Source organism: Scardinius erythrophthalmus (assembly GCF_964197995.2).
Source record: "Scardinius erythrophthalmus genome assembly, chromosome: 13".
NCBI lineage: Eukaryota > Metazoa > Chordata > Actinopteri > Cypriniformes > Leuciscidae > Scardinius > Scardinius erythrophthalmus.
This window is the reverse complement of record NC_138233.1, coordinates 20,709,675-20,822,990: the sequence shown is the minus strand read 5'-3', so window position 1 is coordinate 20,822,990 and position 113,316 is coordinate 20,709,675. Positions and strand designations below refer to the sequence as shown.

Below are 113,316 nucleotides of genomic sequence, written 5' to 3'. Positions count from 1 at the left end.
GAATTTCAGCACTCCTTGTTCATCACACAGGTCTATAAGCTCTGAAACACACACACAGACACCCTCTTAAGATATTTGTTTCACACGTGTAATAACTGTCACATAATACGTGTTTCCGGTCTCTGTACAACATTTTAGCCCACACAGAAGCGCAGAGACGCGTTAGGGAGGAGGACAGTGTTAATGACAGTGGTAATGAGCACTCCATTAGTGATGGGCTGATCCCGGGTAATGTCCCTTACTACATGCCACAGATGTAATCGGACACCGTTGTTGGAGTATGTGCTAAGAGAGAGTGTGAAATATTAACGCCTGAGATCTGTGACCTCCTGCACAGAGGTCACGCCGAGTTTGGAAGAGCACGCTAGGCTCAGCTAATCTCCCCTGACCTGGGATCTCTAGAGCATGTCGAGTACAGCCAGTTTAACCTACTCTCAGATACACTAGGCATTTCTTTGACGTGGAAAATTCACAACAAAAGCACAGCTCTTGAATGACTGAAAGTATCTTCAAAAGACAGTCATGTCATTTTTAAGATTCTGTTCAATGAAAGTGCCCGAAACTGGGAAAAAAAAGTAAATATAGTTTGACTGATTATCCACATAATCTTGATGTATGAGAGAAAGCACGGAGAGAGCTGTACCTGACTCAGCAAGTTGCAACCTGGTTTTAATGTACTGCATGAGGACAACAACTGGACAATCGTTGTTGACCAGGAATTCTTCATTATCTAAATACACAAACATCACACTGATCAGTTCTTTGACATTTACAACAGACCAAATAGAGAAATAAAACAATTTGTGTAGATAGAAATCAAATTTTGTAAGTTACTAAGCAATATATAGATCTAAAACAAATATCAATGCATTTATTGCATTGATATTTAAAGGAGAACTTGGTAGCTTTTTTAATTTAATAAAACTGTCTAGAAATCATTTGGATGGTTAAACAACCTGTTCTGGTGATATTGGTGACTTTCCCCGCTCCCCCCAGCGTTCCCAGGCGGAAAACCAACCTTGCAACTTGTTCACTACCGTCCCGGCAAGATAGAAATTGGAAGTCTCGTGAGAAGCGAAAGCGAGAACGAGAACGAGCGCGAAACACAAATTGCTTTACGGCAATTCGACATAAACACACACGCATGTATGATGTATTACCAGATTACCCACCTCGGAAGACATAGCTCCACGCGATACAGTTGGCTTGCTCCGATCAAAACAAACGCACATGAGCCGCGGTAGAGAGGCGGAGGAGGCCGCCGCAAGTGAGTTTTTTACGACTGTGTTGTGAAATATACGCCCCACCACAGCTGTAGGGGGAGCTCGTGGGGAAAACATGCGACAACAAAAGGGAAAATCAGCGAAGAAGTGACTAGAGTTCGCTAGAGTTGCCGAGTTCGGCTTTAAACAAGTTGATTAATAATTGTGATCCTTACCTCCATGTTTAATGCAAATAAACATTGCGGCAGAAAATAACTTGAAACCTCAGTCTGCTGTTCAGTTTTAAAGATGCATGCCTGCTGTAGCTGTGCTTACAAATTAGTGACACAGCAGACAGAGAGTAACATAATCATCAAGACTGTGATGTCACAATGACCTGGAATCAGAGTAAGACTAGTGCAAAGTGCCTGTGATTTGATTATAATGATAAATTCTGCCAAAAAGAATAGTAGGCTACTAAACTATAAGAAAAAGATGTCTTACTTTCTTTATTGTTTAATAGGGGCCGATCGCCAAGACTTGAGAGAGTCATTTTATAAAATCTTAGCCATTAATGTTTTGTGTGTAAATAAAATTTAAAGGGTAACTCTCGCCAAAATTGAACCTTGGCTCTTTTTGTTAATCTACCCGAGTCAAAGTTTCGTGTAAAGGCATAATTAGAATAGAAACGCAACTTTTAAGATTGACCGTATTTTCATTTTAGGTCAAAATGCCTTTTGAATGGGAGTGCATGGGGCACTTATATGATAGCATCAAAATCGCTATTTTTAAAACACTAATTGGCTCCACAACATAAAACTGTGCTCGAAGTAGCCTATCACCAGGGGCTCTACACATGAACTTGAGCATTGACTACATTGTTTGTGTACACAGAGTTTAATAAAAAGAACTTCAGGGAGTAGCTGACTTATTAATAATGTTAAGCTGACAGAGTGTTAATGTCAGAATGTTTATTTTTAAACCACAACCTTCTAAACATCATCCAAACATCTTCAATGTGTGCTTTTTTTACCGATATATTTAACGATATCTTTTGCATAATTCAAACAACGTCAAACTTGGCACTGCACTTACTCGAGTCGTGCCCGTATAGCAAGACACCAGTCAAGTTTGAAATCCATCGGACTAACGGTTCGAGAGATATGCGAATAACACACACACACACACACACACACACACACAGACGTTCCTGTAATTTATAAATAGATAGATGAGGGCAAACATCCATAGGGCAAGAAAAACAACAATAGCATATGAATAATCAAAATAGGTGTCACATAAGTGGATTTTAATGGATTTTGTAATATCTTTTTGTAACTGCTTTTCTCAGAACTAACTTACCTTTTCTGTGCCATTTTGCGATTATTTTTAGGTAACTGGTCACAATTAGCGGATTTACGAAGTCGGTTTGCTTCAAGTTCACCGTTAGAAAGTGTACAAATAGCCTACCTGTAGTCTGAACTTGAAACAATACATAGCATTTTAGAATGAAAAACCAAAAAAAAAAAAAAAAAAAAAACACATTTTTTATTTCAAATAAATGTTGTTTTTATTCACACACACAAAAAAGTATCACTGTTTTCACAAAAATATTAAGCAGCGCAATTGTTTTTAACACTAAATCAGCATGATTTCTGAAGGATCATGTGACACTGAAGACTGGAGGATTGATGCTGAAAATTCAGCTTTTCCATCACAAGAATACATTTTATTTTAAAATATATAAAAAATAAAGAACAGTTATTTTAAATTGTAATAATATTTCACAATATTACACTTCTTACTGTATTTTTGATCAAATAAATTCAGCCTTGGTGAGCGTGACGACCCCAAACTTTTATGGCCACTGTAGTATTAAGAATTTTTTAGCAGTTTAACTTTCTTATACTTCAACTCTACATAAAATGAAATACAATGGTAAAAAGTAAATGTGCAAAAGAAAACCGACATTAAAATGTAGCTTGTGAATGAGATGACAGTACAGGTGAATGGCTTATGAGCTCGGCTGTTCTGCAGGCTCTTCTGCAGTGCTTGGTTCATCACACTTGTCAGTTTGAGAAGCGGGACTGGCCACAGGTGTGGGACCGGCGTCACAAGGGGACGTTACCTCACACACATCGCAGGACAGCTCAGTGTAGTCCGGCTCAAAGGCTTCCTTCAGCTCTCTGGAGATGTGAACCCAGCTCTGAGAAGAAATTGAGAGGGTTTCAAAGCACATTTACTCATGATTTACTCACAGAAATACAGCAAAAAGTTTAATACCTCAACATTTCCATCATGTTTATGGAACAAATCCTGTAGGTTCTTGCTAGGGTCAGGCACAACTGGAAGTAAGATGATTCTTTTCCTAATACGGATTGGATTTAAAAAAAAAAATATTACATTATATAATTTAATACAATAAAGCATTTACTAATATATAAATAGGACATAAAGTATTAGTATAAATTGTTAAAAAAATAATGATTAATATACTGAGTGAAATGTCTTAAACATCCCTCACCTCTCACAATAGCACAACGACAAACCCAGCAACAACAGCAGAAGGACTGACAGAATACCATACGACCACTGCCACCAGCCTTGTCTGCCGATGTCCTCTAGAAAACAGAGAAGCACGATTGGAAAATATAAGACGACAAATGAGAGCAAATCTCTCCGTGTCCCTCACTGGCCCACCTGCACTGCCCCACTCCACTGGAGCGCTCCAGTTACTCCAGAAATCCGAAGAACCACACTCATCAGCAACAGAGCTCCGGACTTGGAAAACATAGTGCTTGTTCTGTGAGACCTGAGAGAGACTGTATGACATTTCTGTCAAGTTTGGCGACTGGGAGAGAAAGAGAGATGAAGATGAGACAGTTGGTAGAATGAATGTAAAATGGTCATAATATCGTATCGTCTCACCTGGATTGTGTCTTTCTGGTTGCACAGAATGCGCACCATATGGACTACACACTTTTTTTTGAGGGGGCCAATGCTGTCCCACTGTAGTAAAAGTGTGCTGTCGTGCTCATTCCACATCACTGACAGGTTATAGGGTGGATTTAGATGCACTAAACAAATACATGTACAATAACAAACAAATGAGTCGTTAGTTTGGAGGGAATCAGTCTGATAATTTACAATAGACTCATTAATATATATCTATAATACATAAAGGGATAGAGTCATTATAACAAAATAAATCCTAAATGAGGATCTATCTATCTATCTATCTATCTATCTATCTATCTATCTATCTATCTATCTATCTATCTATCTATCTATCTATCTATCTATCTATCTATCTATCTATCTATCTATCTATCTAATAACATGGATATTAACCAAATAAATAAAAAAAGTGGACATGAAATATTGATTTGAGTTGAAATTAAATTATTGAAATTATATGAAGAAAGACATTGTGGAGTGATATGAGAGATATAGTAACTAGCACAGGTGAAATCTGTTCCCTGGCACAAGAGCCTAAAGATTGTTGGTCATAATTGAAAAAAATATTTGGCAAAAGAATGCTTCCCAATCAGAAGCAAGAAATAAAGAGATAAATAAAATGATTTTCAGATTACTAGAGGGTGAAGAAATTATGTATATTTATTAATAATATACAGTACGGTTCAAAAGTTTGGGGTTTGCTTAGTTTTTGTGGTTTGCTGCTCAAAAAACATTTCTTATTATTATCATTGTTGAGAAATGTTGTGCTGCTTAATATTTCTGTAGAAAATTATAAAAAAAAAAATTCAGCATTTAGAAATCTTTTATAACATTATAAATGTCTTTATTGTCACTTTTGAACGGTAGGTTTGACACACCATTGAGACATTGCAAATCTGTTTGTTTTCTTACCATTTCTCTGGAGGGATTCAAAAAGTGTTTTAACACTGAGGTTTCCTCCAGTGAATACAGTTGTTTCAAATGTTGGAAACCTATCATCAGATCCATTGAGAGGAATTCTGCAGCCTTCCGTGTAATTGTGCTCCAAGATGTATTCTGTACAGTCATGGGAGGCGTAGTTTTTAAATCTGACAAAGTAAATATAAAATCTAATATTATTTCTCACTTATCAATTATTACCACAAAACAACATTCAACAATAATGTATTTACATACATAGATGTATTCATGAGTATGAGTAAAATGGGTTGTGGGAGACTTACACACTGCTGAAGGTGTAGTTCGCTGTTGTTGTTTTTGGGTGCCAGATGCACTCCACATATTCGAGATTGATGATCTTACACTGCACACCTACACAGGCCAACATGTTACCAAAAATATCCATGTAGCAATTCACAAATTAAAAAAAAAATAGGATTTTTTTTTTTTTTTTTAGTCTTGAACTTTTTATTTTCTAACAGTTTCCCGTAACCCACACAGAGAGAATGCTAATCAGTCTCAGAATCACAAACCTCAAGAGCATCATCATAATCATCATACACACAAAAATGACATCCATAAGAAAAACCGTGGAAATCCCCACTCAAACCATCGCTCTCAAACTTTTTCTTTTAGAAGACAAAAACTAAAAGCAAACATACAATCAGAATCCTTTTTTACAAACAGTATTTTTCAGTGAAGATTATATTCCCAGACTTGTGATAATAACTCATAAATGTTTGTGTACCTTTACAATGCCATTAACCACAAAAACGCTGTGCAGACACACAATGTTGTGTGTAATTATATACTTACTCAGAGCAGGTGCTGAACAGCATAGTTGAAAGGACAAAATTAAGAACAGAAGCACAAAATATAGTCTTGATGTGTGAATGTAAGTCATGCTCTCCTCTGAGCGTCTGAGCAACAAATGAGTAAGGTCTGATTCTACACAGGATGTTCAGTACAGCGTGTTTCCTTGACAGCTTCCGGTCCTTCAATTAGAAATATCTTGATAGACAATAGAAGTAATGAGGGAAAAAAATAGACATAATAAAATGCATTAAATATTTTATTAGTAATTACAGTGATCTGAAATTTTATAATTTTATTAATCAAAATAACATCTTTTTCAGTTTTAACAATTTACTTTTTTTTATATTTTAACACAAATAACTAGCTAATAAAAAGACAGAACATTTTAACACAGCTTCATATGACTCTCACCACTATGGTGTCATTATTATTCAACCCTTCAGTGCATATATCATCAAAGGTCAGTTATCAGTTTGGTAAAAAACAGTTCTTCTCAACCATTAGAGGGTCCAGTGCAGGTATTTCCATTAAAACAGGTTCATCCTCAGCCCGAATTGGCACGGCTCAAGAGGCGGTTCTTAAACAAGTCCGACGGCTTTATCTAAAAAATTGGCGAAGTTCTGCGGTTGACCAGGCACATAGGTCGACAAAGCAGACAGATCCATGTCCCGCAAGGTCTGAGGCAGGGTACTGTCATAACGGGTTAAAAAAACACATTTGCCGTCAGCACATCAAAATGTAACCATAACAATAGTAACCACTTAAATGGTTGAAAAAGTGAATGACTTCCCGTATAAAACAAACCTGCAAGTGCAGTAGATAAGATGTGAATCTGCCTGCAGCTGCTTTGCGAGCTCCAGCTGATGATTGTCCATTAATTTATCGTTGACCACAACCAGGAGAGGTTTATTTGCTCCGAGTGCTTCCAAACAGCTTCCTGCTCCTAATGGGGATAGAGCCGATATTAAGATTTAAACTTATTTCTAATCTGCGGTATAACTTTTTGTTATATAGGTAATTATAAAGTCCACAACAAACTATATTACATGAGATGAGGGGTTTAAGATAAATATGAGCATCCTTGTGCGAGGGACCCCCACCCAAAAAATGTAAAAGCATCTATAAATTAAGTAAAAAGACTCTGAGAAAAATTATGGGAATTTTGTTATATTTGATATTCATATTCGTCAATATAAACAACTGATCTGATGGTTGTTATAAAGTGTTTCCTTAATTTGCTTGCCCCAAAAAGAATACACCTCATTTATGTTTTAACTAAACTGTATTTTAGAGTAGTGTTTGGGGCACAGGGAGCTTTAAAGGGATAGTTCACTTTGAAATTAAATTTTGTTATGTTTTGGCTTACCTCAAGGGCATCCAAGATGTAGGTGTCTTTTTTTCCGCAGTAGTTTAAATTTTGATATTTTTAGGTCAAACCGTTCTTGTCTGTCAGTCATATAATGCAGTTCTATGGTCACTGTCTCAAAGAGCATGCACAGAGTCCAAATTAAACAATTCCCCATCGTCCAAATTAAACAATTCCCCATCGTAAGTACACATTCATGGCCTAAGACACGAAACGAGCGTTTTGTGTGAGAAAACGAACAGTATTTATATAATTTTTACCTCTTATACACAGCCACGTCCAAGTGATCTGAGGGCGCGCGCGCATCCTGGTGTGTGACGTGTGCGCAGACTGGTGCATAGATATATACACTAGATGTCGCCTTGGCTACGGCAGTTCATTGGAACGAATGTCTTTAATGCGACTCTAGTGTATATTTCTATGCACCAGTCTGCGTACAGGTCACACAGCAGGATGCGCTCGTGCCCTCAGATCACTTGGACGTGGCTGTGTATAAGAGATAAAAATTATATAAATACTGTTCGTTTTCTCACACAAACCGCTCGTTTCGTGTCTTAGGCCATCAATGTGTACTTACGATAGGGAATTGTTTAATTTGGACTCTGTGCATGCACTTTGAGACAGTGACCAAAGACCTCAAAATTGAAACTACTGCGGAAAAAAAGACACCTACATCTTGGATGCCCTTGAGGTAAGCTAAAACATACCAAAATTTAATTTCAAAGTGAACTATCCCTTTAACCCACCAGCATGACTGATGACCAGGTCTGAGTGTCTCATGTCCTCAGCGATTGAGTCTTTGAAGCGAAACACTTGTAGTGTCAGTCCAGGGCAGCTGTCCAGATCAGGCACAACTGAACCTCTGCCAACCTGAAGCACCATGTCTGTGTAGCCACGGTGAATGAATGCCTTCGCTCAGAAACATAAACAGGACATACGTGTTTTTCAGTTAAAACTCACGGATTATTGCTAATAAAACTGAAGCACAGGTACAGAAACTTATTTGTGTCGTTCAGAATCTCACAGCTCACTGTTTATGAATGGTATTACCTTTACAGATTCATCTGAAGTCACAGTGCCAATCAGATCATCAAAACTTGTTGTCCCGACAGTTACAAATACAGTTTTCATTGTATAAGTGTGACAGGTCTTACTAAATGTCACAGAAAACAGCCTCGAAAAAAATGAAACCAGAAATCGTGAAGAAAACATAATACATGGAGATTCTTTTCACCCTTCAAAATAAAAGTCCGACTGGTAAGTGCACTACAAGTCATCCGTTATCTCAAAGTATTTACACTTAGCCTTGTCAAAGGTGTGATTTGTCTCTAAAATAATTTTTTAAAATATATCAGCATATAATATGAGTATGTTTGATGAAAGCAAACAAACAATAAAAAATAAACACTTAATTTGCATAGCCCATTCCTGTTATAGTAATTTACTGCACATCTCATCATTTATCTTTATATTATATAAAATATAACTTTTTTTGAAAAATAAATAAAAATGAAAATCATTCTGTTATCATAGTATCACAACTAGCTGAACATAGGGGAGATCATTTTAAATAATTCCACGATTTTCTGGCATTTATTTTTTATAGAAATATGTCCCTAAAACAAAGTCACATAAAATGTAGAGCTCAAAAGGTACTGCCTAACACCAAAGACTCAATTACAATTATTAAAACCTTTTATAACCTATTTAGCACCCTTTAGAGAAGTGGTTCTACTTTTTTTATTTTTTTCCTCTAAATCTGGATTGTGATTCAAGGACATTGAAATGACTCCTCAAGCCACTCCTGTGATGGAGTCACAGGCCTTTAACTGAGATGTGACTTTTGTCTTGTCATTCTGCCACAGATATCTAATCAAGCGATGCACATGGTCACCATTCCAACAGGTTTTCCCATCTCCACACACAATGTTTGAGCTGTTACAGTAGCCATTACTTTCTTGCCCATCTACTTGACCACAGGCCTAATGTGCAGACAGCAAAAGGGTGAACCTCTGTGACTTCACATGTTCAATTACTCAAAGGCTTTCTTTTTTGTATTTAATGCTGCATTTAAAATACTTTCAAGACCCACATAGCCAACAAGCAAACAGTGTCCTACTTCAAGCTCATCATGAGACCCCTAGATTTCAGACATTGGGTTTCCTGCCACAATAAGACAGATTGTTGGAAACTGATAATGACTGATTTCCAGGCAACTTAAAGGTCATTATCAAAAGCCTATTGTGAGGTATTGCATGCATCAATTTCAAGTTCTTTATTTAGTTGTTTCGGTTTAAATGTCTCAAAAATGTCATTGATTACCAACTTTGGCATTTGTCCATTTTATGTGTTTACAGTTTTAAGAGCTAAGAGTTATATTTACATTATGGTGATGAATGACTTAACATTACAAGTTTCTATAGAAGCAGTGGTGGAAATGTGTGTCAAAAACAAAGATCACAAGAAAAGAAAGACAACACAGGTTTTAGACTGTAATCATTTAAGGCATCATCAATGCTGTACTTCAGAAACAACGCATACTGTAGTCACAAAAAGCCAAAACAGCCAAAAGAATATAAAAACGCAGTATTCACCTATCTCGGTAATTAAAGACTTTAATAAATAGAGTATTAGGAGAGAAAGCATACATACCAGTAGTTTAAAAAAAATCAAGAGGGGGAAAAAAAAGAAAAGAAATGTTACATACTGAGGTCTCAAACCTGCATAATGGCTGTTACAGTTTAATAATTAGATATCAAACTTAATATGTTAAAAGAAAAAACAGGGGACATTTACAACAGAGCTTCTCCAGGGATATTATAGCCCTGAGCTGACCTGCTCGTCATAACTTTCCCCTATATACGAAAAATAGCTATTAATAACCCAAAAGTTTCCTGTGCTCCAATTCACAGACTGTACTTATTTCCAGGTAACCAAAACATAACTTGAAGATATTGTATATGTGCTCTACAATCCAGACCCTGGAGGATTTGAGTTTTGAAGACCCTGCGATGATTTATTTCCGGGCAGTAAAGTCAAGCCTCGGCCAGATGTCTTAAGTGTCAGAGTTCAAGGGGCTCAGTGGCACAGGTGTGGCTCAAAGGGTCATCCGATCAGAGACTGGTTCAAAAGAGCGTCCGTCTGGATCATGTGTCTAAGGAACACAGAAATGAGAAATGTGCTGCGGTTACAAGAAATATAAACAACATTATACGTATAAACGATACAAAGAATTTAACTTTCAAATAAATGTCGTCTCTGTTTGAAGTAAGATCATCTTCCATCGGCAAAACCTGAGACTCTAAAAAACTGTTTACATAAAGACAATGCTGAAACGCCACATCTCTCAGGAACACCATTTCCTGTTTTGCGACATCACTTTCCATTCAGGATGTTTGGATTTCCCCTTTCTTCACAAGGATTTTCCAGACAGCGCGGTCTCTTCATGCTTCTCACTGGTATTGTTCTTCACGGCACATTCTTGTTGTGATCCAATGATAATTTATATACATATTTATCATTGGTCAGAATTATCACGACACAATTTAGCAGTGTACATTTATAAAAAAGATTTTTTTTTTTTTTTTTTTTTAAATCGGGGAGACTCAATGAGATGTGAGTGCACTGGATAGCCTGAATGTTGGTTTGTTTACTCAAGGTCTCGGCCTCTCATACCTGGAGTGAAAGTAAGGCCGGGACGCGACGCTCACTGCACAACGCAGGCGGTGCAGCACTGCTCTTGCTTCTCGGGCAAAGTGGTGTAGTTCATCTGCCTTACAATCTCAGCGAACAGCTCATCAACCATGCTCTTGCTCTTGGCCGAGGTCTCTATGAAGGGACAGCCCCACTCTTGTGCAAGGGCACGTCCGTCAGAACCCGCGACCTCCCGCTCTGACTCCAGGTCCACCTTATTCCCCACCAAGATCAGAGGCACCTTCTCAAAGCGCTTCACGCGGACGATCTGGTCCCGCATTGGTCTGATGTCCTGCGGAGCATGGAGATAACAGAGTTCATGGGAATGATTCGTCACACAAAAGTATAAGATAACACAGTTTAAGACCCCAGTTAGTTTTGTTTACAGAGAAATTAACAGGAAGTAGCAACAGATCTTTTCTTCTGTATTGTGATACATTAGAGTGTAACAGATCATTAAAAAGGAAAAATGTAGAGTGAGGACTTGATTCTGTCCGACTGGATTTTGAGATGTGGGCATTGCAATCAAAAGTGGAAACAGATGAATGTGAGCTTGAAGGGCGTGGTTTAAACGGGAAAAATGACTGGAGAAGTCCTGCATACGTAACCAGTCGCTTCACCAGAATATCCAGTTATGACGGCAATACTAGGTAATTTATTAGTATTCTTTTTTTTTTAATGAAACATGCCCAGATGAATTTTCTTTCACAGTTTGATATAGGGTGAATATTAATTAATTTGATGCCAATTTTAATGGAGAGTCTGGTTGAGGTGTAGGCCTGATGACTTGAGATATAAAAGTAACTTTTTCTACATTATATCTGGCTTTAAGTAGACATTTTATCAAACTACTTTTGTCTGCTTTTGTGTATTCAGATCTCATCCAATGTTGTTGCTATTTTATCCAATACAAAATGCTATGTGAACAATATAATGTTTGAGTTGGATAATAAATAAATAAAAAGTTATGAAACAAATGGGTGTGTGTGAGAGATCACCTGGGATCAAGTCTCAACCTGTTGCATATGACACAACACTACTTTACCTTATGTTTTATGTCATCTACAGTTGGACTGAAGGGGTTTAGGTTTGGTAAACTTCTAAATTACAGAGGTTCCCATGCTATCGAGTGATATCTGACCTCGTTTGTGGTATTACGCAAGTAACTAATAATGTCCTAATCTAAACCTCAAGTGCTTATTTGCTGAACTTGTATAGCCAGATATGAGATGCAGCACTCACCTGAAATGACTGCTGATTAACCAGGCTGTAGACTAAAATGAAGCCTTGCCCATTTTTAATGTACAGATCTCGCATGGACGCAAACTGCTCGGTCCCAGCGGTGTCCAGGATCTCCAGCACCGAGGGGGACGAATCCACCTCGATCTCCTTCCTATAGAAGTCCTCAATGGTCGGGTCATATTTTTCTATGAATGTCCCGGTCACAAACTGGACCGTGAGTGCGGACTTGCCCACGCCGCCGCTGCCCAGCACAACCACCTTATACTCCTTCATTTGGTCTGATCCAGGCTTAAGCTACAGCTAACTTTATCTGCTCAGCAACGGCCATAAAAACATAAAAATATCACAGCACTTCTAATCTAAACGTTTTACGATCAAAACAAACACCGGAGGAGCACTTTTCTCGGGTTCGAGGAAATCAAAGCCACGATTCAAGAGGAGTGTTTTCTCTGAGTGAATATCTAGCTAAATCCACAACGCCCCTCCATCTGCACTCTATCTCCATCGAGATCCGAACATCCGAGAGTTTGTTAGCCACAGAGGCGATATAAAACACAAGTATTGAGTGCAGTCGTGTCCATGTTTGGCGTCCGTGTGAATGGAGCGCTACATGACTAGCGTTAGCTGGCTAGTGCTTCTCAAAGAGCGAGGCTGCATTCACACACAAACGGCCCTTTCCTGCTTTAATACCGCGTCTGAACGACGAATATAATAACCAGTTTCAGGTTTCTTGCTCTGGGATCAACTCATAGATGCCGTCTTGGAATCCTGCATTGCCTTCTCTTCTTGTGTTTCTTTCCCCCGGCCCGCCTCTGCATATCGGCCCAGACAGCAGCAACAGCAGCGGCCCCGCAGCGGAGCTCCTCTCACACAGAAGCGTGAACGAACAGTTCTTCCGATTCGGATCTTTTCAGTGAATCGGTTGAATTGGTTCACGGACTGAGCGAATCGGACTGAATTGGGTCCGAGTAGTTCTCGTGAAAGGGCATTTGGAACCAAGGGTTTGACCGACAGACCAAAAGTTAATAGCCGAATAACAGAAATGTATGAGAAAAAGTATTAAAAAACGTTTACTTGATTGCATGGTAATTTTATCAACACATAGTTGGTCTAAATAAATATATATTTTTTTTAAACGTGGAAAACGTTTTTCCAACAGATATAAGCAATAGTAATTTTAGTAGTAATAAATTAGTAGCTGGTCATTTGTTTTAAAATGACTATATTTTATACACTGAATAATTAGTGCAACAGACTTAAATGACAAACATTAAATAAATACTCTTTTTAGTAGGAACACGTTTATTGGGATGTAGTGACATAATTACGTTACGTTTGAAGCAAAGGGTTCGCAAAGTCCTTTTTCTGAACCGGTTCTATAAAATGAACTGTTCAAAAGAACCGATTCGCTGACATAAGGCGGGCCCCGCAGAGAAGCGCTTTTCTCTCTCACACCGCACACTGACCAATAAACATCCGCCGGAAATCACATCACTCTCACAATACAAAAAGTATTAACACAGGACAGCAATTTTAAAGTAATTAACATTTGTTGTGTTTTTGTAAATCTGACTGGCAATCAGGCTAATTAGATATGAAAACTTAAAATGAGTATAGCAGAAATCTCAGGCTCAGAGATTTAGGGGAACTTACTCTTTATATACCAGCACGGCCACACCTAGGCCTACCTGGAACCTTAATTACTGTATGACTCGTTAAATAATTAATATTATTTATAATAATACTGGTATATAATAACCCTATGTATTCAGATATTGAGACAATTTTTACAGATTATATACATTTACAGATTATATAATTTATAATACTAATATTATAAGATAATTATAATAAGATAAAAGATAAGAGAAAGTGAGGCATAGGCACAGTCAATGAGCAGACTAATAGTTATTTGACAGTGGCCAGTGTGTTTTCAACATATTAACAAGGTCAAAACTAGGCAATTTAAAGCATGTGTAATCATGAAGTGGTCAAGGAGCTGTCTCTGTTAGTGAACACACCTTGGACATCCTTTACAACACACAAAAAGTCACAACTGATGGCATTATCTTAGCATGTACAGTGTTTTGAATAGTTTTGTACAGTTAAGCAAATGATTCTTAAAGGAACACGTCGACTTTTTGGGGCTTTAGCTCATTCACCGTATCCCTCAGAGTTGGATAAGTCCATACATACTCTTCTCATCTCCGTGCGTGCCGTAACTCTGTCTGACGCACCCACCGCTAGCCTAGCTTAGCACAAAGACTGGAGGTAAACGGCTCCAGCTAGCATACTGCTCCCAATAAGTGACAAAATAACGCCAACATTTTCCTATTTACATGTTGTGATTTGTATAGTCACAGCGTGTACAAATAACAAGGTCACATGAGACACAGCCGTCTTCTAACCGTACACATACTGGGAACTATATTCTCAGAAGATGAAGCACTGCTACTCCTGTGGAGTGATTTACTCCAACTCTGAGTGAAATTTCTGTTCCTCACCACGGGGCTTCTCAGGTGGTGCGAGCAAATCACTCCGCAGAAGTAGTAGTGCTTAGCCTTCTGAGAATATAGTTCCCAGTCTGTATTCGGTGACTCATGTGACCTTGTTATTTGTACACGCTGTGACTATACAAATCACAACATGTAACTAGAAAAAATGTTGGTGTTATTTTGTCACTTATTGGGATCAGTATGCTAGCTGGAGCCGTTTACCTCCAGTCTTTGTGCTAAGCTAGGCTAGTGGTGTGTGCGTCAGACAGAGCTACGGCACGCACGGAGATGAGAAGGGTATGTATGGACTTATCTAACTCTGGGGGATATGGTTTATAAGCTAAAGTCCCAAAAAGTCGGCGTGTTCCTTTAAATACAGTTCTTTTTTTTTTTTACATCTCTTTAGAGCAGTTTGTAGTTGAATACAACCAGAAAAAAAACACACCAAACACAGCCCAAAATTGCCTTTTAAGTGCTTTATTAAAATGTCAAACAAAAAGAACAGAAGTCTTAAGTATGTATATATTCCATACATTGATATATTGCAAAGGGATTGACAAGAAGCACAGTTCTTGAAGCACATACAAGCACAATAAGCTAAATAGAAAGAGAAGCATTTCATATAAAGAGTCAAAGCATTCAGTTTTATCTTGTCCTACAGTGGGAGAGAGAGGAATCTATTTCATATGGCTTTGAAACAATGTAGACATTCTTAGAACGGTTCCACACACACAATAGCATTTACAGAGGCATCAGCAGATGCCTTTAAAGGGACAAAACCTCTTCATCAACGAGCGATTTCATTTGAAACTATACAGCTTTGTACAACATTAATGTGATGCTCCGGTCTCAGTGACTTAGTGACATGTAAACACAAACCAATGACGTTAGTGTTCCAGTAACAGGTATGATGATGACGTGACTGAATGTAGGGCACAGTTAGGTGGAAGTCTAACCTCAATGGCTTTCTTTACAGACCAGTCCTTTCACATCACACTGAATGTTTAGGCACAGGATAATGGACAGCAGAAGAGCTTTTGTTGATTTTCTCTGTCAAGCACAGTGGTAAAAGGAGCGTCCCGTGTGTTCGCATTCAGCTTCTGGATGCAAGTCGGGACCCTTAGTCTATGCTAAGTCCTAAGTGCTACCTCAGCTTTACAGTCAAAAGGCTGAGGACCATATTCAATTGGTCCAAAGGTGCGTCTATATGCAAGAACCTACAAAAGACTCGGTCTCTCCCTCACTATAAGGGCAAGTGCCATGGCAACAAAATTATTGGCTTCCAAAGCAACTGTAGAGCACAGAATGTACAAGTTTTCTTCAACAGAGGGTTTTGTCTGGCGATTTAACGTGGGATTTTGAAGGATATCCTGTGAGATTTTCAGGTTTGTTTGTTGTTCTTGGTGAATGCACAAGAATGGAAAATGTCCGTCAACAACCAAACCAAACCAAACGGAAAACTGAAATTCGGTATTTTGTAGAACCTGCAGCAATGCTTTCCAGCTGTGGTCTGATCCTGAGGTGCTCTTTATGTGCTAAACTGCCCCATGCTGCCCTCCAGGTCTTCCTGTTACTACACCCGCTGTTTCACCGCATCTCATGGGACTACACAGAAAACAAAACTGTGAGCCTGAAACTCACACGACGTAGAGGTAAAAGAGAATCAAGTTGGCCGTTCTTTGGTTTCCGGACACAACCGCACATCGGGATCAGACGCAAGCGGACACAGTGCTCAAACTCGACGCGCTTTTGTAAGCTATGCAAAACTACAAAGCCTTTTTTGACATCATTATTTCCGCAAAATGCAATATCATGCTTAACGATAAGAACGAGGGCATTAGCAAACAGAACAAACAACACATTTCTCCGCAACACCCCGGCAAAACAGCATCTATCTCTTTAACAGTTTACCTGTATTCCAAACAATACAGACATTTGATTTGAATCTGCTCTTCTACATATATATATATATATTTATTCTTCTATGTATATTCAAAATAAATTCTGAATATTTTGACTCATTTATGTACATAAGTGCAAACAAGGTGAATAACACACATTCGTACACCAATGGGGTGACGTGAGTCACCAGGTCCCAGCACAGCTGGGGTGCAGTCTGGGCGGGCCAGAGGGGGACAGACACCGAAATCAGGGGCTCACGTTTATGACATCACAGGGCTGCGTTATTTATAAAAACCGGAACGCACCATTGCGAATGCATTGCCAGCCCTTTTTGATCAAATTATAAGACAAGAAAGTCTTTTCCCCCGAATTGATCCATCAGATTGGTTCAAAAGCTCAGATGCTGTTTAAGTAAAGATCTGGTTCTTATCTAAAAGTGATCAGCAACCCCAATAGAAAAATAATAATCATTAAAACAGAAATAACATATGATGTCTCCAAAGGGCCTCTGGACATAAAGTATCTCACAAGTCTGTATATATATATATGTATTATATATATATATATATATATTTTTTTTTTTACAAAATAGTCAATCATATCTTTTTCCAAGACAACTTAAGAACACATTCCCTTTCTGAATAAGTTAACGTTGTACATTATTTCACTTGAAGTGTGAAAAAATTCACAATTAAGATATACAAAGGTAGCCATGTTGTAGTTTTGTTGCCACAGCAACAAGAACTTACTATCATAGGTAACAATGAATCTATCATTGTAATACATACAAATGTGTATATTGATATATAGATATATAGATTAAGTATTTTTTAATCTTAAACCACTAACTGCACAAACTATGATGTAGATTATTTAGATTATTTTAATTTCATGCGATGACAGACTTTACGATGTAAGGTAAGGAACCAAGTAACGCTAATGATCAAACGCAAACTACCATTGACAGCGTTGTCAAAACACACCGTAACATGACTGAAGTCGTGAGGATATAGTTAAAACAGGTACCGTCATTAATGTCTGTCGATAAAAACTAGAATGATGACGATGATGAATTTGTAATACGTACACATAGATTATTCTAGCTAACTACTTTATGCAGGTATGCACACTTCTTAAAAAGTGAGATCTTAAAATCCTAAAGCCCCTGATGAGGCACATTGTTTTTTCTTTATCAAGTATTTCGTTGATTCCAGCTGGATTGCAGTTGGAGAAGGCATAATTCTTTATATAAGAGAGAGAGGGAGAGAGAGAGAGAGAGAGAGAGAGAGAGAGAGAGAGAGAGAGAGAGAGAGAGAGAGAGAGAGCATCTACACCTTGGCTGGGCAATGGAACTCAATTACAAAACACAATCCAACACATCAATAAACAGTAGAGATCCTTCCTAAAGAAATCCACACGTATTTGCCCCAGTATTTCTTAAAACAATCTTAAAACACATGAACAGTATACAGAGATGTTTACAATACAGATATTTCAGTTATAACACAGTATAGTTTCATCTTGCTCTGATTTTGTGTTGTTTTATACCACCATTGTATGCTATCATTTCAGATGTGTTTGGCCTAGATAGTGTGTGCTGATCAGCAAAAAAGGTGCAATGATGGTTTTTAAGGTCTGGTTATCACAAAAAGAAAAGAAAAAAACGCTTTATGGCTCTCTCTTGGGGTTATTCTGTTGAAACAACATGGCTGTCCCAAAGGAGACAACAGTTTAGAGAAGGGTCTTTGAGATAAGTGATGATAAACACTTTTTTTTCTCAGTTTTCTGTCTTTTTGTACATCAACAGTGGATGGCATTGGGAGGCTTTCACTTCCTTGATATGTTGAGAAAGGTTGTAGTTTCGTTCGAGAGAAATGGTGACACAGGCATCCAAAACCTCTCGTGACATTCTCTCTGTCTTAAATGTCACATTCATTTATGCATGTAAAGGCCCGTGAGGGGCAGTAATGTCTTGTCAATGAAGCTTTGGCTGATGAGGGCCTTTACTTAAGTACCCAGTCTGAAAATAATTAATTTTCTTTTTTTCCTTTAATGGTAACATGTCTACACGAGAGCCGCAGCTTTCAGCTCACAGTCCAAACAAGAATAATATTCTGATGTCGCACGGTCATCTACGCCCTTGCATTTTAGAGTCTGCCGACTTTTGAAAGTAAGGACACAGTCAGTGATTTAAACCAGTTCACACTCTAAACATGAACACAACAAACACAAACACAAATAGTCTTAAATAGTCAAAATTCAACCAGCTGTCTCTCCCGAAGTCAAAATGGGCAAAGAAAACTCCAGTACGACCCTAATGGATTGCAGGCCTCTGTGTATCGTCTGTCTGACACAGTTTTCATGTTCCATCCATGGACAAACTAAACTATCAATAATATATTACAGCAATAATCTAATAGAGCTCTTGGTTGGCAAGGACTGGAAGTCTATTAGTACGGCGTCCACTGATGCAGTAATGAAAACAGCTGCTGAAAACCACCCTACTGTCAGTTTCCCAACTGTAGGACTCGCCTAATGAACGGTAGCAATAACTGAGATGTTTCAAAACAAAGCACGAGATAATAGCTTGCTCAAGTGGGTTTACATTTGCTGCTCGGGCGGGCACATTTGCGATATTGCAATTTAAATCCATCTGGCTCGCGACCTTGGCGTGACAAGGCCCGATTGCGCAGTCTGAGTTCTCCGGTGATTGGCACAGGGTGACCTGTCTGAGAGTCATTGGCACAAAAGCAGTGCACTTGACATGTCTGTGCAGGGGGGCGCACATGGTGCTGAATACAGCAAACCAATGGGAGAGACGCAGAATAATCAAATAAGGTATCAGTCTGTAACTTCGAGGAATGCTTTTGCATATCTCCTTCTTGTGATTTGAAATGAGCGTAAACAGCTAAACATTGCAGTTAGAACTGATTATGCGAGATTCATTTTGGCAACTAACGACCATTGAAAACAGATCTTATAGTACTCTGGGATGCACCAAACATGGCTGAACAAAAAGAGAGACGAACAGACTGTCACACAGCAGGTGGGACAGAGCATAGATTTTGGCAGAGACAGTCCAGCCATCAGAAGGGGGTTGTCTTCAAAAGATAAGACATGGTAATAGGGTGAATCTCATGAAAATATGTCAAATTTCACACCAAAATCAGAACAATGCAAATTAGATTTTGCATAAAGGTGAAGCCTCATTTTAGGATTGCTTAGGGACGTCATTCTTATGACAATATTTTGCAATTATTTATTTGTAACTAGCAAATTATTTTTTACTGTAAATCAAGAAACTTTTTTTGTGATTTAATGTTTGTGTTAAAATTAGCATTAAACAAATACAACTGTGATGTATAAATACAGTTTATTTATATATAGTTATTTATTGCGTATTACAGTGATTTTCTTTTTTTTGCATTATGGTAATGGCGATAGGAGGCAATGTGCTTAATTGTCCTTTTTTTTGTCATTCAATTGTCTTATTTCCTCTGCTTTTTGGGTGACATGGACATGTTTCATTAAGATACAGCCTAATAACCGTAGAAATGTGATATGTATTTATAATCTAAAAAGCAAATAAATGTGACTATTTTTATAGTATTTGATATCCAGGACATCAGATGATAGTTTTGCAAGAAACATTGAAGTCCAGCTGGAATTAAAAAAAAAAAAGTCCAGTTAAAATCTTCTCAATGAGACGTCTTATACATCCAGAAGGCCTGCAATCAGACCTTACATTTCAGTGTGCAGCACACTGTGAAACAAGAAGTGCTCATATTTAGTCTGCTTAAGGCAGTTCTATTTTTAAAACGGAGGTACTAGTATGTGAACCAATCTTGTGTTTGACCGCCTCGACGTGGAGCTTGAAATGCGAGGTGAGATACTTCAGGCATGAATATTAACACTTATCTCAGTAGACCAGTTTTAGCCTGTTAGACAGTGGTTAAATAAATAATACTCTTTCATGACACCAAGAAAAACCAAGTCACTCACAACAGCACACATCTCTAAGTTGACGGAAGAACGACACATTGATTCTGAAAGGCTACACAGGTATACTTTCTTAGTCTATGATAAAATGCAAGTCATTTGTAGTACAGAAGACATCCACACACTTGTAACTCAAAGGCACGAACAACGACATTTTGAAAACCTCTCAACGAAAAACCTAAATCAGTATCATGAACAGATTATCTTACAAAAGAATCAATCATTTTCAAATGATCTTTTTTTTTCTACATTTTGAAATGTAAACATGAAATAAAACGTGCCACGTTCATTAATTATAATTAAATGTGAAAGAAATTACCACCACCACAACTATGTAAAATATCATTAGCAGGTGTTGCTCTCACACACTCTGTTGTCACATTCAACGACGGAGAAACATTCTGTCTGCTGATGATCTGTATCGGCTCCATCTCTTACCATACATCGGCTCTCAAATCTAGTGTTCACCTGCAGAGAATTCGTTTTCTCAGCTAATTGGTTTGCATGTATTCGTATGGCTGTGAGTTACGAGAGCGTTCCGTCTCCTGATTCAGCATCTGCACGCTCCTTAAGTCTCCTTGCTTTGAGATGGCATGCTTCCTTGTACAGTTGTAGGTCCAAATTTAAGTATTGCCTGTTTCAATATCAACAAACCTCTGTTGACGTCAAATGAAGTGGGCATCTCTGATATGAGGATGAATGTATTGCCCGTTAAGGACTTACTGATTAGGCACACGTTTGTTGCATTCATTTTTCTGTTGTGTTTGGGCACACATTGCATGAGTGATGGGCCTGATTAGGTTGTAGGATTGCGGGAGAGGCTTACTGGATTCAGCGTCATAGGTGCGGCCACCATGAGTTTAGGAACGGGGTAGAAATGGGCCTCCATGGGAACACACTGGAGGTCCATGGGGTCGGTGCTCAGTACCTCGGCGGCGTCTACTGGAAGACAGGTACAAATACAGCCCGCAGATAAGGTAGTGAACCTCTTTCGGTTAAAAAAGCAATATGCAAAGAGAATATAGTCAATTCTTATCTCATCTACTCGAACATCAAACCCGCAGTTCATTCCGAAAATGAGAAAAAGAATTACAAGAGAATGAATAAATATCGTGCCATATCATCACACAATGCATCAGTTATCTTGAGACCTGCAATTCCACATTTGTAATTTTGCAAGACATATTTCAGCGTAAAAGCAAGCGAAGCAGGAAATGAGCGCTGACACCTCCGGTCTGCGCAGAATATACCTGTACTTTAAAATTGCTTTTAGATTATAAACTAGTGCTAAAAAAACCACTGAACATCTCGGCAGCATACATAATGCTAAAACAATCCACATTGTAGCTATTTAGGAAATAAAGAGGGAAGCGAAACAAAAGGTTGGCCGTGTCAAGCTCGTGGCTCATCTATGATTCTGCAGGACAGATGAACTAAACAGACTAAATGGTGAACTGTCTGTTTCCTCACATTATGTACTTTGAAGCTAACTGTAAGATTAAGACAATGAAGAAGGAAGGACAAACAAAAATTCAGAGAACTGTCATCTGAAAACAGACACCCACATCCAATTTACAGAAAAACGAGAACACGTATACCATCTCACGCTAGTGTGAGCCACAGAAACAACTTGCTCCAGTGCAAAATGATCAAAACAGGGTGAAGGGGGTGGAAAAGACAATGAACTTTTGAGCTTTGACATTTAAAGTAACAGTATCAAAAATGATACTTCTGTCATCATTTACTCACCCTCATGTTGTTTCAAACATGTACGATTTTTTTCTTTCTTTGGTGGAGCGCAAAAAGGAGAATTTTGTGAAGAATCATTGCACTTCTTGATCCATACAACAATACTTCATAGTGACTAAATCTGTTCATTTCCAAAAATGACTTAACACCACACGATCACCAAAACAATGCCATAAAATAAGTCCATACCACTTGAATTGAGCTTGAACAGATGAGTCTTTGATGATCAGATCAAATAGTTCACTGAAAACAACTGGCTCAATAGAAAAAATGATTAATTCAAGGATTATTCAAGTGATTTAGGAATCAAATCAAACAGAAATGATATCTTATCATATAAACTATCATATAACTTCACAAGACTTGAATACAATCGTACAGGCTACTTTAACGGTGCTTTTTTGTTGTATTTTCCTTTAAATATTCACTATGAACTGTCATTGTATGGAAAGAGCTGGCAAATAATTCACCATTAATGTCTAATATTATGTTCCATGGAAAAAATAGCAGCATTCAGGTTTGGAATGACACGAAGGTGAGTAATTAAGGAGAGAATTTTCATTTTTGGTGAACTATCTCTTTAAATGCAGTTGTTTGCTCTAACACACAGTGAAGACACAGACACAGACAGACAGAGATGTGAACACACACAGACATGGTTGAACTGGGACATTGTGCTAAAGAGGTAGAGGCACCTCACTGGTCCACAGAAAACTCAACGACTCAAGGTCATTATGTTCTACCATTTTGAATCAGAAAACATGAATTACCACTCTCTTTACTCAGATCTCAGACATTACATTTTGATTTTAAAGTGTTTATATATATATAATCAAGCATTATGGTCTATGGACCAGTCGGATGCCTTACAGCTGTAAAAAGGAGAGGCCAAAATGAAGGGGCAAACCTGGTTGGAGGTGGCTGATTCAGCAAAAGGAACATTGGTGACTGGGGTCGTAGCCGACGAAACAGTGGAAGTGGTGGCACCGTGCATCATGGGAACTTTTTTCAGGCGAGTCAGACAAGAAACAAGGGAAAGGGGAAGGTGGAGGGGAGGAGGAATGTTATGAGTACCATGACATAATATGCCAGAGGAATAGGCTGAGTCATGGCAACTACGTCTTTATGTACTGCAAAGATGATGTATTCACTCAAGAACAAACATGCAAAAGAACTTAAAAACACTTTCGTTACGTTTTAGCTTAGAGAGTTTTATCCGATCACAATTACTTTAAGATAAAACTATTGAGAAACCTCTAATGGGGAAAATAAAAACATGGCCGTAATCAAAATCACACACATTTGGAACAGACGGGATCGTCTGACTGTCATATTTTGATGGGGGCCGGAGAATGGATAAATATACAGTAGGGGAAAAAAGCAGGGAATGTAAATATGCAATTCATTCCCGTCCAGATATTGCCGTAAAATAATATGACACTTTATTTCTTTGGTTTTATTTGAGTTAACCTGATATTTGACATACAGTAATCATTCTAAAACACCATGAAGTAAGAATTTAGGACTATCTAATAAAACCAGCTATTAGTAATCAACATAAAGAGATAAAGGTCATATCATATGAAAAACTGCAAATGAACACAGCATGATATGTATACAGCAAGTGCATTACAAATGTCAAATAATGAAAATAAAAGAAATAGAGAAAATGCTATGTCTCTAAAAAATAGAGACATGCGCACAGGCACACACTGGCACACTCACTGGTTCAACGCAGATCTAGTGTTTTGACAGGACTGGTGAAGTTGTTTCCCAGCTAAATGACTGTTAAGGACAAATTTAACTAGGCCAGCTAAAAAAAAGTTTCTGTTAGATTCTGTTCGGGAATATTTAAACCGATAGTGGTCAGAAATGGGAGGGGTGATTTCTACCTTTCTAAACAGGTAAATGGTAAGGTTGTGAGTGTGTGTTAGTGAGGGGAGGGGACCTAGACTCTACCCTCACCAGTATGTCCAGGCCCTGACAGGTAACGACTTTGGGGGGGCCTGCAGTTGGTCCAGTCCCGCCTCTCCCAGCGGCCATCTGTCATTAGGCCTTGGGGTTTGAATAGGCCTATAATAGATTTAAGGAGGTGAGGGAGAGGAGAGGATGAGGAGGAAAGGGCACAAAGAAAAAGGAACCAGTCTTAATGAGTTGCGTTGAAGGCTTAGGCCTTGCTTATTTGTGCCCGCACTGTGCCGTCAGCTGCACACAAAAATCACACGCACACATGCAAGAACAAATGCACATGTCATACATTGAGCCAAAATAATGAGCAAACAATAACAAGCAGTGGAAGCACACAGGTTGGGTGTAAACACAGTGACAGACAGGACAGGGCTAGGCCTATAGTTTGAGGCCTCATGAGGAAAATGACAGTGTAAGGAGCATATGCTAAGCTGTCCTCGTCTTTTTTAGTACAGACCATTAAATACGTCTCATATTGATGTGTTTAGGTGTTTCTTCGACTATGAGCACTTTTTTTTGGTCTTTTTCTCCTTAAAGTCATGAGCATTTCCACCACGTCCCAAACAATGTACTGTGTTTAATAGAATTTAATAGAATTTATCGAAATAAAATGGCAAACTGTATAACATGACGCTTATTTCTAGACTAAAAATACCACACAATGAAAATATTGTTCACAAGTGATATTTTATTAGCAGCAGTAAAAGACAGTCATAATGTGTAAAAAATTATATAAAATTTATTTGAATAATCAGTTATTTTCAATTATTGACAATTAAATTTGAAATTATTATTATCTTTTAATGACTATTCATATTTAATTATGAACACTTTTTTTACTCTCCTCAAAGTCTGTTTCCATCCCATCCTATATGATGTATTGTTTATTAGCATTCTTTGGTGGAAATGGAACTTTAAACAATTCTTTAAATAGAATGGCTTTAAATAAACAGCAGCTAGACTGTAAATGCCACACAATAAAAATTCTGTTCACAAGTAATATTTGCCTTGATTTTTTTAACGGCAGCTGTAAACAACGCAATCTTGTTGTGTAAATATTCATATCAATTATTGATATTAATTAATGATTTAAAATGTACAATTAAAATGGAAATGGTTTATGATTATTACTTAAAAAAAAAAAAAAAAAAAAAACTCATGTCCCCTGGGACATAAAAGTGCCCACAGCTGGAGAAAAACCCTATGATACACTGCTGGGCTTTTGGAGTTGGATGACCTTCCTGTCTGCCACAGATCTGAGATGTTGATGTAAGGTAAATGTTGATCCAAATAGACTGGGAAGTGACCTACCAATGCCTCCAGATGGAGCCATGCAGAATACGGAGCCTGCAACACCATGCACAAAGAGCCCAGGAGAAGAGAGACCGAGGAGGATGGAGGGGTGGAAGAGATGGGGAGAAGGGGGAGTTAAAGCAGCGTGAGTACAAGACAAAACCACTTTAGAGTTAGTGACACACAGCGAAAGAGCGATGACCGTCATTATGGACAACATGGTGGCGAGATGGAGACATGGACACAAAGCAGGGGGAAACCAGAAGGAAATGAATCACGCTGGCAAAAAAAAAAAGGTCCTCATCAGGAGGTGGATGTTAACCTGGATGCCAATCCATTGTTGTGTCTCGTCATCTCAGTAGCCCAGTGCTAACAAGTTCAGCTTGACTTGTTTAATATTAAAATCAACATGCTTAAAACGTGCTGTGTATTGGAGTTAAATAGAATATTAATCAGGATAAAATCTAGAATGGGGCTTCATTTCATCCATAAGGATTTGATTTGATCAAAGTGTATTAGGCTATGATACATATGAAAATAAAAGTCATTTTCCGGTAGATAAACCTATTACCTTGCTTTAAAATAACATGCATTGGATAACCTACCATGAAACATTTATTAAGTTAAAGTTAAAAGGGCCCATTTTGATTTCATGTAGTCTGCAAAGACCTCATGAAATGGTATCATCAGTAATACCCCCTTGTGACGTGGGAATAGTTGTCAGAAGCTTAATGAAAGTGTCGCTGACTGCGGTGTATTTTGTTCATAACCTACATTTACCTTTTTACCTACGGCGATTGCATTTAGGCTTAAAATTCATAAAAGCTTGTGTTCATTTTTGAAAATTATCATGATGAACGAAATATGTAAGAAGCAAACGTTTGTTGGTCAAAGGGCTTTTTTTTCTCTATAATAGTCCAAAAGCCAGAGGAAAAAATCATGCTGAGTTTTTATCGAGGGAACCAGGGTGATGCTAACTTCTGGGTAGGCCTTTAAAAATAAGTCGTCGCTGCAGCGCTTTATAGACTCCGATTAAAAGCCACACAATTCCAATTTTGATATTACTGGGTCATTAAAACTCTCTGCTGGGTAGCAAACCTACTGTAACTAGGCCGAATGGTTGCTGCTACAGTCATTTAGGCAAAATACAATCTAGTTTCTCTTACCGAATGTGAGAACAGCAAATATTGTGCACTGCAGAATCAGAACAAGAGTGGCTAATGCTCGGGTGCATGAGGAGACAATGCCGGGCTGTATGCATCATGGGACTAATGACATTGGCATAGGGAGGACTACTATAAAGAGAGCAAGTGGGCTTACAGGGAGAGAGTTGGCAAGCAGAAAATGTGCTCAAGTCCTCGTCTAGCCGGGCACTTTGTCTTTAAAGTGCTGTATGTATGCAAGCCAAACTATTACAGGAATACGGTGATATTAGAGCGCAGTCATTTGTCTGCGTAGGCTCACCTGTGGGAATGAACGCTGGCTGCTGCAGCTGCATGCTGGCCAAAGCCTGCTGGTAGTGGAACATGCTGGGGTTGAAGACGGCAGCCGCGCCGTTGGTCTTCTCCAGGGTCGGTCTCTTTGGTAGCTGTTGCATGGCTCCTGGTGGCAGAGCCTGAAGTGATCAGGATGACAAAGAAGAAAGAGGAGAAAAACAAAAAGAAAAAAGTGGGCGGAGGGAGAGGTCATTGACAGCCATGATACTGAGCCACAGAAAACTTTCTACTGTGTGTGTTTATGTCACATGACAGTGATATCTGACATATTGTGGATATGTCATTCTAAGTGTTGCAAGTCATGCGTCATAAATAACAGAGAAATATTATCAAACCTTTGATGGGGATGTATTTGATTACTTCTTTCAGGATGCAACAGAAAATGTTTGTTATTATTGCATTATATTTTATCATGCATATATGCTACTGTTTAAACGTTTGGGGTCAGTAAGATTTTTATTTTTTTTTATAAATGAATACTGAACTTTCTTTTCATTAATAAATTGTAAAAAAAAAAAAAAAGTTATATATATATCACATTTTCCATTAAAAACATTTAGTAGTATATTAAGCATTTCAACATTGATAATAATAAGAAATGTTATTTGAGCACCAAATCATCATATTAGAGTGATTTCTGAAAGATCATGTGACACTGAAGACTGGAGTAATGATGCTGAAAATTCAGCCTTGCCATCACAGGAATAAATGACATTTTAAAAGACATTAAAATAGAAAACAGTTATATAAATTGTTATATAAGTATATATAGGTATATAAATAGTTTTTCCCCCCAAATAAATCAAATAAATGCAGCCTTGGTGAGCAAGGTATTTTCTCTAAGAAATTTAATAATTATGTTACTAGGATTATTTTTAAATAATTGAATTGTTTAAAGATGTATTTTTAATAATTAAAAAAAATTAAGATCTGAATCTAAAGGATTACTATTTAGACATTTTCTCAGCTTGTTTGTGATAGCTTGTATACTCATCAACTCTTATTCTATCAAAATAAATAAAACTGACCAAATTTGACTATAATTGTGTTGACTGTAGTTTTGACACAAACTGAAGATTTTTTTATTCATGTTATGCTGTGGCTCCATCTCTGGGAAATGTTTGGATCTGCTTCTCTATTTCTCTAGAAGGGGTGTCAGCAGCATGATATCAGAAACAGAAACTGAAGCGAAGCGTCCTTATCTGCCTCTGATAATTAAACTGAGAATGCTCAGCCCAGATGAAGGCATAATGAGGAGAATGTACGGCTGTCTTCCACTGTGTAATTCTGTCTGAAGACTGATATGCAAGGTGATAAGAGCAAGGTCAACAGGAAAGAGGATATCTGTGATTCACTAACGGAGGGATGATGGGGGAGCAGTCCGACCTCATGATTTACATGTGAACTCAATCCACAGTAACTCAATAATAATGTGCTGTACTGTATAGCACTCAACAGTCAGGTTCACAAAGTTAAAATATCAATCCAAATCTCCATAGTGATTCTGATTTTCAACACTAATGAACAAACCTTTCAAGAAAGACTACCAATGAGCTCTAAGGTTATTATGATGATGGTGTATGTTTCTAAAGAAGAAGAATGAAACATCACTGAACTTACTTAAGATGGATTGTGACGCTATTTTCTTCTGGAAACAAACTTTGTTGCATTATTTTCCTGTTATCTCTGTAAAGCTGCTTTGAAACGCTGTATTGTAAAAAGCGCTATATAAATAAATGTGACTTGACTTGACTTAAAGTCTGATATTAAAATTCTGTCTAAATAAATAACTAAAACTAAAACCAATCATTATAAATGCTGCAGTTTGAATTTGCATCACAAGATAATAATGTACAGTGTGAAAAAATTATATTTATTGTATGATTTGCTGAAGGTGTTTTTTAAAGATTAACTTTGTTAGACAATGGAAATATCTAATATTGACCAATACATAAAAAAACTATTATCAGACAACAGCCAATATGGTACTGACATATTTTGCATCCATACAAAAGATGTGAAATACATTCTTGTGTCTCTCTTTTTTTTCAAATGTGAATCCAATTTTGTGATTCCTCTTTGAGCTAGTAGGTTTGGTTCAAAGTTTCAATTTTCTGAAGTGCCTGTAGAGAAAACTAATGAGAAATATACTAGAACCCAGACTAATAATAAAAAAAAAGATCTCTGCATATTTATTCAGTTTCATTTCACTTCTAACTGATTAGTTTACAGAGGTTGTGGCTGGTTTCTTACAGCATCGACACGTTCGTATGCATTTGAGCTATATGCAGTATGAGCAATTAGAAATGAACAAATTAGCAAAGAAAAGACACAAAAATGGGTGAAAGATCAAAGTACCAGGTTGAAAGTTGGCTGTAGGCTGCGCTTCAGAGGACGCACTGGGGGCTGGGTATGCGAGCAGTGACCACATGACGATGGCAAACCAATCAACGACAGTGGACATAAACACAAGACAAGAGAATGAGCCGTGAAGGAACAGATGCAGCAGAGGTTAGAGAGAGAGAGAGAGAGAGAGAGAGAGAGAGAGAGAGAGAGAGAGAGAGAGAGAGAGAGAGAGAGAGAGAGAGAGAGAGAGAGAGAGAGAGAGAGAGAGAGAGAGAGAGAGAGCTGGGTAATAAGCTTGTAGGACAACAAAGAGAGCTGTGAGGATGTAAAGACAATCAAGCAGTGTTCAAAAAGAATGACAGCATGAACTGAGAAGGAGTCAAATAAAGCCAACATGTGATAAAGCCTAAGGCAAACCAGGTGACTGCAAGAAGCAGGGGAGGATATCTGGATAAGGTTCCCACATCTGTGCACTGTAAATAAACCTGCAAAAATGTTACATGATAAGACTAGGGAGGACTGGGATAAAGATGACACATTATTAAAGGGAAATTGGCTGCAGTACGCTCTCGGGCGAGAGGCTGCTAACTAGTGGAGGTTTCTGTGGGAATGAATTGCTTGTTTTCTCCTTTCTTATCATTTTTCTCTCATGCACCTGCACTGCAGACACTGTTTGCGAGCGATCACGGAGCCCTGGTCTTCATACATCACACAAGAGACAAAGAGCTCAGACACACACACACACACACACACCCTCCTGTGGGGGGATCTGAATTATTTAATACACTCCTGAAACTCACATTGAAGGTGTGTGGAAAGTGAGTTATAAATACACACACCTTCATCTGACACTAGTAGAGCTTATTGAAAATGGCATACTGGCTGAAACTATGGTTGCTGGTCACTTGGTTACTCCAGTGAGACTGTCCCTGTAACATGTGTAGTGAAACTTGCCTTGGATGAGACTGTCCCTGTAATATGTGCAGTGAAAGTTGCTTTGGATAAAACCGGATGCTAAAATGGCTATTTGCTTACAAGAATTGCCCAGTACAAGACATTTCAGTCCAGTGATGACATGAGATGTGATAAATTACTAACCTTGTATTAAAATAATTAACCGAAACCTCCTTTTCCACCAAAACGGTGCTGAATGATGACGAAACTTGCTAAAATACTACATAAAATGCCTACAAATAAACAGTGGATTTTGGTTTTTGTATGTGATACTTATGAGTTTGAAAACAAACAAAAAGTATATTATATAATATCATTGAAGAATGAATGGTAATCATGAATGTTAATAATAATGAATACGCTATTCATTTTTTTAAATAAAATGGTTTGAGTTTTGATTCATTTCGATTTATGCCATAACAAGCTGCTTATGATTAAATGGTCAGAATTTATTTAAATATGTAACAAATTCAATAAATAACAATGACTTTGCATTTATGATATAACACAATTTTATTAGATTAGATTAATTTATCCCCCAAGCGCGAAAATTAATTTACAAATTATTTGAAAATGTATGCTTTATTTTATTCATTTTAAAATAAATTTCAAAATTCAGATGGATAGATAAAATAAAGCACTTTCCACACAATGGTTCTAGATATATGTATCAAGGTCTTCACTTGCTAAACTAGTTTCATTGAACAGAGCATTAAATTATGTTTAGCCCAATTATCAATATGACTACTACTTTATATTGTTGCCTTATTGTCTTTACTGATGGCATTTTTACACAGAACATCACCTTCTGTACAGTATAAATGATGTGTGATTGTCGTAATTATGAGAATTAGTGTGTGTGATTGTCATTGTAATGGGATCGTCTCAGTAACTCACCATGGCAGCAGCATTCTGGCTGGCTTGGTGCTGCGCCGCCTTTATCCGGGCCTGTAAGTGAGCCGGAGGGTGAAAGTACTTGCATTTGTCACGGGTGCAGCGGCCCTTGATGTAATCCATGCAAACAATGACCGAGTTCTCACTGCCGTCCACCATGGCGGCTTCCATTGGGTGGGCGTAGCGGCAGTCGTTCTCCCCACGCGTGCAGTTTCCCCGCTGGAATTCTCGACACACCTGGGAGCAGGACAGCAGAGATTACCTATCACCCATTAGTTATGCTGAAAATTAACCTTAGTGACAGTCATTTTAATGTGAGTGGCCTTTGTCCAACTCTGTGTTGTGAGTGGTTGCCAGGGTGTTGCTATAGAGTGCATTAGAGCCCACACACTTTTTTTAGTAACATTGGATCATTGGATTTTTTTCATTAATTTTTCCCACAGGAATAAAAAAAAAAAGATCTTTGTTTTATGAATGAATTTTAAACTATTCATTTAAAGTTGTTGATTATATTTTAACTAATTTAACTAAAACAGTTAACTAAAAGTGTGATGGCTTTGGAAAAGTGACAGAACGCAATTTGAGATATATTTCATGTCTGTAGCAGTGTGGAATGAGTTACATGCCAAATGTGTATGTTTAGCAACAGTTACAGTGATATTATTAGAGATCACTAACTGTTCAACACCTCAAGTTTGTCTGTGCGAACATGTTTCTGCGTTGAATTTCCGTTGCCCATGGCCATGCCGGTGGGGCTCCCCGGGACCAGCACGGGGGCGCTGGGCAGAAGCTCAGGCATGAGACTGATGCCCGGGCTCATGTGGCTCAGGTATGGGCTGAAAGCCATGCTCGGACTGTTGGCCAAGGAAGGCGTAACTGGGAAAGAGGTCTGGATAGGAGACAACAAGGGATAATAAACCAATGTTTTCAAGCCGACAGAAATGATCGTGACGTTATTGGTTATGAAAATCTGATCTCACGATAGGCTGCAGCTGAGCTCCAGGCAACATGAACTGCATCTGCTGGGCCAGCATGGCGGCTGCGGTCTTCTGCTGGATCAGGTTGTTCCTGCCGTTTATCTCCAGCTGGGTCTTGAGATGGGGCGGAGGATGCAGGTACTTACAGTTATCACGTGTACAGCGTCCCTTAGAGGGGTTGAAGAGGGAGACACAGAGAGAGACAGAGAGATGAATTGCACTGAATCTCAGCTACAAAAAGATCCAAGACTTCGTGCAGTGTGACAGGAAGATAAGGACTCCATGATTGAAAGGATAAATTAAACAGGAATCCCTAGATATTTGACAGTACCGATGCCAACTTTCCACTACAATAGAAACATCCAAAACCCAAGAAAATGAAAAGAAAATAGCATAATCTCAGGAGTGCTGGAAGGTCTGAATATAAAACGATCAGACGAAACAGCAAAATGACAGCATTGGGACATGGACGAAAAAAAAAATTCACTACTTCCAAATGAATTGACAGTGACAGCCTTCCCTTTCTGCCCGTCTGTGCGGCTGACAGATTATATAGCCCTTGTGGCTGTTGTACACACTCATACTACATATGGATTGGATGCATAGCATGATGCTCATCACCCAGCTGTCCAAGCAACATGTTGATGGGCGAGCAGCAGACACGGTTAAATACACACACCAAACGTTCATGAGCGGGGTCGATTAGCTGCGAGACAAACTCAATGAACCCATGGAGCAATGCCATTTGTTCTGCACTGCGTAGGTACTGTAATAACCCAGTAGGGAAAGATGTCGTTCCATCAGTCTGACAGTTAAACACTCTGGCTGATGTTATATGGATAAACCTTCTCTATTTCTCTTAACATAAATTTCTTTTCTTAAATTTTCTACCCTTTTCAGGTTATGGAGCTCTTGGGGATGGAGAAATGGAGCAGCTATGGTACAAAACTGAGAATTGCATGCTATACCTAGCCTATAACAATTAGGAAATGGTAACAATGGTCGACTAATAGAGCTGTTAAACTTAAAACTTAAAGGGACAGTTTCTCCTAAAAATGACAATACTGTCATCATTTACTCACCCTCATGTCATTCCAAACATATTAAACTTTGGGTAATCTTAAAAACACAATTTAATATATTTTTGATGAAACCTTTTGGAGGTTTTTATCCCTCCATTGAAAGTTCAGGTAACCAAAACTTTGAATATTCAAAAAGGTCATACAGACATAATGATGTCTTGGTTTAAACCAAGTCTTTGGAAGAGATAAGTTTGCTTTATATGAAGAACAGATTCAATTTAGGTTTTTATTCACATATAAACACACATACATTAAATGAGTCACATATGATAAATAAAGAGGCTTAAACAAGCTTCGACGTTTACCATATGTGATATCTTAATTTGCGTTTCGAAGATAAACCAAATTCTTATGGGTTAAGAGCGTCATGAGAGTAAGACATTTTTGGGGTGAACTACCCCTTTTAATGTTAATCTAGGGAAGAGGTTAAGTAAAAAATACTGGTGAAAATGGCTGAAAAAGAAAGTTGGTTCAGAGGTGGAGCGACATACAATTTGATGAAATATTACAAACACAAATGTTTCTGACAGATGAATCATTCTTTCTTAAAGTGATAGTTCACCCAAAAGTGAAAATTCTGTCATAATTTATTATTATAACCTTATGTTGCTCATAATGATTTTCTTTCTTCTGCAGAAAACCAAAGACCTGATATAAAAGAATGTGTGTCTCTCTTTTACATAAAATGAAAGTGAATGGTGACCATGGTATCAACCTAACTTAAGCTTTCATATGGGTTTAAAAGATTTTGAATAATAAGTTATGCAGACTACTTATAAGGCCATTCATTTCTGGAGCTTGACAGACCAAGTCTTTCACTGTAATTGCATGGAGAAGAGCAGATTGGACTGTCAAACATCTATTTTTGGTTACGAAAGAAAACCAACCATGCCTACTTGGCTTGTTTGGTGAATAAATTATGGAAAAATGTCAATTTCATTTAACATAGAAATTAATTCCGTATTAAAGAAAGCAAATATTCTATGAAAAAAAAAAAAAAAAAGATTCTAATGTCATTTTATTCTAAAGGAAGATTTGTACTCCTTCAGCGCAAATCTTCAGTGCTTAAAAAAACTAACAAAAACCATGGTTTGGTGCACTGAATTTCTTCCTTTAATGCATTCAGATCTGTGAGGGAGGAAGAGTTTAAACACATCTTAATGCTTCATGTTGCTCTTTACAAACATCATCTGCAAGAATGCCTGAAGAGTTACAACTATCTTCGTCAGCAGGCATGCAAAGGCAACAGTGATTTGATTTGCTGAAAAACTTTTCATTCTTTTTCTTTCTTTGGTTAGATAAGAGACTCTATTTTTACTCAAGTTATCACAGCTTTTAATGGGTTGTTGGGCTCACAAATCGAATTGAGCTGCGTAGCATGCAACACGTGGTTCCAACAGAATGGAATCTGAATGGAATTCTGATGCAACCCTTATGGAATCCAAATGAAATTTGGGGAAACAATGAATACAAATGGTATCTGTGCAAGGCTAACAGTTCAGACGGAATGTCAAACTGTCACTCCATATGAATGAGATGTATAACTGTCCACCACCAACAGCAATTTAAACACTTGTCTGTGTCTTCAGTAGCCTCTGGGCGGCTTTAAACAGTGATGAAGTCCTAACAAAATTTGAAGTGAGTGAGTGTGGGGGTGTCTCTTTGCTGGCCAGTGTGATCTGGTGCACTTAATGGAGATGAGAGTGGGTGTCTGGAGTGTCAGCGTGCAGGCCAGGGACAGTGTAATCTATGTGTGCTGTCGAGGAGTTGGAGATGTTCCACCATCCAACTGCTGCATCATTCAATGCAACTCCCACACAGGCAGCCCCATATGACACCTAGTCGCACGTAGTCAGATGGCATAAAGTCATGTCCACATCGCAGCCTGTTCTAGTCAAGAGCTGTGCCCTTGGCTCACTTGTAAATGAAGCGAGTTCAATATAATTAGAATTGGAGCGTTTCTCTATAAATATAGATGACATTCACTGCAAACCCTGTGATAGTGTGTTAAAGTACATCACAACAAGCAATGTTCATCCATCGGTCTCCCTGCATCATCACATCTGAGAATCCCATCAGAGCCCGCTGGAAGAGTAAGCATATACACCACCTAAGAATTGGTACTTGGTATTCTTTAACTTCAACTACGACATTTAAATATTTTTAATACACAAACATTGTTATTAAATTAAGTAAATAATTATTTAATCAACCTAAACTCATACTAAACACAGTATAATGTATTAAAATATAGTGAGCTGAAATACATATACATTACTGTTGAAGTTTGGGGCCAGTGAGATTTTAAATGTTTTTGATAAGAAGTCTCTTATGCTCATAAGGCTGCATTTATTTGATCAAAAATACAGTAAAAACTGTAATTTGAAATGTTTTCATTCTAATATGCTGATTTGCTGCAAGAAACATTTCTTATTATTCTTCTCAACGTTGAAAAAAGTTCATATTTTTGCAGAGGTGGACAAAGTACACAACTTCCTTACTTACTGGTCAAATATTAATCCGTTAAAAGTAAGAGTTGTAAAGACCGATTTTTACTTATGTAAAAGTACAGAAGTACTCGTTTTTAAAAGTACTTAAGTATCAAAAGTAAAAAGTAAATGTCAATGCATTGTTTTATTATTGTTGCATTATTGTATGTAATACTTACAGTACTTTATGCATCTGAATCAATGCCTGCTTACCTAACCTCATATCAATATCAAAATTATTTCTAGAACACAGTTCCAGTACTGAATGTGAGAATAAGTGCAAACGATAACGTCCACAATAGTTTCGGACACCCAAATGGCTGTTCCCTCCAGTGCCCTGTTTAAAGTTTTTTGAACAGTAAAGACTTGAGTAAAAGAGTATCTGATTTTAACAGTACTTAAGTATTTTACTAGTACTGAATGTAGATAGGCTCAAAAATACAGTAGTTCGCAACACCTAAGAGACATGCCAATGAAAAACGGGAAACAGTTGATTTATGACGAGAGCAATCAAAATAATACTGAACACCTCAAAATAGCAATAAATAAAGGTCGACACAACAGCCTCTTAAACGTCTAAAACACTCAAGTCTCGGTTGAGCTCAAGTGCCACCCCCCCCAAAAAAAAAAAACAGAAGTAAACCAATATCCTTCAAAAAGTTATAGTACCTTCAATGCCCTGTAGAAGGCGATATCACTTCTTTTGTAGCAGAAATAAACTGCTGCAGAAAAAGTTAGGTGCCATGCAACTCATCACAAATATATTGGAGTAAAGAGTACATGAAAAGCAGAGAGTAAAAGTTGCTAATAGCTTTGATACTCAGTCAAACTACAAAGTAGCCAAAACGATACTTGAGTACAGTCAGGAACTAATTATATTTACTCAAATACTTACACCATTGCTTTTGTGTGCAACATGCATCAGTCAGTCTATGTACGATCTGGTTTAGTGGTTAATGGGACGGTTGTGCCGTCTGAGCCTGATACGATACCAAACACCACCCCGCTTCAATTCCTCTCCATAAAACCATCATAGGTAAGAAACTCACAAGCAAGGATGTACACAGTCACAAATTTGTGTAACACTGTTAATTGCGTGCCCTGACACTTGTACGTCGCTTTCACACACTGACATCGAGAGCAATTGCATCAGCGGCGTGTGTTGTGGGAGTGTGTGCGGGTAATGAGCAGACCGTCTCGAAGGAGCAGACAGGTGATCCTGCCAAAGCACACATGAGAACCAGACTCACAGCCAAGCTTTAACATTCTGGAAGACAATGAGAACATGCCGCTCATTTCAATAGTACACAGTGATAAAGACAACACAGGTTATCACCACAGAGAGATGCAGCAAATGTGCAGAGGGCTCTGACAAGTGTCCCCCACGAGAAGAAACATTGCAGAGATGAAAAGCTGTAAGTCATGTCATGTAGGATGGACTAGGTCAGGGATCTCCTCTGCGTCGTCATGGTAACACACCCGGCAACCGAGAGTAAGTTTTGCCTCATGCTGTCTCCTAACTACTGATTGGCCAGTGAGGAAGAAAGGGAGAGGGAGGAAGAAAAAGAGAGACTGTACAAATGGAGAAAGCAGACTGCATATTTGATTATACCACAATAAACCTCAATTAAAATCTGAGCGCTGAACCTTTTCATGATGGTAATTTTCCTTGTTAAAAAAGCATTTTTTAAAAGAGATTATATTCCCCAACAATCTTAGACAATATATGTTGTGCCAAAAACATCATTATTTCATTTTTTCAATACAATTTACCCTCCTTTTAGTAAACAAGCTGTTTTTGCTACTGTACCTTTAAAGGTGAACTCAGTACTTCTTCAAGTTGCGATGGACAATATGGTAGTTGTCTAGGACTTATGGTGTAAAGCCTAGCAAGAGTAACTTCTAAGTGAGTAGTATTTAACTGGTCATGTGATTTAAACATGGTGGCCCCCATAAAGCGACCCACTCCATGCATGCTTTTATTAAGAGCATCAGCATGACTGGTGTCAGTCTCATATGAGTGTACATCATGTAAACATTTTTCAAAAGAGCTATTCATTTATAAAACTTTTGTTAATGAGTGCAACTTTATGATTTTAATATGCAAGTTACCTCTGTACCACTTGTCCTATAGGGTAGCGGGGATGCTGGAGTCTATGATCATGTTTTTGTGATTGTCATGGGTTTTTGCATTAAATTGATCAAAAGTGACCGTAAAGACATTTACATTAGCTACGTTTACATTATACCCTAATAATCTGATTGTAATCTGTTGTGTGTGTCATTCTAATAGGGATGAGCAACTCAATACTACAGTATCGATACTCAAAAGCTACTTATTTGGCATCAATACCTAAAAAAAGTTGATATTAAGATGATATCAATACAAAATGTGAGTTTCTGCATCACTTTCAAATGTTTTAAGTATTTTTTTGTTTGTGCCAAAAAAAACCTGACATATTTAGCAGGCCTGTGTCACATGACTGTGAGAATCGAGTTTACAGCCATGCAGTCACACGTCACACACACACACACGCACGCATGCACGCACACGCACACGCACACACACACACACACACACACACACACACACACACACACACACACAAAAACACTTACTTCCACATTAAACTGAGAGAGATAAAGAGAGTGGCAGAAAGGAAATCTAGTTTGGTGTGCGGCTACTATTCACCTATTGATAAATATACAGAAATAGGCAATGATATATGATATGACATGGTATTTATAGTTTATTTTATTCATATTTGGTATAGTTAATTACTATAATATTATTTAATAATAATAATAATAATAATAATTCCAAAGTTCTGTAAAATACAAGATAATTTTTGCACCTATATTAGTTAGTACACATTTTTATATATATATAATTTTTTTGTGATAACTTTGTTATTGATGACTAGTATGTGTAATGTATATATGATTTTCTTAAACAAAAATATCAGTATAAGTATAAGTATCACTCATCCCTACATTCTAAAATTCTCTTTTCACTTCTCGTCTGTAAAGACGTGCAGGACGATGTCGTCCCAGCGATCCTTGCTTCAGACTCTCATACACAGACCATTTGTTTTAGTTGCGGGAAGGGGCATTTTTACTACTTGATAAATAAGGAGCACAGCACAAAGCTCCATGTGCTCGTCATCTCCTAATTAGGACACGAAATAGATAAATATTAGATCTGCTTTTTAAAACTAAGTAAAGGAGGATGGCTAGTATGTGCAAACAGCGGGAGGCTCTGTATATTCATGTAGTGAGTGCATGTCAAAAGATCAAATCAGATTTGTAGCTTGTTACATATAAACATGCTCAATTACCCGATCACTTATTTAGCATTCAAGTAAACACTATCATCAAATTTCATCAACTGGAATGATTTCATTCCATGCAAACGTAGCTATTGTTGCAAAAGATTTCTATTTTTAACTAAATGTAACTTCCTATTCATCAAAGAATCCTGAATTGTTTTTTACTAGTTCCCAGAAAAATATTAAGCATAACGACATTTTATGTGCAACAATATTTGACTATTTATGTCCTAATTTTTATTATTTATTTGAAGTTTTTATTCTTGCATTGTCTATTCTAGTTTGTTATTATTATTGTGCTATTTATTGACGAAGCTGCTTAGACATACACTCCAGTTTCTAATGTTTTATTGGTTAATGTTTTTATCTTGTGTTTTTGACCGGGACCTTAGTACTTACTTTGGTTCCTTCATGTGAAAATGTGTATGGAATGACAATAAAAGACCCTTGAACTGTTCATGCATCTGTCCATTTTGATTTTAGCTTTTCATAAAGTGTTTTTTCAGACAAGTGGAAAGAAAACATCCAAAACACACTTTTACGTGTATCTTTTATAGCACTTTATCTATTTGCGTTTGTAGGTTTCAATTACAGTACATCTGTTTTCTCAAAATTATTTTTGAGGCAGAAATCTCCACTTCAGTAACACTTACACATTTGTATTCCTATTTATATTCTGAAGGTTTTTACCGAGGGGTTTGTTCATATATAATTTGCCTGATTTTATTTAACATTTTTTTTCTGGCTGTTGACAGTATTTTCTGATGTATGGAGTGATAAAAAGAGATCCAAAATTGGTTTAAATGTAGGCAAATTAGTATAATGCCTCATTTTCATATTTAAACATAACATTTTGGAAAACCTGCAATCTTTGCAATTCTTAATGTAATCAATCAGCAGGGAAAGTATGGTGAAATATATAGGCTATACAGACATCCCAAGTCTCCCGGAAGTTCCGGGAGTCTCCCGCATATTGATAGCGGCTCCCTGATACCCGCAAATGAGTTAAAATCTCCCGGAATCTAGAGCGAGCGAGCCAGAGCGCGCGTGCACAGCAGAGAGGGAGAGGGAGCGAGAGACCTTGCGTGTGTGCGTGTGTGCGCACGTAAAATAGAGAGCATCTGATTGGCCTGTTTCGGTAAATCAACCAATCAATTGTCAGTGTGGGCGGGTTTTATCGCTTCTCCCGAACCGAATTAATCAGTTCAGTGTATCTAGAAACAGGAGCGCCATGGCAACGGGAGAGTGCTTCAAAAAAAACATGCAAAAAACGAAAGTATAAGATACATTTTACGGCAGACTACATGGAAGTGTACCCCTGTCTTATAAGAGTAAAACATAATGATAGGATGATAATGAGGGGGGTACCTCCCTGAAATGAACTTTTGCAGGTTGGGATGTCTGGGCTATAGTTAATTTTTTACCCTATTTACCTGGGGTATCTTGCCTTAAAGGTGCATTGCACAAGTCTCTGAGTTTTTGCAGAACTATGCCCCCTCTGGCAGCAAGCGAAACAGCAACCAGAAGTGTGCACGCTCACGGACAAAAGTTTTCTTTTTTTTATCTTACGTGGAGTTTGCGTTGGTGTTTGAAATGAACAACAAGCCGGTCTCTTAGAATCCATCTTCTACAGAGAATGGCGGGCGAATACACAAACCTGCCAGACATAGCCAGGTGAGCGTGCCGTGAACGCGCATGACCTCACGCCCAGTCTCAAATTCCGACCCGAATCCCTCTTATTTATTTTACTGTACAGGATTATAGAGACAATCGCAGTGATCAGAGAAGGGCTCATTCAGCCCATCAGGCAATTGTTTAAGCATGTATGGGTTAGAAAACGGGTATTTTTAACATGAAAAGTTGCTTAATGCACCTTTAAAATATATTCAAATAGATATAATTATTTATATTTCACAGTATAACTGTATAACATTTTTAAATCAAACATATTGCAGCCTTGGTGAGCATTAGGAACTTTAAATAACATTTAGAAAAGTGCCTTCACACTTTTGATTGGTACTTTAATATTCACATAGTACTAAGTACATCTACTCTTTTATTGCAAAAGAGCAAGGAAAATCGTGGTTTCCAAATGTCCCCATTAAATGTACTTCCTGGAACAGTGTCTCTCAGTGGCCATTTAGTTGTCCTATTTTCTAAAAATAACTTTTCAACTCATGTTCATGTGAATAAGACGCAGTCAATGACAGTACCTGCTGATTTGTTTTTTTCAGACAGAAGCCTGTGCCAGCATCAATAACTCAATCACATTTACATGGACTAGCTGACTGCCTAATTCATGCATCCCTGATACGTTTCAAGCAAAACAAACCAGATTAATGGCCAACAAACAGCAAAAAGCAAGACATTGTGCATCAGGGTCTAGTGGAAGGAAGAACAGAACAGCAGCCATTAGCTGATGTCGATAAATTAGAAGAGATGTGGAGGTGTGGAGGGGTGCAGAGGAGAGAGAGGCCTGGGGGGATGAGATTGGGCCTGGAGATAAATGCTGGAATTATTTTAACATAAAAAATGCAACGATCGTGATTGAAGGGGGCTGCACTCAAAACCTGAGACCTAGCACAATTAATTACAAGATTTAGCAGAACACTTTAGCAACTACGTAGCAATGCCCTGGCAACGACCCACAACACTAGTGTCCGGCATACTAGTACTATGGGTGGATGCCAGTTGTTCAGCATGTTTTTTTAGCATGTTGCTATGCTGTTGTTCTGGGTGGTTGCTGATGATTTGTTCTTTTTTTATTGATTTAAAATTGATTGGTCGGACCACCTAGAAAAGTGTGAAGCACCTAATGACATTAGCATGAGCATGTGAGCATGTTTCTCTGCCAGTTTTTTTTAGCAGAGAGGTTCTGCATGCAAAGGTTTGTCTTGTCTCAAGGTTTTTTGTACAAAGAAGTGACATTTCAATAGATTCAAGAAGCATTATTAAACAGTGTAACATACATTGCACTGATTACAAATGGTACCATACAGTACAAAACGGAAAAAATAATTAAATATAGAGTTAATTTTGCTGTTCGGTGAAGCGGTCATAGCAGTGCTTCATATATAAAACACGGTTAGTGATTGTTTTATAATATAAATGATTTATCCATACACCTCTTTTTTTTCTCTTTTTTTTTCTTTTTCTTTTTTTTTTACATGCGCCCTTATAATCTCTCATCAAAAACGTTAACTTTCCTTCCCCTTACAACAACATCTCTTCTCTGATGACGTGTGCACCAGCGTGAGGGCGGGACAATAAGCTGTCACTCACACGACATCGCAGATATTACCAAACAACAATGATCCAATCAATTTCCGACAAACAAAAGTCCCGCCCTACATTATTCATATTCAAGAAGCAGTTTCACTCGGATATACAGTATGTCACAATAATAGAGAAGAAAAGACAATCACAATTTCCGTTTCATGTCGACTTTATGTGCGCCTCTTAGCACTTCAACAGGCACCATTTAAAGCTACACTGTGTAGGATTTTCTCTCATCTAGCGGTGAAATTGTTTATGACTACCAACTGAATATTACTTCCTAGCCCCTCCCGTTCCGAGGGCGTTTTAACTCCTACGGTGGTCGTATTATTTCAAATCTGCCGGCAGTCGCGAGTAATCTCCCCCTCGCATTCGTCACGGTGCCACTGAGTGTAAAAATGCGAAAGGCGAAGCTTGAATTTCCAGGTATGTCCCTCTTTGGCTAATGTATTTTCAAGATGGAGGCGCAACATGGCTGCCGCCATTCGAGCGACTCACTCGTATGTATCTTAAATGGCAGATTCTACGCTTACGAAAATACTTGATTAGTTGGTAGAAGTAATTACACATTAATGGGCACAAAGTGTTTTTTGCTAAGAATCAACTTAAAAAATTACACAGTGTAGCTTTAAACTATTCAGACACACACACAAGAACATCATGAGGAATAAACCGCAAACAGTTTCTCTCATTTATTTCCTCTAGCTTTTATCTCTCTCAGTCATAACAGCAATCTGACCTCGAGTTTTTCTGATAGTGACGGCTGGCTACTTTTACTGTTCTGATAAAAACAATCCAACAATTGGATGAGTAATTAATCTACACAGGCCACTGGCACACAGTGCTAACAACTGTAAAACAGTTCATAGGGATTACTGTATCCAGTCGGCTGGCGCTGTTGCTAGGCCACATGTAGCTTTCTCTCTCACTCCTCCTCATCCAGAGCTCCCCCACACATGCTGCCCACAGCCAAAAAAATGGCCAAATAATACATTCTAGCTCAATAAAAGAGGAGACAGCTGCTGCACTCAGACAGAGAGGGCCTTGTCAAGCTCTTTCACTGCACATAAACACATAAGCAGAGACATAAACACACAAACACATTTGTTGTGCTCATAGCTCAATGCTCAGAGTCCTGATTGACCCACAGGTCCAGAGAGTTGCTTCCTGAGATGAACATGGACAATCAGAAGATAAAAGGTATAACATTTGTGACCCTGGATCACAAAACCAGTCACAAGTCGCACGGGTATATTTGTGGCAAAAGCCAACAATACATTGTATGGATCAAAATTATTGATTTTTATTTTATGCCAAAAATCATTAGGATGTAAAGTAAAGATAATGTTCCATGAAGATATTTTGTAAATGTCCTACCGTAAAAATATAAAACATTTATTTTTGTGAGTGAATACAGCACAATCGCGAACATAAATGGACAACTTTAAAGGCGATTTTCTCAATGTTTCGATTTTTTTGCATCCTCATATTCCAGATTTTCAATAGTTGTATCTCTGCCAAATATTGTCCTATCCTTCCTAACAAACCATACATCCATTTGAAAGCTTATTTATTGTGCTTTCAGATGATAAATAAATCTTAATTTAAAAAAACTGACCCATGTGACTGGTTTTATGATCCAGGTTCACAATTGAGCTTATAAATCAAGAAATCACCTAAAGCTGAAAACAATAAATGTAAACTGTTTATGGAAATACAAATTTTAAAGGGACAGTTCACCCAAAGATTCTGTCAGCATTTACTCATTGATGTTCAAAATCTATATTAGTATATTCACAAAAGGAGAAATTATTTAATGTGCTGGTTATCTTTCATGCAGTTACAATGAATGGGGACTGATGATTGCACACTCAAAAGCTCCAAGAATGCATCATAAAAGTAATTATTATGACTATATTTCAAGTTGTCTAATGGCATATAACAGCTTTGTGAAAGAAACAAAATAAATATCACTAAAAATCTTTACATCCACTAATGATGAATCATGAATGAATGAATCATTCTTTTTTATGAATCAGTTGATCTGATTCACATCCATCTGAATTATAGCCTGGCAAGCCAGACCTACATCAAGATGTTAGGTCTGGAAACTCACCATAGTCACGGCTCAATCCGAGGGGCGGGATAAACGGCTGTCTTTCAAATTCCCTCTGCACGCAATAGGACAGCGCTTCAACCAACCAGAGCGTTTTCCCAACAGCGGAGCTTAGTTGATAGATTCAACTTTTGCCATATCTGGCCGGCAAACCGACGAACACATCTTCCTTTTTTTAAGAATGACTTAAGTGCCGTTCTTTGCTCTTTTCTCAAAGAAAAACTTAACTCCAAGTCCTCCAGAGTCGCGGCCAAAGCCGATTCGAAAGACCGTTGATCTCCATCAGCAGCCGCCATTCTTTGTTTTCAAGTGGCAGCTGGCAGGTAACCGTCGCAACTCTGTCGTCATATGTTAAGCCCGCCCCGCCTACTCTATACACGACGTGATTGGCCTGACCCAATTTGGGTTTTTGTAGCTAGAAGGTTTATTGAGAGTGTCTAGACTACCCTGGCTGCGAAATACATTTTGCTGCCGCTAGGGTGCGTCTAGATTTCTAGGCTATCTGAATTATACATTTATGAATATTTGATCTAGTTTCTTAGTTCCTACTCACTGACTTCATGGTCCAGTCAGATTATCAGCAAATAATAACTTAAACTACTGTGATGACAAAGCTGAACTCAGCATTATTACTCTAGTCTTCAGTGTCACACGATCCTTTAGAAATCATTCTAATATGCTGATTAATTATTAATATTGAGAACAGTTATGAGTTAATGATGGTGGAATTGATGGAACTGTTCAGTTCAAGTAAAAGCATTATTTAAGAACAAAAAGTAACAAAAATCAGCATGGATTATTTTGGAGATAATAAAACAGTATTAGCATGTTTTTTGCATATGGTATTCCTAGCACTTTTGAAGTAGCATGTACATACTCCCAGCATTCATTGGTAGTCAATTAATTTGACATATTTAAATAAGAATGTCACATATCTTTTTAATCATTACTAACCAATCCCAGACCAGAGGTTGCAGTGTTTTAGGATGACACAAACATACACTCAAAGACTGATTTCATCAGCTGGAGAGGTGCTGACAACATGACCAAATATTGTTTGTGAGTGATCTAATCTGCATTAAAACAATGCTCAAATAATGCTCCTTATAGTTAATATATCACAGTGCAATAATAATGCGTGCATGTGTATTTACCTTGAGTGAGTCGAAACAGGCGATGACGCGGCCGTTCTCCACGTGGCATGTGCGAGAGGGGTGAGCAAACTTGCATTCGGCGTCCGAGCGTGAGCAGGTTCCTCGCTGGAACTCTCTACACACCTCCAGCGTCAGCCACTTGGTGTCGCGGCCCATGGTCACATTGACGGCCATGGCGGTCCCTCGGCGAGTGGCGGGTGAGCGGAGGGCTTGGGTGGGGCAGCCAGGCGTGATAAAGCACAAAGGCTGCAAAAAAATGAGCACAGTGGCGAGGAGATCCTCAGACTACCAGTCTAGAGATGAAAAACAAACTCTCTTATTGACAGGTAGGGGGCATAGTCTAGTGTTTAACCAAAGGGTAAGTATGACGAGAATATGAGATTAGTTGAAAGTCAGGTAGGGAGAGCGACGAATCGAGAGTGCTGAGGTGGGGTAGGTCACTGTGACATGCTGCGGTGCATCTTCGGCTGTCTTCCAGGAAAACGAGGCATTAAAAGTAGAGTAGAGCGGCACTTTCTATTTGTCTGCAGTGGTCGTCCCACTGTCTAGACTCACCCTCGGGAGCGTTGGGTTTAAAATAGCTTTCTTGCATTGATGTAAAACGGACTCTCTCTCTAATTTTAGGCTTCCGAAACCCCCTGCCCTGTTGCCATAGCCGGAGCAGTCCCTAAAGATGCTCGCATGTCTGGGTCACAAGGGATGGAGAGACTGCAGAAGTGAAGGGAGAAACACTTTGCGAACCCAAAAGGGAAACTAATCGACTGGTGTCCTTGTATTATAAGGTGAAATGGCGAGTAGGCGAAGTTGGAATCGAGGAACAGGCAAATGGGTTGATTGACTGTCAGGGTGAAATATAGCCCATGCCAAGGCCAAGCGCACACCGCTCAAGTCAGCGGGGAAAAGAGCGTTCCGAAGCAGAGACCAGCCAGGATGGGAGTGCAGACACAGAGGAGGGCTTCCGCAGCATCCAGATGAGGCACTTTATGGTGATGCAAGTCTTCTTTTACTTGAATCGCTTTCTCATCCCTCCTGCTTTCCCTGCATTCCTTTCATCGCACTGTGACTTGTCCTCGCGCACTTCTAAGAGTCCTCTTGCAGCAGGAGAACCTACCTTTGCAAAAAGACACAAAAAGCAAAGGCAACAAACTCAGTTAAAACAGATTGTCCTGTTCAAAACGGCAAAAACACTTCGCAAAAGGAATATTTCGCAAAAAACAAACAACAAAAGTACAAAATAACAAAAGAAAATGCCTGAAGCCGCAGCTGTTTATGTTGCAAACCTGTAACTGGGGAATACAGAGGTGAGCAACAAACAGAGAGAGGCTGAAAGCGCATGGCAGAAAGCGCGAGTGAGAGAGTGCACGAGAGGTAGAGGAGGAGTGCAGACGGGAGGCAGCCAGCAATGCAAAGGCTGTGTCTTGATTAAGAGATGGAGGGAGGGAGGGAAAAGAGGGAGGAGGCAAAGAAAGGGACAGAGACAGAGAAAGCACATGGGAGACAGCAACGTCACTTTATGTCTGTGTGGCGGATGTCGAAGTCACAGAAAGTTAGCGGCAAACGAAACGGCGCTCGTTGCGGAGGCCATAAACTATGCGGCGAATGTCACTCTCAGCATTCAGGATCTGAACGCTGCTTTTGTGAGAGAAAAAGGAAGTAGAGCAGTTGAGAGGAAGGGCAAATCCCCATAGCTGCAGCTGCTGAGCAGTGAACACGGCAACAGCCAATCCGCAGCTGCGATGCAACCAGGCAAGGTGAATCGACCAATCAGGAGGAGCCTAATATATTGATCGTTAGTCTCCCCACCCTCTTTGTCATTGCATTGCTCCTTGGCTGAATCCGAAGGAGAGTGGCTCTCTTGCTTCCCTGGAGCATTAATGGGAAGGTTTCAAAGTATAGGCAATCGCTGCGGCGCCTCATCGGAGTCACAGGTGGGAGGAAGAAGGGAAAAGAAAGGAGAAGCGAATGGGTCGTTATCGCATTCATTCAATGCGCGTGGCGATGTGGGAAGGTGCAAGGGTGGAGAAGTGAAATACCGGGGGCGGTGCAACAGGGGGATGTGAGTGGGTGTCTTGGGTGGGTCTGACAGCTGATATGTGGTCCCTTGAGAGAGAGAAAGAGACAGTACAGTGAAGAATAATCAATGCTGTGATGACCAAGCACACTCGAAACCGATGCGGGAGGGAGGGATGGCTAAACAAATAAAAGGACGGGAAAATGAAAACAAATAATGCAGAGGTGAACGAGCAGGCAGTGAAGGGATTAGAGGAGAGGTTAAGGGAGATACTATCTGTCTGTCCCTGTGTCTCACAGCGACAGACACAGACGGAGGAGGAGGGGGGGGGGGATCACGCAGACAGACGGTCCAGTAGGAGAGCAATGCGGTGAGCGGATGAGGGAGATCGGGAGAGAAAACGAGGGAGAGAGGATAGAAATTGAATTAATGACACCCACCTCCAGATACAAGAACAAAGGCACTAAATACAGCGTAACGTAACACCAGGCAAAGCAGAAAGTAGGTTTTACAGCAGGCTGACGTGAGCACACCCTCCCCCAATATCAGCCCTACAGTAAGATCGATGAAGACGCCCCCCCGGGGAACGCAGACCTGCATTGAGCTGTTTGTCAGCACTGAAGTTAGCACATCTCTGTCTCAGAGCAGCATGGTACCTCAGCCACACCTGCTTCCTGCATGCACAGTGAAAGGCCAATTATCTCATTTATATGTAAGCAGGTGAACGGAGAGGTGATCCGTGAAGAGAACATGTGGCCGTGACGTCAGCCGCTGTGTCTGATTCCCTCCACAGACGCCGCTGTTACCTTAATATGTAGTACAAGCGTTGCCCTCCCAACGATTGCTAATCCCCCTCGCAATGATAATCATCGTTATTTCCCAAATTGGATGATTTTTATCTTCGCGGCTTGCAAAGCTAACGATCACACATCCCCCGAAACAATGCGACCTGTTATAAATAGATGTCTCGAACTGATTATACAACGTGATGAAGTAAATTATTAATGCAAAGTGGACCGACAAAACGCAATCTGACTGGTTGGTGTAGGTCTGGCCTAGTTATTACAAGCTGTATTTACTGTAAAGGCATAAAAGCAGATAACACTAAAAGAAAGGCATATTGTTTCATCTAGGACGACTGAATGAAAAGCGAAAAAGCAAGACAAAAGTGTTGGGAAAGCAAGGTTACTTATAAAGTTAAACTAAGTAAAGAGCAGTCAACATATTCTATTGAAAAAGTAGTTATTTACAAACAATTTATGAATTGTTCACAAGATCAATAACATGCATTTAGAAAATAGATATCATTATCATCAAAATTTTTATATCAGCTAGTACCAATCTAAAAAAAATAAAAATAATTATTCATCTCTATTGAAGGCCGATAACCGATTCTGTACTGATATACCATGCATCCCCAATGATACCAGGGACTGTAATCAGTTAATGTATTGTTTCATAAACCATCTGAACGATGCAAAAAGGAATCAGAATATGAACTGCCTCAGCGTGCTCAGGCTGAGCATGCAATACAATGTGACATTAAAAACAGCAATGCAGCGTTTTTAATGCACATTGGAAAAACTATTTTGCTTGTTAAATTGAAAAGCTACACTATTGTGAAAAGAGCTAGTAACACACAGCTGAAAAAAACATATAGGCTAGATTAGATGCATCTAAACTTGCATTGAACCTGCAAAGAGATTTAAAAAATAATGGTAGAAAAACTCTTAAAACCCTAAACCCTGATGCACTTCAGAAAGAACATTCATTTCTAATTGCACAGACAAGAAGACAAATAACCGTGTGCTTGATACTAATAACGTCAGCTATATGTAGTACAATTGTTACACAGGCTAGTGTAAGTGCTGGCTGTGTAGTCGGTTTACTTTGATGTTCACTACAGCAGAAAGACGGCTGGGCGGAGGATATACAGCACAGTATACGTGTGTGAGTGTTTCTGGCGCAGATCTACAAAGGAGGCTGTAAATATCAGAAGTGTGGAGGTGGCGAGTGTGTATTGTTTCTACAAGATCACCGAGCTGTATACACATCGCACTTGTAGCAGTGTCCTTCAGGCACCGCATGTGGCCATGTACACAAGAATCAAGTAAATAACTGGAATGTATAGCAGAAGACTGGGCGTTTGAGAAACAGATCTTGCATCAAGACCTGGCTACAGTATAGGCACTAGCGTGCTGTTTGAAACCGTCAACAAAGTCAACAAAACCACCAACTGTCCGTCTGTGAGAAATAACATTATTCCTGCTAAATTAAATGCTAAATGCTATATATCGGCATGAAATGAAAATTCACCTTATTTATTTTGTAAATCCATGGTATTGATCTTATCTCAGAAAAAAAGGTACAAAAGCCATCACTAGGACGGTACTCTTTCAAATGGTACACCTTTGTACCTAAAGAGCTCATATTAGTACCTTAAAGGTACCAAAAGTTTTTTTTTTTTTTCAACTGTGACTGTTGATGAATGCTGGACTTCTTCATCATTTAGTCTGCTTAAAGCCACCCCTCCACAATCCAATCAACAACCGATGGATAGAACCAAGTCCTTGCCCTACATTTTTTTATTATTCTCTAATAAATGTCACTCGGATGTCCGTCCCAATACGGAAGAAAAGATCTGTCGCGTTACATCTGTTTCATTGCAAATTTAAAGGAATTGTTCATCCAAAATTAAAATTCTGTCAATTTATTTAACCCACATAACCTTCATTTTGTTCCAACCCTGTGTGACTTTTTTTCGCCTGTGGAACATACAAGAATGTTTTAACTGTTTTTGCCTATGTAATGAAAGTCAATGGGGTCCAAAACAACATCAGATCATATTGACTTTCATTTTACGGACCAAAAAAAATTTCTCAAAATATCTGCTTTTTGTATACCACAGAAAAGAAAAAAAACATGCAGGTTTGGAACGACATGAAAATAATTTACTAAACTAAACTTCATTACTATGCTTTAAAAAACTGAAAACCAGTCACCAGAATTCGTTGTCTATTTGAGACACACTTGCTGAATGAGCTAATCTTAGATCTTGGAATTATCGATTATACAGATCAATATGACAACAGCTGCCCTAGGTAAAATAATTACAGGGATCACTAGAGTAAACATTGTTTAGTGTTCATTTGAGGTCTGTTTTAACCATTTTCAAAAAAGCCTTTCACTGTAACTCATGTCATGTACGAGGAATTTTAATTAAATTGAGGTAAAAAAACAGACTACAATGTGGAAAAATAAACTGCCGACCAATATATTTTAATAGCCAACACAAATCTCATGGCTTGATGAAGCAACATTCTGCAGACGTGTCTTTTTTTCAGGTCCCAACGGAGTGCAACATTTTGCTTATGTAAATAAACCAAAGGCCACGGGGCCTTTTGAACATTTTATTTTTCATGGAAGCTCAGTCTTTGGGACATGACTAATGTGTTAATAGGGAAAATGGAGCAATGCGGCTGCATAATCGTAATCGTAACTAAAGCTGACCTTGAAATGCTGGGAAGGTGATGATGGGCAAACAGGCGCAGCACTCAAATGATAAGCATTTTCAATACGGGGTTGTCACCACTGACACTCTGACAGTCAGTGGCACAGAGTTCCCAAATAAGCTCAGAAAAGCAAGTGAACGAACTACATCGGAATGATATGCAGAACCAACGCATGATTGAATCTGGTTCTCTGCCTCTGCCATACTCGTCCTCAGAGACAGCAGTGGGAGTGCGAGGGTCAGCTGGCAGAGGTCAAGGCAGGAAAGAGAGGAGTCTGCTGTTCCAACGCACTGCAGCGCTCAGCAGCACTGGAGCGCCACAACATAACCTTCATACCACAGAGCTGACGCATACAAGGCCAGCCCAGCATGACCAGCACATACTGCAGCTCCACCAGCACAGCACATGCTCCCCACATGCATTCTGCTTGCTGCAACTTGTACTGCAGCATTTCTCACGCTGAAGTGAGAGTTCAGTAGCTCAAAGTTAACCTTTGTAGTGCTTCTTAGTGACTGTAATCATTTACATAATTTACTCTAGGGCTGGGATAAACGATTATTTTTTTAAGCGATTAATCTAGCGATTATTTTTCCGATGCATCGATTAATCTAACGATTCATTTTCCCGGCCCGATTCGATTCGATTATCGATTATCTCCCCATTAGTTGACTAATAGCAATTTATACATGTTAATTTACATATCTGAATGAAAAAACATGAATTCCTTAACATTGCAATATATGTCTCGTGAGTTCAGTGTTGGACAGATCAGTTGTTTTAACCATTCATTAAAGTGAATCGGTTCAAATGAGTCATTAGTTCGCGAATCGGACGTGTCATTAGTGGACCTGTAGCCTACGGCAAGCGTTGTGTGATTATCCTGGCAGTTTATTTTTTACCACAATTCACACTCCGCGGTAATTCAAGAGAAAAAAATCTCCGAATGCTCCACGTGAAACTTTGGTCTTCCGCCCTTTTTCTATCGTGTCTAATGATTTTGATTAATATGCACGAGGGAGGGAGAGAGAGAGAGCAAGACAGCGCTCGTGTTGTTTGAAGACTGTGAGTGCGCGCGCGCGCGCGCGGCCGGGGCTCTCTCTCGTACTTATATGCGCCCTGTCAAGCGCAGTCAGTCATTTTATTCTACATCACTAACCGATCAAATAAGGCTTTGGCAGCCACCAAAAAAAAAAAAAAAATCAATGCAGGAAAACCCCTGGATTGGTTATATAACGTTGGATAGAATGATGGTCCGGCCATCGCGTATCAGCGCACGTAAGGTAGCCTACACACTGTGAAGTAATTTGCAAACGTTTTTTAGAGAGATGAAAACAGGTCGACGAATCGACGCGCATATTTTGCGTCGACGTCATCGATGACCCCGACGCGTTGTCCCAGCCCTAATTTACTCACAATCATGTTGTCGGAAACTTGTACGACTTACTTTCTTCTGTGGAAGATAAAAGAAGATATTTTAAAAGTAATATCTTTCGTTCATACAATGGAAGTCAATGGTGACCAAAACTGTTTGGTTACCAACATTCTTCAAAATATCTTCTTTTCTGTTGCGCAGAAGAAAGAAAATCATACAATTTTTGGAACAACACGAGGCTGAGTAAATGAAGACAGACTTTCCATCTTTGGGTGAACTATGCCTTTAAATGTCTCTTTTGCACTTATGTTGCGGAGGTGAAATCACAGAGAAATGAAACTGAACCCACGTGTATTCTCAGAAATAGTCATGCTTTGGGGAATTTGTGATTTTAACAAGGTTTGCTGTTTTAATATGATTTCAAATAGCTTTTTATTCATTATTTACTGTTTATGTAGTTCATCCAAAAATGGAAATTATGGTATTAATTTCTCACCCTCATATTGTTCAATCCTGATTTTCCAAGCTCCTAAAAACACCAATAAGTATCATAAAAGAGGTCCATACAGCTTTGTGTGAGGAACAGAACAAAATTTCAGTCATCGTTCACTGGAAATATTGACATTCATAGGTCTTCTTGGTGTGTTCATGAGAGACCTAGGGATGTCTGATTCATGAGCCAATTATTATAAGTCAGATTTTCAATAAATTGGGTGATTTGAAGTTCACAACCATTCTCGAGACTCAATGATCTGGTTGCAATGTTTCAAGGTCCACTGGAGAGGAAGAATATCAGTAAATAACAAATTTCACTCTGTCACTCAAAGCCATCATATGGCTTAATTGAATTTTAGAGCTTAAGTCATATGGACTACTTACATTATACTTTCATTGTGCTTTTTTTGGTCATTTTGGAGCTCTGGCCTCGTGAGGGTGAGTAAATGATGGCAGAATTCAATTTTTTTTGTGTGGACTGTTCAAGAATGAGTAGAAATGGCTGCATACTTTTCTTAAAAGGATAGTTCACCAGAAAAATGATTTGTTCATGAATCAGACTGATCCGGGTTTTCAAGACTGAATTATCTGGTCACAGTGGTTTTTAGTCCACTGGAGTAAATGAAAATTATCATCAAAGATATCATATAGCTTAACTGAATTATAGTGCTTGATTCCTATGGACAACTTTCATGAAATTGCCCCTTTTGAAATTGACAGTCTCAGTTATCTTTCAAATTCACTTTTTGTGTTCCTTCCTTTGAAGGGTTAGTTCCGCTTGCACTCGTCTATATAATGCCAGTGAATAGCGACCAGCATCAAGCTTTTTCAAAAAGACGCAAAAAGATCACGTGACGTATGTTCCAAGTGTTCCAAGTAATTTATGACTACATTTTCATTTTAGGGTGAAATCCCTTTAAGAATAGTTTCAATCAGTATAAGATGGCTGCATACTTCTTTAAATGATTGAATCGTATGAATAGACACACTGTCCTGGCCATTACAGGGAACAAACTGTCTGAATGACATTTAAAGGACAAGGCTGATCAGTGCAGAGAATCTGATGCAGAAGTATGACCCAAATGTAACCGATATTAAGCCATGTGCGTACTTCCCTTAATGAAAGGAAGCAACGCAAAAATACACATAGTTCTCTGTTCCTCAGAGCCAGAACTGCAGCATTCACTAAAAAAAACCCCACAGAAATGGACAGTTCTGACAGCTTAGGTGGAGACATGCTCTAACATGGTGGAGAGAAGTCTTGAGAATCAAGAGCTTGTGAGACGGGACTGGCAGAGGAGAAAAGCCCCCAGCCACAGGGAAAAATAATTAGGTTAAGTATATATAATCCTTTCAGCCTATTACAGCCCCACTGCCTCCATTCATAAAAACATGCAGCTGCCTGAGCTCGCTCAAAAACTCACAGCAAGGACAGAGACACGTACAGTGCTCTAGAGAGCACAAACAAACTCTAAAATCATAGGCTTAAAGCAACATGACACATTACAACAGGCTGAGCCTCTTCCCCTCTGCCCAGCTCAGTGTAATGTTGCAGCAACAAACTGGAGAAACGAAACGACTATGAAGAGCAAGTGCAGGATCAAATACATCATTTTATGCAATTATAAACATCACAAGATGTTCAAAAGCAGGTCAGCTATTTTAAATGAAGCGCAGACTTGCCAAAGCCTCATTTGCGTTCGTGCAAATGCACCCAAATGATATTTAATAGTGCATTGCACTTTACAGAATAGTGGTTAAAAGCTCATTTGTGAGTAACACAATCTGAGCATGTCATAACCTACTTGCGAAAAGAGGGCAGTGGCCATATTTATAGAACGCAATAGTCTAGTTCTTACAGATTCAGTAGACAGAGAACCGATATTTACAGCAAGCTAGCTAAATACGACAGCTCAATCAATATTATAGTCGCTCAATGTTTGATCATTTGTTGCTTTATCAGGCCAGCACCACGTTTTATTGCCATTTCAAAGCATATGGCATAAACTACCATGTTTGCTCCAGCAAAGCGGGAGAGGGGAAATGAGGACATGTGTACAGTAAACGTACTCTCCGTTCTTATCATTAATTTTATAGGGTGAATGAAAGCGAGAGCAAAGTCCACGGCGTCAGTGGCAAACGTGCCTGAACCTGTGGTGCAGTTTCAGCACATGCGGCGGCAATATGCGGATATGAGGTGCTAACACGCACTGTGTTTGAAAGACTGAGAACGTGTGTGCACGTGGGACCATCAAGTAGGGGTGGGCGATATGGCAAAAATATCATATCATGATTGTTTTTCAGGAAGATCATGTATTTTATTTTATAGATTTTATCACAATTATTTTTCATATTGGTCAATGAGCAGCACAGCAAATCTAATTAGCCTATTTAAAAAAAAAAATCATTACATACAAATCTTTATTTTATCTTTGTTATTAAAAATAAGAACAAAGAAGCAAATTACAAATACAATATACAAATGAAATAAACAGTGCTTTAAATTTTTCAGCTATAGTATTTAACAGTAGCATTCATGTAAGAAATTGAATAGACAAGTGTAAAAAATAAAACACTATGACTTCACTGTACAAATTATACATTGATTCTTATTAAAGCTACTGAAGTTATTCAGTGAAGAGCAGTGAAGTCTTTTTTTGATTAACATTAATGATAAATGGAGGCAAGTATATAAGACTGCTGTCACTTTAAGACCCCATGCCTGGATCTAATATACAGACAAACAACTGTTTATGTTCACTTAAAGGGACAGTTCACCCAAAAATGACTCACCCTCATGTATTTCCAAACCAGTAAGACTTTTGTTCATCTTCAGAACACAAATGAAGTTCTTTTTGATGAAATCTGAGAGAAATCTACGTTAGACTACGCAAAGTCTAAATTCAATCTGTTCATCATATAAAGGGATCGTGTCTCTTCAGAAAATTTGGACCAAACCGCTCAATTTTACAATCTCTTTATGAACATTTTGAAGCATCAAAATGGTAGTTGCGTAGACTGTCAATGGAGGGACAGAAAGCTCTCAGATTTCATCAAAAAGATCTTCATTTGTGTTCTGAAGATTCCAAAGAGGTAACCCTGTCACTGTGTTGCTAATCATGTGATGTGAATGTACGTCGCTTGCGTTGTACAGTGTGTTAGCACAAGGGTGCCTCGCCAGAACTGCAACTCACAGAATGTGCACTGCAGCACGACACTACGATATTTCTTCAAAAGCAGATCTTGGAGACATTTTAATCTTTCACAATCTAAAATCATGACATCGCACAGACACGCACACGTACCATCAGGGGGCTTCCTAATATTTTATTCCCTATGAGGTCAAAACCATAAGGAGGATTACTGGCATCTCACCTGATTTAACCCCACACCTCTGAGAAGGATTTAGCTCTCGTTTTCTCTCGTCTATCACAATCTGAGCAGTTGTGACCACTGGGAACTAATGGAGCTTGTCGTCAGGCAGTGTTCTGTCTCTGTGCACGGCATGTGTGTGGGTCTAGTTCTAATTTAAATCAGGAAGTGCAGGACAAACAGACCCCTCAGGGAGAAGGAGGGCACGCGCTATGTATTAACCTGGTATTACCACAAAAATATATGACTTGTCAGCCATGTGAAGTCCTTTAAATCGCAGACATAACTAAAGGGCAGCGATGCCACTGAAGTCTGACAGACACCAGCCCTCTGAAGCAGCAGGACTCCTCTGACCTGACCTTTGACAGTGCACATCACAAGGTGTGAAATCAAACAGAATGTCAACTGCTGCCACTCACACGACTGTTTGGTGTAACTCGCCCACTTCACTTTAAAGCAACTGTATTGTCATGCATATATTGTTCACACAAAATCTGTGGCCTATAACCAAATTAAATCAAAAAGAAAGCCAAGATAGATTTTAAAAATTTTAATATGAAGCAAGTCCTAAGTGCAATGCAACAACTGGCAGTTTCAGGGACACGATTGTCCAGACCTCCACAGCCCTGCCGTTTTAATGGTCAATAAAACACTCAATTTTCAATGTCCGATTGTAATCCATGGAACATGTCATCGCTATACTTCTTAATGTACAAACGTCTCGTCACGAAAAACCTTCTTGAAATTAGATATAATGAACTAACAATTATTATTTTTTTAGCATTAATTTTTTCCAAGTACATGTTAATTCATATGCAAATTCATATTAGTTAACAATACATTAATGTTAATCAATACAACTTAATGTTAAAAATAAATTAGTGTAGGTAAAACATTAACAATAATAATGTAAAATTGCTCAATTTTCATGTTAACTACTGCATTGGCTAACGTCAACATTTACAACCTACCTTATTATAAAGTGTTAGACATCTATCTAGGTGCTAACACATATTGTAGATATTGTAGAAATGTCCATGATTTTTTTAATATCTAATTAATTTCCTGAGGGACTATGGGAACCCTGTATAGCCTACTAAACCGCTACCATAAACAGGCTTGACAGTGCAAAATAAAGGTCATCTGACTCAACAATATGTTGTAGAAGGAATGCTTAGCTATACACTCAAGCCTGGACAACAAAATAAACCAAAGCATTTGGCTTTTGCCAGTTGTCCGTGCTGGCAAATGTCCGATGATGTTAAGGGTAAGCGGGACAAAGGACATTTAACTTCAACCACACCAAGATACAAAACCACCCTCACAAATGTTCCAGTCCCACCTTTCACATGTTCCAAGAAATCAAGGACAAATTCAGCTCGAACCGTGGGTGAACACCTTATGGTTGGGATTACATCCAGCTCTGGCCATGAAAAATTGAAATGTCAGCATGACAGAATTACTTGTTTGAGATGCCAGACACAAATACAGCATCAGAAAAGACATACAGCCCACTGCACCTGACTATTACAGGGACTCATAACATGTGAGCAGAGTTTGAGCTCCATCCAACCAGTTTACAAACTAGGTGCTGTTCAGGGCACCACAGCACTGATGGAAAGCTCAACAGCTGTCAGCAAGTGTATGATCAATGCTCGACACCGAACTGCATTACGGACGTTTTTATTACAAGTGACAGCTTGTGCGGTAAGGTCAAATGATAGGCTTGGCTACTAAGAATATGGAGAAAGTCAAATTCTAGTTTTATGCGTCACGGTGCGATGAGGCCATGTGCGCAAAAGCAAGGTTAGAGATGGAGACCCATAAACGAGCCAGCGTCAGTCGTGACAGCGAGCAATGCATTACACCCATCGCATTTGCAATAACATGTGTGCGGCAAGACTGGATAAAGAATATGAAATATTGGTCTTTATGAAAGCAGATGACTCACCTGTGCAGACGGCGCGCGACTAGAGCTCGGGTGACATCAAATGCAGCGCAAAGCGAAATAAAGATTTGTCAATAACTACGTCACGATCACTGGCTGATGTGAGGCGCGCGCTTTGGTTGCAAAAGTTCCCGCGTTTAACCGAGAGCTTTCGATCGCGCAGTTTGCAGCTGAAAGCCTCGTAAAATGACCAGCGGCTGCGGGGTGTTTCGAGTTGAACGACGAAGCTAGCGATGGGGAAGCGTGAAGCGAACTTGCTAGCTGCTGCTAGGCAGAAGACGAGACGAGGGAGGGCAGAAGGGAGGAGTAGAATGAAAGTGTGCACGGCACTACGTGCATTCCCATGTATTGCCTCCATTTTAGGGGGATTCCCATTCGACCTCAGTGCAAACTGCGCCTCATGGATATGAGGACACCTATAATGAGAAATATTTCACGCAAAGCCTTAAGGAAAAGTGGATTTAAATGCATTTGATGTCGTACAGTACAGCAGCTTTATTTACACTGTTACTTTGCTCGTGAGTAACGGGTGTTTAAAGGTGCACTCAACACTTTTTTAAACTAAGAAACTTTACATAAATGAACGAATAGTACTTTTATATAAATAAAAGCATGAATAGCATGAAATAGTCCCCCAAATTGGCTTCTAGAAAATACCGATTTATTGTACATAGAGCGGGTCGCCCCCTCGTGGATGCAGCCATGATGACATCACATGACCTGACGTATCATACAATTAACCAATTACTAATACATGTTATTTTATATAATGGACAACAAATATATTCATAGGCCTGGGTCAATAGAATATGGAAAAATGGTATGGCTACGCATGTGCATGATCCAAACAAAACGAGAGTAACTAGAGTTATAAGGGACAATACTCACAGAAGAGTGAATTAGTGAATTGCAGCAGTCAGCACAAACCAACAGCGACAAGCAAAAACTAATTGTGGGATTTAAACAGCAGAAGTTAGTAAGCTTTATAGCCTAATTACAGGCAAAATGTGTATTGTGATATAGGACACCTTATGTACAACATATCGAATGTATTTATACATGTAAGCTTCCATTCAGAAGCAATGGGTGTTACTTTGGCTCCATCTGCTGTGAAGAAAAAAAGGCAAAAATGAAGACTCGCCCTTCCAGATCAAATGCAACTAGATGCAAGCAATATGGATTATTATTAAAAAAAATATTTGTACTCACATATATTATTCATTTTCCAGCAGAGCAATCTGCGTTCCTCAGTACAACCTATGGTGTGGTATAAAGATGAAGTAATTCACAATGTTTTTTTTTTTATTATTTTCAAGTAGCAAAATACCATGAGCCAACCCATATCATGTGATCCTATTGGCAAACATATAAATAAAAGGAATGAGAAAGAAATACATTTCATACAGTATAAAACATCTTAAATAAAAAAATAACCCAAAAGACAATTGCTGGACATCTTCAACAAAAGGCAACATATGTGCATGGGATTGTGACTGTTGAGGACACTTGGAGAAGAAAAAAAAAGGCAATATTTTTAAATCTTGCATTACAGTGTATGTAAATAAAAATGGGCTGCCACCAGCTTCTTCCTTTTCTTCCAAGATCAGAAAATGTTTCATTCCATTCTTTGGCTTTAACGAGAAGTACTTAAGCTATGTATTCTATAGTGATTTTCAGAACATTAATTGCAGAGATGATCTACCTGCAACCTTGAGTCATAATGCCCTCTCTCAAGGGCAGAGTGGGGATGGGACTCTGGATTTTAGCATCTTTTCAGTTCACAAGTCACAAGAGAGGTCAGGCAGCAAGACGATAATTTAAAACTATGATACTTGACAGTGAACTGGTGCTATGAACCAATATACATGGGAATTATGATGTGCATTCCATAAAATTCATGTGACACAAAAAGAGCAACCCGCAATTAACAACCCGTACGTGCTAATATTTAGCAGTGATTTGGGCTAAAAGGATTATAGTACCCCATAGTAATAAAATGGAATCACCATTTTCTAATTCATTATTGAGTTCAACCCCCTTCCCAAATAGCTGTTGGCTACCGCCACTGCTCCACATTTTCTAAATAGTCCAATATGGTTTCATTGTCATCCTCCTCTAACCAGTTGTCCTCTACCTGTCCTTCTGTCTCACTCTCCAGCTTTTGTCCAGCATCCTCTTCTTTTTCTTCTGAGAAAGCGGGATAGTGTTCTGTCATTGGTGGCTCCTTGGTGGGTTTAAAAACAGCTTTTCCAGTCACCCCCCACCAAGGCTTCACCTTGGCACGTAGCTTGCGTCTCTCCTGCAGGCGTCGCTGACGGGCCTCCCTGCGCTCCTGCTGTCTGGCATACTGGAATCGCTGCAGGAAAAGGTCCCGCGCATACTCATACAGCTCCACGTCCCACTGGTTCAGCTCCCGAATCCTTCGCTGGGTCTCTGGTTCCACCTCTACGCTCGCAGCGCGGGTGCCATTGAGCTGTGTGAATGGCGCGATGAAGGCCAGGCGGAATGTCTGCTCGAAGAGGTACTGAGTCTTACGTTGATATTCTGTCAGACCAAAAAAGGCCATGTTTCGCAAGTTGCGTTTGGCACTTTCCAGTAGCATGACCCAGCGCTGGCTCTCACTCATGATGGAGAGGTTATAGCAGCCCACCAGGCTGAGGTCGGCCAGCATACGGGTCTGTCTGTTGTTGGCCAGGTTGTAAGGACACGCCATGAATTCCTCCAACGAGCAGCCCGACCAGTCGTCACCAGTGTAACAGCTGGGCAGCTCGGTCAGGGTGGGTAACCGGCCATCACAGATGTGTTTAGAGGCCTTCCATGTGGCACCGCGCTGAACGTGCCTCCATTCGCTCAGGTACCGCCACACTGGATCCCTCAGGATAGTGATGTAGTAGTAGTTCCTACTACATGAGACAGGAAAGAGAAGAATTTATCAAATTGGGTTATCAAAAAAGTGGCTAAATGAGTTTAAACTAAAGCAATCACACTGCTGACTATAAAAAAAAGAAACAAAATGAAATGTAATATTGCATATGAATCATTAAGTGGAGTAAAGCTGTCATATTTTGTGCATGTTCACAGCAACAGAATTATTCATGGCGTAGTTTCTGTTGGAGTGTGTCAGGGGAGCGATCTTGATGGAAAACGGAATGAATTATTGCTGGTTGACTGTAATTATGGGCATTTTAGCATAATGAGCGAATAAGAAGAATCATCTTTCAGCTCACATCCTGAACAGTTTCCATACGAATATCAATTAAGACTGTCTGGACAAATCCATTCAACAACAGCACAGAGAAAGTCTCTGGTGAGCCTCAACTTTTTCATTACTTGCAAGCCAACAATGAGCCCATGGGATAATGATCTGATCTAATTGTGTCCATTTGAAAAACAGGCCTTTCATGCGTTTATATCTATATACATCAGTCAATATTGTTGTATATTTTATGCACCGAAACTTTGGAACAGCCTGTTTTTATTAGAGTTGCCCCTATACTACACCATTTTATAGTAAAACATATCTTTTTTTTCTGGCTTTTAATCATATCTGATGTGAAATGTCTGGTCTTGCCGGTGTTTGTAATGTTATGTTGTACATTACTTTGGTCAACAATCGTTGTTTAATGCTTCTATATAAATACATTGACATTGACTTAAAGTTAATATTTAAAAATACCAATAATTTAAAAAGTTGCATGTAATCTTTAGCAGATCTCAATTAAAATCCACACTGTACATTATTAAATTGAGATGCTCAAATTCACTTTTAAGACAATTTTACTTTTTAGGGGTTTTCATTTACTTAGATAAAAAAAAAAAAAGTATAGATTTTTAATATCTGTCATTCATCAGTTATCAACCAAAACAACAATTGACATTTGACAATGATTATCGCCTTATCAGTATCCAGGCTTTGGTGTCACATGATCTTTCAGAAATCATTGTAATATGCTGATTGGTGCTCAAGAAACATTTGTTCACTCTAAAAACAGTTTTTCTGCTGAACATTTTTGTGGAAACCGTGATGCATTTTTCAATATTCTTTGTGAATAGAAATTTTGTAACAACAACATTAAGTGTCTTTACTTACACGTTTGATCAACTGAATTCATCCTTGCCTAATAAAAGTAGTAATTTCTTTTTAAAAACAACAACTTTTGGTTACACTTTATTTTAAGGTGTCATTGTTACAGTGTAAATATATATTTAAGTACTGAGTAATAATAATTAACTACATGTACTTACTATAGGGTTAGGGTAGGATTAGTGTTTGGTTGAGGGTTAGTTGAATGTAATTATGCATAATTTACTGTTATTGCTATGGTAAGTACATGTAACATATGTAACAAGGTCACCGTAAAATAAAGTGTTAACCAACTTTTTAACAGTAGTGTTGCTTTTAAAACAGTACCAACCTACTACGCTTAAGACAGTCAAAGCCTCCCAGTGCAAACATTGCTTATCCCTTGCTACGGGGAGTTTGTTTAAAGGACAAGCCTGAGAGAATGGCAGATGTTCTGGTGCCAGCAGGCTGTCTGCCCTCCAGGGTGTCTGAAAGGGTGAATGATTATGATGATGGGTCCCCTGTTGCAGGAATGCGCTGAATGAAAGCACTCTAGGGTTGAGCCTGACCTGTTGGAAACCTTTTGTCTCCACATAATTGACTTGCTGAGAGGCTTCAGCACTGAACTGAACGAGAACAATATGAGGGGAAGGAGTGGAGAAGCACACCGTGACACCACACAACACAGAAAACCATAACAAAAGAAATAAGTTTGTTTGTGAAGACGCGTTCCAGTCCATTATAGACACTAAAATCAGTTTATTACACTGATAAAAACCAATTAAACACTCACCTGGGAATCCCACGCCTCTCCTGAGCCTCACGGTTGCTCATGTAAGAAGGCACGCAGTTAGTGAGCTCCGTCCAGTCCGCGTGCAGACCGCAGGTCCAGCCGGTGGAGAAGCGAGAGAACAGCCAGGTGTCCCGTTTGCCCGGCCGGAAGCAAGTACACTTCTTCTGGCCCGCATGGCACTCGCACGGCCTCTCCAGCTGGATGTTGCGGACCAGGTGACGCCCGAACGTGGTCCCCCCGGTTTTCTGAATGTGGAGGAACACTATAACATCGTCCCCCTTGATATTGAAATCTACAGCGCGATTAAGGTCTTTGGTGGTGAAATTAAAGCGAGGCACAAAGCGAACCAAAGCACCGTCTTCTGAGCTGTACGGATCTCCCGCACCGGCTCCGTTCATGCGATCCCCGGGCGCGCGACTCCCTAGTCTCGAGGACAATGATGCCAGGTGTAGCAACTGGCAGTCGGACGTAGGACATATGTATTGTAATACAATAACGCCGAAACACAGGACCATCAGCAGTGCGATGAGGAGTCGGCTGTAATAGGATTTTTCATCCATCTTCTCGCTGGAAAAGTGAAAGCATTACTCGGTTGTGCGGTTCCCCACCGCGTCTCGTCGGCCGGGAGGAATGTAACGTTAGAACAAAACCTGTGACTCGAGCCTCAGCACATCCAAACATGAACACGCCCAGCGCTTTTTGTGGACGTTTGTCTGCTAGTATCGAACGTAATTAATGTCTACATGTTTCCACGAGGCTTTCCCGTCCGTAGTTACATCGTATCGCTTTGAGATCTACAGATAACTTCTGCTGTTTACCTCTACTACCACAATTTCGTACTCGCTCTTCCCCGTTCCCTCCGCACCCGCATATCTCTCTTCACAATAAAAGTCCTCGTGAGGACAATTATTTTGGGGAAGAAAAATTTACAAATTCTCTTTTCTCTTTTCCAATACAAGTGGTTGTCTAGACAGTTAATTAGCTAAAATGTTTCCTCTGATAAACAAACAATTTGTTTTATATTTCACATTTATTATCGTTGTAAACTATCATCAACAACAACAACAACAACAACAACAACAACAAAACATTAAATACCTAAATAAATAATGATAAATTGTGGTTGTTTGTTTATAACACATCTTTGGGAAGTAGCTGCTTATATATTCATTTATTGAATTAATTAATAACTAATATATATATATGTGTGTGTGTGTGTGTGTGTGTGTGTGTGTGTGTGTGTGTGTGTGTGTGTGTGTGTGTGTGTGTGTGTGTGTGTGTTTACTAATTATTAATATATTACTTAATAAGCAGCTACTTCCCAAAGATTTGTTATAAACAAACCACCACGTTAACATTACTTATTTATACAGTATACATATATATGTATGTATGTATATATATATGTATATATATATGTATGTATAAATATATGTATGTATATATATATATATGTATATATATATACGTATATGTATGTATATATATATATATATATACGTATATGTATATATATATATGTATATATATATATGTATATGTATATATATATATGTATATGTATATATATATATATATATGTATATGTATGTATATATATATATGTATCAATGTATGTATATATATATATATATATATATATATGTATGTGTATATATATATATATGTATGTATATATATATATGCAGAGCCGGTTCTAGACATTAGGAGGCCCTAGGCAAAACTCATGTTGGAGGCCCCCCACCCCCAATAAAAAAACACTTGAAACAAATATGATTCCTAACCTTTTTATTTATACAACATTTAATTTTAAAATCAGTATATTTTTACTTACACAGTACATAAGTTTGGACACATTACTATTTTTAATGTTTTTGAAAGAAGTCTCTTATGCTCATCAAGCCTGGATTTATTTGATCAAAAATACAGAAAAATAATATAGTGAAATATTATTAAAATTTAAAATAATGGTTTTCTATTTTACTATACTTTATATTTCTGTGATGCAAAGCTGAATTTAGTGCCACGTGATCATTCTGATTTATTATCAAATGTTAGAAATGGTGCTTAATATTTATTTTATAACCTGTGATACTTTTTTTCAGGATTTTTGATTATTAAAAAGTTGTTTTAAAAAAGTCTTCACTATCACTTTTTATATATTTAACACATCCTTGCTGAATATTCCTGTTTTTTTTTTCTGTTTTTTTTATCAAATAAATGCTGGCTTGTAGAGCATAATAATAAACTTCTTTCAAAAACATTAAAAATAGTAATGGGTCCAGACTTTTACCGGTACTCTATGTACATATTAATCAAACTTTATCTAAGATAATCTCTTTTTTGTTTAATGAAGATGTTATTGTTGTTGTTGTTTTTTTGCTGTTTTATTCAATTTATTCACAGTTCCAGAATCACACTTCAGTAGATGAGCATAAGTGCTTTTATATTGCATTGCCACCTTAAATATGCTATACACAAATCAAGTGGAAGAGAAAGACACGATCGCTACTGAGCAGAAAAAAATATATAAAGTGATATTATTGGCGTAATGTCAGGAATCTAATCATCAGCAGAATTTAGAAGATAGACCCATAGATATGAGATCCTTTAGACTATTTGAAACATTTAAAAATGTTGTAGTGTATTGGCTTTTTAACTTAGAATACAGACGTCTTGTCTTTTAATTTTATAGCTTTTTTACTAGTCAGCTCCCGACGCGATGTTATTCATTGTACGCGCAAATTCAAAGCGTCGCGTCTGGGCACGTTAATGACGCTCGCGCTCTTTTAAACTCGTAATAAAGCGGTGAATGATTTTTCCAGAAATGACGCTGATCTACAGTACAAGTTTATATTTAGAATACATTGCAATCACTCCAAAATAGATGACGACAACTCACACACCTGCATTATGAGCTGTGCTTCTTTGTTTGCTTATTAGGCTTTTGCCTCGCGCACCTGATGGATGCGTTCGTTACACATACTTTCAGAAGCCGGCACCCGCTTTGTAACGGACACATTAATTGGTTTAACTGCAGTAATGTAACAGTCTATGGTTAAGATAAACATCGTCACTATTTTTAGTTAATTAATAAATATTGAAATAAATTGTAGATAGGACATTTGTACTTTTTTTTTTTTTTTTTTTTTTCTCTGTCTGGGCCCCATCCCGCCAATCGGGCCCTAGGCACGTGCCTAGTTTGCCTTTGCGTTAATCCGGCTCTGTATATATGTGTGTGTGTGTGTGTGTGATTGTGATTGGCATGGGGTACTTTCCATAAGATCATCTCTCAATGCAAATCAAACTAGCTATTAGGCTAACTGAAATAAAACCATGCCAATCTCTAGGTATGGTGAAGGCTATGTGATGATGTGGGGCTATTTTAATTCCAAAGGCCAAGGGAACTTTATCAGGATGCATAGTATCCTAAAAAAAAATTGAAAAAAATACTTAAAAATAAAAATCTGCCTGCCTCTATGGGAATTTAACATAGGGGTGTACTCACTTATGCACCATGTATTTTAAGGAAGAACATTTATTTATTTACGATACATTATTCATTCACAAAGAAAATTGGTGTCCTTAAAGGTTGGGTTTTTCCTAATTTTTTAAATTAAGGCATTAAGTTCAATTTCCAAAAGATGATTTTTTATTCCTCTTTTTAGTCAACTTTAGCATGGGTGTATTCACTTATGCATTGCACTGTACATATGTATATATATGTATGTATATATATATATATATATACATATATATATGTATATTGCATCATAATAAAGATTATAAATGTAAGGTTATTCATGACCCATACTGGATAAGGTTTCCTTCCAATAGAATAGAACATAAACTGTCGAGACTATGAATCTATCTAATCAAATAACATTTGAAAGGGATCTTATGAATCTTTGCTAGCGTTGATTTGATTTGAGAATTTGAGTCTCTGAAGGTGTAGCTTTCTTCATATGGTCTATCACATTTATTTTCTGTACTATTGCAAGAAAACCTCAAGGCATGGTTATTTTTTATTTTGATATATGTTAATGCAGAAAGGGACATTAATATCCTTATATTCATATCTAGCAGTCTTCATCTTATCTTAACAGTTTAATGTAATAACACACAGGAAGACCAAAGGACGATCTAACACTTCAGCTTAATTAATGGTTTTGATTAATCAATGTTCATGATTGGTTTAAGTCATCCTTTGTTTTCAATAATGGGTCCCTCAAAGAGATTTTCAAAGCAATCATGCAATTCAGTAGTGCTGATACTGGCAAGAGCAGAAATGACACACGACACATTTAAATATCTGCAGTCTTTATTTCAACAAGACTAAGAAATGTTTAATATAACTTTTCTCTTACATTTTTAGCATCTATCTCTTTGTTTTGCCCATATTAAGCACATACTCTGAATGGGTAAAATCTGATGAACATCTCTCAGAGACCACTAAAACGACTGCTCATTATTTACAATTTTTTTTCCTTTTCTTTCTTCAGTCTCTCTGACTCCTCATCACAGATGACTCCATTGATATACAGGGCCGCAAGTGCCGCAATCTGTCCACCTGAAGTTCAGCATTCAAACTAAAGATGACATTGCAGAGGTTCATTCAAGAGTCCATGTCATCTTCACGCTGACTCGGAGTAGCTCGACATACTAAGCATTCCTTTCCTGGTCTTTACATCAGAGCCATCTTAACATGTGACAGTGGGAAGCTTTAGGTCATAAGGAAGGATAGAAAGCACATATTTCTTCCTATTCGTGGCAGCACGTCAGCTTAGAAAAAAATACATATCCAATCTGAGGTGCGTCGCATTACTGCTGTGGAGATATTTACTCGTTTCAGGCTCCTGAAACCCTGACAAGATTCCGTTCATGTCCGAGGACTGGCCATTCATCCATACGCACTGAATGAATCTCCAAATGAATGAATAAAAACAAACGTAAAAGTTGAAAAGCAAATATGCATGCTGCAGATATGATTAAAAGCATCATTTAAAACTCTCTTGCTGTGAGGTATCTGAATGCCAATTAAAAGTGCATGTGACATCAGGAATGATCAAGGACCGATGGCCAGCCCTGTCCTTGCATCAGCTTGTACAATTTTCACAATCCCCTTACATAAAACTATGACAAAACAAATGCTTACGGTAGCTCGGTTTACAAAATCGAAATATCATGTATTATGAAATCTGAAGCCAATATAAAACCATCATTAGAATGCATTCATCTACAGACATAAATATTTTGAATACTGAAATTAAGATAGGCCTACCTAGAAAAGCGATGCTTGCGAATGCCTTTCAAAGAGACACGTGGTTAAATAACTTACTGTACAAGAGCGAGGGGGGATCGTTTTTTTTCTGAGGTGAAAAACCTTTCTTTTAACCCATCAAACAAGCACTTGTCAGACATCTGAATGGGAACTCGCAAAAAAAAAAAAAAAAAAAAAAAAAAAAAAGTCAACTGGTGTTGGATCGTACCACACACGCATTGCTCTATATGAGGAATGGTTTTAAAACACCGTACCGACTTCAATGGATATAAATCGGGAATGGGAAAAAGCTGGACATTTTGTGTTACAAACAGAAAACAACCAAGAGAGGCCACCCAACCTCTCAAATCAGCACCGGCTGTCTGTGTAGTGAAATCTGCAGTACCTGTACTATAGTTTTATACCTTACAACAGAAAATCCTGTGTAAAATTCATCCACAGCTCAGTCTTAAGCCATCTTCAGCATACACCCGTCTCCAGCTGGTCCTGCTGGGAAGTTCAGAACTAAACATCCAGTAAAAAACTATTTTACTCAGGCCACAAAGTCTGCATCATGCAGGAAAACACATCTCTGCACGATCATCGTTGATGGAACCATCAAGGCCTATTCATCAATGGATCAACTTCCACACAGACCTTACCTAACCAAAGCTCCTTCATCACACACTATTAAGTTATTACTGAAGACTACATTCTCAAGTTATAAATTATACCACTGAAAGTATTTGGGGCGATGAGATGGGGGCTGTGAAAGTTGTTTGGAAACCAATACAGAAAAGCTTTGTGTCTGGGAAGTGTTGATTTCATTCATAAGGCAGCATTTTATATATTATAAATAAGCCCTAATAAAGGGCTTGTTTATAAACTATTTAAGGCATCATTAAGTATTTATCAACCTCAATAACATTCAGGGAACATACATGATCTGCATCTAACCGAAGCCTCCATGCACATCAACACACACGCTCAAAATGGATTAAAAGTCAGTCTAATGAGTACTTCATACAGATTTGCTTAAATCATACATGTGTTATATGGGTTGATTAATTGTTTAGCTTTAGAGAAAGCCCTTGGATGATATATACAGCCAATCGCACACACCATCCAACCCAATCACACACTCAGCCTGACCTACTTTCAAACAAACACGGCACTTATTTAAACCATAACCGGGTTGACGATTCTGGACTCTAGAGACGTGGAGGAATAAAACCCAGCTGACGTGAAATGCGGAGTGGAAACGTATGAAGTCCGTTCTTATAAACACACACACAAAAAAATACACTGAAGGGAAGTTATTTGAATATTAATAACTTGAGTGTCTTCCCCTGATGGCAGGTAGACGGAGATCCTGAAAGCAGTGTCTTTAATGTCCTATGGCAGTTTTCTGCTCTCTTGTTCAAATTCGTACAAACACGCATCCTCTTCCTCTCTCAGCCGGTCTTATCTCGTGTGAAGGGTGAGTAGGGCGAGCAGGAGCGCTGCCACCGCCAGTGCCAGACTGCAGGGTGCCAACCGTGTACCACTAGAAGGCTGGTTTCCAGCCAGAGGCTTGATGATGATGCGAGGTTTGATGGGCGCTGCGGTGGAGAAGTAGATGTCGCCGTCGCGGTCACTGCCACAAGAGGGCGAGTCGCAGCTACTTCCGCTTTCCTCTCCGCTGCCGGCATCCTCTGAAGAGCCAGGAAAGACAGATAAACGTTAAAAACAAGGCTTGGATGATGGCATCCTGCGTCATATCTTCATACTGAATTTCTAATAAATTTAACCACAGCCGTTGTTGCTCAAATGAAGTGTGCAGAAGCAGATGCCTCGTACCATTGACAAATGAGATGTCAGTGCCAGTGTAAGCAGCTTTAAGCCAGCTGGTCATTTCCTTCAGCGCTGCTATTTGCCGCCGAATCACCATGTCTGGTTTGGTGATGTCAACTTCCACATCAGGATTAGACACCTGATTGGCTAGGCCGTTGCCCATGACGACAGATTCGTACCTGCACGTGAGGAAAAGGAGGATAAGTTGAGTGGGCTGTCAAATGTTGTGGAAAGGAACGAAGTAATTTTACTGTATCTGGTTCAATGACCATTAAGAGTGTCTTTACACTGTAAAAAGTGTTCAATAGACTTAACTTAAAAAAAAGCGAGGAAACCTGTGCCTTAGAATTATTAAGAAAATAAACTTCATGCGTAATTGATAAAATTAAGTTATGTGAATTCCACATAACTTAATTTTTTCAATTACGCATGAAGTTTATTTTCTTAATAATTCTAAGGCAATGGGTTTCCTCACTTTTTTTTTACTTTTTTTTTTAAGTCAATTCATCTTTACAGTATAAAAAAATTAGTTTAAACCAGATGCACCAAGGTCTTAGAAATGCTCTCTTTGTATTCATGTAAGTTTCATGTGGTTTTATAAAAACTTGGTCACACTTTATATTAGGTGTCTGTAACTACCACTTGGATAAAAAATTGTTGGGTACAATGTATTATTGTGTTCATATAGTATTGCAAAACACGTTTGATGCTATTGAGGTGGGGCCGGGTTTGTTGGTATGGGTGGGTTTCAGGGTGAGTTAAGGTGTAAAGGAAGGGTCAATTATAGAAATTAATTACAGCTGTAATTACATGCAGGTATTGTCAAATGTACAAGTAGAACGTAAAAACATTAATGTACACAATAACCTTACTTACTCGTTAGTGCCTAGTAGTCAGGACATTTAAGTAGCTTTTATAAACGTGCCTTAGAAAAAAACATCACTGGTGTGAATCTTGAGACAAAACAATGGATTTCAAACAATGGATTTTAGACTGGGACTAGCTTAAGCCTTGTCTGTGAAACCGGGGGAAAGACAATATAAAGTGGGACCAAAATCTTTTTTCTTTTTGTTTGGTTCTTTTTTTCTTTTCTTTTTTTTACCATTTTCAATAAATGTTTCAATTTAATTATAAAAAAAAGTCATGTAGTTTAACAAGTGAAAAGCAATACCATATTTTCACATTACCAAGTGTTCACATTTTATTTTCAAAAATGTTTTTATATAGATTTTCAATGGCAATTTATTTTATTATTTAAATTTGAGTTATTAATTAACCCTTGCATTTTAAAGTGTTTTTTAAGACCAAAAAAAAAAAAAAGAGCATCATCTCATTGACCCACCTGCTTTTGGCTGTACCATTCCAGCATTCATCACCGGTGGAAATCCGGTCTCCAACACACACCGTGTCCGGCAGGGTGGACCAGAACTTCTTGGCGTGCTTCAGTTTCTTCTTGACATCCGTCAACTAGGAAACAAACCGTTTGTTACAAATGTTCCATTCTGATCTGGTAGAATCAATCAACATGTTTTTAAAGAAAGTGTCTGGAATGGATATGTGGTAATAAGGGAAACTCTTATCCTCACCAGTCGGTCCAGGCTGGTGCCAGCGGCAGTGGTGGGTCTGGCCTCAGGGCTGTAGGGTCGGAAACGGCCTGGGAAGCCTGAATCTTTAGAAGAGCGTCGAGTGCGGAAAGCCATGTTGGGTTTGGGCTGCCCACAACCCTGAAACACCTGAAACATACCATAAATATATAAATAATATTATGTGTGTGTATGTATTAAGTATGTATGCATGTATATGTGTGTGTATATATATATATATATATATATATATATATATATTAGAGGTGGGCATAGATTAATTTTTTTAATCTAGATTAATCTAGATTAATTTTGAAATTAATCTAGATTAATCTAGATTAAAATGGCTCATTTGAATTCTGCCGAAGGCATTCAGAATATGTGTGCTACCCAAATAATGACTATAAAAGTAAGTCTTTGAGAACGGGTTTCTCAAGTCAGGTGGCGCATTAGACCAGGGGCTCATCTCCTGTTTCCAAAATGCATCCCAAACTGCTTGAGAAAGCTGTTCTACTCACTGTAAAAGGTTACTACTGTACTGTTACCGTCCGTAGGCAACATTAGGTAGGCCTATGTTATTATCAACTACTAGCGATGTTGCCTAAAATCCATATTGTGATATACATTGCAGCCTCTTGCGATAACGATATTATAATAAAACCATTTCAGAACAGGTTACACAGACCCTGCTAAACAACTGCTAAATGTATTTTTTTTTTAAAGGGTGTATGTAGTTTTGAGAACATATATTGTGCAAAACTGTAAGTATACAACATAATTTTGCAGATAAATAAAATGTAAGTACACTAGCTGCAGAGATCTTAAGTAGGTCTAATGTTTATTATGGCTTGGAGTTTATGAAACCCCAAATTTAAAATTAGAATATTGTCTAACTGATGTCTTTTCAGTTAAAAAGAAACACAACAACGATTCTTAAAATCGGGCGCAGACAGAGATTATGTTCTACACCACTCAGATATATTGGGAATAATACGCGCGCGCTGGTATTCAGTGATATGTTTCGTTTTGAATTTGCGGTGGTAGAACGGATAAGTCACGTTTTAACTTACCGAACTGTTACCTCACACACTCTGTCTATATAGTTTGCTGCTGCTCGTTGCACCGATCTTTTTCACCAGTTTTCACTTTCAGCTGTGTTACAGTGTTTACTTAAGATGACGACGAATATGATGCGTTGCAGCCGGGTGTTCCTCGCGGCCGCGGGTAGATTGCGTCATCATAGCTTGTGTAGCTTGAGCCAGCTCCCAACCCAACTTGGAGAATAGATTAACGGCGATATTTTTTTTATCGCGCAATAAGAGTCTCGCGTTAACGCCGATAACGGCCCACCACTAATATATATAAATATAAAACAAGCATTTGCGATGTACATGTCATTTTGAAAATAAATTAAAAACCACACCTTCTGTGAGACCTGCATGCTGTTCTCCTGCATGTTCATGATGGCGTCGGAAATCTTGACGTCTATGGGGTCCATGACAGACTCAAAGTTAAAAGGTCCCTCTAGCCTCTCAGCGAGACCCAACATGGAATCTAAAATGGAAAATAAATGCATTAATGAGAGGAACACCCACAAAACAATCTATTTCAATACAACATTTTCAAAAACCAATGCACAAACAATTACTCGGCAAGTTATTTCCACCACTAGAGGGCAGCATACAGTCATCGGTCCAGGCTAAGCTCATGAACAGCTTGTAAAACAGACAGAGGCCTGAAAAAGGCGCCCCAATTAAGGTTCCCCCAAAAGCTGACAGGCAAAGTGAGCAAAGCCAGTCCTAGAGTCCCGCAAGCCAGGAACAGTTTGCGAGAGCGCATGAGAATGGGACCTGGGACCACACGGCCTTCAGAGCCACAAGAGGCCCAAAACACTTCATGAAACACAAAAACAGAGCAGCTCCCCAGCTTTCACTCCTAATTCAAGTCAATTTCAATCCTGGTTTCAAGCTGAGGCTTTACGTAAATTGTATTGGCCTAAGAGCAAGTGAACAAGAGGAAACCATTTCAATGTGACCTGTTCATTTTTAATCTGTGCTTATTATACTCATGTGCTTAGTTTGGAAAACTGGTCCCATTACATCCAGTAATGGTTCAGTAATCAATCAATTACTTGAGTCATTTAAAACTCTCTTACCCAGGAAGTTATTCCACTCTGTGTCCAGATCAGCCTGATTGGCCAAGCAGCCTCGCATGACGTTGAGACAGTAGTTCTTGCAGGGCTTCAGTGCCACCTGGCCAGTACAGTATGGGCAGTATAACATCTTCATAGCTGCACGCACGCAGTTCGGAGAGGCGCTTACCTGAGAGAGAGGATGAACAAGAAGATTGTTATTGAGCAGAGTCAGCAAAACAGACACCAGAGGAAAAGGTTAATGAGTCTGTAACCGAATTCATATGCCTGATGTGGCTGATAAAACACTGAACAGAGAGCATTAGTGATCCCTAGATCTTAGACCCCTAGAACTTGTTTGCTCAATTTGTCATTGGAGGTTCAATTGCTTCTGCTAGTTCACTACACACACAGAGAAGCCTTGGCCTCTGATCTTTTAATGCTGAGAGATAAGCACCGATGGGTTCATCCAGGTGTCCACCTTCACATGCTGATAAACCCTACAGAAAATCTGTACTTTCGAACTCTGTTGTCCCTGAGCTTAAAAAACAAAAGTCAGTGCTAGGGCTAAGTATTAATTAAGATTCAGTAAATCTGATTTGCAAACTCTTGATTTGATTTGATTCTGATACAGTTAGATTGTATTCTAATTCACTGGGGTGTCAGTTTTGAATACATAATTTTTCTTAAATAATTTTTTTTTAAAATTCTAATGCTGTAACTTAAACAGGCCAGTTTTTGACAGATTCAAACTGATTTAAATTGATCTTTATTAATTTGCCTTAATTTGTTTTTTTCATAAGCAGGGTTATCATCATTAACTAATACTAAAAGTAAAATAAAAACCATAAAAAAAAATTAAGCAGAAATAAAATCATTAGATTATTATTACACCGTGTCCTAACCAGACGCGATTCGATAAGATTCCAGCGACAAATAATTTGTCTGTCCACACTAGATACGACGCGACTGCGAGATGCGTCAAAATCAATCAAAACCCACAGCCAATCAGAACAACGTGTGGGCGGAGTCTCGCGGCAAGTGCACAGACACCAGAGAGTAATCTTGACGGCAATCGCTAGTAAATGGATAAGTAGGCTACATAATCAAATTCACAAATATTACACCATTTAAACATTATTAAAAATACATAGGCTACTGAGTTACTAAAACAATCTTTGTCAAAGAATACACTTGTTTGTTCACAGTTTGAACGCTCTTGTTTCCATTCGTTTAATTTCAAGATCTGAGGTGAATTATCCATTGTTGCATTTACAGCTACAAAGCTGAGTGCACTAAATGATATTCAAAGTCACATTACACGCTTTTAACATTAATTAAAGCACATAAACAGTACCTTAGATTATCATTGCCACACTTTGTGTTTGATGTTCCAGCGCGACGTCGCAGAATAATAGAAACCGTTTCTAAAATAGAATCGTCGCGGCTGGTTAGGACAAAAACTCTGATTAACATGGAAAATATACCTTTTATCGCGCCGCGCCGCGTGTGTAGTTAGGACACAGTGTTAGATGAAAAAAACTTTTTGAAACTTTTTTCAGTTGGATGCCAAGGCAACATTTTCCTTTAGTTCAAGTTAGTACTAGAATTACTACCTGGAAATAAATAAATTGAAATTAAACATTGAACCTAACTCATTGCTCTGCATGTTTTAATTCGCTAAAATAACTGATTCAGTCATTTCTTTATGAATCAAACCAACTGGTCATGTTGTATGTTTTTAATTCACTACAAGAACTGCACATAAGAGTCACTCGTTTATAAATCAGACCACAAACTCTGGTAAAATATCACTTTTGCTGTGGTGCCAAAGATTTATTAACAGCAGCATAGATTCATTAGCGGGGGCAACTCCAAAAAAAAGCTTCTCACCGTGGAAACTTTGCCCACCACATCGGGCATGAGCGCCAGGCCGCGGGTGAACGTGCGGACTGCGATGAAGGAACGGGTCAACTGCAGGCGGAGCTTACGTGGAACATCTCCGAAGGGTTTGAGCTGCTCCATGTGTCTGCTGACGCACTCCATGTACGAGTCGCTGAACTCATACTGCACATTGACCAGTCGGAACATGCGCTCCAGAAGCTCCGTCCAGAAGTCCGCAAGCATGTCGTCCAGGTTGACAGCGCTGCTCCCGTGGCTGTAGTAGCGGCGTAGATCACGGAAGAATTGCTCGAAGAGCTCGGCGTTCTTCACGTACATCAAGCCGTAGGTCCGCACGAACATGTCGTTGAGAGATTTCTCTGCATTGTCCAACAGCTCTCTGAAGAACTCTGAGAAAAAAAGAACAATATTAAGAGTTGGTTAGTTTTAAATGCGGAAAACTTGATGAAGTTTGTGCAACTGTATCCCTTATGTGATCCTTGCTGCGGTGAATGTTCTGATGAGATTTGTGGGAGAAGAAAATTAGATGCATTTCCAAAAATCTTGTCAATTTCCATGTGCTTGATTGTATTAATTGTGTACTTGTAGCATACTTCAAATCTTTAAAAAAAAAATGTAAAAAGAAAAAAACTACTAGCAGATAATATGATATAATATGTAATAATGAAATAAAAGGCCACTTAAGTGTACTTTCATTTTACTATAAACTCTTGACAATACTAGAAGTGATGTACTTTCTATGAAATATCAACTAATTGTATTTCATATCAACTTAAACAATGATATTTTCATGTAATTGTAAACAACAACAATCTCAATTCACCCAAGAATATTTATACAAAATACATTATTTCTGTTATAAGTGTATAATAATCTTTTTTAAAAGCACACTAAAGTGTACTTCATCACAGGAGTTACTGACAATCATGTTGTTCCAAACTTGTATGCTGTTATTTTGTTCCAAGAAACATTTTTTCTTTTTTTCAAGAATCATCATCAGTTTTTTAAATCACCACAGACTGTCAAACTCCAAAAAGGATAAATAAAAGCACTAAAAAGAAGAAAGAAGAAAAGAAAACATTGTAAGTCTTCTGAAGCCATTTGATCGCTTTATGGGAGGAAAAGATTGACAGTCATTTTTCTCTGTTAATCTCCACTGCAACTCAAATAAAATATGGTCCACGTTTGACATCATGATTTTTAGTTATGAGATGCTCAAAAACAAATAACGATTGATGCAGTCCAACCTGTCAGTTACACTGTAAAAAGTGATCAATTGACTTAACTTGTGAGGAAACTTGTTGCCATAAAACTAAGTAAATAAACTTTATGCAAAAAAAAAAAAAAAAAAAAAGAATTAAGTTGTGTGGAATTAAGTTCACATAACTTAATTTTTTTAATCACGCATTAAGTTTATTACTTAATAACGGGAACGGGATTCCTCACTTTTTTAAGTTAAGTCAACTCATCACTTTTTACAGTGTAATCACAAGTTAATGTACTGTATTAGGGCTGTGCAATCAATTGAATTTCGATTTTGGCTTCCAACGATCACCAAAATAGTATAATCGAGTAAAAACGATTATTTTGCCATGTTCTGTTTTGCAAGAACACTCTTATTATTAGACTCCCTCAGCTTGAATATTTAAACTGATAAGACTTAAAGAAGTGAAAATAATCAACTTTTGTTACGATGCAACTCTGGCCCGATTGTGCAAGTGACGATTGTCCGTCATGTCCCGACTCCTAAACGCGAGAGTGTAGTTTCGATGCTTGCCTTGTCCAACCCATTTTGAGAGAAAGAGAGAGAGAAGACGCAGCACCGCTGAACACTCATGCGGTTTGTGAAATTGCGTCTTGGAGAAAGTTTTTAAATGATTGATTTGATTTTATAATCTGTGTGGATTAATTTAGGCTACTCATACAATCTACTTGCTAAAGTGAATCAATGTTTGCGTGGGAATTTCCCGCATTATAAGAGGTAGACCTGCGGGAATTATTAAAATACTTATTGAAGTATTATCTGTTATATTATTTTAATAGTTCAAAAAGTGCAATAAATGTTCAAATTTCGATTTTTTTACGAATTGTTGAAAGGTGTCTTTTTAATAAATGCAACACGTTCCCAAAGTCATGTGAAATAATCGTGCTACATAATCGTGATATCAATACTGACCAAAATAATCGTGATTATAATTTTTTCCATAATCGAGCAGCCCTACTGTATGTCTTCAGAAGACTTGGAATACAGGCAATGTCATCCAGACAACATTTACATTTCTTTCATGGTGCTTTTTTTGGGCCTTTTTTTAACTTGACAGATGTGGCCACTATAAACTGTCAGAAAACATCTCAATAAAGATTCATTAAGAATTCCATTTGGAACAACAAGCCAGGGAGTAAATGACGGCAATTTTCATTTTTGAGATACCTACTGCTTTGACATTCATTAGTTGTACATTAAGAAACTTTTGAAAATGAGTATTTTTGGCAAGCCCTCATCTTTAAAGTACTCTTGCATAAGAAATAGGATCCCTGAGATCTCTTCATCTCATCTTTAAAAGAATGTGCACTTACTGGCCCTTAACATGAATATAACACACGTAACATGAAACAGAGTGTGCAAGCAGAAATACTTCACTTTAGAAAAAGCACACAGACTGTCAACTTCAACACGTATAAAATGAATTGTTATTAACTTTGGAACTTCAGCTGGCAATACGTCCATGACTATATGTCCATATGTCAAGAGACAGCGATTTAATGCTCCGCAGAGCCCTCGGCCTAACTCGCTCTCTCACTGACTGGAAAACCTACCAGATCTGCCAGGGAGGCCAGAAAAGTGTACGCTTATTATCTAAACAGATTAATGCATATTCCATTTGACCCAATGCAAGGTTTTCACTCCAGGAAAATAACTTTTGTGTTTAGAGCTGAGAGTGCAGAAAGGATGAAGGGCAGCTCGTGGTTCCAATAGGTAACGTCTCGCCCATCAAGCCGGCTGAGGCTGACCGCTATCAATGGCATTTTCCTGTTGTCACATTCCATTCGCTTTTCTTTCTCTCCGCACCGCTCCCGCTCCTTCCTTCAGAAGGCCTTTCAATAGGATTACTGAATAATGCCGACCCCCCTCCCCGAAAACGGACCTGTACCCCCCTGAAACCCCTCACTCTCACTGACTCTCTCCTGCTTTCAGTTCATCAGTGGCTTCTGAAGGCTCTCTTCATTGGAGACGTGGAACAATGCCCTACTTCATCCTGTGGAATGTCAGGCCCCCCCTTCCCTCACAGCCTCCCCAAATAATCCAGCCCCTCTCTCCCATGAAACTCTCTCTCTCTCCCGGCCGGCAAACCCTACTTTCTTAATCTGAACAAAATGAGAATTCCAAAGAAATGCTTCACCTCTCTTCCCGCGCTCACACACGCTCGCCCCGCAAAGGGCGCCATTTGTTTTTTTGCCTTTGTATCACCTTCCTCCTCTCGCTAAAAGCCTGCCGGCCCACAACACAGATGCCCAGTGCATAATGAGCGAGACTTTGAAGTGTTAATTGGCCATGAATCTGAAAGCGTCATATGGCGTTCTCGTAAAACCGTCTTTCACAACCCATGGGCTTCATCGACATAAACAAGACACCTCGGGTTTATAAACAAACAAAACGTACTGTGCTGCTGTCAATTCCACTTCGAGCTAACACAAAGTCAGCTGAATGATAAGAGGTGTGTGTTCATGTGAGAGACGGACAGGGGAATGCAAGTGTATTCAAGGGCTTTTCTAAATGCCCCCATCCTGCTGTGTAACCACGGATACCGGAAACACCGCAGCCCTCGCATTTAGCTCCCCTCCCACGAGTGGCCCTCGGCCCCTGGCCCCACACAGGGAGAGAGATAGAAGGCACCCAGCTCCACGCTCCATTGACAGAGATTAAACCTTAAGGGCCACCGCACCCGCCTTCCTCCAGACCCAAAGGAATGCCAGAGCTGTCACAAGTTTAAAGTCGGGGGGGGAATGGAAAACGGACGAGAAAGAGGTGAGGATGAGGAGGAGAATATTTTCCAGGTCTGCATGTCATTGTGCCATTGCCAAAAAAAAAAATGTACATAAGCCACTTGTCAAAAAAACACTTCATGGAAACACGTTAAATTACCGTCAAGTGGAATTAATTTCTGTAGTTCTTGGAAGATTTTTGTGCATATGCATCAAAGCACAACTAGAGACAGTAATTATACACCAACTAAATGCAAGAAACTTAAGTGTTTGCTAAACCGCATATGGGTCAATGGTATGATGCCAATTTTTTTTAAATCAGAATCTCAAAACACATTAAAATGCAATGCAATGATCACAGGAAAAATTACAGAGAAGCAGTTTTGTTAAAATATTAGTATTCCAAACATTTTTGTCAACTAAAGTCATGTGGTGTAACCAACTTGCAGAAAAAAAACAGGAAATATCATCATAGACTATTTCAATGTCAGCATGTCTTAAAATAGCAGATAATTGTACCTTTTTATGAGAAGGCAAGATTAGTTTAGGTTGTAAAATGTCAAGAAAAAAAGTCAGTATTAAGTGACATATAGATGTTATCACTTTTTACGTGGTTACACCATATCGTGTTTCATTAAATAAAAACTTTCATACCATAAAAAAATAAATAAAAAATTCTAAAAACCATATGAGCTAACATAAATGGAAAGAGTACATTTCTGAAAAAAAATAATAATAATTGTAAAAGATATTTTCTTTATCGTGGACACTCTTATACACTCTAGTCACTGACCTATTACCAGCTGTTTATAAAGCAAAGTAAGTCACTCAACATCCACCTTCACCCACGCCTCTTCCTCTTTACATCCTTCCCAGCATAACTGCTGAGATTTTGGGACCCAGTGTTGTAAGCGTTACAGTTGGAGGGGCTTCTTCGTCATTTAAAGGAGACTTTATGATACATGGGAGTCTGCCAACAAGCGGGCTGTGGACCTCCCTTCTGATTTTTCCATTCAAAAGACCTTTCTGCATTGGTGTAGAAATGTGAGTGAAAGGTTACGGGAGGGTGCTTGCTGGGAGAACTACAGAACCATGTTACACTATCTATGAGGAGGAATGGAAAAGGGGTGTTTAGACTCACACTTCAACAAATGCCTCAAAAAAGGTCCCAAAACTCTTGAGTGCTCAAACATGTTCCTCGGACATCCAGAGGAGGGAAAATTCCAGACTTATTCACTGTCCCACCCTCCACACTAGCTTACTCCTCTACTCATCCCCCTTTGATAACTCTTCTTTATCCCAGGCAGTAATTGTTCCCCATTTGTGCTAATTAGTTGCTCAGCTTCTTTCTTTCCCTGTGGGATTTCAAACCCCCCTGCAGAGGTGTAGAGGATGAGAATTTGGTAGGGGGTTAATCCTGAATCTTGCAGTGGAGTTGCAGCTCCGCCAGAGAGGGTCACCTAGACCCAGACCGGACGCACTGGGAGGAACACACACACCAAGCTCTAGAGGGAGAACTATTTCTGGTAGGGGACTTAATTGCCCGTGACTCCATCCTCGAGGCTTCCCGTGGTTACCCCCCTCCAATCCAGCCAAACTCACTTAAGAGTGTGCGTGCTTAAATTCATTTCATCTTAATGACATCTAACCACTGTGTTGATAACGAACATGTTCTACAGTATTTCCTGCTGAACAAGTTGTGGGTAATCATTTAATCTTCATTATCATCTCCAACTACTATAAATACGTTCACCTCTGCATCCTGTAGGCCTGTCCGGCACAGAGGAACCGTCTGTTTGTGCGTAAACAAAAGCAAAATGAAAATCTTCCGTGGCGAAAACCTCTTATAAACTCTCAAAGAGACTCAAGCATCTCATTTACACCTTAGACATTTCCATAGTGAAGAAAATACTTATGTTTCAATGAAAGAACACATTGAGAGTGTCTTTGTTTGCAAGCATAAAAGCTACTGGTATTTTAAGGCCGTATAGCTCATTAAGTCACATGCCAGGGTCTAGTGCACATTTAACGCAGACTGGCGATTCGGAGCGTATTCCCACAGTAAAAGTTCAAAAGACCTGAAAACCTGGAGATGGAGGAGAAATGAAAGGCATAACAGACTTATGGCAGAGAGAAAAAAAGGGGGAGAACGGGGACAAAAGGCAGCAGAGAAAAAGAGCAGAGGAGGCGGGCGGGATCTGGCCACCGCCGCATTCCGACACGTCACATTCCTGCTCACATCTGGCTGCAATACACACGATCCCTGTTACCATTCACTCCCTGAAGTCTCACTTTCTTTTTACATTCACACAAACAGCCAATCTTGAGAGCCGACCAGGTCACCTTTCACTTCCATCAATGTTCCCTGCAACCATCACCTCAGATTCTGTTCCCTTCCTCCGCAAGAGGGATGTTAAAAGATGTTACTTCACCACCAAGATGCTATAATGAATGTAAATATTAATAAATGCCTAATGAACCAGTTTAATATGCCTAATAATCTTGTCTATTATTATTATTATTATTATTAAACATTAACAAAAACAAAAAACAACAACTTTTACATAGCAAAAATAAATATATAACATATAACAATATAAAAGATATAACAAAAACATTTTTATTAATTTATTTTACATTATTAGTATTAAACATTATTAAAAAGAAAACACTTTTGTTAAGATTGTTTAATTAAAATCAATTAATTATTATTAATTAATAACTAATTATTATTGATAGAACTACAATAATTATTATTTTATCATATTAATTAATCATTATTAAACACTTTTTCAAATAGAATAAATGTGTTTAATAGCATATTTGTTTATGCTGTGGTTTGGGAATTAATAGAGAATTATGAAGTTTCACTGCTATTGCTATTGAATGTTGAAATTGTACTATTGTGACAACACTAGTGTATATACAAACACTCAAATTATCATCAGATGTTGTTACATATTCAATAGTATGCTTCAAACAACCATGAACATCATAACACACCCCAAGCTCTCGCAGAACTTGCCAGAAAACCGTCTGTGTTGAGTCCATTAAAAACCGCTCGGCTGCTCTGCCAGAGTAACAGAGCTTTGGTAAAGCTGGATGGCCACATGTGAGTTAACATGGGTCTCATTTACAAATAGCTGTGGCTCAGAGCGGATGGGTGACGAATCATGTGTGACTGGAGGGAGATGTGCCATCAGCACTTCATTTATCCTTCTTTGACTGTCCAGTCATTGACCATCAATCCAAACACCATCTCGCCATTTCATCTCAGAGGCTACGGCCTGTTATAGTCCTGTTTAATTCTCTTTCAGCATCCCAGAGGGATGTTTTTCCTTCAAATTTACCCTTGATGAACTCAAGCTGGGCTGATCCGGATGCATGTGACCAGGTTTGTCTCACTTTTCCCCATTTGACACACTTTTTATGACATTACCGCACGAAGAGAAGGGAAGACATAAAACATGCATTATAAAGCAGGCGAGCGCGTGTGTGTGTGTGTGTGTGATAGCCGGCAGAGCATCTGCGGGGTTTTCCCCTCCTGAGTGAGTCAGCAGTGTCGATGCATGTTCCCATGCACCCCTCTGCCCTGCACTAGAGAAACCTGATCCCTCTCTCTCAGCCTGATATTCACTGCCACATGCATTGCAGAGAGGAAGCCAGGCCTCTACGTGTGTGTGTGGTCTGTCTGCATGGCTGAGAGTGTGTGTGTGTGTGTGTGTGTGTGTGTGTGTGGCAGATGACTGTGGGATGTTGAGGGACAGGTGGAGAGATGGACATATAGACTGTGTGTCTGGCAGCCGGGGGTGTCTGTCAAACTAACCGTAGCAGTGTATGGAAGGGGATCAACAACTGATGAACCAACAATATTGCGGAACTCGTTTTAAATGACAAACAAAACATTCTGATTGGTTAGATTGGTAAGAGCTGTACTGACGGTCAAAGTGACTGTGTCTCTGGGTGAAGGTGTTTTGTAGATTGGAGCTGAGCTGATGAACGGGGGCTTTCAGGTCCATGCGGCTCTGCTGACTTAACTTCTCCTCCATCTCCAGAGTACAGCAGGAGAAACCTTGAGGACAAACCTTCAGATGGTCCCCTGAAATCACAGACAGAGAGAGAAGGAATGTAAAGTTCTGCCACGACAAAAAGGCAACCAGAGGGACAAGAACATGAGCTGGGAAAAGACATGGTGGAATGGTAAAATAAAGAAAGAAGTGTATTTAAGTGTTAACAGTTTAACAAACGATTGTTTTTATGCTTACCTTTATAAATTAAATTATAAAAGTATAAAATAGAATTAAAATAATTATAACAACAATTATAACTATTGTTGCTATTGTTATTAATTTAAAAAAGTTATTACTTTTTTATTCTTTGAGATCTGAATAACTGCAATGCCGTGTAATTTTTAAATGAAAAAATAGAGGCATTTTCAGTAGTGGTCTCAGACTTTTGGAACCTACTGTATAATGCAATATAATGCTTTGACAACATAAAAGCTGTTTTACAATGCCAATAAAAACTAGACGCAAGTCCTTTCATTTACCTTGGCAACCCAAAATCCGAAAACCTAATTTCTGATACAAATCAAACAAAGAGCAGAACTGAAGGCAATGTGCATACAGTATAAAGTGAGCTGACAAGCCACAGGCATCCTAGATGAAAAGCAAAAACTGAATATTCAAGACCCTGTGGACACAAGTTTCAGCAGTTCTGAGGGAACCCGGGCTTTCTTCGCGATTCACCCCATCAGAAAACAAGTCTGCACTGCGGTCGACAAGTGAACGGCACAGATGGACAGCGAGCGGCTGGATTAAACAAGGCATCACATTAACATGGGGAGTGTGAGCAGGGCGGACTGTGAAGTCGCAGCTGCAATAATGTTTTGTTTTTCTTTCTTTTTTTAATGTGGTTGCTGGAATTCAGGAGAACACAAGGGTCCTTTCAGTGGACTGGACTCCGACCGGCGGTTTGGCTACCCCTGCTGCTGTTCAGCAGGACTGGCCACTCTGGATTGCATACTGCACACCGATGAGAGACCCCTGCTCTCCACTCCTTAATATGCATATACATTCATCTCCATGAATTTCATTTTTATTCAGCGAAATTCCTACGATTTTGAAGGCCATCATGTTCCTGTGGGGGATTAGATTAGACTTAGCCCAAAAAGTCAACTAAATTTCTAAAAGAAGACAAACATAAAAAGTTATAATGACTGCTACACCTCTATGATAGACAAACTTGCTGCATGTTGCTCATTGTCTGTAATGGGCGCAGTGAATTCTGTCATGTGCACGATATCTGTGGCACGACTCATATCGTAACATCTGCTGAACACATCGGCGTGGGTGAAAAGCGAGTAGCTGTTGAGAGCTTACAAATAATCACCATCTCACAAAATATCCAAGAGGAATTGTCACTGACCACTGCCAGGGCTTGTTTTACACAGGGGGAGCAGGAAGGAGTGACACTGTATTTGCAGTGGCACTTAATATGCATGCCAATGGCTTGCTTTTTAACGAATAGGCCTATCTATGTTTATGATAAAACAGGTATTGACTGGGGTGTCATTACTGTACCACCTTATTCCATCAATCCTGCATTAAAGCAGATTTGAAAAAATATCAACAAAAATGATGGCTTCATACATACAAGGAGTCTCAAACAATTAGTCTATAAAGCTGAGAAAGAGCAGCACCTTCTTCAACCCGCCGCAGCCCCAGACCAGCTGTACCCCTCAACTCCACTGGGACCCCGTCCAAATCACTCACTCACTTTCACACACTTGGCATCAGGTACATACAAGACCTGTACATCATATCTCAGCCCAACAGACAGCTCTTTGTATACAGGCATTTGGAGAGAGAGAACCTAACCTGAAAAAGCAAAGCAAATATTCTAGTAAAAACATCGAAAATGGAACCAAATTTAAAGGTCTTGCAAATTACTGAACAGGGAAAACAATTCTGAACCTTTGACCATTTCAATACAGCCCATTAACTAATCAAAATAAATCAACGAAGGGAAAAGGTTGATTTTAGTAAAGATTTTTTTAAGCAACAACGATTTCAGGTTTAATTCAATGTGTTACTTGCAATTTTTATACTAGAAAACATAACATTTCTGTAATTTCGAAGCACCAAAAGACATATTGGCCCACTCAAACAAACAATTTAGAAAGTGCCACAGTATTTGCACGCTTTATTTAATAGGTTTATAATCAATACGTCTATCTTTTAAGAGGCCAAGTCAATATACTTGCAAAAGCTAATCTGGCCAGAAATCCATCACACACGCATAAAGGAGGCTTCTGCGATTTCATGTTGCTTTAATGCAAGGCCAAACTTTTTGACAGAAATAAGATCAATTTCCATGCACATGTGATCCTTTGGAGTACACCACCTGACTATAAATCTGAAAGAGGGATTTGTTATTGCTGTCTCCAATAAGTCACTTCCTGTTGCTGTTCTGAAGGCCCAAGAACATTCTGTTTTGCTGACGGATGAGGGAATGGAAATTGCCCTGTGGACAAAACCCAGATTAGTCCTGACAACCCCCATTCCCCTCGTTCCCCTCTCTCCTTCTTACTAGGCCACGATGGGCCTTCGGCCCCAGACAGACTTCAGCCTCCATAACCCCACGCTGCTAGCCAGCAGGCTTAACCACCAGGGTTAAAGGTTAACAGCCACTCCTCTGAGAGAAGCCATGCACTGTGACCCTGCTAGGGGTTTGACCAGCAGACCCACCACCCACACATATTACACGCACACACACACACACACACACTCAATCACAGGCCGAACCCACTGAGTCAGAAGTCATAAATTCTCCAGGGGATTATTTCAGGCCGCCCGCCACTATAAATCGCTCTGGCCACCACATCAACATGCCATTGCCAAAAGAAACAGAGTAATGGGCTTCCCTTGTCTGCCTAATAAGACATATGCGGAAACTTCCACATGCCAGCATGAGTGTCATCAACACCATCGCTTCTACGTACAACCATCATTTCAGGTGGATATGAGCCATGGAGGATCATCATTCAGCTTCTTATTTGAAAAATAAACTTGCATCTCTTCAAAAGCCATTTCATAGCTCCACTTTTCCTCAATAGAACAGATTGAAAGACATTCAATCTATTCTAGAGAAACCAAATAACATTTCTACAAAAAATGCAGCTATACACATTGTTAATGTTTGCCATTCAAAATATAACTGACAGCAATGATGCGTGTATGAATATTTGCATGCTTAACTGCAAATGGTTTTCTTTCATGCATTTATTTGCATACTGAATTGTCTTTGACAAATGGCCTTACAAAAGACACCATTATTTAATTTTCATGAATTAAAACAAGGTTGAAGGATGAAAGTACACTCTTTAAAGAGCTGTCATATTTAACTGACACAACAAAGGAAAATCATGATGGGGAGAAAACCCTGGAAATTGTGTTGTGAAAATTATACGTGCCATAGGAACAGAAGTGGATATCAATCCCTCACAGCTTTGTTTTTGGCAAAAAACATGCCTGCTCCAGTTATTTTAGTATTATTTATATACCATACTAAGTTTTAGTGATTATGTTATGTGCTTTTGTCATTTATTGTAATTTTTATTGCATAGAATTTTTAATAATTGTTGTACTTCAACTTCAACATATTTCAGTTTAGTTTCCAAGGCAAGATTTTTTTTTAATTTATGTTTTTCATCTAATCTAATATTTTATTTTATTTTATTAAATTACCAAATACCATTGTTAATATTTTTAGTTCAATATCAACACTGGCCTACCCTCACTAAGGTGAACTATCAAGAAAGTAATGTCATGTTCACTCAGTGATAAGAGACATTCAAAATGGATGTGACAACATGATTCACACACTACTGTGAGAGTTTACTACAAAGCAATACGGCCATAATCCCAACACCAGAGCCATCTTTACACTAACACAAGCTGCAATTACCACATAAGGAGGGGAACTGCTATTTTTCCCTGTTGTGAAATGAGGTTTAAGACGGCCCGACCCGACTAAATCAAGTGTGTTGTTTTGGCTAGTTTTCAGGAGAGATAACCACAACTTGCAGATAAAACATCAAACCTTGAGGGGAAATGCTCCAAATGAGTATTGCTTGAAATCTTTGTGGAATGAGTACACTCCCCCCCCCTTTGGCATAAGACGCTTGTACATTGCTATTACCCTTGAGATGAGAGTGGTTTATTGAGATAAAATGCAGGGCGAAATTAAGCGCAGACATTTCAGACCGATAAAAGCTGAATATTTGATTTCTAAATCATAGCCTTCCTATTATATGGTTGTCTCCTCCAAAATGTGCCATGCATGTTCAGACGTGTCCCTGCCAAAGCACTCTCCTGCCTTCACACCATCTGCATGAAGACAGATCTCAGCCCTCTTCTCTCTGTGTGGCCTGAGGCTATCTTTGGACTGTCCATCCTTCATTTAAAGACTCATGAATACAGGGTGGAGGAAGGAGAGCTCTCACAATGACTCCTGACAATCGCTCCCTTCTCTTAATTCTGTCTGATAGCCTGAATGGAGATGGGCCTTGATAACAACAAGACAACACCATGCAACACCTCTGCTCTGAAGCATTTATAAAACGCACAAAACTTGGAGTTAGAGTGCTTTACAATACAAACAATATTTTACAGAAGTACCTGAGGCATTTTTCATATTGAAGTAAATACTGACGCCTTTAGCTAAATATTTTACAATTAAAATTTTAAATCATATTTAAATACAAAAAAAAAAATAAGCCATGTGTTCCAGTATTTTACTAAACTAAATTAGATATTTTGAATTTACTTTGTTGAAAGAATGATTCCTTTGAGAATAAAACAAAAATATATAAATATAAAGCGTAAACCAGATCATTTTTATATTGCCCAGACTTAGTCACCTTTAGTACTAAATCTTTATTTAATTCAAGCCTAAAAGTCTAAATACTTTGGTTCACTCAACGAGTATGAGAGACCACAACTGGCATCTTGTTCATAAGGAAACAGCTGGTGCTCTCTATTAATAGAGTTGTACAGAAGGTAAAGATACAACTCCTCAGGTTTTCATTGTGCGGTTCCCACCGCAATGGGAGCGCATTCAAACTGGAAAACTGTAACAGGAACCCATTATTAGAGAGCAACTGCTCATATGGTGGTAATAAAGAAGGGAATTACTTTCTCTTTTTCTCCAAATCCAATCCAGCATCTCTCAAACACTGCCATGACAAGTTTACAACACTATTGCCAGCACAATGATGCCTTTCAGAGACTTGCAATAAATGTAGGACGGCTAAATGGAAATGACAGCAGAGCTGGCCGGTGCATACGATCACTAAACAAAATGGTGGATGATGTCAAGGGGGTCATTTAATGGCACTTGGAGTGAAGCACTGAGAAAAACAGGCCTTGGTAAGGAGGCACTTAACGCTTACACGTAGGCCATATTGTCCTGTAATGTCATCAGATTTAATGAGACAAGCTTTTACTTGCTCACTGTCAGTCTATATGACTACCTCTTTCTCTTCTTAACATATTCTATACTTTTGCAGTATTTTATTTTTTGCATTTTAGAGCACTTATGTTAGTCAGGGTTTCTTGTTTTAGGGCATCATAAAGTGTCATATTTTAGTTTTTTAAATACCAATTACGCTTTCACTAACCCATTAAATTACACATAAAGGTTTTGCTATTGTACCTTTAAAGCTGAAGTGTATAATTATTTTTAGATGTTAAAAACTTAAATGTAACCAAATGCTTCAACTCTAAGTAAGCTATTCATGAGCCGATTCACTGGAAAAGATTTCCTCAAACACTGTGGCATGATTAAAAAACATTGCTACGCTTGTTGGCGTTTTAAGACCAAGCTAAGCCAATGTTGTGCATTTGGCGCGGGGCTATGTTTGCTGATCAATGAAAGACTGTTCAGGAAACTGGAAAATGGTAAATTCCAATGTGTAAATGACATCTGTTATGATTAGCTAACCTAGATAAATTGGAGCAAGGGCTCCTAGAACTTTTTGTCAGTTGAACCCCTTACACATTAAATGTTTACTTAAAGTACCCTCTTAGATTTTGAGATAATATTTTAAACATTTGACACAATCCCATGTTCACGGCTCTCTGATGTTGATGATAATAATGCTAATTATTATTAGTAGCAGCATGTTTTAAATCTAATTATTAAAAACAGAAAAATCAATAAAATAATCAATAAAAAAATATATTTGATAATTATCCTGTAATAATGAAATGCACTGAGTGATTCACTCTGGAACATGCAGCGCCTCAGACTATACAGTTTTTTAGTTAAATTTCAGCATTAGATTTATAATAATAATAATAATAATAATAATCGCACCAAGCTATACAATAGCTGCATGCCCAATTTATTTATTTTAAAAATTTACATTCGATATAATTTAGATTTTCATCAATTCACAAAACCCTTTCTGTTCCCTCATGAACCCCCATTTGGCAAGCTCTGAAATGGAGCATTGGATAAACAATGCATAAATGTGAGCGGCCATATGTTAGTACACTGATAGTTCTGACATCATAAACATGACCCACTTTTTCCACTTAGTTTCCATAAATGAGCTTGACGAACCTTAGAGTTTGTCTACATAAGAGATCAAACTCTCATTTCAAAAGAGCAAAGATCATCTATTTTTCAAAAACAGGCCAATGCGCTCATGCGCTCATGTTGATGCTGTTAACACGCTAACAGCCTTGATCACAGGGGTAAAGTGAAGGGGGCGATTCAAAAAGCTCTGAGACTGTGCTCAAGGACACATTCCTCAGGTCTAACACTATAAAAACATCAGCAAAAAAAACTCTTCACAGGTCTGTTGACCTACAATTAGAGTGATGTTTTTCCAATCCATCCCCCCTTTCCATTCCTGATATATCCTCCTCCTGCTCTACGGAGAGCACCTACTATTCCCTGATCCTCTGAGGCCACAGATCCTGAACTGAGCATTTTCCATAGTAGGGTGTTTACTTGCTCCATCTGGTTGATCCATCCGCAGAGGTCACGTATCACACCGTGTCTGGAATGAGCGCTGCTAATCCCTTTCGCTATTTAATCTGATGATATGAGCGATATCCTCTGAGAGACACATCTCTCTGCAGCCCTGTGGGGCAGGTGTCATATTAATGAGGAAACTGAGTTAACAAGCAGGATATCCCACGCCAACTGGCCCAACTGACGCCCGTGCAGGGCAGGAAACCCTCTTACAATACTGTATAGTCCAGCCAAGGGCTCATTCAGCAAACTTTGGCCCTTGTGCTCAGTAAAGCCAAAATAAAGGAAGAAACACACAGTGTGATTAGACAAAACATGACAACTATGACAACTGCTAGATCACTGCTTGCCCAAAATATTCAATTTAAATTCATAATAGGACAACAGGTTTAGTCTAGAAAGACTTTCTCACCATGAAATTGTTAATGGTTAATGATTTTACAGAGGTAATGGAGCAGACATGATTGTGGGGAAAAAATATTCAACAAATGGTTCATGTGTTGTTAAATGCAAACCATGTCCATGCATTTTTTAGGTTCACATTTATGCATGTTTAAATGCATATTTTAAGTATTGTGATTATTCACTTTTCACAGGGTCTTGCAGTGTGAAATACATTTTTAAAGTCAGCATGAAATGAAAATTCACTTAGGCCTATTCTAAATGACCGATCCATGGATGCGTTTCATGTTTTCACTCGTAATTTTGGATTCCAATAATGCATGCCAGACTTTTGTCGTTAGTTTTTTTTTTTACGTTTTTTATAATTGTTTAATTCAGACATGCTGACCTACCAAAAGTATTTCATGTCAGCTACCCTTGTTTCAGTAACATTTTAGAGCAAGAGTTACAGTCAGCGCTACATACATCTGGTTGTACTCTGAACCAACATAAATCATAACCAAAAAAGATTTAGACCCACAGAAATGCTTAAATCCATTTCTTGCTGAGCTCTTTATTCAAATCATATAAAATAAGCACTCAAGGTTCGCTTTGACATGGTTCAGATATTAGGAATTTCAGCTGAGGAGATTTAGAGTTGAAGAGACTTGGCAGTCTGCCACAAGGCCAAGAAAAGCATGTGTGCGAAATGATGCTTCCTTAAATTAATCAGGGATTAAAATCTCTCACACAGCTGTCAAAACACCAAACCACCAACATTTTCATTTCAGATGCCATGCAGGTTAATGAAGAGGAAATAAATGTGCAAAAACAAAGCAATATGGTTGTTTTAATCAAAAATCAAGGTCCCGATCGTATACTACCAAGCTGTAACACTCGACTCTTAATAACAGGCTTATGAGTCTAGACGGTTGTGTGATCATTAACCAGGGTAAGAGCATAGCAGTTAAACCATCTCCTGCTCTTCTGTGGTGCACTGAGGCACAAAGCAACATGTAAAACAAAGAACAGATGTAAAGTATGATGCTGGGCAGGGAGCCTTAATACCACGTAAATCCTCAAACTCTGAATCAGTGCGGTGAGACACACATATGTTAGATTGATGCCTGTGTGTGTGTGTTCACACTTGAGCGATCACCCACAAGCTCTCATCCTTTTGTACCAGTCAATTTCTGATTGCTAAACCAGAGCAGGGCCTCTGGCCAATTAAAACTCCCCACTGGTAAGCATTCCAAAAGGCTGCCATCCATGAACATTTACCCAGAAGTCCTTGGGGAGATTCCACAACATCGCTCCAGTCTCTCACTCCATGTCCGTCTCCCTCTCCCGCCCCAGTGTGCCGTCTCTGGCTTTGTCTCCGCTCACAAAGGCTCCCTGCCTACACCACTTCCCAGGTCACCTCATTGTGAATCATTTAACTTGGACTGCCTCTTTCACAGACACATTAAAAGTCAGGACACTGCATGTTTGGAGTTTAACAGAGGAATCGACGAATCTCTGCTGTTCATTACTTTCATGAGAGCTGGAATGTGAAGCTTCTCAATCAAACTACATGGAAGTCAGTTAATGACAGAGCAGGGTCAGATCTCATGGGCGAAAGTTGACATGCACGGCATGGCGGCGAATTACAAGTAGTGCTTTATTATCAATCCTAACAATAGATAATATTATCCGTAATTATACACTCTCAAAAAGGATGTTAATTCTTAACACATTTTTTGTTATGACTATTACAATACGTTGTGTCATTTTGCGTGTCATTTTTTAATTCAAACTTTTTTTATCCAGCTAACTTTTCAGGAACTTTTCACTCAAGCAACGGTAATGGTTAATGTTTAAATTACTATATTTTGATTTACATTTTTAGAATTTTGACTTTTTAAATGTTGACTTTTTATGTAAAAGTAGTGGGATTAATAAATTCTATACAAGCTACATGTGAGTTTGTTGTGTTTTTATTGCATACAAGTTTTCAACTATAACATATAAGTGTGTAAAAAAAAAAGTGTCTCAACATTTTCTGTGTTAAGAGGAAGCAGAGCCGGCCCGAGGCATACGCGAACTAAGCGGCTGCTTAGGGCCCCGTGGCCACCAGGGGGCCCCCAATCGACAATCGAGTTTTTTTTTTTTTTTTTTACATATTAAGTAACTTAAACAAGTGACATAAATTTAATGAATTAATGACTAATTCAAGACAAGAAAATTCTGATTTCATGATCAATATACCTGCCTACAACAACTGTGTCTGCCAGTGTTTGAGTCATGCGCATAACCTCGCGTGCATATACAATTCGTGCGCAAAGTCACGGTATGTTAAGCCATGTCACAAAAATTGGATTTGATCAATGGTTGATGATTTACATTTAAATCAATGATTTATCCTTTAAATGTAATAATATTCTGAACAGAACAAGAGTAAAAAAAATAACTATAATCAAGCCAAAACGAAATAATTTAAAGCGAAATTGAAAGTAAGCGGCGTTGGGCTCACGTATCTCTCTCAAAAGAATCAAAATGTTTCAACATTCGCGATGTATTTGGATGGTAAACTATTCTTTATTATAGGCTTTGTACTTTACTCACGTTCCAATATTGACGGGGAAAAAAATCATCCTCTTCACTTGCGCTAAAATGTGCTTGGAAACATCACAGTGGAGCGGTGCTTACGCTGAATGTACGAATTGTACAACTGACTAATTTAAACAGAGCAGTGTAATTTGTATATGTTAGGTTGACTATTTTATTATTATATTCTATTACGGCTATAACGAACAGAGGTGTGTGTGTGTGTGTGTGTGTGTGTGTGTGTGTGTGTGTGTGTGTGTGTGTGTGTGTGTGTGTGTGTGTGTGTGTGTGTGTGTGTGTGTGTGTGTGTGTGTGTGTGTGTGTGTGTGTTGTGTGTGTGAGGCGCGGGCGCGATCAAACAGTGGAAATATAAAAACATACTCCGTCATGTTCATACAAGACATCATTCAAACTGCAAAGTGTTGCAAAACGTTGGAGGATATTTTGCAAATAATTTATTTAATATGTTTTGTGACAGTTTGTTTTGTGATCTATTTTTTATGAAGTATTTATTTTGTATTAATACATAACCTCATTGTATTAATTTATAATTTAACATTATAGCGTGACATTTGTGTCAATAATCGTCAAGCACAGGTGACTCCGCGTGGTGGGAGGGGGCCCCCAAATCAAATTCTGCTTAGGGGCCCCAAAAGGCTCGGGCCGGCACTGAGAGGAAGAACACTTAACACTTAACTACAGACAAAGATGTGTAAAGAAAACATCAGTTTGTTTTGTTTTCAACAATTTTTTAAGTGTGTATGTGCTTCAAATGACATCCAATATCTACATACAATCTTTCAGACTTTCTTATCCTAAAATAATTTAACAAACACTATGAACCATCGGCATAAAAAAATTATACATGCCCATATTCTTTAAAAAAAGAAACACAAGTGTACCATTGATAAAAAAAAAAAAAAAAAAAAAAAAAAGTTGTATAGGCTCAGAGTACTTTTTTTTTGCGTTTAAAAATAGATAAACCAACTAGAAATGTGAGCTTTCCTGACCATTTGACTACAATTTATTGGCTTAAAAAACAAACAACATTTCACAAATTCACATTTATTTATAAGCCAATACCAAAATGCACCATTTGGTGCATTTTTGTTTATGAACAGGCAAAATAGTGTATACAAAAAGATACATACAGACTTAAAATATTAGCCATCATATCGTGTATGCACCATAATTTAGCACTGGTAAAATTTTCTATGTCAGTGCATGTCTGAGGGAAATATCAGAGAACATAGTTGATTCATCCTTACAGAGCGGAGTAAGGGACGTGGTGAAGAAGTCAACACAGCGGCTCCATGAAATGGAGCAAAGTTCAGTTGGAAGCAATTACACACCCCCAACCAATACCTCCAGCCAGAGATACAATAAAAGACAAATTACAATAAGCCGGTGTGTAAGCAGAGACACTGACAGCCTGGAATGCACCGTTTATTTACCCATGAGGAAAAAGAGGGCAAAAGGTACAAACCCGGAAGAGACGAGGAGGAGGAGGAGGGGGTTGAGAAAGAGGAGAAAATAACACATGAAAGCTGATGACACAGCTCACTCTGATGCTACAATGAAGGAATCCTCAAAACTGTGTGACACACACAGATGGATGATGGTGGAGAGGTTAGCAGGGGGTGGGAAGATACAACGTGAGAAACTGCAGGCCTGGCTGAGCAGTGACAATGCATACATCACCTAAAATAATCAGTCAAACGGTAACAAACATTCTAGGGGAACTGCAGAAAACTTACTTTTCCCCTCAAACATCAACAACCCCAAACCAAAGCTCTGCTGTAACGCAAAGTAACAAAGTTATGCTAAGAGGTAAACACATAATGATGCAAAATGTAAAATGATGCCTACTACCCCTCCCAAACACATCTTTCCTTGTAATTCTTCAATACAAATTGGAATAAATGAAAGTTGATGCTTCAGATTAGTTGCTATGTAACAAAAACTAAGCAACAGCGTGCTTTCACTGAAAGATGCGAATATACATTTGGCAGACGCTTTTATCCAAATCGACTTGCATTACATTCAAGGTACACATTTACATTCTTATCAGTTCTTGCTTTCCCTGGGAATCGAACCCATGACCATGGCGTTGCAAGCACCAACGCTCTACTGTTTGAGATACAGCATATACAACACACAAACCTATTAATATATATATATATATATATATATATATATATATATATATATATATATATATATATATATATATATATATATATATATATATATATATATATATATATATATATATATATATATATATATATATATATACAAACCTACTTGCGTTTCAACATTCAAACCAAAAGTATGCCTTGAGCGCACGCTCAGAACCAACTACTGTACAGAACTGAGCTCTTTCACTTCAAACAGCCCTAGAAGATCCACACAAACAACCTGAGGTTCAAAAAGGGGGTATTTCTAGGTCAGAGCATGTCTTGTTTGGAAATTTGCAAGCCTACCATAAGCCGCATACGACTGAAACCACAAACACGCTCACTGTACAGCTCTTCAAGTCTAGATCCCCTTTATTTTTACACTCATATTCTTCCTGACTCTCAAAATCCATTTTTTTTTAAAACAAAACATCTCCTTAACCTTCAGCATATGAAAGGTTTTAGCGCAGGAGTGCTATATTTTATCCCCCTTGATAAAGCAAACCAGCAGAAGACCTAGCCATTCTTTGACACTGTTTATAACCCGACATCTAAGGGTGGCTGAAATCCACCAGATGCCGAAACTGACGGACAAGCATCGAGGTAATGTGTAAGCTGTGTGTTAGAAAGAGAGAAGAGGGGATGGGGAAAGAGAAAGAGAGGGGCCCACGGGCAGGATGAGGTCAGGCCAAAGATCATATTTCCAAGTCCTCAAATCTACAACACTGCAACAATGATTCTGATATACCTGTTGGGCTTAGGAAACTGGATAGCCGTGAAGTTGGCGGGCAGAGCGGCAGAAATAAGTGATTGTGGCGGAGTAAACCTATACCGGGATAAACTTACGATGCTTTTGACTGACATCTCACCCATCTAGGATAATATATATAGAAAGGTATGTAAATAAATCAACCAATAAGAGGATCTTCTGCGCTCAAAGACTGAAAGGAGATCAAATGTGGCCATTTTGGGTTTCAGGTCGGTTCTCCATTTTGTTTTTCAGAGAAATCATTGCTACGACTTTGCCCCACCTCAAATACATTCATCCAGGGTCTGCATGAGTGACTTGTGGCAAACCGAACAATCATACTAGACTAGAAAAAAGTCACTTAAATGTCGGAGCCAGAGGTGGGACCGGAGCCGAGACATTTGGTTTTGATGACCGTTTTAAGAGTTCCCATCACCTCGTCAGTTAAATTGACGGAGGTCTGTGAGGGAGCTCTTCAACCTCCTCCACCCGTCTGCACGAACACACACCACCTCAATCCTCCATTCTCTCCAAAGGCTTTTTTACATGTGTATGAGGTGCAGAATTAGGCAATCGAATGGGTCGTATATAAGCGGGCTGAAACGAGTCCTGGTCTGAGGCTCATCAGGGGGAGTCTTGATGTTGGCCGTGGGAGTAATTAGCAGGGATTACAGGAAATCTGGAACATTCCCAGAGCTGAGGGTTTCTGCCCAAAACCCAGATGAGCCCCTGGCCTACATCTCTCAGCTCTCAAAACAGCCTTAAATGATTGTTAGAGGCAGGAGAAAAACCACAGACATAATATAGTCATGATTATCATTATTGCTTTACATTAAGGTTGTTTTGATACAATCATATCACGTTTAGTAACACTTTACAATGAGGTTTAATTTATTAACATTAAGGTCCACTGTTAGTTATACTTTTACAGCATTTATTAATCATAATTTGTTTTTCCTACATTTTCTAATACATTTTTCACATTAAGTTGCATAAATTCACATTAGTTAATGAATTATGAACATGAAATAACCATAAAATAATAAATGCTGTAAAAATTGTTCATGGATATAGTTTTATAACACATCAACTAGTGTTAATGATTTGAACTTTGTTCTAAAGTGTTATCGACTTATAGTATTTATTTGTATGTGCTTTTTGTGTCGAGACATTTGGGGTGAGTACGTTTTTGAAAGAAGTGTAATATTTAATGCAGTAAAACAGTAATATTAAGAAATATTACTACAACTGAAAACAACTTTTCTATTTGAATATATAAAAAATGTGTTTTATTCCTGTGATGGAAAAGCTATATTTTCAGCATCATTACGCCAGTCTTCAGTGTCACATGATCCTTCAGAAATCATTTTAATATGCTGATCTGATGCTCAAGAAACACTTCTTATCGATGTTGAAAACGGTTGTGCTGTTTTCATCATATTTTGATGGTCACCATTAAAGCTGCAGTCGGCAAGTCTGGCAGATTGGTTGACTTGAAAATTTTGAATGTTTACAACTCTCATGCCCCTCCCCCACTACCAACGAGCACCCTCCCATAGACGTCGTGTTCGTCAGTGCGTGTGTACCTGATTTTCTGTGAACGCCGCGTCTCTTCAGCATCGATCAACACCATGGACTCGGAGGTAGGCTGCCCTGGCTAATCTATCCATATATAGCAATAACAGAGGAATTGGAAGCTTGTTAGTAGATTTTCTCTCCGCCATCACGCTTCGTACAATCTCAGGCGAACTTCAGGCGTGTCCTGTGCATGTGATATTGAAACGTGCGCAAGCCACGAGGGAGAGGGGATCTGTGACTGTGGCGTGTGCACGATGTGATTGACAGTCAGATCTCACACCCCCCAGCGCTGATTGGACCCGATGAGACGGGAGCGGTGGATTTTTGCAAAACAAATAACACGCTCCAGGTGGAGTTAGAAGCTCGGGTTTTTTTCTAAAACCACTTTATTTATGTTGTTCTGTTGGATTATAATGTCGATTTCACTGAATATGATAAAAAAAAAATTGCCGACGGCAGCTTTAAGTCGTTGAACCTTTACATGCCATACATTTACATGTATCCATATCATTTGGTTGATTTTATGCAGCTTTTTGAGGTGTAAAAAAAAATATGATGTGAAGAATCTTGGGAGAAGATCTCTGAGCACTGCTCAAAGCTGGAGGACCAACACCGACCTGACTGAAACCAGCTCAAAAAACAAAAACAAAAAAAGACACCACCTCTCAAATAACACACACAGGGAGCTTTCGCAGAGGAATGAGGGCAAGGGAATGTCCCAGTGGAGAACTGTATCCAAAGTTCCAGACTCTAGTCAGTCTTGAATACTCCTCCACATAGCGGCCATGCTAATGCCTGATGGCAAAGCCACGGGAGGAAGGGTTTGAGCAAACAGCAGCCATCGCTGTAGCAGTCTGTTTTGGTATTAAAATCATCTGGAAAGCTTCCCACACACAGAGCAGAAAGGGAGGTGAAAAGAGTGGGGCAAATGAAAAGAACGAGGGGATAACACTTGGATAAGAGAGAGCGAGGGAAAAAAGTAGCTGCTTCGGCACAGACACTTCCTACAAAGCTGTTCCTATCCAGCGGGATGCAAGGGAACAGGAACAGACCCACCGGCCAAGTTTGGGGGCCCAGGGAGTGTCGATTTAACAGCATGCAAATGGGAAGTGTTAACAAGGAACTTCAGTGCCAGCCTGTATCTGCCTTCAAGTGTGGAAAGCCACAAACACAGGGCCCAATATTACACAGCACCCATCCGACATCACTCTGTACTGTGCCAGATTTACTCAGGGAAAACCACAATCTACACTAACAATTGTCACAAGAGACACATGTCTTGGGTTGAGGAAGTTTGGGGATTTTTTTTTTCATGTCTGTGCACATCTGCCTCATTCAGAGCGCACGGATGATTCAGGGTGAGTCAGAGCTCATGAATCCAACCCTGGGCAACGTTTCGGAGCGTTCTTCGCATTCCCTGCGAGCGGGTCGCTCGCTCTCGCTCATATGTGGTGGCAGCTCCTCTTAGTGACATGTAAAGTTGCCTCTCACTGCCACCGTTTTCTGTCTGTCAAAACTCCTTCCTCTTTCATTCAACAGTCAGTCAAATCTCTGTTGAAGATCCTCCAGCTGAGTCTTTGTTGCTGCTCCTGGCTCTGAGGTCCCAGTGAGGAGGTCTTGGTGGTCCCATGTGGAATGTGCTAAGGAGGGGGCAGAATTGGGCTAAAAGGGGTGCCCCATTGATCCCACACACTACACTTACCCCCCACCAGGTCCTCTTCTTTTTTTTTGGGTGCAGGGGGCTTAGAGAGGAAGCCAAGTAAGAGCTAAAAAAATAGACTTTCTTCAGATCAGCTTGTACAGCCTGATCTGAATTAGCCACCAATTCACCAAAACGTAAAATAGTTATGAATTACCATAAGAGTATGTTGGCCAGGTTGCACTGCACTACCACTTCTCCTCCTACCTGCTCATGACCAAACATTGTTTGTTTCACATTCACAAGACCGCTTCCTTCTGATAGCCAAACTGAATTACAGGCTGTTTTCAAATGGGTTCAGGTCACTGAGAGCACAGCGCACAGATCAGCTCTGTTTCAGTCTCTCCCACAGCAGGAAAAACCCATCTACAGACAATTCAATATTTCGCAAAGGATAGTTGACATTTAAACATCAAAAACAATGTTTTTCTGTGCGACGTGAGAAACAATTATTTTAAAACTATTTTTAATAAGCACTTTTAATGAACTCATATTAAAATTAGTACATTTAAAATGAATTTGTAACTAAATGACTATTTAAGCAAACAAAAACTATAAAAAAAAGTCTACTGTAAAAACTACTGTTAAAAAGTTTTGTTCAGTAATATTTTGAAATAGCCTAATACTTTGACTCAGCAAAGATACATTAAATTGATCCAAAGTGACAGTAAAGATTTATAATGTTTCAAAAGATTTTTATTTAATGCATCACATGTAATGCATCAACAACAAAAAAAAAGTTTTCAAAAAATATTAAGCAGCACAACTGTTGTCAACATTGACAATAATAACAAATATTCTAGAGCAGCAAATCAGCATATTAGACGGATTTCTGAAGGATCATGTGACTTTTCAGTAAGGATGCTGAAAATTCAGCTTTGCGTCACAGGGTGTAACCCTGTTACAAAAATTTGTTATTAAAATTTAAGTTAATGTGCATAATCACTGTAAACCTAATAATTCACAAAATATTGAAGTGTTTTTATTTAATAGTACACACACACGGCTGCCAACAGTGACAACTAATGTGATTTGTTCTTTAATTATCGCACTTGCGAGATTTTCCTCTGATTAGCTGGAGCAGTGTATGTGTGTGTGTGTGTGTGTGTGTGTGTGTGTGTGTGTGTGTGTGTGTGTGTGGCGGGGCACTCTGATCTGACACAGTGGCAGACAGAGGTCTCATTAACTTGGCATAAATGAACTTTCTTTCTGGGATGATCAACTTCTTGTGACACTCAACCCATCTGACTGTCAGTTGAGGAAAAATGAAGTTGTTTGCCTTTTACCCAACTTTTACTGAATTCAAGTCTACCTTTTATCCTGTAATGCACTGACTGCATAGAGATGAACTCCCATGCTTTAATATGTAACGTTCAAATGAGGTGGAATAACACCTGCTGTTCTGCATTTTTAGAGGATGCAAGACTACAACAAATGAGCTCATATCTATTCTCTATATCTAATCACCAACTCTTTGGGGGGAAATGTGCAGTGCATAATGGATTTAGACATTGTACAAAACACAACAGCTGAGAGTTCTGCAATCCCATCAGTAGCTGATAGGTATGCTACGATCAGGAATTTTGCAGCCGATACTAACTACCGATTTCTTGTCATCGTATTTGGCCAATTCAGATGCCGATCATTGAAGCTCTATATAAGTGATATGAAAGCTCTCTATTGACAGTCACCCCTTTCACCCTGATGGCATTTTTAATGATTTTGAGTGTTTTCAAGTGGCATACATAAAAATAATGGCTTAATTTTAGTAACTATACAAAAAAAAAACAATGTCCGATTGGTCTCAACACATCATCCCTACCCACCATACCCGAGATCAAGTTTCCATTGGTTGAACTTTCAAATGACGATCGGATCCCGCAAGTCCTATAGCTTTAGCCACGCAGCATGCCACATCACTCCATGAGGCTCTAAATAAAGATGCGTGATTTACTATGGTTCCCTATGTTTCAAGAAGTTATAAATCAGAGCGTGGCGCAAAAGTCTCATCTCTATATACATGCATGTCGACGGCAACTTTTCACGATTTTACCTCATCAAATTGTGATTGGTTTGTGAGATCGGCCAAATTTAGTGACTACCGATCAAATCATAGAATGTGATTATCGGCCAATACCGCTTTGCGTCCGATCGATCGGAGCATCCCTAGTAGCTGAAAACATTATCAAATTTTTACAACTTTTAAAAGTATTTACTAAACAAACACACAAGGGAAAGGAAAAAGGGTAGAACTTCATGCAAAAATGTATCTATTTCTTGATGCATCTAAGCTACAGGCCAAAGATTAAGTGTGTCCAATTCAGATCTGATCTGTACAATATCAAGAGGCCAGTGAAGTCATCGCCTCTCAGAGTCTCATAATGGACTGAAGTAATTAAGAGTAGGATGAATCTTTCAGGAGAAAGGGGAGGAAACATGTCTGATCTTTGCCATTGTCCATACCTGAGGCATGACATAAGAGCAAACTGCCAACTATAAAGCAAAGCAGATTTTTCCCGAGCAGGGAAAAGCATTCTGCTGGATCTCTATGAGGAGCTGTTGACAAGGCGAGATCCCAATCTGGTCAGTATTAACCACCCCTCCTGCGAACCTTTTGAAGATGGGCCGCCTGCCACTTGGCGGGAGGCAATTGACACGCGTGTTTTACGACATCTAGGCCAATCTAACTATCACAAGCAGTGCGGCTTTGCAGTGCTTTCGGTTTAGCTGAGGATTGGAGGACACTGTTTAGTCCTCAGCAGGGATCTATGTACTTCAGGGCTTAAAGAACTATGAAGCTGTGCAATAATCCACCGTCCTCTCAAACTGAGAGGATCTAGAGAGGCACTCTGACCATGAAGAAAGATCTCACCTCTGCTTAACCAAAAGCTCCCCGCTCTCAAAATCTCCTAACAAAAACCAAGCTTATCAAGCAGAGAAACACACAAAAACTTTGCAACACCAATTTCACACCACAACCTTCACCTGGGTACAGCTTATTTGAGTTGGTAGCATAATGTAGGTCTCGGCGAACTTATTCCTAAACACGATATGACTCACTCATTAAAACCATAAAATTTCTGCTATACTTACACTTCTACCTTGCCTTTAAAGACACAATTAGCTTTTAAAATATTTATGCTTTAAGGGTTGTGAAGTATTTAGGTAATTCATCATCATACATTAACCACATTTGTAAGACAAATAGCAAGAGGTTAAGAGGCAAAACTTAAAGTGGTAGTTCAGCCAAACAAGAATATAAATATATAGAGTTTTATGGTTCTAATGAACTTCTGACTAACATTTAAAGACACAAATAGCATTAAAGGAAGGAAATCGTGCATTAACACCACATTTGTAAAAAAAAAATAGGAACCAAACTATTTCCTGAATTTGGTTTCAATTCCATTTTGTGAGCCCTTATGGGTAAAGGCATTTTGCATAAGTAGCAAGTGAAAATTTCTCATCCTTTCAGTGCAAATCAAAAGCAGCTCCAGGAAATCTTGCCGTGTTGGACGCAGTGCCTGCAAAAGCCATAACATTTTGAACTTCTGATTTACAACTCCAGCTAAAGCAAAACGGCATTCCAAAGAACAGTGAAACGACCAGTCTTTCTTGACTAGTGTGAGTGACATGAAAAACTATTCTGTTTATGAATAATAATACCCTTACTAATGACTTGCTGGAACGCAGAATAATCATCATGCATGGAGTGTAATTTTGACCATTTGCCTGATTAGTGCTACGTTTAGGACTGGCTCAAACCATGAAGATGGAATTGTGCTTCAGGACTACAGAAGAATAAAGAAGACCTGTTTTGACTACAAGGTGAAGAGGGCCAGCTCTGAAAGCCAGAACCAGGGGGCCACTGCCAGTTCAATTAGGTTCTCCTGTGGACCATTTTCTCCCTAGCAACAGGAGACATTGTTAAGCCAAAGCAGGGCTTTTTGTGCTTCCTTTTTTTTTTCCTTTCTAAAAACCTCCACCCCTCAGCGAAAGCAGACCATGTCACTTTCTCTGTATCAATTATCTCAGTCTCTTATTGACAAAGGCATGCTAACTGAGGTCAGTCTTGCACAGGGTCCCGACGCATTTTGTGCACCATTGTGAGAGGCACACACACGCATGGCACCCAAACCTACCCTCTAAATGAGCCATTATAATTCATTCTTTACAGCAATCGCAACAAAACTGGTGATTTGACACAATAAAACATGACAAATGCAGACATGTTGGGGAACACTCAAAGTTTGCATTACAATGACATCCCAGGGAAGACAATGGATCTGTTGGGCTGGTGTAAAGTACAGGGAAAATTAAGGCTCAATTGTTCCCCTTCACCTAGCTGCAGTCATGCATTCACTTGGTTTAATCGGTAAAAATCGAGATTATAGGATTACATTAGATAATACACATTACACAAAAGCTCATTCAGGTCCTTAAATTTGACTGATTTTAAAATGCTTTTAGCAGTGCATCAATTAAATGACTAACAATTATGCAACAATGCGGGGGAAAATGTGATAGAATTATAAGATTTTTTTTTTTTCTCTGTTAAGAGTACTATTTTTCATTGAGGATGTCCAAATTAGAATTTGAAATTTGCAGGAAGTTCAAGTAAACTTTTATATCATATTTTGGCAGCAATTGTAAATTCACAAAAACTTAAAAACAGGCACATAATGTCGTAGAATTTGCATATCGTTTGCAGGCCCCTGAATCTAATCAAACCGTAATCGTACTAGAATCAATGTGATGAAATGTCCAATTTACACCCCTAGAGAGGAGTGAGAAGCTGTCACTCTTGTCCACACATGGATCAAAGCCTGAATTGCTTAATGACACTCAAAGCGCCCTTTGGCTTCTTTTGGGGCTATTTTTACTGTCTGAGAAGAAATATACAAACTAATTGGGTTATTTATTTTTTGCCTGAAGCACAAGTTAATAACTACTTAAACTGTAAAAAGTTGTAAACTGCTGTATAAAGGGAATATCATAGGCCTACTCCCAAACAGCATGAAAAACAACAGCACTCTTGCTTTTGTGATATTGCCTGAAACTTTATAATACATAATTGCAGTGTCACGCCAATTTCAGATTTCAGATGAGTGTAACCTAGTGAGTTTCATTCATGTCTGTGCACTGATTTATGATTAGATTCAATGTCCTAAATGGAGAGTGGCCTACAGGTAGAGGTCTCCTTGGACGAAGCATTCGGACTGACCTCCAAGTCAGGAAAACTTTCTCTTTTATTTAACGGGAAACAGTCAGTAAATAAACCCAAAAGGTGTCCCGGGGCTACTTTCTCCCACTCATTCAAACCTTGAAGAGGAGCTAAAAACTGCAACTTGTTACACCCCCTTGCCCCAATTCCCGCTCCAGATAAAATCAGCGCATTTACATGAGCATTAGCGCGTCTGAATGACAATCACTGTCCGATGACTGACTCTCGCTTACAATGACAAAGTACACCACTTTGAAACAAAGACAGCAGCTGGGGGTGCAAGGGGAGGAACGACGGAACACTTGTAACTATAGAAATGTAATCACGAGCTGCATCCCGTTTAAAAGATGCAGTAACTGCCTACTTACAATCCGAAGTGCGGTAACGTACATGTAAACTGGAGAAAGCGACTTAAAGGGACAGTTCACCCTAAATAAAAAATCGGGGATGTACTCAAAACTCGTGTTTTTTTTTCAAAACATTTTGGCTTTTTACTTAAGTGGAACACAAAATATTATGTTAGGTAGAATGACAGTCCCACCATTCACTTTGATTGCATCCCTTTTTCGTATAATGCAAGTGAATGGGGACTGGGGCTGTCATTCTGCTTAACATCATCATGTTCCACAGTAGAAATGAAATAAGGTATGGAACAAAATGAGGACGTGTAGACAGTATTAATTTATTTTGGTGAACTATCCCATAGCCCACTGTACGTCATGTAGCCTACTATGTTAGTCACCATAATGACCTAATGAAATGTAAGGCCGATACGATGAGTGAACAATGGGCGTATTAGAAAATAAAAGTTTTAAACAACTACAGAAAATCAATGTGGACAGAGAAAAACTTGGGCCGTTTTGTAAACTTTATACACTTTCTTAGAAAATACAAAACAGACATTTGCAGCCTACCTCGTCGAACTGTTATGTCCTTCACTTTATTTGTCCGATTGTGTATTTACACAACTTGCTTTATTAACTACATAAAGCCTTTATAATCAAATCTTTCTTGAAACAACTGTCACAAACTATTTTAGGTAAATGAAATCAGTGTAACTCACCATGCACTCCTTTGTTGGGAACATCGTTGACGTTGAAACCTTTCGAACTGTAGGCAGTTCTGACTTCATTGCAGTTCTTTAACTTTTGCTCAGCCTGAGCCGACGCCAAAACCACAACCGACATACATACAGTAAAAACAACGAACATCTTCATCGTTGACTGCTTGAGCAATGTAGCCGCAACACCAAAAAGTAATAATAATAATAATAAAAAAAAGTTCAGTCACGAAATCTTTTTGATTCGCGCTTCTGATTTCCTCATGGGGATGCGGCGTCCCTGCTGAACTTCTTTTAGCCGCTCGGATCTCGCGAACTGGATTTTCTTGAGCAATAAAAACCGGGCCTCTAAAAAGTACAACGAGCGAAACAATCCCGCAGTGTGTAACGAATAAAAGTAACAACAAAAAGCAAAGTAGTCAGGAGTTTGTAGTCAGGAGTCAGGACTTTTTTTTTTTTTTTTTTTAGAAAAACAAAAGCAAATCTGCTCAATGTCCAGCGCTATGCACGCGCACACATGTTCAATGAAGTAAAGGCGAGATACTTCTTAACCCGTTTCTTCTATTGAAAAGGATCTGCGAGGCAGTTTGCTCTGTCGAAGAAGAAGCGAGAAAATTGAGATAAAAAGTTTAAGGAAAGTTTTCCCCCTCTCGCGCTGGTGTGCAGTCGGGACGCAGAGTGGGAATCGAGGAGTTGCTTGTGCGCGCGGCGAGATCTCAGCACAGCGTCAGGAGGACTGCGCGAGCACGAAGCTGAGTTCCGGACAAAGAGAGCTGGCCACGCGAAACACACGGGGTGGAGCATGGCGCGCGCAGGAGGTTACACTGACTTAGAATATTACAGTCTGCCAGCACTCATGTACATAATTGTTCAAATCATTCCTGTACTGAGTAGATTGTTGACATTTTACAGGAGTTTTTGCCACTTATTTGATGCTTATATAGGCTATAGACAGGTGTACAAATAGATAGATAGATAGATAGATAGATAGATAGATAGATAGATAGATAGATAGATAGATAGATAGATAGATAGATAGATAGATAGATAGATAGATAGATAGATAGATAGATAGATAGATAGATAGATAGATAGATAGATAGATAGATAGATAGATAGATAGATAGTCTTTTTGTATTATCAATCAGCTCACAAGAAAGGCACTAAACATAGGTGAGAACTTAACCTCCTGATATGTCTGCATGTCATGAAATGTTACACAGATCTGCAAAGGTTGTGGTGTGGCCAGCAGCTCAACGACAGCCCTGAAGAATGGGAGAGAGAGGCTGAAAGAAACATAGAGAGAGACACTCGGTGGAATCTCATTCCATAATGAGCAACCTCACCGAAACATCTCACTCAGATTATGACAGTCCTCAGGGACAGCAGCCCGTCTTTCCAACAATGACACAGGCCATAATTAGAGCGGTTTTGAACTGTGCATAATGTGGTTGTTGTGAAAATCCTGAGACTTGAGCTTTTTTTGGAAAGGAAGGACCACATATAATTTGCTGCATATGCAGCAATTGCATTTTTGCCTAAATTAGTGCGATAATCTGTTTTAGGCAAAAATGTAATTTGTGATCATCATTATTCCTTTATGGATTATTTTATAGATGAGAAAGTAGTATGATCCAGATTGTTCTATCATTTCTACAGTAAGTATCTATAAGCAATGATGCCTGATGTTCTCTCAAATGGTTTTCATGTGGCCTTCGTTATATGCAGTGATTTATTTTTCCTTAATTTCATTCACATTGAAAATAGTTTTCCATTCATTCTTAACCTTGAAGTGCACCAGCAGAGAGGGCACACTTTGACATGTCTGGATGTGCTGGAGCATGTGCATGTTTCATGTGTTGTTGTGGCTGTGTGTATGTATGTGTGTGTGTGTGTGTGTGTGTGTGTGTGTGTGTGTGTGTGTGTGTGTGTGTGTGTGTGTGTGTGTGTGTGTGTGTGTGGTGTGTGTTTATGCATGGTCTAGGGGGGAGCTCTAGCAAACTGACATTCCAACTATTGTGTCCCCACATTCCTCAGCCGACCCCATTCATGCTGTGTGACCAAAGCTGAGAAAGCCAGTGGCCAATGAGATCCTGCGGAGAGGTTCTGGGGTCTGTTGATTGTGGATATGAGAGAGTGGACCGGTGTTATAGCTACTCAATAGAAAACAAAGGTGAGCACTCTCTTTCCCAGAATACTTAGTAACGGACAAATCCACAGCTCTGCGATGCTACTGCACAAAAAGATGTGCGGTTAAGATACAAATCTGTTTTAAATTTCTGCCAGTTCATCGGTTCCTGACTGATTACACTTAAAGCTATTGATATTAAACATTTGGTACAGTCTTATTTTTTACAAATAATTTTGTTTTTCAAATAAATTATTCAAATAAAGTTAAATCAGTGTTTAACATTATAAATAAACCAGAACACTTAAAAAATGATAATTAACTTTAGGTAGCCTATTAAATTTGTACTTAAAGTAGCCTATTCAATTTGTGTATAAATGAATGCCCAAAAATGATGAAAAAAGTATAGATTTTAATTTAATTTATGTAATGAAGTTACTAAATTAGAATTTTAATAATTGTTAAAATAATTATCAATAATTATCTAGAATTAATAATTATTTCCATTTTAATTAATAATTATTACTTTATTAAATATTTCTGGAAAAAAAATATAGGCTATACATTTTAATTGATTTAGTTTACCAAATGTAACAAATTCACTATATCCTATATTTATAAAATTATTTACTTTTAAATTATTACTACATTATATATCTCCATTACATAATATATATATATATATATATATATATATATATATATATATATATATATATATATATATATATATATACCAAACATTGTCCTAATAGTATAGAAATACTATTATTTATTTATTTTTATTAAAAATAAATAAATAATAGTATTTCTATATTAGTTCTAGAATACTAATATTAGAACTAATATAGAAATACTAATATTTCTATTTAGTACAGTACTAGATTAAATAACTAATGCAAATAATTACTTATTAATTAGATTGTCATGGTCAACAAAAATGATAGATTAAGTACATTTCCACTTTACAAACCTAAATTGATTGCAGACAATTACATTTTGATGAATTTTCAAAGAAATGTGTCGCTCTAGCTTGTTTTAATTAACGAAATTGAACAAACACCAAAAAATATATATATTGTTTTGAGTGCATTATCATAGTGGCCCATTAGTATGAAGATGATTTTCACCCGCAGAATCACAAAAACATCAATAAACTAGTAACAATTTCTGTAGAGCACAATTAGCCTGACTAACTGTGCCACCCTAAACAAAGAAGACCAGTTGGTCCTAAAAATGGGGGATCCCTGTATAGCCACTTTATTACCCTAAGAAAACATTCAACCTGCGCATTTCAATGGGCCTGTTTGCCCATTCTCACTCGTCCATTAACATTCAGAGAGTAACCAACAGCCCCGCTCAGCCCCTCTGCTGCTCTCTCGCCTGATAACCGGCCTCTCTTCACTGCTTTAGGGGAGAAAAGACCAGAGGGACACTACAGGATCTGAATCCACGAAATACTGAAAAATCACCCTCGCAGTCAGATTAGGATAGTAACGAGATGAAGTCTGTTAAAAACACCGGGGGATTGTTTGTGTGTGTGTGTGTATGTGTGTGGTTGGGTGGGGAGGGGTGACAGAATATAAACACTGACTAAATAAGGTTTAATTTGCAACTGTAAGTGTGAGGCACCACAGGTGTGTCTGACAGCTTGGGTCAGCTGAGAGGAGATCATCAAGACAAATGTTGATGCTATTCATTTGCATTCACTTTATGTAGGAAAACATGCATTTTTAGATACTACTGAAAGACTGAATGTCGAAAAGACACTCCTCAACTGGTTGGAATGAGAATTGCATATAGATATGATATGAACACATGCAGTACAATACACACTACATTCACTAGTGTGAAACTTAAAGAAAGCTCCGTAAAAGTTTTTCACAAACAAACTATAAAAACAATATCATAACTGCAACTTTAATTTTTTTATTTGATTATCATTTACATGGAATTTTTAAATGATAACACATGTACTTTTTTGTCACAAATAAACAGTATTTTTACTCTGAATGTTCATTTTTGACATTTGAAAAGCTGTATTGACAATCAAACATTCTGTACACTGGGTTTCCCAGAAGAGCATGTAGAGGCAGGACAGTTTCTCCACTAATATAAGGTCTGAGTAACTGTACCCTGGAGTGAATCAAGGGCTCCATTTTACCCCCCTCCCCCGTCGCTCTGGTTATTGAACGACTCAAGCCAAGCTCAAGTACTCAAATGTGCCAAATGGCCCCTGAATGCACCCCCACTGTGCAATCAGTACCAGTATAAACAGTACTGCAGAATTCAGAGTTTAATTACGGCACTCGACACATTCCATTACTGGCAAAAGCACATCCTTCATTTAATACATACTGTAATGACAACAAGCTATTTGTTTCAATTAAACTGAGATTTTTGTATATCAATCCCTCGGCCATAGTTTGCTTTTAAAGTTTGTATGCTTTTTTCTTTCAAACTGAATGTATGATGCCTTCTTGCAGCCTAGTTTTTATTACTTTTACAATTTTACATAAAGCATATCACTGTAAATATCCAGTGTCTTGCAAAAGACCCTTAACTGACTATCTTTTCTGAATACATAAAATTGTGGTATTTTAATGTGTAAGAACTTAAACTCAAATTTGATTTATTTCTTATAATGTGAAATAAACAGAAAGCTCAAATAAACAGAAGTTCTAAGTTTACACAGATGCGAAACAATTGCTGCAACCAGGAAATGATTGGCTTACAATTGGCCTCTACCTGTGACTCATTAAAATAACCACCACATTTTCAGGATAAAACCCCACAGATCATTATCTAGGCTGTGGATCTGAAGGACAGCTGTGAAAATGAAGACAAAAGAGCATTACTGAGAAATTTGAGCTAAAGTAAAACAAATGTTTGAATTAGAAAATGGGCAAAACGCATTATCCAAGTGTCTGGATGTCCCAGCGGGCACTGTTGGCACAATTATCAGTCGGTGAGGGCTAAATCAAACCATCCAGACATTGCCACAAAAAGATCGTCCCTCAAGACTCTGCGCACGAACAAGGAGACCTGTGAGGGAAGCTGCAGAGAAGCCAGTGATAAGTGAAGGCGCACCAGTCAACCATATCAAGAGCTCTGCGTATCACTGGCCTGTTGGGGAGGGGGGCACAAAAGATCTCATTGCTCCTAAAGAATCACATAAAAACATAACTGCAGCCTGGCAAGAAGCATAATATTGACCGAGTTGCAATGTGTGAAAAGATTTCATAGTCAAATGCGACCAACGTTGTCAAGATGTGGCGAGACGTGTGTTGTAAAACACTGTATTCACCTTAAAGAAAACACCATTCTCACTGTAAAGACTGGTAGTCTGAAAAATATTACAAGAAAAAATGTTTTGTCTGTTACAAAACTAAACTTGAGGATAAAGTTTCAGCAGGACAGGAACTCATGGGTAATTCGCCACTAGTAATATTGGTTTTTGATAAAACTTTAGGCTGTCTATGCTGTAGAAAGGTGAAACGTTTTCTGAAGTTGGTGCTACCTTAATAGGGGAAACATAGAAAATGAACTGTGGCGTTTCCTTTTGCCAAAAACGTTTAGTGGCACCCCTCTATTGATCCGAGTGGGAATACCAAAGTGCGGAAGCTCGATCTGTAGTTTTAACAAAAAATGGATCTGTGTAAAGTCCGGCGGATGAGGCAAAATGGTGTGTCTTTCAGCAAACTTTTTTTGGGGATTTGAAAATAATCGGCCAAAAGTGTAACCACCAATAGTTATATGCATTAAACTGTCAAAATGAAGGTGAAACGTGACATTTTGGAATTCCCAAAACACTTGACCAATCAGATAGTTCTGCCCCAAACTCAAACCGTTGGTTGAATCAGAAGTTGACACGACCGCTTAAGCAAACAGTGTTTTGAAAAAGCCCAGAGTTTACACTTCTCAAGGACGTCAAAAATGGATTTGGATAGCACACAATGAATAAATACAATAAATAAATTACACTCTTCACCTTTAAAATTATTTTGTTAAGGTGCTTTGAAATAATATATAAAAAAGGAAAAAATGAATGATTTGTAATCTAGTCAAATAAAAATCGGTAAGGTCTGAAAACATTGTGTATCATTCCAATTTGGTGGAGTCTAACACAACGAGGCTGATTCTTTCAGTTTGTTTAAAACACTTCTTCACAATTAACAGAAGATGACATGCCTTTAAGCACTGCACAGAGATCAGTAATGAATTACGTCACAGGTTATGAAAGGAAAACAATGTCCATAGGTTTCCCATTCTGATCTAAAATGACAGCATTAGCCCTTTGTATACGGAGATATCCAGAAACAGAAAACCTTACAAATGCACAGATCCATCAAGCCATCAACATGCTGCATCTTTCCTTGAATGCAAATGCTACGATGACCTGCGAAAGGATTGGAGGAAAAGAAACAACAGGAAGGGTGTCCATTTAAGAGAACGCTTTAATCACACGATTATAATGCAAGGTTAGAGGAAATGGAAGAGAGATAATGAGAGACTAAATCAAAGAGAGATTATAAAATACCACAATTTCTGAAAAGGGAAAGTCAGCATTCTAATAAAACAGTTTAAAAGCATTTTTTTGTAAATGAAGTACAGCTGTGTCGCGCTGTAAGGAGAGGGTTTCACAACGACATGCCGATGCCTTGATGTCCTCCACTCCAAGGGTCATTTACT

At 38.6% G+C, this 113,316-nt stretch overlaps 6 protein-coding genes across 11 annotated transcripts; all 6 read right to left on the bottom strand.

Moving 5' to 3' along the window:
* Window positions 1-2,756: 2,756 nt before the first annotated feature.
* il2rgb (interleukin 2 receptor, gamma b) lies at window positions 2,757-6,022 on the bottom strand. Its single transcript, XM_081382474.1, has 8 exons — window positions 5,916-6,022; window positions 5,384-5,471; window positions 5,073-5,248; window positions 4,131-4,279; window positions 3,903-4,053; window positions 3,727-3,823; window positions 3,486-3,570; window positions 2,757-3,408 (listed from the first exon to the last, which is right to left on the bottom strand). Exons 1-8 carry the CDS (start codon window positions 6,001-6,003, stop codon window positions 3,217-3,219), a joined length of 1,026 nt encoding a protein of 341 aa, XP_081238600.1. The 5' UTR covers window positions 6,004-6,022; the 3' UTR covers window positions 2,757-3,216.
* A 92-nt stretch (window positions 6,023-6,114) lies between these two features.
* LOC308700715 (UDP-N-acetylglucosamine transferase subunit ALG13) lies at window positions 6,115-8,583 on the bottom strand. Its single transcript, XM_081382475.1, has 4 exons — window positions 8,332-8,583; window positions 8,028-8,190; window positions 6,720-6,858; window positions 6,115-6,605 (listed from the first exon to the last, which is right to left on the bottom strand). The coding sequence occupies exons 1-4, from the start codon at window positions 8,491-8,493 to the stop codon at window positions 6,494-6,496; spliced, it is 576 nt and encodes a 191-aa protein (XP_081238601.1). The 5' UTR covers window positions 8,494-8,583; the 3' UTR covers window positions 6,115-6,493.
* Window positions 8,584-9,878: 1,295 nt separating this feature from the next.
* rap2c (RAP2C, member of RAS oncogene family) lies at window positions 9,879-13,176 on the bottom strand. Its single transcript, XM_081382604.1, has 3 exons — window positions 12,217-13,176; window positions 10,957-11,266; window positions 9,879-10,435 (listed from the first exon to the last, which is right to left on the bottom strand). The coding sequence occupies exons 1-2, from the start codon at window positions 12,487-12,489 to the stop codon at window positions 10,988-10,990; spliced, it is 552 nt and encodes a 183-aa protein (XP_081238730.1). The 5' UTR covers window positions 12,490-13,176; the 3' UTR covers window positions 9,879-10,435; window positions 10,957-10,987.
* A 5,232-nt stretch (window positions 13,177-18,408) lies between these two features.
* mbnl3 (muscleblind-like splicing regulator 3) lies at window positions 18,409-58,734 on the bottom strand. 4 transcript variants are annotated; one of them, XM_081382563.1, is made up of 9 exons: window positions 58,449-58,734; window positions 45,736-46,842; window positions 32,293-32,457; window positions 32,001-32,201; window positions 31,316-31,549; window positions 27,087-27,237; window positions 24,327-24,434; window positions 23,269-23,363; window positions 18,409-21,551 (listed from the first exon to the last, which is right to left on the bottom strand). In XM_081382563.1, exons 2-9 carry the CDS (start codon window positions 45,907-45,909, stop codon window positions 21,534-21,536), a joined length of 1,146 nt encoding a protein of 381 aa, XP_081238689.1. In that variant the 5' UTR covers window positions 45,910-46,842; window positions 58,449-58,734; the 3' UTR covers window positions 18,409-21,533. The 4 variants fall into 4 exon arrangements, with proteins under 4 accessions (XP_081238689.1, XP_081238690.1, XP_081238691.1 ...); XM_081382564.1 differs by having other exon boundaries at window positions 18,665-21,554; window positions 58,449-58,727; XM_081382565.1 differs by lacking the exon at window positions 24,327-24,434 and having other exon boundaries at window positions 18,668-21,551; window positions 58,449-58,718.
* Window positions 58,735-59,086: 352 nt separating this feature from the next.
* Window positions 59,087-64,170, bottom strand: hs6st2 (heparan sulfate 6-O-sulfotransferase 2). 3 transcript variants are annotated; one of them, XM_081383420.1, is made up of 4 exons: window positions 63,302-64,168; window positions 60,580-61,348; window positions 59,655-59,702; window positions 59,087-59,552 (listed from the first exon to the last, which is right to left on the bottom strand). In XM_081383420.1, exons 1-3 carry the CDS (start codon window positions 63,859-63,861, stop codon window positions 59,664-59,666), a joined length of 1,368 nt encoding a protein of 455 aa, XP_081239546.1. In that variant the 5' UTR covers window positions 63,862-64,168; the 3' UTR covers window positions 59,087-59,552; window positions 59,655-59,663. The 3 variants fall into 3 exon arrangements, with proteins under 3 accessions (XP_081239546.1, XP_081239544.1, XP_081239545.1); XM_081383418.1 differs by lacking the exons at window positions 59,087-59,552; window positions 59,655-59,702 and having other exon boundaries at window positions 59,745-61,348; window positions 63,302-64,170; XM_081383419.1 differs by lacking the exons at window positions 59,087-59,552; window positions 59,655-59,702 and having other exon boundaries at window positions 59,745-61,345; window positions 63,302-64,151.
* Window positions 64,171-67,604: 3,434 nt separating this feature from the next.
* gpc4 (glypican 4) lies at window positions 67,605-106,795 on the bottom strand. Its single transcript, XM_081382961.1, has 9 exons — window positions 106,500-106,795; window positions 83,935-84,093; window positions 76,002-76,399; window positions 74,133-74,298; window positions 73,401-73,531; window positions 71,981-72,127; window positions 71,737-71,861; window positions 70,401-70,573; window positions 67,605-70,255 (listed from the first exon to the last, which is right to left on the bottom strand). The coding sequence occupies exons 1-9, from the start codon at window positions 106,651-106,653 to the stop codon at window positions 70,026-70,028; spliced, it is 1,683 nt and encodes a 560-aa protein (XP_081239087.1). The 5' UTR covers window positions 106,654-106,795; the 3' UTR covers window positions 67,605-70,025.
* Window positions 106,796-113,316: the final 6,521 nt, after the last annotated feature.

Coding starts and splice junctions, on each gene's coding strand:
- il2rgb (XM_081382474.1), bottom strand. CDS start 6,003: ATGACTTACATTCACACATCAAGACTATATTTTGTGCTTCTGTTCTTA. Junction 3,824..3,902: donor AGTGGAGTGGGGCAGTGCAG/GTGGGCCAGTGA, acceptor TCTGTTTTCTAG/AGGACATCGGCAGACAAGGC. Junction 3,409..3,485: donor AACATGATGGAAATGTTGAG/GTATTAAACTTT, acceptor ATTTCTTCTCAG/AGCTGGGTTCACATCTCCAG.
- LOC308700715 (XM_081382475.1), bottom strand. CDS start 8,493: ATGTTTTCTTCACGATTTCTGGTTTCATTTTTTTCGAGGCTGTTTTCT. Junction 8,191..8,331: donor CTTCAGATGAATCTGTAAAG/GTAATACCATTC, acceptor TTCTGAGCGAAG/GCATTCATTCACCGTGGCTA. Junction 6,606..6,719: donor CTTATCTACTGCACTTGCAG/GTTTGTTTTATA, acceptor CCGTTATGACAG/TACCCTGCCTCAGACCTTGC.
- rap2c (XM_081382604.1), bottom strand. CDS start 12,489: ATGAAGGAGTATAAGGTGGTTGTGCTGGGCAGCGGCGGCGTGGGCAAG. Junction 11,267..12,216: donor TTAATCAGCAGTCATTTCAG/GTGAGTGCTGCA, acceptor CATGCTCCGCAG/GACATCAGACCAATGCGGGA.
- mbnl3 (XM_081382563.1), bottom strand. CDS start 45,909: ATGGCCGTCAATGTGACCATGGGCCGCGACACCAAGTGGCTGACGCTG. Junction 27,238..31,315: donor GCCAGAATGCTGCTGCCATG/GTGAGTTACTGA, acceptor TGATCACTTCAG/GCTCTGCCACCAGGAGCCAT. Junction 23,364..24,326: donor GTCAGGGCCTGGACATACTG/GTGAGGGTAGAG, acceptor GCCTGAAAAAAG/TTCCCATGATGCACGGTGCC.
- hs6st2 (XM_081383418.1), bottom strand. CDS start 63,861: ATGGATGAAAAATCCTATTACAGCCGACTCCTCATCGCACTGCTGATG. Junction 61,349..63,301: donor GAGAGGCGTGGGATTCCCAG/GTGAGTGTTTAA, acceptor TGTCTCATGTAG/TAGGAACTACTACTACATCA.
- gpc4 (XM_081382961.1), bottom strand. CDS start 106,653: ATGAAGATGTTCGTTGTTTTTACTGTATGTATGTCGGTTGTGGTTTTG. Junction 74,299..76,001: donor TGGTGGGCAAAGTTTCCACG/GTGAGAAGCTTT, acceptor CCTCTCTCTCAG/GTAAGCGCCTCTCCGAACTG. Junction 71,862..71,980: donor GCACCAGCCTGGACCGACTG/GTGAGGATAAGA, acceptor TTTGTTTCCTAG/TTGACGGATGTCAAGAAGAA.